Genomic DNA, 118,839 nt, shown 5'->3' with positions numbered 1-118,839 from the left:
AGTACTGGAAGAGGAGGAGGTGCTGTGAGGCAGGAGCGAGGGGCATTGGCAGAGCTGTGTGTGGGGATTTTGGTACTGAAATAGGCCAGGAATGAGGTGCATTGGCAGAACTGTGTGTGAGGGTCGTAGTCCTGGAATAGCAGGGGTGCTGCAGGGCAGGAGTGAGGTGCGTTGGCAGAGCTGTATGCGAGGGTTTCAGTACTGGAATAATAGCAGGGGGTGCTGCAGGGCAGGAGTGAGGTGGATTGGTAGAACTGTGTGTGAGGGTCTCAGTATTGGAATAGCAGGTGGTGCTGCAGGGCAGGAGTGAGGTGCATTGGCAGAGCTGTGTGTGGGGATCTTGGTACTGAAATAGGCCAGGAATGAGGTGCATTGGCAGAACTGTGTGTGAGGGTCGCAGTCCTGGAATAGCAGGGGGTGCTGCAGGGCAGGAGTGAGGTGCATTGGTAGAACTGTGTGTGAGGGTTTCAGTACTGGAATAATAGCAGGGGGTGCTGCAGGGCAAGAGTAAGGTGCCAGCTTGGGGAGGGGAGAGTCTCAATACCAGAAGAGCAGAAGGTGTAGCAGGGCAGAATTGAGATACATCAATAGATGTAAGATGGGGGAACCAGAAGTGGCTGAGCTTGTTCAAGTGACCTGGAGCCAGCTGCTCACCTTATCTTGTTAAAGAAGACCTTACATTGGAGCAGGTATTCTGACTTAGGAAATACAGAGCCACATCCTGTGTGACACAGTATGGAGAGTATGGGAAGCATGGGATGAGCCCTCTGTAATAACAGTGAGAAGAGAGACCTAGAAGGAAGTGGGAGGAGATCCCTTAATTACACAGTCCAGAGAGATGTCTCAGGGATGAATGGGCAGTAACCTTCATTGAAAGTCTCAAAATCCTGCATGTGGAGCTCCTGATCACTTCTTCTCAGTTTCCTGGTCACAATAACCAGCGCCTGTAAAATCCGCAAGCTTGACATGCTGCTGAGTTGCAATAGCTGCCAATGGCCAGGCTGTGTTCTGTGTGCAAAGGTATCACTGACTCATGTTACAAACGGGGCAAACACAGCCACTTCCCACCTGAGTACACATAGGGGAAAAATGTAAGACACATGGACAAGATTATGGCCAGCAATCTCTGGCTTCATTGCTGCTGCAAAATTGGTAAAAAAACAAATAAAGCAGGTTGGTACTTAAACTGTATCTGGTAAATATATACTCATAAATCTTATTTAAAACATTTCCAAAATATATGTATAACTAGTAAAAAAAGGCCCGTTTCTGACACAAATGAAACGGGCGCTAGCAAGGTTTTCCTCGGAGTGTGTATGTTTGAGAGAGTGTGTGTGAGAGTGACTGTGTTTGTGAGAGAGAGAGAGAGAGTGAATGTGTGAGTGTGTGTGTGACAGAGAGAGAGTGAGACTGGGTGCGAGTGTGTGTGTGTGTGAGAATGAGAGTGTGTGCCAGGGGCCCCCCTTCCCCCCTCCCTTTCTCCTCCTCTCCCTCCCAGTTCCAGGGTCGTCCCCCACCTCCCTCCCTCCCTCCCAGTTCCAGGGTTGTTCCCTCCCTTCCTCCGACTTTCAGGGTTGTTCTCTTCCTCCCTCCCTCTGACTTTCAGGGTCGTCCCCTCCCTTCCTCTCTCCGACTTTCAGGGTCCCTCCTTCCCAGTTTCAGGGTCCCTCCCTCCCGAAGAGTCGTGGCGGCTGCCCACACACTCTCCCATGGGGCCCGGAGGGGCAGCTGCGGTCGTCGCCTGTTTTCCTCCTCTGCAGCACTGCTCCAACTCCTGAGGTCCCCCCCCTCCCCTGCACCCAATGCAGGAACGCGCGAGTGCACCCACATGCCGACTCGGCACAGCAGCACTCTCTCCGTGGCTCTGCCCCCTCCACTCATGCCCAAGGACTCCGACCTTTCTTTCCCTGCCATTGGTCGCGATGCTCTCGGCTACTCCGCCCCTCAATGCTTCTGTTTCTCTTTCAAGCTCCACCTAAGCCCCTGTGCCCTGCCCCTTTCGCCCCTCCTCCTCCGGCTCTGGCGTCCTACGTGACGTCAGCCTGATCTACGGAGTCTAGCAGACCAACTCCAAAAAAGCCACGGACATAGGCAGCAAGATAGAATGTTGGAGGTGAGAATTATTATATAGGATGTGCTCAGAAACTTATATGTGACTGTTTTACATGTGAAAAACACACTTTTCTAGACAACACGAGTATCTATCATCGCACATTAGGCTTTGCTGAATAAAAGTTTAAAAAAATATATCTCTGCAATAATGAACTGAAAGAACTTATCTGTATCTCATAGTCCAAAGACATAACTTTTCTCTCTTCAAGATCTTCTTCCAAAGACATCCAAAGCCCATCCTCTGATAGATACTGGCTGTAGTGCTTCTCCAAAATCATTCAGTCTTCAGAACCCATAATCAATAGCCCAACTTGTATCCACATCACCTCCCTTCGGGCCTTCCCTCACTGTGTCCCGCCCTCATCTGCTGTAGCTTCCTGTTTCCGCCAGGGCGGGGCACAGTGAGGGAAGGCCCGAAGGGAGGCGATCTGCCACTTTCACATGGAAGTGAGGCGCTGATTTGAATGCAGGGGGCTCGGTGGCGGACAGAGGGGGGCTGTCGATGGAGCCGAGGGCAGGCAGGTGAGGCCAGGGACTGCAGCGCCAGCGGCCTGGGAGGAGGAGAGACCCCGGTGCCGGGCTCCTCTTGGAGGCCCGGGCAATTTTGTCCCCCCTACCCCCCCCCCCTCTCGGCAGCCCTGCCATATTTCACCGCTTGAGTGGCTTCATCAGGGGAGAAAGCTAGGCTAGCTACGTTACTTCAAGATGGCGCCTGGGTGCACTGCGACACCAAGCAAAGCCTAATTTGCGATGGTAGATACTCCTGGCTAGGAAAGTGTGTTTTTCACATTTAAAATAGTCACATATACGTTTCTGAGCACATAATGTACATCGTTTGGAAATGAATTTATTGGTGTGTACAACTGTACCATTCCCAACACGCAGAACTCCTCTGGACAATGAATGCAAAAGGAAGACCTTTTTCTCCCACCCCAAGATGGCTACTGTGCATTCTCCATCCGACATGGCCTACGCCCAGCAGTGGTGCCGTGGCTGGACTGGTGGGACATTTGCACGCTGATGTTATTAAAGACTGATTTTTAGCCAAGGTTGGCCCTTTACCTGCAAGTATCTCAGAAACCTTCCATTGGCTTCACCTGCTTGCTGTACCTGTTTCCACAACAGACATTTTTCCCAAGAATATGCTGTACACTGGTGAACTGTGCCGGGAAATGGCAGGTCCCTGCACAGAGCTTATGGTCTAAGGGGTACCTCAGGCAACAGGAGGATAAGCAGCTTGCCCAAGATCATGTAGAGTGGCAGTGAAAGAAGAATTGTAGGATAGCCACAATGAATATGCAGGAAATAGATGTGCATACCATGGAGGCAGTGCCTGCAAATCTATCCCCTGCATATTTATTGTGGATATATAAAAACCTGACCTGCCTAAGAACATAAGTGTTGCCGTACTAGGTCAGACCAATAGTCCATCAAGCCCAGTATCCTGTTTCCAACAGTGGCCAATCCAGGACACAAGTACCTGGCAAGATCCCAAAACAGTACAATACATTTTATGCTGCTTATCCTAGAAATAAGCAGTGGATTTTCCCAAGTCCATCTTAACAATGGCTTATGGAGTTTTGTTTTAGGAAACTAGCCAAACCTTTTTTTAAACCCTGCTAACTGCTTTTACCACATTCTCTGGCAACAAATTTGAGTTTAATTACATGTTGAGTTATGAAACATTTTTCCTGTTTATTTTTTTTAATTTACTGCTTAGTAGCTTCATTGCATACCCCCTAGTCCTAGTATTTTTGAAAACAGTAAACAAGCCTAGGGCTCTAGAAGAACAGAATTGCCAACCTCTGAACAGAAATCCAGAACTGGCCTTAAATGTCTGTACAGGAGCTGGGTAAGGTGGCAACTTTGCATTTAGTAACTCAGGCTGAGCTTCCTCTTCCATTATCACTTGGCAGTAACTAAATGAAAGTATAGCTGCAGGTATGAGCCAGGACACACACACACAAAATTCTTGCACCCTGATGTAAAAATTAACTTTCTGGGTTATCAGCCTCCTATTATTTGGAGGTGGTGGTGGGAGATGCTATCTGCTGATTCCTAAAGTCTGTGCTGGCACTAAGCTCTCTGCCCCTTAACTATCCTCTTGCAGGGTGCTGGGCAGAGCGCCACAGGTCTCACTCTGCAGGTCTAACCGGCCAGAGAGGAATGAAAGGGTGCATGAACCCACCCTGCATTCCTGGCATAGCTTTCTACTCTCTCACCTGTGACGCCAGAGATCTATCACATTACAAGAGGAAAAATGAAATTGCTTTGGGAATGTTAAGCATCTTCCTCGCTTACCTCTGGTTACATAAGGCTACTGTTTATCCCTCCTCAACCAATACCAGAGGTTTCTTGCTCCTGCCATTCACCTGCTCCCTCCTCTCAGCAGTTCCTGTACTTCTGGTTAATGCCCCTGCTTTACCCCTCCTTAGCAGTTCCTGTCTAGTTAATGCCCCTTTCCCCCTCCTCCCCACTTCACAGTTCTGTATCTCCGGTTAATGCCCCTCCTTAGCTGTTCCTGTCTCTCTGGTTAATGCCCCTGCTTTACCCCTCCTTAGCAGTTCCTGTCTAGTTAATGCCCCTTTCCCCCTCCTCCCCACTTCACAGTTCTGTATCTCCGGTTAATGCCCCTCCTTAGCAGTTCCTGTCTCTCTGGTTAATGCCCCTTTCCCCCTCCTTCCCACTTCACAGTTCTGTATCTCCGGTTAATGCCCCTCCTTAGCAGTTCCTGTCTCTCTGGTTAATGCCCCTGCTTTCCCCCTCCTTAGCAGTTCCTGTCTCTCTGGTTAATGCCCCTGCTTTCCCCTTGGTAGTCTCTCAAGTGTCAGTTTTCCCCCTTGGCAGTATGTGTATCTCAGTGTGTTGCCCCTGTTTTCCCCATGGCACTCTCTATATCTCTGTATATTGTCCACATTTTCCCCCCACGGCAGTCTCTGTATATTGTCCCTGCTTTGCCAGGGCAGTTTCTCTCTGTGTTCTCCCTCCTGCCAGTGCTCAGAGGTATGTTTCTGTACACTGTGTACCCTGCAGCTTAAGTGACTGCCATTGGCAACCTTGAAAACATACTCCTCATACTGACTCCATGAGGCATCCTGGCATGGAAGGAAACCTGCTAGTATCAATCCCTGAACTTTGCCAGCCACCTTCTTTCCTGCCCACTGTGCCACCATCCCAGTAGATCAAGCAGGTCTGAAGTAGAGCAGGGAATGGAAAAGCTTGCGCTGGGTGTAATGGTGGGAACCAGGCTAGGAGATGGGATGAACAGGGACTGCACATACACACAAATGTGGGAATTCCTTGAGCAATGCTCTGTATGCTTTCCCTACTTACTCTTTAGAAACATAGAAACATGACGGCAGATAAAGGCCATATGACCCATCCAGTCTGCTCATCCTCTGTAACCCCTAATTCTTCCTGTTCCTAAGCGATCCCACATACTTATCCCATGCCTTTTAAAACTCTAGAACAGTCCTAGACTCCACCACCTCCACCGGGAGGCCATTCCACGCCTCCACCACCCTTTCTGTGAAATAGTACTTCCTTAGGTTACTCCTAAGCCTATTCCCTCCTATCTTTGTCATATGCCCCCTCATTCCAGAGCTCTCCTTAATTTAGCTACACTATTTCAACCTAAACTTATCAAAAGCCAGCGTGGCTCCAATTTTTTTTTTTTTGAAAATACGTGTGCCCCATGCCTAACTCCTCTCAAGTCCACAGCTATGTCCTGAGAAGTTTAGTAGGAAACAGTCATTCCAGAAGCCTTCCTCACTTCTACTTGACATTTCTAAAGCGCTACTAGGGTTACGCAGCACTGTACAATTTAACATAGAAGGACAGTCCCTGCTCAAAAGAGCTTACAATCTAAAGGACAAGTGAACAGTCAGTCCGATAGGAGCAGTCAAATTGGGGCAGTCTGGATTTCCTGAAAGGTAAGAGTTAGGTGCCGAAAGCAGCATTGAAGAGGTGGGCTTTAAGCGAAGATGGGCAGGGAGGGAGCTTGGCGTAAGGGCTCAGGAAGGTTGTTCCAAGCATAGGGTGAGGCGAGGCAGAATGAGTGGAGCCTGGAGTTGGCGGTGGTGGAGAGGGGTACTGAGAGGAGGGATTTGTCCTGTGAATGGAGGTTTCGGGCGGGAACGTAAGGGGAGATGAGGGTAGAGAGGTAGTGAGGGGCAGCAGACTGAGTACATTTGTATCCTCTCTCATTCTCACCCCCCCCCCCCCCCGGAGACTAGGCACAAATTCTGAAGATCTTCCCCTTGTACAGAAAAGCTAGTTAATGCACCACTCAGGAATGGGGTGGAGGTGTTCGATATGCCTCTGTCCCTTTTCCAGAGACAGCAGGTCAAAAGCCTCCTTTTTTAGCTGGAAATTGTTAGAACCACACCCCAGTTCTTTACCTCTTTCCCTCTCACTGCCAGCTATCCCTGACACACCTATGGCCCCTTTCTCCCCCCCCCCCCCCCAAGAAATGACACTAAAAGCACAGAGGAAGGGACGCACACTGGGCCCGTGGCTGGACCGGACACTCAATCTTGACCACACAAGCCAGGCCTTCGCTGGATGATGTGGCCTGATACAGGTGAAGCAGAGGTCTCTCCCTGCCCCTGAGAGCTTACAGCATGAAGCTGTCTGCATCCCACCACAATGTCAACACAGAGCCTCCCAGCCTGGCTGCTTTAAGGAGACCATTGAACACAGGAGTGGGGTGGGGGGGGGGGGGGAAGCAGGTTTGGCATGTCCTTGTCAGCTGTGATGTTGTTTGTTCTGTGGGAGGGGAAAGATAGCTGGCATTCCTCAGCAAGCATCCAGCACATGACAGCAAAGCACACCCTTCTGTACCGCTCTTGTGCGTCACACGTGACCGCACTCATCGCCAGAGCCGATAAGCGACCGCACTCAAGATCTGAAAAGCAATCGTTTCTCTTTTATTTTGCCCTGTTGATTCTCTCTTCTCCTAGCATTGCGGAAGATTAAAACCTGCTCCTTCCCCCCCCCCCCTCCCTCCGTTGCTCACACTGTGACCCAGCCCTGTAACAAAACAAAAAAAAATCACACCTTTCACTTTCCAATTTTTTTTTTAATTTCTGTGTACATGTGTAATTTCTGTGTTCTTTTTTTTTTAAACACCTTTTTCTCATCCGGCTTTGAAATTGCCACGTACATCTCGGTTTGGAAGCGAAGAAACCAGGCCGGACAGTCATGCAGGTGGCAGGCAGGTCAGCGTCACAGTCGTATAGAAAATAAAAATTGGATTTTCTCTCGTATATACAGCAGAGATTCTGTCCTTTGCTCATTTCGGGGTTTTGCTGGGGTTATTGCCGTAGCTGGATAAATATACACGTTTTTGCAACTTTCTACCCTCTGTCCACGCCCACCAGCTTAGGCACGTGGGATGCCCCAGGCCCTGGGCCTCAACAGGGATGGGCTACAGTGACATGAACCTAGTTCAGGGACTGGAAGGGGGAGGGAGGGGAGAGAGGCGTTTCAAGGCGGCACACAAACTGTTGGTATAATACTGTCGGCTTCTCCATAGCTCACAACGGTTTTGGCTAACTGGCACATTCGCATCAGAGGCCGGAGGATGCATTAGCTATTTGGCTCAAAGAGGACATTGGAAACTGGGTTGTATGAACATCGGGTACATGTCACAGTGGGGAAAGGACTAAAGCCTTAGCGTTCCGAGTCCCTCATAGAGGGGGGATGCAGTGGCTAACCACCCCCCCATCCAAAATGCAGGACAAGGAGGCCGGGGGGAGGTGGGTGCAGCTCTTTTAACCAGGGCTCTGACACAGGTGCCAACCTCCAGTGCAGGAAGAGAGGGACATGAGTTACTGGTCCCCCCTACCCATTTCTCAACATCTAGCAATTAGAAGACAAGGGGGTGCCAGCTTGCCCTTCCTCCTCCACTCGTCAGAGCACAAGTTCCTTGCTAAGCATTTCCTCTTCAGATACCAGCAATGAACAGTGCCTAGGCTCTTGAGGTCTGCTGGGAGCGGGTCGCCATTAGTCGGGTGGGGCGTGCATGCACCACGATCAGGCAGCGGGGAGGGAGTGCTTCACATTTCTACAGTAAGCAAGGCATGCTTCCTACGGACAGCTCTTGTAACTGCCAGCACAAGGTGAAAGGAGCGAGATGATGCTGTTCTCCACAGTACATCATGTTCAAGTCACAGGAGGAGTTTTCCGCCCACTGCCCCTGCTACCTCGGCTTTAGTGCAATGAAACGGGGTCCTGACGGCTATCTCGCAACCATCCTTTTAGCAACACACAGCTCAGGTAATGGAAGGGGACTTTCCTTATCCCACACAGGCCCCAAGGAGGAAAGAGGGGGGAGAGATCTTTATCTTACGCAGCAGCAGGGGCCCCGCAATCCGTCCTTTCGGGCCAGAACCGGGATGTGGCACTCTCTACAGTCTAGAATACATCAGCGGATCCAGGCGGCTGCCTGTGGTAGGAAGCGGGAGGGGTTAGCACAGACCCCTGCAAGCCACAGTGAAAGCAGAAGCTGCATATGCAAGTGAGATGTAACTGTATGTATTAAACAAGAAGGGATGCAACAAGGAGCCCGATCCGGTCTGCTGTGTGGTCTGAGGGGTACAGCTCGGGCCCCTCCACTTGGAACCAGCTGCAAGGCAGATGGATGCGAATAGCTGGGTGGAGTTGAAGTCGTCTTTTTCTTCCCTCCCCGTTCTTTGCTCCTCTTTTTCCGTCTGGCGGCGGCTCATCACTTGGAAAGTTTACTGATAACCCGTATCAATGCCGCATTCTCGTCTTTCAGCCGCTGGTTGTCTGCTTTGAGATCTGAAAGAACCTGCAAGGAGAAGGGAGAGGTCACAGATAACATTATGAGAGGAGACAGATCAGAGGGGAGAGATTGGGAAGACCAGTCAGGTGTGATGCTGAGAGAGGGGAGACTTCAGATAAAACCAGCGCTGTACAGAAAGCAAAGCAAATTTCCCCATAGTACTTACACCTGAGGAGGTTGAGATTACAGGTAGGCATTTAATTGGGGTGGGTGGGGGGGGGGGGGGGGGGGGGTTAACAAGTCACTGCACAACATTAAACGTTAAGGCCGATGTTTGCGTGACCTGTATGAATGGAAAAAAACAGCATAGAGAGGGGGGAGGGGGAAATCTCTGCCCCAATACCTCCACCAGGAAGCATCAATATATATTAACTAAGGGAGGCCAGAGGGGTCCTTACCTTAAGCTCTTCCTCCATCTCTGCTGCTTTCCTCTCCAGTGTTCTGCGCTCCTAGGGATTCAGAGATGCTGGTGAGGCCATGACAGAACCTGAGCGACAACAGCACTGACAGAAACACATCAGGTACTCTCTCTCTGCCTGGCACCCCCTCAGCCTCACATCCCATTCTACAGCTGACACCCGCCTGTTCTGTTCTCAATGCATCAGCACACAATTCCCCCTCCCCCAAAGCCATGTGACACTCAGCCCACAATTCCCCCCCCTCTCAAAGACACGTGACAATAGCCCACTGGCACACAGTTCCCTCCTCTCCCAAAGCCATGTGACACAGCTCACTGGCACACAATTCCTCCCTCTCCCAAAGCCACGTCACATTCAGCCCACCGGCACACAATTCCTCCCTCTCCCAAAGCCACGTCACATTCAGCCCACCAGCACACAATTCCCCCCTCTCCCAAAGTCACGTGACTCAGCCCACAATTTCTCCCTCTCCCAAAGCCACGTGACACAGCCCACAATTCCCCCCCTCTCTCAAAGACACGTCACACTCAGCCCACCAGCACACAATTCCCCCCTCCCAAAGCCACGTGACACAGCCCACCAGCACACAATTCCCCCCTCTCACAAAGACACGTGACAATAGCCCACTGGCACACAGTTCCCTCCTCTCCCAAAGCCATGTGACACAGCCCACCAGCACACAATTCTCCCCTCTCCCAAAGCCACGTCACACTCAGCCCACCAGCACACAATTCCCTCCATAAGCCACCTCAGGACAGCAAAACAACTCCTGAAATCCTGTTATTTTCTTGTTCTGGAGATCTGAACACTACACCTCAGCAGCCAAACAGCCCCACTTCTCCCTACTAAATGTCCACTGGCCAATCTTGTGCCTAAATGCAGAATGTGGCTTCAAGCTTAATGGACCACACGAAGACCCGGCACGCACCCTGTCACTTCACAAGTCCGGCTGAGCTACGGATAAGCAGAAGGGACTGCAGGGAGACAGGATGGACTGATTTTCCTCCCTGACAAAGGTGACGTAGCTTTTTCTTTGGTGGGAAGGGCAGGGCTATTTATGGAGTTTACCACATGGATTCAGGCTCTAAACCCCAGCTGTAGTATCACTGAAAACACACCTTAGGATGGCCTGCCGAGAGCACCTGGTTTACATTCCAGTCTGGAGGGGCGGGGGGAGGTCTGGTACTTACAAATCTCTCTAGCTCCAGTAAGGCCGGTCTCTCCATATGGCGTTCCTGTTGCTGCAGAGGACAGAGAGAACGGGGAGAAGGTAAGCGATGGATGGAGGAGAAGAGGGGAGAGTGGCCCTGCGAGCCAGCTTCTCGCTCACCTGAGTGACTCGTTCCAGCTCCAGCTTAACCTGAGTGAGTCTGAGCTCTGCTTCCTGCAGCTGTTCCTTCAGCGTCTCGTTCTCCGAGAGAAGATCCTGGTAAAGCTGATGAGAAGCAGGGGAGAAGAGTCAGGACAAGCTAAGTTACAGCACCCCTGCCCATACCATTAGACAGTATTGCACCAATAGAAAGAGATACCCTCTACCCCCTTCACCAGTGAACTGCAAAGACCATTCATCATTCTCGCCCAGCCCATGACTGCCACATCTCTGTGGAGGCAAAGGACCGACAGGGGGCGCTGCCTCCCAGCAAGAAACCTCTAAGGTGCCCAAGCCCCTGCTGCTGACCGACAATCCAGTCCAGAGCTTCTTACCTCCTTAAAGGTTGCCTCGACCTCGTCACTCGAGTCCACAGTGCAGTTGTGTCTCCCTGTCTTATTGGGCACTGCCAGACTGTTCACATAGCCGGACACCCTGCGGAAGTACAGAACTTGGCTCATTTGAGAAAGGGTCCCAGTGGCATTTGTTTGCACTTTCTCACCCTCCCCCCAAAGTGCATTACTATGTTCGTTCACCTTTTGCTGTTCAACTCATATAACCGTCGAGCTACGAGGAAAGGCTAAAGCGACTGGGGCTCTTCAGCTTGGAGAAAAGGCGGCTGCGGGGAGATATGATAGAGGTCTATAAAATAATGAGTGGAGTGGAACGGGTCCACGTGAATCGCTTGTTTACTCTTTCTAAAAATACTAGGACTAGGGGGCACGTAATGAAGCTACAAAGTAGTACATTTAAAACAAGTCAGAGAAAAGTTTTCTTCACTCAACGTGTAATTAAACTCTGGAATTCGTTGCCGGAGAATGTGGTAAAGGTGGTTAGCTTAGCAGAGTTTAAAAAAGGTTTGGACAGCTTCCTAAAGGAAAAGTCCATAGACCATTATTAAATGGGGAAAATCCACTATTTCTGGGATAAGCAGTATAAAATGTTTTGTACTTTTTTGGGATCTTGCCAGGTATTTGTGACCTGGACTGGCCACTGTTGGAAACAGGATGCTGGGCTTGATGGACCTTTGGTCTTTCCCAGTATGGCAATAGTTATGTACTTTGTGGGAGCTGAAAAAGGCCTCTCTATGTAAGATCTTCAAACTCAGTGGCTGAGCGCAAACCTACCCATGTTCTAAAGCGTCTTCGCTGTTCACTGGCTCAACATCTTCACTGTTTTCATCCCCCTGAGAGAACAGAACAGAAACACGAGAATTAGTGGGCTGGAAGGACAGAGGGAGTCAGAAAGGGAAGCAAAAAGGCAAAACCACTAGCCAAGGGGTCATTCCCGATGCCGCAGCCCTCCACAACCACCAAAGCTCAGCTCCTTCTAACCATAACCTGGGGAGCTGAGTACAACATGGGAAGCTTGCAGCCAAGTCCACGATTACTGAGCGTTTTCTCCTATTAAAGAAAACCCCTTTTCCCAATGCATCCAGTTAACCACATTATAGTCCACAGCTGCTGGAACCAACAGGGTTAACCTGCTGCTGCTCCGAAACAGTGATATCAGAGACAGCCAGTGCAGAGGAGCAGAATGAAACCCATCCTATCAGCTGTGAGCGGTACAGAAGGGATGAGAAAAGCAGCACTTTGAACCACGGCTGATTTTAGTACAGGCCACGCTGTCTGGCTGCGAGTCCTTTGCGTATAAAATGTTTAAATCCACTTCCTTTTTGTAACCTGTTTCTTCTGTGCAGTTTCATCGTTTCTCACTTGCTGTATAACCTTATGAACGTTGCATTGTGCTGCAGACTGAGGAATGATCTCGCTATTTCCATGCAGCGGTCTGGGAAGTGTGTGATCTCGGATTGCGGTGTCCTTGGAAACCATTGGGCCAGAGGCGGGCAGTTACTGGGACAGGGGCATGTGCCTGCACAGAGCTGGTCCGGATTCTCCAGTGACCTTGTGGATGTTAAGTAGGGTTTCCGACTGGATCCAGATTCGCCAGCGTTGATCCAGTTCTGTGTTTATCCCGTTGCAGCTCTGATTTCCCCACTGCATTCCCTAAGAAAAGCAAGACTACAGGTCCCTGCATGCACTGGAGTAAACACAGGACTGGCCCAGGCACACCTGGATCCAGTTGGCCACCTTAATGTTAATGGTAGCATGCAGCTATTAAATAAGACAGCCCTCACCCCCTTCCCCAGGGCAAAGGACTAAAGACTTATGGGAAGTGGAGGTAGGAGGACAGAATCCACATGGAGACAGCTGGCTCCTGGGGTCAGAGAGCAGAACAGTTGAGGAAGGGCAGCGCTATTTCATTCTCTGTCAAAAATGCTAGGCTGCTAGGTCTTACCCCTGGAGAGTCCTGAATCCATCCCTTTCCCCCTTACTTGAGAGGCGTTCTGCAGTCCGCTGCCAGCCCACCTTCCCCTGTTGGTTTTTCTCCGTTCACGGTTATCAGATGCCTTTTCTTCACCGACCACACCTTCGGCCTCTGGCGCTGCTGTGGAGAGCAACACACACACACACACACACCTTTGTCACTGTGCTGTCTGAAGGGCAGTGGGACAGGAGCAACCTGAGGGACGGAGAAGCTCAGAGAAAAAAAGGGACCAGTGCCCCTATTCTCACCTGTCCTTCCCTGAGTGTTCACAGTTTGGAGAGAGGAAGGAGAAGAGGGACTCTCTCCACTGGAAGCCTGCGATCCCTTGGTAAGGTCCTGTATGTATAAGAGAGAGACAAATAGACACAATTATCCAAAGTGAGTTGGTTCAGTGCACTAGTACATTGTTGGAAAAGCCTGGCTTATAGCAGGGTGGTGTAACAAATTTTACACAATAAATAAATAAACATACTCTGTTGTAGTACATCCCTCACTGTTTAATGCTGTTAAGATGGTTTGCTTAGCATCCTCACCAGAACAATCCAGAACCTGCATCCAATTAAAAATCACCTACTCATCCCATTTCCAAGCCTTCAAATCTTGCCTGTTTCGTCCCAGATTGTAAACTCTGCGGAGAAGGGTCTGTCTCTTATGGGCTATGTACAAAGCTACAGCTGTCTGCAAAAATGTAGATGCCCCTAGTGTAAGTTTCAATAAATCCCCAAGGCACCAGAAGCTAACACAGCCTCAAAGTTAAATATGATATTAGGCCACCTCACATGAACTGCAGGTCTGAGATCTGCCCACAGATGTTCAATAATAATCAAGTCTGGAGCCTTTGAAGCCCATTGCAAAACCTTCCTCTTTCTTTCCTGAAAGGTCTTCACGGTTTCGGATCATCGTCTGGTAGAAATAATCCAACCGCTTTTCAGCTTCAATTTCTTCACTGACCGACATTCATTTCTAAGATACGTTAATATTCAGTTGAATTCATTCCTGCTTCCACATACACAATTTTTTCCTGTGCTACTGGCTGCCACAGCATCCCAAAGCATAATATATCCACCCTTGTGCTTATCAGCTGGTGAGACGCTCTTTTCTTCAAATGCTTCATCCTTTTTCTCCAAATGTCTAGTTGTGGTCAAACAGTCCAATTTTCCTTCCATCAGTCTAAAGCATTGCCAGAGAATGGTAAAGGCGGTTAGCTTAGCAGAGTTTAAAAAAAGGTTTGGATAATTTCCTAAAAGTAGTAGTAGTAGTAGTAAAAGAAAAGTCCACAAGCTATTATTAAGATGGAATTGGGAAAAATCCACTGCTTATTTCTAGGATAAGCAGCATAAAATGTACTGTTTTGGGATCTTGTCAGGTACTTGTGACCTGGATTGGCCACTGTTGGAAACAGGATGCTGGGCTTGATGGACCTTTGGTCTGTCCCAGTATGGCAACATTTATGTACTTGTGTAAGCACTTTATTCCAGAAAGATTCTGGTTCACCAAGGTTTTCTTTGGACTACGGAACTTCAGTCAAGTACTCCAGAATCAGATAAACTTTTTGGCAAGTTGTTTTCTCTGATCTGTGTGGGTTCTGTTTGGTAGATATGACCAGTCTTTAAGCAGTTCTACGAGAGAGATATTGCTTTGCCTTCAACAGTGCCATGCAACGTCTAGAAATTACATGCTGGAAGCAATTTAGACCTTTTCTATAGCCCTTCCTCCACTTTGTAGGAGTGAATTTTCTTCATTTTCAAATGCTCAGCAGCAGCTTAAAGGTGCCCACGGTCGATTAAAGCAGACCAGTGGTTCTCAACCAGTATGTTGGGACACACTGGTGTGATGATCGATGTATACACAGAAGAAACAAATCTCCGCAAAGTACACAATATGTGGCAAAAACAGCGAAGATGACACAAGGATGGGCAGACAAAATTCTCATCAGTGAAAACTGTTTATTGTAGAATGTTCTGGACTCGACACAGCTGTGTTTCGGCCAAATAGGCCTGCATTAAGGAGTCTCATATATTTCAAATAAGGTCATCCGTTTTCTCCGGGTTACTGCTTATGAAGGTTTTTCAAGACTGGAGCATAAGTTTGATGACTCCCTGACATTTTGACGGACAATCCAACAAGTGGATGACCTTATTTGAAATATATGAGACTCGTGATGCAGGCCTGTCGGGACACACTAGTGTGCCAGCAGAAATTCAAGACAGCACGCTTGCATTTTCCATAACACGTGAGGCAGGTTGGGGAACAGTTGAGAACCAGGAAGTCAAGTACTTAATCTCCATAAACTAGTCCCTACTTCTGTCACAACCCTCTCCTCCACCCCAGCAGTCACCACTATGACATCACTATCAGCAACAGTGAAGTAATATATGGAAGGCTTTCTTCAGCTGTGATTTGTAGTATTGTAGTGTTGTGCATGTAAATATTATCTGTTAGGTGTGTCACAACAGAAGCAAGGTTGAGACCCACTGAAGTAGAACATCAGATTACAAACTAGAGCCTAGAGGGGTCAGAGTCTTTATTCATCTGACTAACTGAAGGCCTAATTAATCACTAAACATTTTGAGCCTTAAGAACTTTAAAAAAATGAATCAACTGGAAAGGTGTCCAAACTTTTACAACTGCAATATTCCCTCTTATTTCTGTTTCATTTGTTACAATTGGAAAATAAGTAGTGCACATGCATTATGCAGAAAGATGTGGCATTTTTAAGTTTGCACCCAGTACAGACTGTGCTTGTTTCTCTTCTTTTAGAAATTCATTGCCACACACAGTTTAAACTTTTGCAATCAACTATATATAAAAAGAGCCACTGGTAATCTTCAGAGATTGCAAGATATTGGGTCACAGTGTCCCCCTGTGGAGAAACTTGAGAATATCAAATGTCCCCTCCCCCAACCCTTCAATATCTTCTCACTAATGCACTCTCCAACAATAAGGATTTCACATGGAACAATCTCCCTCCCTCTGCAGTTCAGAATCCCACCCAGCAGCTGCCGTTTACCTGTCTCTCTGAGGACAACTCGCCTTCCTTCTTCTCCCTCTGGTCATCCACTTTAGCCTTGGACTCGGAGGCAGCAGAGGGAATGACCGAACGTCCCAGCGTCCTCTCCGCTTCTTTCAAATCTGTGAGGGTGACACCCTGGGGACAGAAGGCAAGAATAAAGATTTCATTATGGTGAATTCACACAGAGAGCTCCTTCAGCATTCACGTCACGATGGCGACGGCATGAAACCTCGTCAGCATCCTCCTACAGGACCTGCTGGACTTATCATAATAGTTACTATGGATCGTTACCTGCCTGTTAAGGATAAGACGGGTCTCTTGAAGCCCGCCTAAGATTGCAAACAGGTGGCAACGACAGAAAATTTTAAGGAGGTCATCTCGACAGAGCACATGGAGGATGTCTGGGGCCAGCTTATCAGACTGTTTCAGTCTTTTATTCCAGACATTCAAGATTTTCTCTAGAGCTGGCCTTCAATTCCTTACAGGCTCATGTAGCGGCCCTTGCTTGTTAAATGGCTCCAGTTCAAGATTGCACACAGAGTAATCATTCAGACCCGAGTCCAATTTTTGGTTTTTTTTGATGGGCATCAAACATCTTGGGTTAATTTTGGGAATAATGATGCAGCTATGTGGGGGTTTGAGTTGCTATTCATAGGGTCCAGTTAGCGACTGATGCTACCTGCTAGACTACTGCAATTCCTGGGTGGGCAGGCAATCAAGAGGGTGAACTTCAAATTTGGTAGGTTTCCCTGCAGAATTTAAGGGAGTCCAAGCCCCACTTGTTTGCCGATGTAGAATATGGTAACTCAATTGTCTTATCTGTATGTGATTCAGGAGCTGAATGATCTGAGGGCTTTCTGTGTGGCCTTAAGTTCCAAGAAACTGAGGCAACAGCGGGTTTCTTTGGGAAGCCAACTACTCTGTTTCTAAGGCTCTAAGCTATGTCATATATCTTGCAGTGATAGACACTCCGAATGTATGGGATTAGATCTCAAAAGCGGCAAACACAGAACAAAGCAAATCCTTCCCATATTGCTTGGAAAATAACAACACACAGGGTTTTGTCGTCATCGGAAGGGAAGTCAAGTGCTCTTAGCCTTCTCTAATGGGAAATCAAAGTAGAGGTTGTGATGGGAATGGTGAGTTTTAATATAGGAGCTCAACATGGCTCCCTGAAAAACCTTTTTGCCTGCAGCATCAAGGGTCTTGTTATATTTTCCAAAATGTGTGTAGAGGTAGGATGGAGAGTTTTTTTGACTTCTTCATGGCATATTCAACTACGATGGACTGATGCGGTAGTTGTGGTTTGTTGAATCCAGGGATAGACCAGACATGGTATTTGACTTCCAGTCTATTGGTCATGGATTGACCACAGAAAGGTGTAGTCAAATTCTGTCCCAATAGTCAAGTAGGATTTTGTGAATGGGATATCCGAGTGTCCAGATATTTGATGATTCCTGAGGCTTTGTTCCAAGGATTCAGTGTTTTGTCCAATGAAAACAAGAGTTGATTAGCTAGTTTCTGAAGAAATCTGGGAAAATTGTTCAAGTGGTTGAGGTAGTGGAGGCAAGGAATTCAAGGGAATGCCCAAAGAACAAGAGGTTCCAGGGCTGAAGGAAGGGCAAGAGATTCCCAGGGCGGGCTTCCGGTTAAGAGCCCATTACCATTGTCGTGCGGAGTGGAGAGATAGAGGAGAAGAAGAGTCTCACCGATAGACTGGGTCAGTGGACAGGGTGTCATGAGCTTCCAGGTTGATGGCTCGTTAGCAGAAGGCACAGACATCTGGGTCTATAAATCAGTTCATATCGCCAGCTTTCAATATAACTTGGTCAAATGGTGGAATGTATTGTACAAAGATATACGCCATGACCTATCTTATGAAAAATTTCCTTTAAAAACGTTTTTATACAAGAAATTTCTGCTGATAGATGTGACTTAAATCTGGGTCGTATAAGATATTTCTAAGAGCCATGACCTAAACGTGTATATCTTCTCTCTCCTACTTTAGAATCTGTTAACCCACCCATGGGTTTCGTGCCCAACACCTAGGATGTTAACCCACCTTTGGGCTTCTCACTCCAACCATGCATCCATAAACTTATCTGTATCTCTGCCTAATTTTATGTAAGCCACATACAACCAAGTTCGTAACGCGGATGATTACGGGGTATAAATCCAATATTAAAGAGTTTAAGAAGCAACAGACCTGGAGTGGGGCTGGTAGAAATGGCTGGCATGGAAGGAGACAGCCAAGCAGGAGTACTGGGGACCCTCTCCAGAGGTGTGCTGGTTGCTATGTTTTTATCTGGATCTGCTTTTATCATTCCTTCGTGCTATTTTGCTCCTTTTCCTTTTGTGTTGACTTGACTTGGTTCTGTTTTTAGGCTGATTTTAAATTTTTTTATGTACACCGCCTTGACGCGTAATTGTTTAAGTGAATGGGGGTATATTAAATTTTGCAAATAAATGAGTGAAATAAATTTAGCTCACACCCTTTTCAGATGCAGCCCAGAGACAGTTATTCCCCTGTCCCCGGAGTGCTTACAATCTAACTCTGTACCTGAGGCAATAAAGAATTAAGTGGCTTGTGCAAGACCGCCAGGAGCAGCGGGATTTGAACTGGGGCTCCCCTGATTGTCAGCCTAGAAGCTCTAACCATTAGGCTACTCATCCACTCCTCCAGATGATCTGCTGTGTCTAGCCGCGTGTTGATATGGGGAATGTTGGATGCTAGATGCCTGCTGCAGCTTTAGTGCGAGTTGTTGCTGTGACCACCTTGGAGGAAGGGCTCAGGGGAGGCAGAGCCTTAAAAGTGTTGTTTCTGCAATGTTTGGCATGCTGGGACATTATCCTGTAGTGTGGGCAGGAGTCAGTTTGATTGGAGAGTCTGGAGGCTCCGGCTCCGAAATACCCCTCGTGTGCACTGGTGGAATTCATCTTCTTCTTGCAGCCTGGGAATTTTTTAGTTTGGTCTGGTATCGTCCACATTGGAGAGAGGGTGTGTGTGTGTGTGTGGGGGGGGGGGGGGGGGGGGGGAGGTGGTGGGGGTCATAGTGGGAAAGAAGATTTTGTTGAGGTCCCAGTGGTAATGGAGGAGAGATCTGTAGAAGTGTGAGTTTCCTGACTCTGGGATGAGGTGTAAGGACAGCAGGAAGATCCGTCCATTAGACTGGGCAAGTAATGCAGACTGAGTGAGGCAGTGTTGAGAGCTAGCGTGGTTAGCACATGCTCAGAAAGGCTTTCTTCCAGGCTTTTTACAGCTCTGTGACAGTTAATCCACTCCCGGCGCTGTTAGATGACATCACCGGCTTGTTGCTGACTGGTTCTGCTGATCTATGGAGAAACAAGGAGTATCGACCGATTAATTGGCCCCACACCCCGGACCCTCTGTACACTGGAGCTGGTACCTGCGTAGACCTACGGGATTGCCGCATGAGCCGCGATCGTGCCTTGCGTTGGGACTCTGACTCCTCGTCACGCACTGGTGCCTGGTAGGACCTGGCCGAGGAAGAGAAGGAAGAACAGAAGGTTAAAGGTGGGGGCTGCTGGAAGGATAAACCTCATCAGACATTCTCAAGACAAGAGAGACAGAAGAAAGGGTGTGGCATGAAGGTGACAAAAGCTTAAGTGAAACTGGGAGTGGCAGGGAGCTCAGGGTCTATCATGAGGCCCTCAGATGACTCAGAGGCCAAGGCGATGGCATCTGCCAGTCAAATTACATTTTAGGGAGTTGTTCTCCTGTAACTCACCAGACTAGAAGCATAAATAGAGAAAAATAAAATGACAGCACATAAAGACCATACAGCCTATCCTGTCTGCCCATTCATATCAATCACTAATCTCTATAATCCCTTCCTCTCCCTTAGAGATCCTCTTTACATAAAAACATAGAAACTGAAACAAATAAAGACTATACAGCCTATCCAGTCTGTCCATCCACCCAACTACTAATCTCTACAATACCTTCCTCTTCCTCAGAGATCCTCTGTACATAGAAAATGACACACATAAAGATCATTGGACCTATCCAGCCTGTCCATCCACTCAACTACTAATCTCTCCAATCCCTTCCTCTTCCTCAGAGATTCTCTGTGCAAAGAAATATAGAAAACTAGTAAAAAAAGGCCTGTTTCTGTGAGAAATGAAACGGGCGCTAGCAAGGTTTTGCTGTCTAGCGACCCTCCTCTCCCCCAGCCCCCCCTGCAGCCACCCATGGCCAGTGACCCTGCTGTCCCCCTACCCCCCTCCAGTCACCCTGCTCTCCCCCTGCGGCCACCCATGTCATGCGACCGTCCTCTCCTCCTGCCCCCTTGCAGCCACCCATGTCCTGCAACCCTCTTATCTCCCTGCCCCCTTGCAGGCACCTATATGTAGCGTGGAGGCTCCTGTCCCCGTCCCATTGCAGCCACCTAGGTGCAGCGACGACCCTCCAGTCCCCCTGCCCCCCCCCTACTGCCACCCATGCCAGTGACCCTGGTCTCGCCCTGGCCCCCCTGCAGACACCCATGTCTAGCGACCCTGCTGTCTCACAAAAACAAAACCCTTTTGTCTTTTACCATTTAAGGTGCAGTTTATCCAGTAAAAACAATGTGGATTAGCAGCTCCTAGGTGTGCTTGGTTTTGAGTGTATGGGAATGACGGATATGTTGGGGAGTGAAAACAGAGATTAACCAATTGGGTCACTTCCACTCGTGTGTAGTAATCGTCTTGCTGCATGGCCAGAGTCGGAGAGGGGGTGCAGGAGGGTGGGTGAGGGGGACTGTGGGCGGGGGGATGGGGTGCAGCGGCGATTTTGTTTGGTTTTTGAGTGTATGTGAATGACGGCTGCGTTGTGGAGTGGAAACTGAGATTAACCAATGGGCTTCCTTGATTCATTGAGTGTCAGTGCTCCGCCCTCGACGTCATCACGTTTGACGCGAGGGCGGGGCAGACACTCATGAGCAAACCAGATATCTATGCCACTTCAAGTTTCCGGCTTGAGGCTTCATTAGAACGTTGGAGGTGCGTTTTATATATAGAGATTACACAGATAAAGACCATACGACCTATCCAGTCTGTCCATCCACCCAACTACTAATCTATACAATACCTTCCTCTTCCTCAGAGATCCTCTGTACATAGAAAATGACACACATAAAGATCATTGGACCTATCCAGTCTGTCCATCCACCCAACTACTAATCTCTCCAATCCCTTCCTCTTCCTCAGAGATTCTCTGTACATAGAAATATAGAAAATTACACAAAGACCATACGACCTATCCAGTCTGTCCATCCACCCAACTACTAGTCTCTACAATACCTTCCTCTTCCTCAGAGATCCTCTGTACGTAGAAACATAGAAACTGACACAAAGACCAAACAACCTATCCAGTCTGTCCATCCATCCACACCAGCTACTAATCTCTACAAGCCCTACCTCTTCCTCAGAGATCTTCTGTACATAGAAACATAGAAAGACCATAGACCTATCCAGTCTGTCCATCCACATCAACTACTAATCTCTTTTCACACTTTCTTAAACTCAGAAACAGTCCTCATCTCCACCAGCTCCAACAGGAGGCCATTCTATGAACTGAACATCCTTTCCATAAAGAAGTATTTCCTCAGGTTACTCCTCAGTCTCTCTCCTTTCACCTTCATCCTATGCACCTCGATCAGAGCTTCCTTTCAATCGATGGGTCCTCAAGATCATTTGCAAACAGAACTTGATGGTCAATGGCTGGCTTAGGCTGAAGTGGGCAAGAGTACTCAAGGTCTCCTTACCTTCGCAGGTCCCAGAGGTCTGTGTTTCCTGTCGTTGTGGAACTTGTGGTTGTCGTGGTTGCAGGCGGTGATGTAACGGCACTGGGAACCGGATCAATCTTCATCCGTAGCCCGCCTTCTGAGCTTCTGGAAGGGCTGACAGAGGTAAGAATTAGTGAGTGAGAGAGAAAGGGGGAACCATGAAAAAAAAGAAGACCTCATTAGCATAAATCTACTCTTCTCACTGCTTCAAGTTAAACATTTTCCTTCAATTTTACCCTTACAAAGGTGTCCCCCCCCCCCAACCACACAACCAGCAGGGAAGGGGGAACGTGAAACCTTAACATGGTCTCAGCTGACCCTATAACAGATGAGAAGCACACAAGAATGAGTAGCTGCTTACCTTTAGAAGGGGTTCTCCACAGAATCAGGGAGATAGCGCCAACCTCACCCGCCCTCCATCCCCACAAAAAAAGAAAATTTCTTTCATCAACCTTTGCACTTCAGCTCTGTTACGGACCGAGAGGATGAATGAGATTGAGATCAAAGCTTCCTATGCACACTCAGTTGTCTTTTTCAGACCTCTCTGAGTTAGTCCAGCACCTGAGGCTCCATCGATGACATTACCTCAGAACGTGCATGCATTCTCCTGCCAATTCTACGGAAAACCTCTATATCCCATTCTCCTACCCCAATACATGGATGTCTGCGCTCGTCACCCACAGTATGATCCAGGGAGGTCTGGAGGAATACGTTTCAGCCCACCCTTTGTTTACTCAGTGCTGTTAAGATGGGCACGTCTTGTGCAGAACAGACCTCCCATCCCTGCCCCATGAGCCTGAGTTGTTCCTCTTGCTCCAGTGGTCATCCCCACCTTCTCGCACTAAGCACTTGTACTCACTCGTGCCTGTCTTTCCCATGTGCTTCTGTCTCCAGCGGTGAACATATCCTCCTGCTGGGTGTGGGAGGGACCCGAGCCAGGCGAGGCTCTTTATTCTGCAAGAGAGAGAGGGGAGGTGAAGTAGCTTCACACATCAGTGTCAATAGCTGTTTACAAGAGCTCTCTGGAGATGGACTGGAACCAAATTAATCCCGATGAAAGTTGGATCCTATTGACTCTGAGACACCGTTCATTGGACCAAAATGAACAGATATTGAATTCCAGTGCTGTTGAAGGTGAAATTAGGCCTTACCTGCTAATTTTCTTTCCTCTAGACCCTCCAGACCGGTCAAGACGCTTGGGTTATGCATGCCTACCAGCAGAGGGAGACTGAGAACACTAACTTCAAACTGAGTACATATAACCTGTGCTAGCCCTCTATCTCCAGTATACACTTAGCAAAGCAGAGAAACAAATCCCTGGAACAGTAACTCTGAAACTAATGAAACCCCTGTACCTGGAAAACTAACAGTTAAACACCAACAGTGTGCTTAAACAGATGAAACGCCCAGGCGTCCCACTCTGCAGAATATTAGAGTCAAAGAAAATTCTCCGACCATACTGAATATAAATGAACAGACATAGCAGAACACGGCTCAAAATACTTCTGATAATTGACACGGCTGAAAAATACTTCTGATAAGAGACAGGGCGGGCTCTTGACCGGTCTGGAGGGTCTAGAGGAAAGAAAATTAGCAGGTAAGGCCTAATTTCACCTTCCTCAGCAACCCTCCAGACCGGTCAAGACGCTTGGGAAGTACCAAAGCAGTAGACACATTAAGGGTGGGACCCACGAAAAGCAGAAGACAACACAGCCGCTCCAAACCGAGCATCCTCTTTTGCCTGCACATCAATCCTATAATGCTTTACAAAAGAATGAATGGACGACCACGCCGCCGCCTTACAAATGTCCTGCGGAGGAATAAAACTACTTTCCGCCCAAGAAGCGGCTACCCCCCGAGTAGAGTGTGCCTTCAGTACCGAGGGAACTGCCCGACGCTTCAACAAATACGCCGAGGCAATAGTCTCCTTCAACCATCTAGCCAGAGTAGCCTTGGAAGCCGCTTCCCCCTTTCTGGGACCTCCAAACAAAATGAACAAACGATCCGACGCTCGGAAGGCCTGCGTTCTGCTCAAATACGACCGCAAGATGCGTCGAACGTCCAACTTAGCCAGACGACGTTGAGAGAGATCACCAGACCTATCCCCCAACACTGGTAACGAGATCACCTGATTTACATGAAAGGAGGATACCACCTTAGGAACAAACGAAGGAACTGTCCGCAAAGTCACTTTCTCCTTAGCCAAGGAGAGAAAAGGCTCTCTACAAGACAAAGCCTGTAGCTCCGAAATTCTACGCGCCGACGTAATGGCCACCAGAAACACTGTCTTTAAAGTAAGATCTTTACACGAGATGGAAGCCAACGGTTCAAACGGAGGGCCTACCAGAGCCTCCAAGACCAAATTCAAATCCCAAGGCGGAACCGTCGGCCGACGAGGCGGACGAAGCAACTTGACAGCTTTCAAGAACCGGCCCACGTCCGGCGAAGCCGCCAAGGAAAACCCCTGAATCTTTCCCCGGAAACAAGACAACGCTGAAACCTGTACTTTCAGGGAGGAGAGCGAGAGCCCCCTGTCAAGACCGTCCTGCAGGAACTCCAAAACTTCCGCGACCGAAACACGTAGAGGAACATAATCCCGCTCTTGACACCAGTTCTCAAAAATGCGCCACACCCGCACATAAGCCAAAGAAGTAGACCTCTTACGAGAGCGCAACATGGTATCAATTACCCTGGCCGAAAAACCTTTCTTCCTTAATCTGAGCCTCTCAAGAGCCAGGCCGTAAGCGAGAATGGAGCAGGGTCGGCCATCTCGATCGGCCCCTGAACCAATCTCACCCTGGGCCCCAACGGAATCGGAGCCTGCACTAATAACCGAACCAGGTCTCCGTACCACGGACGTCGAGGCCAATTGGGCGCAATCAGAACCACTAGACCTGCATGGCGCCCGATCCGCTGCACCACGCGGCCCACCAGCGGCCACGGCGGGAATACATAGAGCAACTGTTGAGTCGGCCACGGGAGCACTAACGCGTCGATGCCCTCGGCCCGAGGATCTCTTCGACGACTGAAGAAGCGAGCGACCTGAGCATTGTCGGCCGATGCCATGAGATCCAGCACCGGCCGACCCCATGCCAACACCAGACGATTGAACACTGAGGGATGGAGGGACCACTCCCCGGGGTCTAACGTGTGCCTGCTTAGAAAATCCGCGCTCACGTTGTCCACCCCTGCCACGTGTCCCGCCGAGAGACCCTGAAGATGAGCTTCTGCCCACAACATTAACTCCGCTGCCTCCACAGCTAACGCTTGGCTCTTCGTTCCCCCCTGCCGATTTACATATGCGACGGCCGTGGCATTGTCGGAAAGAACCCTGACTGCCTTGCCTTCTAACAGGCTGTGAAAGGACCGAAGAGCCAACCGAATTGCTCGAGTCTCCAGGCGATTGATGGACCAAGATGCTTCCTCCAACGTCCATCGGCCCTGGGCTACCTGACCCAGGCAATGCGCTCCCCAGCCCGAGAGACTCGCATCCGTGGTCAGCACTGTCCAATTGGGAGCGTCCAGCGACATGCCCTTCGCTAGATTCGGCGAGTGGAGCCACCAGCGGAGGCTGCGACGGGCAACCCCCGACAGAGGGAAACTCTCCTCCAGGTCCTGAGACTGCGGGGACCAACGAGACAACAAGGCTCTCTGTAAGTCTCTCATATGGGCCCTGGCCCAAGGAACCACCTCTATTGTTGCTGCCATCAGCCCCAACACCTGAAGATACGCCCGAGCCGAAGGCGCCCTCTGCGCTCGGAGCAGACGGATCTGTCCCTGCAGCTTGGAAATGCGAGGAGCTGTCAAAAACACCCGGCCCTTCTTCGTGTCGAAGCGAACTCCCAGATACTCTAGGGACTGGGAAGGCACCAGGTGACACTTTGCCAGATTGACCACCCAACCGAGCGACTGTAAGAAGGTCACCACACGGCCGGTGGCCTCCTCGCTCTCTGACCTTGATTTGGCCCGAATCAACCAGTCGTCCAGATACGGATGAACCAAAATGCCCTGCAAGCGTAGCGCCGCCGCCACCACCACCATCACCTTGGAGAAGGTGCGAGGCGCAGTCGCCAGACCGAATGGAAGCGCACAAAACTGAAAATGTCTCCCTAAGACCACAAAGCGAAGAAAACGCTGGTGCGCCTCTAGAAGGGAATGTGTAAGTAAGCCTCTGTCAGGTCTAGAGACGTCAGAAACTCTCCTTCTTGCACCGCTACAATAACTGAGCGCAATGTCTCCATCCGAAAGGAGGGAACCTTTAGAGCAGCATTGACCTTCTTGAGGTCTAAAATGGGCCGGAAGGCACCCTCTTCCTTCTTGGGCACCACGAAGTAAATGGAGTAACAGCCCGTACCCCTTTCTAACCTTGGGACAGGTACCACCGCCCCTAAATCGATTAGACGCGACAGAGTGGTCCGTACTGCTCTTGCCTTGTATCTTGAATGACAGGGAGACACGAGAAAGAAATCGGAGAGGGGACTGTCGAATTCTAGGGCGTACCCGTCTCGCACTATCTGTAGGACCCACTGGTCTGACGTAATCTGGACCCACCTCTGGTAAAACAAGCGCAAGCGAGCCCCCACGCGAACCAGAGGCTGGGTCCCCAAACCATCATTGAGACCCACGGGACGTACCGGACGCTCCCGAAGAGAAGCCTCGCCCCCCGCGACGGCCACCTCGAAAGGGCTGGGTTCTCTGGAAAAACCGACCCCTAGTCCCCCCAGAAGACCTACCGGGCCGATAACGTCTAGCCTCCTGAAAACGCCCCCGCCCTGCTGCCCCCTTAGACACCTTGGGACGAAGCTCAGGAAGCCGGGGGGCCTTAGCATCACCCAGACCCCTCACCAACTTATCCAATTCCTCCCCGAAGAGCAGAGAGCCCCTAAAAGGGAGGGAACAAAGTTTAGTCTTGGAGGCGGCATCGGCCACCCAGCCCCGCAACCACAGGGCCCGCCTAGCTGCCACCGCAAAGGTCATGTTCTTAGCAGATGCCCTCAACAAATCGTACAGCGCATCCGCCAAGAACGACGACCCCATCTCCAACTTGGCCAGATCTTGAACAAGAGAAGCCCTATCAGCCTGCGGGCTATCCAGGAGCCTCTCCGCCCAGCGAAAACAGGCCCGAGCCACCAGACCTCCACAAACAGACGCTTGAAGCGCCAAGGCAGACAGATCAAAACTCCGCTTTAGAAAGGTCTCCAATTTCCTATCCTGAGGGTCCCGCAACGCGGCCCCCCCATCCACTGGAATAGCAGTAGCCTTAGTCACTGCCGTCACCACGGCATCCACCGTCGGGGGCCTGAGAGACTCTCTGTCCTCCTGAGGAATAGGATAGAGCTTGGTCATAGCCCGAGCCACCTTACACTGAGCCTCCGGCGAATGCCACTCCTGCGTGATCATGTCTCTCAAGTCCGCATTCATAGGGAAAGAACGAGAGACCCGCCTGATCCCCTTAACCAAAGGATCCACCTGCTTCCCATCCCCAATGGGAGCCGCCGCAGGATCAAACCTTAAAGTGGCGGACACCTGCTCAATGAGGTCAGATAATTCATCCCTGTGAAAAATCCTAACCACAGAGGGGTCTTCCCCAGGCAAAGACAGGTCCCCATCCTGCCCTGCCACCGACCCCTCCTCCTCTTCCAGGGGGCTAAAATCACCCTCAGAATCCGGAGGGGAAAAGACCTCTACCTCTTCCGAGCACTCCACTCGAGGTCTTTTAGCGGTAGCCCCCCCCAATCTAGGACTAAGGGACTCCGCACCCGATGGTCCCGCCTTCCAAGCCTGAAATAAACTCCAAACAAACTCTGGAGGGAACCCCGTGCTGCCCGAGGCCTCCCCCCCAGCGGGACTCGAAATCGGGAGAGACTGAGGCCCCACGACCGTCTCAGCGCTCAAAAGGCCTGAATCCAAGATGGCGGCGGTTCCCGCCAAAATCGGAACCGCCGCTGAAGCGCCAAACTGAGCCGCCGCAACCTCCTGCGATCCCGCCGAAGGAACCTCCGCTGCTAACACCGGTGGCGCGGGGGATAGGGCCTTGGGCTCTCCACAGAACCGGCAGGAACCGCCAGCCGCGTCTACACCCCGACGCGCACACAGCCGGCAACGAAGCAACTTTCCTGACATACTCGCGCCTCAGAAAACAGCTGATTACAACAACCGGCGAACAGCAAATAAAAGAAAAAGCACTCACCGGCGCTTAATTAGTGGCTCAGCTCTCCCAGACCAGCTGAACACCTCCAGAAACACCGGAGTGCAGCTCCTGCAGCTCTCCACACGAGGTGTGCTCTTTTTTTTTTTTTTTTTTTAAACTTTATTTGAGCCCTGCTGCTATTATCTGTATGGCACTCAAGGCTGCAGGATTAACACTGCAGCCGAGGCACAACGCTGCCCAAAACGGGAGAGCCAGTCGGGGGGAGGGACCCGGCCACCCGGGTGTGACACCCCAGAGGGGACAATGGCAGGCCCCACCGGACCTACCAACCCCTTGCACACCACAGCTATTCCAGGCACAGGGATTAACACTGTTCTTCCATCAATCTATCCCCACAACTGAAGATTAACTAATCTCACAACAAGGACCTAAATCCTACCAGACCGGACAAGCTGCACAGGCTGCATGTCTACCCTCTGCTGAGACTGAGAAAATACTGGAGATAGAGGGCTAGCACAGGTTATATGTACTCAGTTTGAAGTTAGTGTTCTCAGTCTCCCTCTGCTGGTAGGCATGCATAACCCAAGCGTCTTGACCGGTCTGGAGGGTTGCTGAGGAATGTGTATATTTTTAATATTGTTTCACGGTTGTTCTAATATTAGATTTCAATCTACTATTTTTCAACTTTACCTCATTTACTGTATTTATGTTTATTCTTGGTTATTTATTTAGATTTTGCTCACATCTTTTTCAGTAGTAGCTCAAGGTGAGTTACATTCAGGTACACTGGGTATTTCCCTGTTCTGGAGGGTTTACAATCTACATTTGTACCTGAGGCAATGGAGGGTTAAGTGACTTGCCCAAGATCACAAGCAGCAGAAGTAGGATTTGAACTGGCCACCTCTGGATGTCAAGACCAGAGCTCTAACCACTAGGTCATTCTTCCAAAATTACATGCTTACAAGGACCAAGTTTCATTTAAAAGAATTCTTTTTCCAGCAAAGATAATACTTAGCTCCAAAATGTAACGGCGAAAAAGTATTAAAGCAACCAAACTGAGTCATCAGTTTTTCCAACTTATGTTTCAACAATTTTTATTGATGATTCCACAACACATAGACGGCTGGCACAAATTTTTACATTAACTCGAAAACCAAATCCTCTAAGTCTGAGCTAAGCAATAAACTCATTATCAACATTTTACCTTTTATCCCCCCCCCCTTTCCCCTTATACTCCCCCCCTCTTTTGGAATTCACATGCCCAATACTGAACCCACTAACTACAAAAAAGGATAATCAATTCATACCGTGTTTCCCCGAAAATAAGACAGTGTCTTATATTAATTTTTGCTCCCAAAGATGCACTAGGTCTTATTTTCAGGGGATGTCTTATTTTCGGCGAAACATGGTACAAGCCATACCCAAATGCACCACACTAGAGAACCAAACGATTACACATACAAAAAAAAAATCCCAACGATGGCCCCTGATAGAGGAAGAACGAGGAAAAGAATGTGTTGCTTTGTGTTATAGACGTCTGGCTCTCACAAGGACACAAAAAAACAAACAACCTCCCCTAATAAACCACAACACAGTACCATATCGCCATCACTACCTCCACACTAATGGGAACTGGGCTGGGTGGCTAGTTGCCAAATAGTGAGCTTCTGGTGGGAGAGAGTGGGCACCCATTGGGGCCAAACAAAAACTTTGCTAGGTCTTACTTTCGGGGGAGGCCTTATATTTAGCAATTCAGCAAAACCTCTACTAGGTCTTATTTTCCGGGAATGTCTTATTTTCGGTGAAACAGGGTACAATGAACCGTTACTATTGACACAGATCCCCCCCTCACTTCTGGCTCCACCATATACCTAATCCAATTCTACAACAGGTTGGTCCCGCTAGGTCCATACTCTAATGACCCCTCTACTCCCCCACCCCACCCTCCTCTTGCACCTCCACTACAAAAAAAAAAAAAAAAAATCAAAAGCCATTTAAGACTAGACTACGTGCCCTAGATGACAGTGATTGTATATATGGGCCCCAGATTTCCAAAAACCCGGCTCTTTTCTTCTGGGAGGGTCCTAACGCCCTACGTTCTTGTAATAAAAGATCATGCAATCTGTTCCTCCAATGCCAATATTCTGGTGGAGCCACACTTAAGCCACATATTCATAATCAATTTTTTCCCCAATATACATGCCTTACGTAAAAATTGATGAGCCCCCCTCCGTTGAAGCACAAACAATTCATATTTATCCAACAGAACCCCCAGGGGAGAAAAATTGATCCGAGTGCCCACTAGATACTTAAATATCTCTTTCCAATAGACTTGTATTAGAGGGCACTCCCAAAGATAGTGAAACAATGTTCCCTCCCCCTGGTGACACTTGGAACAAAGGGGATCTGGAACTCCTCCCATCCTGAACACCTGTGCTTTAGTCATGAAAGCCCTAAACAAAATCCTATATTGACACTCTCTGAGATTTGCATTAACCGATAGCGTAGGTACACGGGATACCAACTTTATATAGTCTAATTCCAAATTCGATCTCTGCAAATCTCGTGTCCAACGTACCTTAATATCCTCTATATCTTTACTAGGCCCTATTTCCCATAAAATCTTATGTAATCCCGACACTGACAACCGCTCCCCAGGCACCACCCTAAAAAACTCCCTAACCTTTCACCCATGTCCACTGCCCAGCTAAGGGTCCGGACATAGTGCGCCAATTGTTGATACGCAAACTCATGCCTAATATCTATACCCAGCCCCAGATTCAACAATTCACCCCCTGCCCCAAGAACATGCTCCAGTCTTGTGATCCCCAGAGACGCCCAGCACCGAAACACTTTGTTATCTGAGCCTGGCGAAAATATAGGGTTACCCTGCAAAGGCAAAAGATCCGAAACATCTCCTGCCAACTCCCAACATCTATTCAAATCTCTCCAAACCTCTCTCAACGGCCCTAATAACAAGCTATTCTTAAATTTATCCGGCAACATTCGCCTCGACCCCTGTAATAAAAAATACAGATGATATGGCTTTAAAATATCTTGTTCCGACCTCCTTGGCGTAAAATCTTGCCGGTCCAGCAGCCAGTCACCCAAATGCGTCAACAGGCACGCTTGATTGTATCTCTTAATGTCTGGGACCCCCATACCCCCCTCCCTCCAAGATCTGAACAATAGACCCAGCGGAAGCTTAGACTTCCCCCCCCCCATAAGAAGGACCTTAAGAGTTTATGGAATTGCTGTACATCTTTATTCCGTATGCTCAACGGTAACACCGGAGCAGGTGGGGAGAAGAGGGGTTGGTGGTTGGGAGGCTAGGATAGGGGAGGGCAGACTTATACGGTCTGTACCAGAGCCGGTGATGGGAGACGGGACTGGTGGTTGGGAGGCGGGAAATACTGCTGGGCAGACTTATACGGTCTGTGCCCTGAAAAAGACAGGTACAAATTCAAGATATGAGTTTATCTTGGGCAGACTAGATGGACCATGCAGGTCTTTTTCTGCCGTCATCTACTATGTTACTATGTTACTATGTAACACCTGCAATGTATAAAGCCACCTTGGAAATTCCACCATACGGAACAACTGGATCCGCTCATATAACGTGAGTGGCAATACCTTCCATTTTCTCATCCGCTCCTTCATATTATCCAACAACCTAGTAAAATTAAGATTGTAAAATGCCGACGTCTTCAGAGCCATCTGGACCCCCAGATACATAAAACAATTCAAAGCTCATTTTAATGGAAACGCCCCCCCCCCCCCCCACTCCAACTTTACGCTCTCCATCGCCATCAGAGCCAAAGATTTAGAAAAATTAATTTTGAACCCGGCAAAATCTCCATATTCCCGAAAGAGTTCCAACAATGCTGTCAATGATTTCTTCAGCTCAGTAAGGTGCACCAAAAGATCATCAACAAAGCTGATACTTTAAATGTAGTTGAACCCCATGTTACCCCTTCCACTTCTGGGTGGGAGCCGATCTCTCTTATCAACGGATCTAACGTAAGCACAAACAGCAGCGGGGAAAGCGGACACCCTTGTCGTGTACCCCTCTCTATTGGAAACAGCAAGGATCGTTCCCCATTAATCCATATAAATGCCCGCGGATTCGAGTAAAGGGCTCCCACCGCATCTCTAAAGAATCCCCCAATGCCCACCTTCTGCAAAACTGCAAACATAAACCTCCAGACTGCCCAACTGAACGCCTTCTCTGCGTCAAAACTGACCAACAGAGAAGGCCTTCTCTGCTCTTCCACCCTCTCCAATGAGGCAATAAGGGCCCTAACATTGCTTGCCACTGACCGACCCCTCACAAACCCCACCTGCGGAGACGCTACTAAACCTGGTAGCACCCTAGCCAACCTGTTGGCTAAAAGTTTTGCATACAATTTCACACCACAGTTCAACAAAGATATTGGCCTATATGACCCTACTTCCTCCGAGTCTTTACCTTGTTTCAACAATACAATCATTTTGGCTGTGTTAAAAGTCTCTGGTACCGACCCCGACAGAGAATTAAACAAATTCAGCAAAGACGGCGTCACCTGCTCCTGTAATAATTTATAAAAAGCCACTCCGTATCCATCTGGACCCGGCGCCTTATGTATGTCACTCTGCTGTAATGCCACTATCAGCTCTCACTCTGTAATAGGAGCATTGAGAGACTCTTTCTGAGAGACTGAAATCCTAGGCATCTCAATGTTATCTAAAAATACTGTGCTATCAGACATTAGCCCTGTCGGCTCCTTATAGAGTTCTCCATAAAACTTCTGAAATCTTTCTATTATGTCTCCTGTTGACCTAAGCACTCTGCCCCCAGAATCCCTCACTTGCAGAATTCTAAGTGAACCCCCTCTTCCCCCGGGCCAATCGACCTAACAGTGCCCCTGCCTTATTCCCATACATAAAAAGTTGATGCTTATAGTACAAATGGGATTTCCTCGCTCTCTCATGTAGCAACTCATTTAATTCTCTCTGGGCAGCTAAAAAAAAATCAATTTCCTATTTTCTGTCTGAGACTCTCCATATCTAACCCTTTGCACTCGTACCTCCCGCTCTAAACGCAATATCTCCTTATTTCTCATTTTCCTCGTCCACGCCCTATAGGCTATAATCTCTCCCCTCATTACCGCCTTAGCTGTTTCCCAATACAAACTACACTGCTCTACATGGCCACTATTATGGTATTCAAAGACTCGCCACTTATCTTGTAAAAATGCTCGGAACTTCACATCCCTATACAATTCAAATGGGAATTTCCAGCCCCCTTTCCCCCCCCATCCCCACCCAACTCCAACTGCACCCATATGATCGAATGGTCCGAAATCTCACATGGCCCTATCTCCGCTGCTGGCGTTCTTGAGAAGAGGGGACCAGAGACAAAAAAATAATCAATACGTGACTGCGATGAATCAGCCCGTGATAAATGTGTGTAGTCCCTGTTTGTGGGGTGTAAAACTCTCCACACATCAGGTCCAAAGTTGAACAAAGGAACGGCAAACCCCATGAGTTGTAACTCGGCCCATGGCCCCCCTGGCTGGTTTTATCTACCAAAGGATCAAACACCATATTAAAGTCTCCCCCCAAGAACTATATTGCCCCCTTGATATGGACTCAGCAAGGCAATTATCTCTCTATAAACTTTTTTATCACAGACATTAGGTGCATATACATTGCATAACACATACTTGCTACCCCCCATCTCCACCTCTATTTATTTATTTATTTGTAGCATTTGTATCCCACATTTTCCCACCAATTTGCAGGCTCAATGTGGCTTACATTTGCCGTAATGGCGGTTGCCATTTCCGGGTAACAGAATTACAAATGGTAATGCGTTAAGTTGCATACATACATGGTAACATACATGGAACATAACATACGTGGAACAAATCATGGTATAGATATATATCGTGTGCATATACATGGTAAAGAAGAATAAATTATGGTAATTCATGAAGGTTCTTGAGTAATGAATTGGGTTGTAGCATACTTTAGGTCATTGACTATGGAGAGACCATATTCGACATAAAGATTGAAGTGGTAGTGCTTATTCATTAATGGCAACGAGGTTAATCAGTCAAGTGGTAAGATTTCAGTTATGTCTAGGTTGTGTAAAGTCTTATTATTTGGATTTAAGATGGATGCCTTCTTGAACAGATCTGTTTTCAGTAGCCTTCGGAAGATAGTTAGGTCTTGCGTTATTTTTATGGCCTTCGGTAGTGCGTTCCATAGCTGCGTGCAGATGTATGAGAAACTGGTCGCGTATGTGAATTTATATTTTAGCTCTTTGCAGTTAGGGTAATGGAGATTGAGGAATGTGTGTGATGATCTTTTTGCGTTCCTGGTAGGCAAGTCTATAAGGTCTGACATATAGGTCGGGGCTTCCCTGTGAATGATTTTGTGGACCAGGGTGCAAACTTTGAACGCAATTCATTCTTTTAGTGGGAGCCAGTGTAGTTTCACTCTTTCCCAAATATGAGTCTGGCTGCTGTATTTTGAGCGGTCTGAAGCTTCTTAATGATTTGTTCTTTACATCCTGCATAGATGGCATTGCCGTAGTCTAGATGGCTTTAGCACCATTGATTGTACTAGACTGCGGAATACTTCCCTTGGGAAGAAAGGTTTGATCCTTTTAAGTTTCCACATTGAGTAGAACATTTTTTTTGCTGTATTTTTCGCATGATCTTCAAGTGTGAGATTACGGTCAATTGTGACTCCCCAAATTTTCAAGCTGTCTGAAACCGGGAGGGTGTAATCCGGGGTGTTTATGGTATTGGGTTTGTTTGTGTTGTATTGTGAGGACAGGATGAGACATTGTGTTTTTTCTGCGTTTAGCTTTAGTTGGAATGCATCCGCCCATGAGTTCATTATTTGGAGGCTGTGTGTGATTTCATTCTACTACTACATACCTCCCCTCCGTGTCCCGCTCAACCACTGTTATATGTAATTGTAGTCCCTAACGAAAAAGTATCAGCACACCTGCTTTTTTATGACAAGCCGGGGAACCCACTACACTACCCACCCAACCTCTCTGAAATTTGCTGTGCTCTGCTGAGGTCAAATGTGTCTCTTGGAGGAACACTATGTCCGCTGCATGCCTACACAGTGCCTGCAGAATTTTTGTAAGCTTTATGGGCGATGAGACCCCCCCCCCCCCCCCACATTCCAGGATAGTATCTTAAGTTGCCCCATTAATCCCGTTCAAACCTGGAACGTAATTGCATGCACATATACACATCGAGAGCACGCCCCCCCCAGCACTTGGGCGCCCTCCTGCAAACCTTCTGTCCCTCGTCCCGCCACCCGCAGCACAAGAACAAGAAGAGAAAGAAAAAAAAAAAGAAAAAAAAACCCTCCCCCCTCCCCCAATACAATCCAAACATTGATCTCCCTAGAGACCCAGTCACGTTTCTGCCCCACCCCCTCCCACGCATCCTCAACATACTTATAGAACTACTAACCCACAGATTCGTTTTACCTAATACATACAATCCCCAGTTTTTCCAACTTAAAAGCCAAGCCCACGTTACCCTTGATCTTCAGTTTCCCCAGACATAAATGCCGCAGTTGGGCTTCGGGATTCCTTTAAACATGTTCACAAAGTGAGCTCTGTCCAAGCTCATAATTACATCTGCCTTAACTGGTGGCTCTCCACTTCCAGCCCTTCTGCCCGGATTCTTCATGTCAATGTACCAAGCTCCTGGATTTTCACTTGACAATTCAAACTGGTAAATGCCTTGGGGTAGTCTTTAGTACCTCTTTACTGAGAGAACCCTTAATTTCTTTTTTTTTTTTACTATTGTTATGCTGTTAACAAAATTATATGTTTTATGTTAAACTGTACCTGCTGTACACCGCCTTGGGTGAATCTCTTCATCAAGGTGGTTAATGAATCTCAATAAATAAATATCAAAACCTTCAGGATAGCTATTTGAATTTTTCTCCCGTTAGCCCAGTACTTCCACTTTGGCTCTGATGCACCTCAGAGGCTGTGTGACCGAGTGCAGTGCTAATAAACTTGACCTGCTTCACTGAATATTTGAGCTGGGGCCTTCGTCCAGGTCTCTACAGACACCTAGAGTGACAGAGCTTAACCAGGTAGTCTAAGGCTCACTCTGTTAAGGTGGGAAGCCACCCTTACCTTGTCCTCCAGGTCCAAGCGAGGGCTTGAGGCAGAGCGCTTGACCCCGGCTTCCTTGGCCTCTCCCATTTTGGCATCCTGCAGTACCCCGAAGCTGCCTGTTTTGCGCAGGCCCACCTTCCAGGGGGCTGGTGAGGAATCATCTCTCTCCAGGCTGCGGCCAGATCCTCCAGTAAACTGCGTGCAGAGAAGGGGCAGAAAAGGGGTGCAAAGATAAGCAGTATAGGTCATATCACGGCCTTGCAGGTATTTCTGTCAAGGAAATACCACCTACAGACCTTTCTGTGGAGCACAGCCTCCCAGCCCATCCAGAATAAGAACTACCCCCTTCCTCTAATATCCTGGGGAAAAACAAAGTGACATGAATGACCCAACAGCCAGGTGAACGACGTCATAGTCCTTTCTGCATGAGACATGAAGGCCCATTGTTGCACACAGTCTACATGAACTATCCAATTAAGTCCAGGTGTGTTGTACGTTTTTTCATTTAATTGTACACACCCCTAGCCAGTTTTTTTTTTTTTTAAGACTGAAGAGATACTTTAGAAACGTTTTAAATAAATATCTACTGCAAAACAGCAAAGCAGGCTGTTTGTAAGAGGAGAAAAGCAACGTTTATATATTGTAAAAAAGACATCCCAATCGTCACTGCCTAACTGGATTATTAAAGCCAGAAGAGATGGCCCGGCCTGCCTGCTCTAAATACCCTAGGAAAAGGGCTGGACTGTGCTCCACAGCAGGTAACACACAGGCACAAGCCGAAGAGGACAGCCACATGACTCCATGCTCACTGACTATCATTTTAAAGCGCTGCCAAGTTTTTCTTGGTACAACGGGTGTAAGAGGTAAACTCGATCATTGCAACTGAATCTTGAAAAACACATTCAAACCCGAGGGAAAGATCCCAGCGAGATGCAGGCAGCATTATGTTCTTGCCACAGAATGGAAAGGGCAGTCTGTAATCCTTTTGTACATTTACACAACAGACATGATCATTTTGGCCAGCCTTCGCCACAAGCTGGAGGAGTGGCCTAGTGGTTAGGGTGGTGGACTTTGGTCCTGGGGAACTGAGGAACTGAGTTTGATTCCCACTTCAGGCAGCTCCTTGTGACTCTGGGCAAGTCACTTAACCCTCCATTGCCCCATGTAAGCCGCATTGAGCCTGCCATGAGTGGGAAAAACGCGGGGTACAAATGTAACAAAAAAAAAAAAAGCTTTTTATGTGCTAAGGAGAAAACTACAATGCCTGGAATTTGGAATAATCTGTAGAGGGGATACATTTGTTTAATTTTATTTGTATTGTACTCCACTCTGCACTTTTATTGATTGAAAAGGTGGAATTAAATGCTGATATGAAGCTCAATTAAGGCTCATGGTCAGGGTCGTGTTGACCATTATGAAGACAACTGCGATCTTCCAGTCTTGAGATCTTACCTCAGTCGTAACCCTCTCAGAGGCCCCAGACCTGCAACTAGATTTCCAATTGGTTATCCCCAGAAAGCATGGAGGCATATGATTAGCCTGCGTCTAGGAGAATGGCTTACCCCACAACCCTCATACTCCCAAGCAGGATAAAATTGAAGCAATTTTTCAGTTGCTCTTTAAAGGGCACTTCCAGCAGGCAGGGCAATAAAAGGAGGGCCAGATGGCAGCAGCATAGGAAGCGGAAAGACAAGAGCATAGAGTGCAAAACTCAACAGGGAGATGACATCTGTCTGCTAAATAAGACATTCCTCATGGGACACAAGGGCAATGCCTGCCATTTTACAACCATGGCACCATTTTCAGAGACTTGACAATAAGCTACCACTGCAACAGATACATCGAACTGGATACCAGTGTTGTTGGCGTGCAGGGCACAGGTCACGGTATGGTAAGACATAAGGGGTTGACTGCTGAATCCTTCATCTGAATGGCTACCAAGTGTGGAAAGACATGAGGGTTGGCTGCTAAATCAAGTATAGGAACTTGATGCATATGTAATTAGGAAGGTGAAGAACCAGAGACAAAGAAAACAAAGTAATATCTACAGGTTCCCAGCAACAGGCAGTACCCTTGTAGTGTGGCCAGGAATAACAGCTGACTGGTCTTTTTTTGGGTGTCATCCACTGTGTTACCTGTCTGCAGTGGTCTCATGCTGCCCAATATGTTGCCCACATCAAGGGTGTCCAAATTACGAGCGCTTTAGTGCCATAGGCTGCCTACAATAGCATGAGCAGGGTCTCTAGGAAGTGGTTGAAATTATTCACACACTGCTATGCAACTGCCTTGTAGAATCTTTTTTTTGGAATTTCTTGGTTTTGGGGCTGAAGTCGCTCTCTCTCTTCCTTCCTCACAGGAGGGAGAGTGTAAGGGTTACACTTTGCCCCCTGCTCATTATTTGCTGTCCTTTCAAGAGGACCAATAAACAGTCTTGGACCCGTTTAGGTAGACACACAAGGCATATACGATGACAGAAAATCAAAACACAAGAACAAAGAATTCCAAAAGGAAAATTCTGAAAAAAGGGGAGGAAGCCAGCATTTAGAACTTTTGTGCCTCAGCATTTTTCGTTCTGCTTTATCGAAAGGAAATTTTAGATTCACTGTTTTAGCGTTAAGCAGGGAAGGAGGAGAACCCGCATGGGCTTGACACTACAGACATGGCTTGGGTCATGATGCTCACCACAACTTCCTGGCCTCTCTGGGGCACCACCAAGATACCTGTTTTGCGCAGATTCTGACGCCACATTGATGGAACTAGGGGCCCAGAAATGGAGGTGATGGGAACGAAGGTGGTGAAAAAGGGCTGGAAAGAGTAGTGGGGTTCAGGGTGAGCAGATGCAAGAATGTAAATGGAAAGGGTAGAGTTGAGAAGCAAAATACATGAAAGAAAACAGTAAAAGGGTGGAAAAGAGGAGATTGCAGGAGAGAAAACCAGGGCAAGACGGGCAAGAGTGAGCAACACCAAAAAGGGAAGAGAAAAGAGAAGAGAGAATTAAGTGCTTGAAGTGATTAAAGAAAAAGAAAATATGATGGGGGAAAGAGGCCGAGAATGCAATGAAAGGAGTATGGTAAACGAAGGAGAAGAGCATTGGACAGTGGATGAAGTACAAAGGTACAGAAACGAAGTACAACATATAAATTAGGAAGGTAGAGTGGGAAGAGATGGAGGGGTTTGAAAATCAAAACAGAGGAAGAGCTGGGAGTTCAGTGTAAACAGATTTACACAATAAAATATACAAATAAGGTGAAGGGAGAGATCGGCCCCAACAAAGCAAGAGAGACAGAGAGAAACAGACAGACAGAAGATGCCTTACCTTTTGGACGGAAGGCAAAGGGCTGACTGCGCTGACTGGAGATCTATCGGTCACACCATTCAATGTGCCACTGCCATCGTGGCCTGTGTCTTTTTTCTGGAACTCTAACAGAAATGGGAAGGCATATTGAAAACCAAAAAAAAAAAAAAAAAAAAGAAGAGAGACCTGTTTTTAAGAGCTGTGTTTTGCCATACACGTACGGAAAAGATGTGACAGGGAGAACTGAGGCCTTCCGTACAGGCTGAAACTGGACTGCACTACAAGCAGCCACATCAATACGATAAAAAGAGAAAAAAAACCCAGAGTGTACGACGCGCTTCATTTTCAAAAAGCACTAACTATTCCCCCTAACATTCTGTCTTGGAGGACAGATTTCTGGTGGTGCTGTTTGCCCTGTCACCTACCACTGGAGTCCTGAACCTCCTCTTCAGACTCTGAGCTGCTCTCCTCGGCCCCGATAGAGATGGTCCCTAGCATGGTCTTCTCTTTGGACTGGTCCTGCACGGAGATCTTCTCTTTGCTGCTCATACGGCAGACTGAGCTCCTGAAAAATGAGGCATCTCGGGATGTTAAAAATCACAACTACACATCCAGGAAGGCTCCTCTGACCCTGGTGACCAAGCAGCATCTGTTCACCAGGTTGCTTTAATTCAGAGAATGCACTGTTTGACCTTTTCTCTAATCTCCTTCTTTATTGTAACCTTTTTTTTTTTTTTTTTAATCCCCAACCAACACAACATTGGCCAACAACATGGCTACCATGCAGCAATTGAGCTTGACAAAATCAAGACTCTAGTCATCTCAACTATTCTCTCCAATACCTGGGCACAGAACGGACAGCCTATTTTTGCCCTCCCATCCCTTGCAGAAGTTCTGCACTGTGCACAGTGCTGCCAACTCACCGTCTGTGTTTGCTGGTGTACAGAGGTTGTTGCTCCATGCAGGTGACGATCACTGCTTGTTTCAGGTTTGCCTCTTTCTCACTGCGCAACTGCAAATAGGGAAACAGAGATAAAGACTAACAGAGATAAAGACTTTCTTGAGTAAAGGGAGCAGGGGAACTAGAACCATATGAGATATGAGGAAGGGAACAGGGCAGCCAGGCACACGTGTGCTCGATTTGTCCCTTACTAAAGGCAGCACGATCGTTACTGGGCAACACCGTGTCCTGGACAGTCTAGGTGGGGCTTCCTACAATGATGCTGCAACTATCTTGGAGACTTAAGTCCTTGGCGGCATGGCACATGAGTGCTCCGTTTCACCCAGACAGGTGCCCAACTTGCCCTTCTGTTGTTAAACAGCCTAAACTGCACAGGAGAGGCTGAACTACTTATAGTCATGCCTTGCCTTGCACCTCACCCTCCCTTAAACTGTTTCATTATGCTCTTGTATCCATTCCTCTTGTTCTTTGCTTTTTGTTTTAGCAAACCGCTTGTTTTATGTCTCTGTTGTGCAGCATCTTGGCAAGTATGCGTCATACGCATCACTATTTTTTTTTATTCTTTATCAATTTTAACATTCATAATTTATACTTATGAGTGATAATGCACAACACAGAAAAATAAAAACCGAATAGACTCTGCAAATTAACATTGTGCAATAGTATTCCAAACCAACGCCCACTAATTAGGTAATCAATCCAAGACATTAAGAAATACAATACAGTACTAAACATTAAGCACACAAAAGAAAATTTTTATATCAAAAAGAACAGCTTGATTCCCGAGCGGCTAACTCTGCTCTGCCATACAGTGTTGCATATGTGACTAAACTTGTACATTAACTTCTTTTCTGCTTAATAAAAAAATCCTCCAACTTTTTTGGGTCAAAAAATTGGTATTGCTTAGACTGAAATTTTATCCTACATACACATGGAAATCTTAAAAGAAAATCTGCACCTATGGCATTTACTCTAGGACGTAAAGATAAAAATATCTTACGTCTCTGTTGAGTGTCTCTAGCCAAGTCAGGAAAAACTCTAATTTTTGAACCCAGAAACTGGGAGTCCAAATGTCTCAAAGAAAGCTTAAGGACTGCGTCCCTATCCATCTCCTTTGGTGGTACCAATTCAAATGGTTAGAAAATATTTTATGCGATTGAGTAGAGGAAATTAAGTCCCACAGTGACTCTAAAGTCACTACAGCAGGTTTTTCTATCTTTCCCACCAAACGGATCTCCATAGTTCGGAATAAGAGCAATGAAGCAGTCATTCTCTAATAGTGGTAGGATTTCATGTATGGCCCATTCCACTTATTTTTGTTTATTATTCTTATGCATCTCCTACGTTTGTTTAACAACTCTGCTCTGATGAAGAGCTTTTACCTAATTTAATCTTTGAAATCTTATATTTAGAACAGTATGTGCTGCTTTTCCTTTCTGCTCTGTTTTTCTTTTCACAAGTGTAGTCTGCTTGTGTAATAATTGTTACAAACTTATTATTAAATAAATAAAAAGCGAAACAAAACATGATCTCAAGCCAATGATTTTCCATTCAGAGAGGAAGTATTTAAAACAAACAAACCACCCCCCCCCCTAGAAACAACAGTGAGCCCAGCGAGCCAGGAGCTGTGAAAGGGTCCTTACTAAGCCCTACCACCTCACACCAGGAAGAGGAGAACTCTATGGAGGAAGACAAATGTGAAATATGTGGCGATAGATCTGCTCTAGGTACTCACATCTTCCTGCTTCTTCTGAAGCTCCTCCAGCAGGTTCAGGACATCTTCATCAGCAACATCACAAGGTCGCTGACCCTGCAGAGAAAGAGCAGAGAGTACCTGAGGGGCAGGCCTACGGCGAAAGAGAGAAAGACAGAGCGCAAGAGCGCGAGCGAGCGCACACTGCACCTCAGAGACAAGTCTGTAAGGCCCTGGACACTGCAGCAAGAAAAACCTCCGACCACAGCGCCTATCCTAAACCTGTCTGACTGCTGCCCACAGGAGGAGAAGATATGTCAAGCTGGGTGGAACCATCGAGCTCAGCATCCCGTCCTGTCTCTCTGAACCTACCCAAAGACCCTACAGAATGGATATCTTCTCACTCCCAGCAGTACGAGCTTCAGTCACCCAAGCTGATCTGGCTAAAATGATAAATAGACCTGGGACTCAGTTCTATTTATGGTGCCCTAATTTGAGTGCTGATAAAAATTCACATCAAGTGCTATTCTATAAACAGCGCTCAGAGTTGGAATTGGGATCCATGCCCCATGCTGAGGGTTTGCAAGGCGCCATTTTGTAATAACAGAACGCTTTCCTTGCAAACCCTCAACATTATCATACAGCACTTCATTCCTGAGAAAGCCTTTTGCCGGGGTGAAACGGTGGCCCCCGTTGAACACTTAAAAGACAGTGCTGCATTCAGAAAATCAAGCTAAGTGCAGACTTGTAAATGATTATAAAGTTTGCTGCTGAGAGGGTTATTTTCTAATGTAACTAATAGAAGTAAATTTAAATAATCTTTAAAAGCATAAAAAAATATAAAAAAAATTCTCTTTGGGGTTTTTGCTGCCCTGTGATAGAAATCAAGCGCTTTTTACGTTTAAGTCTATACAATGTAATAGCTTTTAAAACCTTTGGCAATTTGCCTCTGGTTTCTGAGGGCTTTTCTCCAGAGTATGATTTAAGCACAATCATTGTGTAAATGATAAGCTAGAGTTTGTGTTTCTCAGGATCAGTTTACTTTGTGACAGCTCTAGCTTATACTGCAGTTAGTTTGCTTGTTCTTCAGTAAAGACAGAACACCTCTCTGATCCGCGCATAACCCCTTTTCGGGTTCGTGTGCAAAATTTAAATACAGATTCTGGAACCTGACCGCGTTCATGGAAATTTAACGCTGATTAGATGCATCCAATTATCAGCGCTAATTAGCTCATTTATCAATTAAATTGCACACGTTTGCACATGCAATTTTCAGCACCATAGTCCGGCCCTGTCGATGCCACTGTATCACAGCCTAGCCTCACCCAGGTAATCTTCCTGTCCCGAGGGCACTAATTGATCAGAAGTATCAAAGAACCTGCCTCTCACCGCATTACTGAGCGCGGTCATGTCACAGAGGTTCTCCACCAGGATACGGCAAGCCTCCTCTACTCCCCAGTGTGCTGCTGCGTGCAGAGGTGTCCAACCATCCTTATCCCGGGAATTGGGGTCATAGCCGGCCTGCAGGAGCAGCCTGGATAAAGGAGAGAGAGAAAGAGAGAGAGGAGGGGTAATGACAGCTGGGCTGCTGAGAGAGAGATTTTTGTAAGGTTTAAAAGGCTTATTTTATGTATGTTGTCAGGACTGGAATGGAGATGTCCAGGCCGGGGCACGCTCAGTTCCCTCCCCCCCCGTATAAGAGGTGCAGGTGTAGCTGCTGGCATGTACGGCTGGAACAATTATTTAATAAATATATACCTTCACAAAACAAACGGCATCATCTCAGCAGCTTCCACGTAGCAATTTTACAAGCCTATAAGTGCCCCCAATTAATTAATGAGGCTGAGAATTTTTGCCTACAAGTTAGAGGTGAAAAAAGTAGGGAATAAAGGGGAATGCTTCCCTTAATCCCTCGTACAAAGCCCTGGCCTAGACAAACCCTTCTTAACAATCTATACACCCTCTGACCAGCTGAAAAACTCAATGCTGAGATTCATTTGTCCTTTGGGGAAATACTCATAAGTTTTTGTCAGGCTGAAAAACACGTCCCTCTTGAAATTTCTGTATCCCAGGGGCCTCCACATGCAAATGGTGACTTTCTGTGCAATCTACAGATGTAAACAGTATTTCAAATTACCTCCTTCCAACTCTAGCACAGCACTTCTCAACCTCATCCTCCGGATGCACCCAGTCACTTGGGTTTTTAGAATATCCGCAACGAATATGCAAGAGATAGATCTGCATTCCCTGACTGGCTGGGTGTGCCCTGAGGACTGGGCTGAGCAGCCCTGGCATAGCTTATAGGCAGATGCAGGGCCAAATCTGCAATAGTTAACGAGATTCTCATCAGCGTAGTAAGGACACTGCTCAAAAGAAGAACTTCTCTTTGCTCTGGTTTCAGGGATCAGCTCTTGCAGGGCTCCTACCACTGCATTAATGGGTGCAAAGGATGTATTATATATTTTTTAATGATATATTTTTAATGATATACGTTTATGCATTTTTTATGTTAGACCCCTGATGCAGGCGTTTGTACGCCGAAACACGGCCCGTGTCGGGTTTTCATCATAAATAAAGGACTGCATTTTTCTCATTCCTGAAGGCCCAGTGTTTACTTTGTCTGTTTGTTTGGTTGCAAAGGATGTATTACCAGGCCTCCACTGCTCAGCTGCTGCAAGTTCCTGTCAGTTCAGGGCGCCAATACAGCGGCTGGATGAGAGGATCCCGGTTGGCCTCTGAGCCATACATTGCACCTAGAAACACTGCCGATAATGTGTGTGTGTGGGAGAGAAGAGAGCGAGGGCAAAGGAAAGTTAAGAGTGTGTGTGGGGTGGGGGGTTGGGGCAGGTTTCATTTCTCTTGCCTCTCTGCAAAGTCCACAGGTACTTCTGAACTCTTGCAACTGGATGGCAATTGTGCATTTTTCTTATAACAACACAGGTCATTTTCCTTTTGAAATTCACTGAAGTTCTTGTGGACCTTGCAGTCCCTGTGGCTGTACTATTGCTGTGGTGGACCAGCGTACATGATAAAAGCTTACACTGCTGCCGTGTGTGCATGCGTGTTTGTTTCAGGCTAGCCTAAACAAAAGCAACAACAGACTTTCCTCCTATTTTCACCCACGTCTCTCCTGCAGGCCAAGGGAACTGTCTTACACTGATCACATCTCTGCCCACCTCCCTGGCGCCCTGCAACACAACCACTTGCCTCATGATCTCAATGTAACCTTTGGCCGCAGCCACGTGCAGGGCCCCGGCTCCCGTTCTGGGATGTCGAACTTCTTCAATCCTGCCGGCATTCAGCCACTGACGAGCATCCTGCAGCATGGCCTCCTCTTCCTCACGCTTGGCTGCTGTCACGTCAATACCTGGAACGAGAGAGCAAGGGTCAGCGAGGAACGACACAAGTCTCGACCTCCTCAGGAAGGGGCAGACAGAAAGGCTTGATTAGGTTGCACTTAAGTCCCACTGGGAGCCAAGGACACCAGGGCTGGGGGCATTTCTACTCCCACCGACACTCCACCGCGCACGTTCGTTTTCTCTCTCTGTTTTAAATATTTCAACTTGTGTTCACAGTCAGATTTCAGACTGGCTTCAGAACATTTAATTAAGGGAGATTGGAGTTTAATGCAGGCCAGGACCTCCCCACTGTCTCCCCCCCCCCCCCCCACCTTGCTTGGCGATCTCCTCCTGTAGCAGGTTCTCCATACAGTCATCCTCGCTGATGTCCAAGGGCACATCACCGTCACAATTCACGGCAGCAATGTTCGCACCATGTTTCAAGAGGTACCTGGGGATGAGCAAAGAAATATTTTTAAAAATCTGTTAGTTCTGTGCAAGGATACCGTTCAAACACCGACACAGGGAGGCCGAGACATGTTTCTACAGGGCAGAGGCCATAGAAATGTCAGAGAGTACAGGAGCAACTCCTTACAAAAGGTAAAATTATGTATCATACCTGATAATTTTCTTTCCATTAATCATAGCTGATCAATCCATAGACTGGTGGGTTGTGTCCATCTACCAGCAGGTGGAGATAGAGAGCAATCCTTTTGCCTCCCTATATGTGGTCATGTGCTGCCGGAAACTCCTCAGTATGTCGATATCCAAGCTCCATCCGCAGGACTCAGCACTTAGAGAATTACACCCACAAAGGGACACTCTGCCCAGCTCACCACCGCCGAAACGGGGGAGGGGAATTAACCCAGCTCATCCCCACACAAGTGGGGGAGGGGAATCCGTCCAGCTCATCCCCGCGGAGCGGGGGAGGGACCCCACACCCGCCGATGCGGGGGGATCTGGCTTATCCTGCAACCGCAACCGCGGGAGGAGCTGACTGACCCTAACACCGCCGAAGCAGGAGGGGTACAAAGCTGCCCTACTGCCGCACGAAGCGGGAGGGAGCGCCGGCAGAATTTAAGTCTCAATCCAGCCCCGTAAAACGGAGGGGAGAGGAATGCAGCAGCTCACTGTAACACAAATTCGTCTCAACTCTTGAAGAATCCATTGAAAACTTGAACACGAAGTCTTCCTGAACAGGAACTGAAGACTAAACTTGAACATGAAATGCAACCAGAATATAACCAATACAGATATCTGGGAGGGACTATGGATTGATCAGCTATGATTAATGGAAAGAAAATTATCAGGTATGATACATAATTTTACCTTCCATATCATCATGCTGATCAATCCATAGACTGGTGGGATGTACCGAAGCAGTACTCACCCAGGGCGGGACATTGAAATCCCTGACCGCAACACTGAAGCTCCAAACCGGGCCTCCGCCCGAGCAGCCACAGTCAAGCGGTAATGCCTGGAGAAGGTATGGGCCGAAGCCCAAGTTGCCGCCTTGCAAATCTCTTCCAAGGAGACGGACCCAGCCTCTGCCATAGAGGCCGCCTGAGCTCTAGTAGAGTGAGCCTTCAGCTGGATAGGCGGCACCTTCCCCGCGGCCACATAAGCCGCTGTAATGGCTTCCTTGACCCATCTTGCCACTGTAGGCTTAGCAGCCTGCAGACCCTTACGCGGACCTGCAAACAGGACAAACAGATGATCCGATTTCCGGAAATCATTGGTCACTTCCAAGTATCTGACGATGACACGTCTCACATCCAGATATTTGAGAGCAGAGTATTCCTCTGGGTAGTCCTCCCTACGAAAGGAAGGGAGACAGAGCTGCTGATTCACATGGAAGCGAGAAACAATCTTGGGCAAGAAGGAAGGCACTGTGCGAATAGTCACTCCTGCCTCAGTGAACTGCAGAAAAGGCTCTCGACATGAGAGTGCCTGGAGCTCGGAAACTCTTCTGGCTGAAGTGATAGCCACCAAAAAGACTGCTTTCAACGTCAGGTCTTTCAGAGATGCCCTCGACAAGGGTTCAAACGGTGGCTTCTGCAATGCTCTTAGCACCAGGTTGAGATTCCACGCAGGCACCACTGAGTGCAGAGGAGGGCGCAGATGATTAACTCCCTTGAGAAAGCGCACCACATCTGGCTGCGAAGCCAGGGAAACACCCTTCAGGCAGCCCCTGAAGCAAGCCAGAGCCGCTACCTGGACTTTAAGGGAACTGAGCGACAGGCCTTTCTCCAGACCTTCTTGCAGGAACGCCAACACTGAAGAAATTGGAGCAGTGAAGGGAGAAAGTGAGCCTGCTTCACACCACACTGCAAAGATACGCCAAACCCTGGCGTAAGCAGTAGAAGTAGAGCGCTTCCTCGCTCTCAGCATAGTGGCGATGACCTTGTCTGAGAAGCCCTTCTTTCTCAGACGCTGCCGCTCAATAGCCAGGCCGTAAGACCAAAGGGGGAGGGATCCTCCATCACCACGGGACCCTGATGTAACAGGCCCTGCTCCACTGGCAGCCGCAGAGGATCGTCGACTGAGAGCCTGATCAAGTCCGCATACCAGGGACGTCTGGGCCAATCCGGACCCACCAGGATTATCCGGCCCGGATGCTTTGCCACCCGGTCTAGCACCCTGCCCAACATGGGCCAGGGCGGGAACACAGAGAAGCTCTTGTGTCGGCCACTGTTGGAGAAGAGCATCTACTCCCAGGGATCGAGGGTCCCGTCCTCTGCTGAAAAAGCGCGGCACTTGGCAATTGGCCGATGACGCCATCAGATCTAGGCTCGGCTGGCCCCAGCGCTTCGTGATGTCCAAGAACGCCTGAGCAGATAGCTGCCACTCTCTGGGCTCCAAGGTATGGCGACTGAGAAAGTCCGCCTTGACATTCATGACTCCGGCAATGTGGGCCGCTGACAGCTGTTTCAGGTTCGCTTCCGCCCAATGGCATAGATTCATGGCCTCCTTGGCTAGAGGGGCGCTCTTGGTACCTCCCTGGCGGTTGACATAGGCCACAGCCGTGGCATTGTCCGACAGGACCCGTACTGGCTTCAACGCCAGTAACGGGATGAACTCCAAAAGCGCCAACCGAATGGCTCTGAGTTCCAGGAGGTTGATAGACCACTTTGCCTCTGCAGGAGACCAGAGCCCCTGCGCTGTCCTTCCCAAGCAGTGGGCTCCCCAGCCCGACAAAGAGGCGTCCATCGTGACGACAATCCACTCCGGGGTCACCAGAGGCATTCCCGCAGACAACTTGTCTGTCTGCATCCACCAGCTCAGCGCCTTGCGCACTGCTGGGTCCAAGGGAAGGCGCACAGCATAATCCTCCGACATCGGAGTCCAGCGCTGCAGCAGAGAGTGTTGTAGTGGTCTCATATGAGCCCTGGCCCAGGGCACTACTTCCATCGTGGCCGTCATAGAGCCCAACAGCTGCACATAGTCCCAAGCCCGAAGAGGAGAGGCTACTAGGAACTGGTCCACCTGAGCCTGAAGTTTGACAATCCGATTGTCTGGCAGGAACACTCTGCCCACTTGGGTGTCGAATCGAACTCCCAGATACTCCAGGGACTGAGTCGGGCGCAGCTGGCTCTTCTCCCAGTTGATGATCCATCCCAGGGAGCTCAAAAGAGCAACTACCCGGTCCACAGCTTTGCCGCCCTCTGCATAAGAGGGGGCTCGGATCAACCAGTCGTCCAGATAAGGATGGACTTGTACTCCTTCCTTTCGCAGGAAGGCCGCGATGACCACCATTACTTTGGAAAAGGTCCGCGGAGCAGTAGCCAACCCGAAAGGGAGGGCTCTGAACTGGAAGTGTCGTCCCAGGACTGCAAAACGCAGAAAGCGTTGATGAGGAGGCCAGATGGGAATATGCAGGTACGCTTCCTTGATGTCCAAGGAAGCCAAGAACTCTCCTGCCTTCACTGCCGCTATAACAGAGCGGAGAGTCTCCATGCGAAAGTGCCGCACTTTCAAGGCCCGATTGACCCCTTTGAGGTCGAGGATAGGCCGGACAGAACCTCCTTTCTTTGGTACCACAAAGTAAATGGAGTAACGTCCCTTGCCAATCTGATTTTCTGGCACCGGAACGACCGCACCCAGGCGGATCAGGTTGTCCAAGGTCTGCTGCACTGCCACAGCTTTGACCGGAGACTTGCAGGGAGAGAGTACAAACCCATCTCTTAAGGGTCGGCAGAACTCTAGCTTGTAGCCGTCTCTGATGACTTCCAGCACCCAAGCGTCTGAAGTTACTTTGGTCCACTCGCCCAGAAACGAGGACAGCCGTCCTCCAATCTGCACTGGGCCATGGACCAAGACCCCGTCATTGGGTACGAGACCCTGGGGGAGGACCGGAGGGCGTACCTCCGGGACGGCGGTCTCTGCGAAAGGAATGCTGCTTGGGGGAGAAGTTCCTTTTGAAGGAAGAGGGGGCAGAGGAGCCCGACTTGCACGGGCGGTACCGACGGGCTTCTTGAAACCGTCCTCTGGAGATCTCGGGGCGAGCACTGGCCCGAGCCCTGACCTCTGGTAACCTCTTGCCCTTAGACGTGCCAAGATCGGTCACGATTTTGTCCAGCTCGACCCCAAAGAGCAGCTTGCCTTGAAAAGGCAACTTAGCCAGGCGGGACTTAGAGGCGTGGTCCGCAGACCAATGTTTCAGCCAAAGCCAGCGCCGCGCAGAGACTGTCTGAGCCATGCCTTTAGCCGAGGCTCTCAAGACATCATACAGTAAGTCTGCCAAATAAGCCAAGCCCGATTCCAGGGCCGGCCAGTCAGCCCTCAAGGAAGGATCCGAGGGGGAAGCCCGCTGCACCAACGTCAGGCACGCCCTGGCCACATAGGAGCCGCAAACTGAGGCCTGCAAACTTAAGGCAGCCGCCTCGAAGGACGACCTTAAAGCCGCTTCCAATCTTCTGTCTTGGGCGTCCTTTAGTGCCGTGCCACCTTCCACCGGCAACGCCGTTTTCTTAGTCACCGCAGTGATTAAAGAATCCACGGTAGGCCAAACAAAGGCCTCACGCTCACTTTCAGGCAAAGGATAGAGGCGGGACATAGCCCTAGCCACTTTGAGGCTCGCTTCCGGGACATCCCATTGAGCCGAAATTAAGGTGTGCATGGCATCATGCACGTGGAAGGTTCTAGGCGGGCGCTTCGTCCCCAGCATAATGGCGGAGCCAACAGGGGCTGAGGGAGAGACGTCCTCCGGAGAGGAAATCTTCAAAATGCTCATGGCCTGCATTAACAGGTTGGGCAAATCCTCTGAGCGAAAGATCCGTGCTGCAGAGGGGTCATCCGCTCCATCCGAGCGGGAATCCGTCTCCTCCAAGGAATCCCCAAAGGACCGTTGGGAGAACTCAGATACGCTGCCCTCATCTACATCAGAGGAAACAGCGTCCTCTAAGGCCTGGGCATCCACCCGAGGGCGTTTACTTCCGGGGGCCTCAACCCCTTTATCGGACAAGGGAGAAGGGGCAGCGTTTTGCATAAGAAAGGCCTGATGCAGCAGCAAAATAAACTCGGGGGAGAAACCCCCCAGACTGTGCACTTCAGCAGCTTGGGCCACAGCCCTAGACGCACCCTCAACCGGCGCTCGCAAGAGCGGGGGAGAACCATGCTGCGCATCCAAGATGGCGTCCGGCGCGACACTCCGCGAAGGAGCCGCGCGGGAAGAACGGCGCTTAACTTTAGCCGCTTTTTTGCCGTCGCCCAAATCAAGGGCGGCCATGGCATGAACGTCTCCCAGCTCAAGGGCGGCCCAAGAAGAAGCCGTCCGAGCAGAGTGGCCGGCCAAGATGGCGGAGGCGAGCAGCGGGGGATGGGCGTTTATGGCGGGAAAAACCGCCGCGCCGGAGGAAGACCCGGGACACTGACCGGCCTTCAAACTGACACCCAACAAGGGCGAATCAGATTTTAAAACCCCCGCATCCCCGCTAGAAGCGCACACGCGGTCCGGGGAGCGATTCTTCGCGCGCTCGCCCTCCGACGCCATAGGCCACGTGGAGATCAATCGGGGAACCCCCTGCCCGCTATAAAAAGGTAAAAATTACCTGCTTCTCGCTCCGAGCTGTAACGACCTGGTGTCCCAGTGAGTAGCTGCAATAAACGTTTAAATAAACGTCGAAATAAACGCCCTTAAAGACGTTCAAAATTTTTTTTTTTTTAACGGAGCCAGCGGGAGGGGGGAGAAAAGGAGGGACCTGGCGCCACCAGGTTTGCACTTGCTCAAGAAGAGCCCTCAACCCCAGGCACTCAACAAAACCTAAAAATTAGGCTTGGAGGCCTAGCCAGAGCTGCTGCTGTGTGTGACCACCACCTGCTGAGATAGAGAACATACTGAGGAGTTTCCGGCAGCACATGACCACATATAGGGAGGCAAAAGGATTGCTCTCTATCTCCACCTGCTGGTAGATGGACACAACCCACCAGTCTATGGATTGATCAGCATGATGATATGGAAGCTGCAAACGGCTCTGCTTTTCAGTTGAATCAAGAGCTCAAAAGTGGTAAATCAAGAATCAAATAAAATAGAAATTCGCTTTCTGGGTGATGGCGTGAGAATTTGAATAAGCGTTATTACGGCAGTAATTCTATACACTGGTGCCTCCACTTAGGTGTGCCAATGCTGAGTGCTGGCTGCTAATTCCATAAAGGCATATGTTTGCGAAGGTGAAATTAGGTCTTACCTGATAATTTTCTTTCCATTAGTCCTTTCCACTATTCAAGAACTTGTGGAATAGTTGTGTCTGTCAACCAGCAAGTGGAGATAGAGAACTGAGCTGAGACATATCTATCTTGGCATCCAGTCCAGCTTCTCAGCATTTACGTTGACAAGAAGTAAGAAGAAACTTAGAATAAATACAACAACCTTAAACAATTTGCTAACCTAACACTAACCAGGCGAGCAAATATGCGTGGGCCTCTCTCATCTCTGGACAACTTGTAGAGAACAAGGAGATATGCAGCACCATGCAAGGTGACAATCGTTATCTGACCTCTTACTTCGCAGCAACTGAACATCTAAAAAAAAAACTCAGGCAGGCCTCTAGAACAGAGGGAAGAACTAATGGAAGAAAAACTAAGACCTAAATTCTCCTTCCATTATGTACCTTCCCATTATTCCAGAACCTGTGGAACGTTAACTACTCTATAGCGCTTGGCAAAAGTATGCAGATGACCACATAGCCATCTTGCAAATATCAGCTAGAGACAGTAAGGTAGTCTCTGTCCAGGATGCCACTGTACGTTTCATACAGTGAGTCCACAAGACCTGAAGAGCCTTATTCCCTCAAGCAAATAAGTTGACTCTATAGTCTCCTTCAGCAATCTAGAAATTGTGGGCTTGGAAGCCATGAGGCCAAGCCTCTGCTTACCAAAAAAAACCAGTCTAACTGATTTGCAAAACTCATTCATGACTTCCAGATATCTAAGGAGGACTCTATGCACATCAAGAAGCTTCAGGAAAGAATACTACGTCTCTGTCTTCTCTGCGAAAGAACGGAAGCTTCACAGATCGGTTGAGATGAAACATTGATACCACTTTGGGAAGAAAAGAAGGAACCATGCACAGGGAGAGCCCCACCTCCAAAAAGCAGAGAAAGGGGTCCCGACACGAGAGAGCCTGAAGCTCCGAAACCCTAACACACCGATGCAACAGCCATCAAGAATGCTGTTTTTAGCCTAAGATCTTTTAAGAAGGCCTTCTGGACTGACTCAAAAGGAGGCTTCTGAAGAGCCTAAAGGACTAAATTAAGGTTGTGAAGAAATATTTTTTTTTCCAATTTGTTTTAAAATTACTACTTTGTAGCTTCATTGCGTGCCCCCTTAGTCCTAGTATTTTTGGAAACAGTTCAGTTTTCAGTTCTCTATCTCCACCTGTTGGATGACAGAAACAACTATCCCACAGGTTCTGGAATAGTGGGAAGCTACGTAACGGAAGATGCTGTTAAAGAACACTAGCGCGAGTTGGCACGAGGCCTGTGTGTTTAGGCGCAACCACTTACACCATGTCAACGGCAAATGTAAATGGACGCCTACACGCCGAGGGACTTGCATAACTTTCTATAAGTTATACGGATCACTTGAAGACATGCCCAAGGCCCACCCACACTCCGTCTATTTAGGTGCTACGCTTTAGAATCACACCTAGCACACATTAACACGTAACTACCAATTATTGGCGTTTACACCTAGGCACCGACTTACAGAATTACCTCCTACATACAGGAGTTGCACATCCACTGGGGATGACATCCAGTGTGATCGTAGTCTCCGTCCCTCATTCTCGGAGACTTTAACATACACGCTGATGACCCATCCGACCCTAACGCTTCTAAGTTCCTCACCCTAACATCCTCCTTCAACCTCCAGCTGTGCTCCACCACCCCTACTCACCGTGACGGCCACTGTCTTGACCTCGTCCTCTCCTCCTCCGGCTCACCCTCCAATTTTCACGTTTCTGCTCTACCTCTCTCCGATCATCACCTGATCACATTTACACTTCTTCACCCCCCCCCCCTCTGCCCCGTCCAACTTTAACCACCACCTCCAGGAATCTCCAGGCTATTGATCCCCCCCCCTCCACTTTATCCTCTAGTATCTCTAATCTCCTCCCCTCCATCATGTCCTCCGAGACTGTAGACAAAGCGGTCTCCGCTTACAATGCCGCTCTCTCTTCTGCTTTGGACACCCTCGCCCCATCCACCTCCCGTCCCACAAAGCGTACTAATCCCCAGCCTTGGCTGACCCCTTGCATCCGTTACCTTCGCTCCTGCACCCGATCCGCTGAACGCCTCTGGAGGAAATCTCGTACCCATTCAGACTTCCTTCACTACAAATTCATGCTATCCTCCTTCCATTCCTCCCTATTCCTTGCAAAACAGGACTATTACACCCAATTGACCAATTCTCTCAGCTCCAACCCTCGTCGTCTCTTCACCACCCTTAACTCCCTCTTCAAAGTGCCCTCCGCTCCCACTCCCCCTTCACTCTCTCAATCACTGGCTGACTACTTCCACGACAAGGTGCAAAAGATCAACCTTGAGTTCACTACCAAGCCACCCCCTCCTCTTCAGCCTGTAGCCCCATCCAACAACCAACCAACCATGGCCTCTTTCTCCTCCTTTCCTGAGATCACCGAGGAGGAAACCTCTCGCCTTCTTTCCTCCTCAAAATGCACCACCTGTTCCTCCGATCCCATCCCCACCAACCTACTTAAAACCATCTCCCATACTGTCACCCCCTCCATCTGTCGCATCCCTAACCTTTCTCTCTCCACTGCAACTATACCTGACACCTTCAAGCACGCCGTAGTCACACCTCTCCTAAAAAAAACATCACTTGACCCTACCTGCCCCTCCAACTACTGCCTCATCTCTCTCCTACCCTTCCTCTCCAAAATACTTGAGCGCGCCGTTCTCAGTCGCTGCCTTGATTTTCTCTCGCCATCCTCGATCCACTTCAATCCGGTTTTCATCCTCTTCACTCGACAGAAACAGCACTCTCTAAAGTCTGCAACGACCTGCTCCTCGCCAAATCCATTGGCCACTATTCCATCCTCATCCTCCTCGATCTATCCGCTGCGTTTGACACTGTCAATCATGATTTACTTCTTGCCACACTGTCTTCTTTTGGGTTCCAAGGCTCTGTCCTCTCCTGGTTCTCCTCTTATCTCTCCCACCGCACCTTCAGAGTACACTCTCATGGATCTTCCTCCACTCCCATCCCACTATCTGTTGGAGTTCCCCAGGGATCTGTCCTTGGACTCCTTCTCTTCTCAATCTACACCTCTTCCCTAGGCTCACTGAACTCATCTCATGGTTTTCAGTATCATCTTTATGCTGATGGCACCCAGCTATATCTCTCCACACCAGACATCACCGCCAAGACCCAGGCCAAGATATCGGCCTGCTTATCTGACATTGCTGCCTGGATGTCCAACCGCCACCTGAAGCTGAACATGTCCAAAACCGAGCTCCTCGTCTTTCCACTTAAACCCACTTCTCCTCTTCCTCCACTCTCTACCTCAGTTGATAACACCCTCATCCTCCCCGTCCCATCTGCCCGCAACCTCGGAGTCATCTTCGACTCCTCCCTCTCCTTCTCTGCGCATATCCAACAGACTGCCAAGACCTGTCGCTTCTTCCTCTTCAACATCAGCAAAATTCGCCCTTTCCTCTCTGAGCACACCACACGAACTCTCATCCACGCTCTCATTACCTCTCGCCTTGACTACTGCAACTTACTCCTCACCGGCCTCCCACTTAGCCATCTATCCCCCCTTCAATCTGTTCAGAACGCTGCCGCACGTCTTATATTCCGCCAGAACCGATACACTCATATCACCCCTCTCCTCAAGTCACTTCACTGGCTTCCGATCAGATACCGCATACAATTCAAGCTTCTACTCCTTACCTACAAATGCACCTGGTCTGCAGCTCCTCACTACCTCTCTACCCTCATCTCCCCCTATGTTCCCGCCCGTAACCTCCGCTCACAGGACAAATCCCTCCTTTCAGTACCCTTCTCCACCACTGCCAACTCCAGGCTCCGCTCATTCTGCCTTGCCTCACCCTATGCCTGGAACAGTCTTCCTCAACCCCTACGCCAAGCCCCCTCCCTACCCATCTTCAAATCTCTGCTTAAAACTCACCGCTTCAATGCTGCCTTCGGCACCTAACCTTTCGAGAAATATAGTATGCCCTTTCAGATTGACGTCTTTTAGATTGTACACTTGTCTCTAGATTGTACACCTGTCTTTACATTGTACACCTGTCTTTTAGATTGTAAGCTCCTTGAGCAGGGACTGTCCTTCCATGTTAAATTGTACAGCACTGCGTAACCCTAGTAGCGCTTTAGAAATGTTAAGTAGTAGTAGTAGATGAGGTTGGACTGGAAGATATTCTTGCAGCTAGGAGGCTTCCATGGAAGGACTCAGAGAAAGCCATGGCAAAGCTCTGGAGGCTACTGAACATCTCCTTTAGACACTCTCTACTGCACCCCACCTTAATTCCCCAAGCGGGCCGTCCAATTCACCCGGAACTCACTCTGCAATCTCCAGGTAGCTGCAGGAGGCTGCCACGTGCAACGGTGTCCAGCCCTCATTGTCTGCTTGGTTCACATTGGCACCGTGATCCACCAAGAACTCCACCACCTCTAAGTTCTCATCGATGCATGCCTGAAAAGAACGGGAGATGGGTTAATCCAGGAAACCTACAATGAGCAGGTGTAGCTCTGACTAAATACCGTCAATGCTCAAGAAAGCCCATCGACTACTGCGTCGATGTTCCATATGTAATCTATGAGCCGATAATCAAAATAAGATGAGCTCCTAAATTTTTGCCCTATTTTCAGACAATCTTAGCAGCCTAAGTTTTTCAGCTGAACATTTGCCTTCGTTTAGGAGCTTAAATGTTTTGCTTATAATTTTCCACTTACCATTCATATCTCTAGATTTATTTTATTTATTTATTGTATTTGTACCCCACATTTTCCCACCTTTTTGCAGGCTCAATGTGGCTTACAGAGTATGGAAATGAGAACGTCGTTACATGATTTAAGAAAACAGTCGAACATAAGCTGAGGTGAAAGAGGAATTTAGGTAGAAAGGTGTTAGGTGAGGTCATGTGAGAGGTGTTTTGGTGTACTTGGGTGGTTTAAGGAATGATTTGTTTCAATGAGGGTGACTTTTGTAGGCTCTGTTTGATTGAGAAGATTGAGAAGCCTAGTGCTGAAAATCACTGCTAAGCTCCTATCTTCTTTTTCACACCCTAAAACCAACCACTTTTTAAGCATAAATTTAGACAATAAGTCAGGGATGCAGGAGTTCAGGCCTTGAGTGCCGCAAACGGACAAGTTTTCAGGATATTCCTAATGAATATACATACAACAAAGATACTATCCATTCAGATCTCTCTCATGCATATTCATTAGGGATATCCTGAAAACCTGGTATGTTGCAGCACTTAACGCCTGAAATCCTGCATCCTTGCACTAAGCCCTAGTAAATTTTAGATGCATAACTCTTAAAGTTAAAAGCATAAATCCTTTGGACATCAGGCCACCACTTTTCAACTGCAATCTGATCTTTGTTCTGGAATGGACTACGGGTATCAGAACATAGTATGATTCAAGCAGGTGCAGCCAAGTTGCAGCCCAGCAAACACATAACGCTGGGGGTAGAACAATGCCAGATCACTAAAACCTGCCGTGAGGTCCCTTGTCACTGACTCGGTCGGGCGAGTCCCCAGGATCAGGCCCATACCTTGAAAATGAGCGAACGCTGACAGCATTAACATTCTTCGCACCTGCTATGTGTGCAAGCAGCTAGAAGTGAAATAGCCAGAGGACAACTGAAACTTAAGGACACACCTGATGACAAGCTCGGCAGAGGACGACAGTTTGAAGCTCCGTTATCCGGATTCACCTCTCTCCCAACAGTCAGATTGCTTCTGTTGAGAAAAGCTCATCTGGTCCATTAGATCATTTCTGAGGCTCTCTGAGGTTCGTTTATTAAGATGACCCAATTATTATAATAGTCTGTCTGCCACAGCAGTCCAGCTGCAAACTTACTGCATGGAGCATGCAGAACCGAGAGCATTAACCCAATTCTTGCTACTTATCTCTGGTTTCCTGGGGCCTATCCTATTAAATTCAAGATTCTGGAGGCAAGATGGCGGCTGTGAGAGGAGTATAGAGAAACTGCTCGCGACTTACCTTTCACAATTTTTCGATATATTGTATTTCCTATACTATCGATGCCTAAGAGAAGAGGCAGACAACGTGCTAGTCCCGCGGCGCCTGTCTTGCCTGTGGTGGGGACGTTGGATCGCTTCTTGGCTCCAGGATTATCAACGGGAACACCTTTGTTGCTGGAGAGTCTGGGGAGAGGGTTGCCACACTCCTGGCAGGAAGTAGAGACATCGTTTAGACCCGAATTGTGGAACCCCCCTCATATGCTGGCGGAGGCTCCGAGAAGGGACCAGGAGCCACCGGATACTCAGAAATCGACGGGGTCTCCAGGCGCAGGCGCCGACTATCCCCGCATTGGAAATGGTGGGTGAAGGAGGAGAGAATGTCTTAGGAGAAAACATTGTGGCATTGGAGAGAAAGCTGTCGGCAGATTCCAACCCTGAATTAGGCTTACCAAGTAAGTCCTTTTTGCCTAGGAAACCTGAGACTATAACTTTAGACACTATATGGGAGGCTCTGGTGGGCCTGGAAGCTTCCTTTTCACAAAAGTTTATTTCTCTGAATCAACAATTTTACTCTATGTGTAAAAAAAATACCAACGATGGAAAAAAAAGTAGCAATCCTGGACAAAGAGATTGAAAATAACTCCAAGATAATACAAAATTGTCAACAAATCCAAGTTAACATGATTAAAGAGAATCTTTACCTTCAAAATAGGATTGAAATTTTGGAAAATTATCAACGATCAAATACGCTTAGGTTAATAAATTTTCCAAAGCAACTTTCTATTTCACCTCTTATTACTTTTTAAAAAATACCTAACAGAGGTTTTGAAAATTCCAGAACAGTCACATCCTCCTATATCAAAAATGTATTACTTGTTGCCTTTTGTAAAGAAAGACTTAGAGCACGGAGAAGGAGTAGATGTGCCGATAGAGACTTTAGATATGAACTTAACACAAATACTTGAAAATGATAATGTAGGATTGACTACAGCAATACTTAAAGTAACTTTTACATTACAACTTGATAGAGACTGGATACTGAAACAAAATTTCCTTCATAGAGAACAAAATTTCTTGGGTTGTAAAATAAGAATGTTTCCAGATGTCTCTAAGACAACACAAAAGAAAAGACAAGAGTTCCTTAAATTGCGCCCTAAAGCTTTGCAACTGGGCGCTTTATTTTGGTTAAATTTCCCCTGCAAGTGTGTCTTAAAGTTAAATTCTATCAAATATGTATTTCTTGATTCAAAACAGTTACTCTTTCTTGGAAACTAGGTTAGCTAAATCACCTATGTCACAACCAAGGAATGTAACAACTTCTGCTCCGTAACAAGTATTAATAACACTGGACTCTCTTCTCAGCCGCCGATTTTTTGTTTTCCTTAGTATTGTGTACTGCCTCCTAATTGTGGACTATAGATGAGCAATTGATCAAGTCTTTGAAAGTACGGTTGAAATAACTATTTTTGTTAGAATTCTTTTGACAAATAATTATCTTTTCTGTTTCAGGAAAATGTAAATGCAATAAATAAATAAATAATTCAAGATTCTTCATTCTAGCCCATAGAGAACTTCATATCGATATTCCAATTTACTGATTCTCTATAATCCTAGTCGCATACAAAATTTGCCGGTGGTGCCTCCACCCCACCCAAAGATATGACTGGAAGCTATCTGGCATGCATCTTTCACCTACCTCACTCCAGTACTATGGACCTCTTTTTCTTTGGGTATTAGGGTCTCAAAATTCAAAGACTTGAGGGCAATAGGCAGCCCAAGGCAGTCGGACGTCACAAGCTGAATTAGACCCTGGATATTCAGTGTCGTGCCATATCTGAGGCTTTTACAACCTCCAAAAGTTACCCGGGTCCAGCCTATATTCAGTGCCGGGTGTCGGATAACTAATCTAGCATAGTTAGGACTTTATGTTTTTTTAAATGTGTGACTCCCCCTACATGCCGATTAGTTATCCAAGCGCCAGTACTGTATATGGGCAGTGAGCAGATAACTTTGGATCTTCCCACAGTAAACAAAGAGTGTCCCAGCAGTCAGAGGTGATAATCAGCAGCACTTTCCGGTTCAGTACCGACAAATACCAGCACCTTTGTTTTTCTAACCAATGTTCTGGGGTCTGGCTCGGATGGGCTGCTTTTCGTTTTATTTCCTTGTTTAGTCCAGTGACTTATCTTACTGAATGTTGTATTTTCTGTGATTTTCTTCTGGTTACACTATTTTGTTGAATTCTGTTTTCCCTTTTCTACTGACAATTGTATTTCTGAGCAGTTATTTGTATTGTACACTGTTTTGTGGTTTAATAAAGCTGATAAACAAATATATTTGGTTAATAGCTTTGAAGAAAGTCATGTGTTTTTCTGCCTCATTTAGAGAGTTGGTGACAGAGCTGAGAGATAATTTCTTCATGCTGCAAACCAGTGGCATAGCTACAGGGGGCCTTGGGGGCCTGTGCCCCTCCCCCAAACTGGAGCCGGGGCCCCTGGTTTGGATGACGGGGGGTTGGGGACCCTGCCAGCTGAAGCCTTTCTCCAGGGCGGTTCTCCGTGCATTGTCTGTCCTGCTTCCTCTCACGTTGCGTGCCTGCTCGGTTTCACTAAAACCGGATTGAGTTTGGTAACTGGGTACCTTAATCTGGCTAGCGGTCTGAATATTGTTGCCCCGCTATTATTCGGATCACGCCTCTGACTAACCAAGGACAGAGGTACCTAAGGCATTTATCCAAATAAAAGCCTCGGAATATGGGAGCCATCCTCGAATTCTGGCAATTTCAAGATTTATGACCCCAGAGCCTCCTGCCCAGCCGCCTCCTCATCCCACACGTTCGAATACAGTCAGCGATTCCCATCATTTGCACTTAAGGGCGCAGCGAATAACCTCCGCCCCTACTTTCTATCTGTCCTTAAAGAACATTTTGGCCACATGCGCTACCTAGAGCGGCACTTCTACATGTGGGAGTCACAATTCAGGTGCCGGATTTCCATGGGCGATGCGTCTATTCTGCAAGAACACTTCCACGCATAAACTTTCGTACAGTGCGGCACCCACCAGGTCTATCACTGGCCTAAATTTAGTGGTTACGCACTAAAGTTACAGGGGCCGATATTCAGCCCGCGGAAGGCAGGTCGGCTAACTGCTGAGGTCATCGCTGAACCCGGATACTCAATGCTGGGCCTTTTCCGGTAACTGGCACTAATATCCGGGGGGGTTTTTGGCCACTATAAACTTAACCGGCTAAGTTAATATTCAGCGCTGGCCAGTGAAGTTTCTAGCAGCAAAAGAGAGGCCTATTATTTACGTGGTCCAACATGGCCACTTAACTTATCCAAAAATTGCTGAATATTCGCGGCTAGCTGGCTATATCACGTGATAATGCCGGAGAGCCACTATGGGCTGACTGCGAATATTGAGCGGGAGATAACCAGCTACCCCCCTCCCGCACTGAACATTTGCAGATAGCCGGTTGCTATTTAACTGGCCATGAACCATATTCTGTAATTTACGTGCAAGAGCAGTAGCCCCACCTACAGGCCGCCCATGTGAATGTCCCTCTGACAATTGTGCAAAAGTGTATGTGCAAAAGAGTTCACGTAGCCATGTGGATGGCAGAATTCTATAGATCTACACCGCGCTCAGTGTGTACATTTAAATACCCTGTTATAGAGCGAGGGTGCAGCCGGTCTGAGACCCAGAGAAAACACAAACAGGTCTGAAACCAAAGACAAAGGAAAAAAAAAAAAAAAAAACTCTTCCAGACTTGAAGCTCCCAATGCAAACCCTGGCCCTTCTGATCTGGAGAGGGAAAAAGCTGAGGTTCAGCCAACTGCAGCACACAAGCCAAGAGAATGAAGTAATGGAAACAGATGTGGAAGAGCATATGTGCAACAATTTTCCCTTAATGAGAATCCCAGCCTGGGCCACATCCAGAGGGCATCCCAAGAGAAGCTGCTGCACTGCAGCAGCCTGGCACGGAAGCCCACAAATAACTAACATCATGCCAACATTCAAGCGCTTCATTTCACGGCAGACTACCAGTTTTCGTTTAATAGCAGAGAGGACTGTGTGGAGCTGCCTGTCACAATCTCGGGACGTCTGAGATGGAGCCCTTAAAGAAAGCTATCATCTCAGGTCACCGAAGGCCAGCGACATCTACTGAGGCACTTCTAGCAAATGCTACTACTACTTAGCATTTCTATAGCGCTGCCAGGGTTACGCAGCACTGTACAAGTTTAAACACGGGGAGGGACAGTCCCTGCTCAAGAGAGCTTACAATCTAACGGTAACAGACTACGTAGTCAGTGTAGGTAACAGGAATGGGGAAGGTGGTTAGGCGCCAAAAGCAAAGGAGAAGAGATGGGCCTTGAGTAAGGACTTGAAAATGGGCAGGGAGGGCGCATGGTGTATGGGCTCGGGAAGTCTGTTCCAGGCATAAGGTGCTGCGAGGCAGAAGGGGCGGAGTCTGGAGTTAGCGGTGGTGGAGAAGGGTACAGATAGGAGTGATTTGTCCTGAGAGCGGAGGTTACGGGTGGGAACATACAGGGAGAGGAGGGTAGAGAGGTAATGGGGGGCAGCAGATTGAGTGCACTTGAAGGTCAATAGGAGAAGCTTGAACTGTATACGGTAGCGGATTGGGAGCCAGTGAAGCGACTTGAGGAGAGGGGTGATATGAGAATATTGGTTCACGCGGTAGATAAGACGTGCGGCGGAATTTTGGACAGATTGAAGGGGGGATAGGTGGCTAAGCGGGAGGCCAGCGAGGAGAAGGTTGCAATAGTCAAGACGAGAGGTAACGAGCGAGTGGACGAGGGTTCGGGTGGTCTGTTCAGAGAGGAATGGGCGAATTTTGCTAATATTATAGAGGAAGAAGCGACAGGTCTTAGCTGTCTGCTGGATATGGGCAGAGAAGGAGAGGGAGGAGTCGAAAACGACTCCGAGATTGCGTGCTGAAGAGACGGGGAGGATGAGGGCGTTGTCAACAGAGATGGAAAGTGGGGGAAGAGGAGAAGAGGGTTTGGGTGGAAAGATAAGGAGCTTAGTCTTTGCCATGTTCAATTTCAGATGCCGGTTGGACATCCAGGCAGCGATGTCGGAAAGGCAGGCTGAAACTTTGGCCTGGGTTTCGACTGTGATGTCGGGAGTGGAGAGGTAAAGCTGGGTGTCATCGGCATAGAGATGGTACTGGAAACCATGTGATGAGATCAACGAGCCTAGGGAAGAGGTGTATATCGAGAAGAGAAGCGGTCCAAGGACAAATCCTTGAGGAACCCCAACAGAGAGCGGGACGGGGGTGGAAGAGGAGCCATTAGAAGATACTCTGAAGGTGCATTGGGAAAGATACGAGGAGAACCAGGAGAGGACAGAGCCCTGGAACCCAAATGAGGACAGTGTGTCAAGAAGTAAATTATGATTGACGGTATCAAAGGCGGCGGATAGGTCGAGGAGGATGAGGATGGAATAACGGCCTTTGGATTTGGCGAGGAACAGGTCATTGCAGACTTTAGAGAGTGCTGTTTCTGTCGAGTGTAGTGGGCGAAAGCCAGATTGAAGCGGGTCGAGGACGGCCTGAGAGGAGAGGAAGTCAAGGCAACGGCTGTGGACAGCACATTCAAGTAATTTGGAGAGGAAGGGTAGAAGAGAGATGGGGCGGTAGTTGGAGGGACAGGTGGGGTCAAGTGATGGTTTTTTGAGAAGTGGTGTGACTACAGCGTGCTTGAAGGTGTCAGGGACAGTAGCAGTGGAGAGAGAGAGGTTGAGGATGTGACAGATTGAGGGGTTAACTGTAGGAGAGATGTTGGTAAGCAGATTGGTGGGAATGGGATCCGAGGAACAGGTGGTGCACTTAGAGGATGAAAGAAGGCGAGCAGTTTCCTCTTCGGTGATCTCAGGGAAGGAGGAAAAGGAGGCCGGGTTAGGTTGGTTGAGGGAGTGGGTTAAGAAGTCACAGGGAGGAGAAGGCTTGGAAGTGAATTCAAGGTTAATCTTCTGCACTTTATTGCGGAAGTAGTCAGCTAGTGTTTGAGGAGAGAGTGAGGGGGTGGGGTGGGAGCGGAGGGTACTTTAAGTAGGGAGTTGAGGGTGGCAAAGAGGCGACGAGGGTTGGAGCCAAGAGAATTGGTTAATTGAGAATAATATTCCTGTTTGGCAAGGAATAGGGAGGACTGCTAGAGAAACGCCTGTTAAACTGCACGCTGAACACAGTGGGGAGATGTGATCTCCTTAACACTGCGTGACCCTCTTCATGCTTTGGGCATCTCATAAAAAGGAGGAGGCGACCACAGAAATGCTAAATAGTAGTAGTAGTAGTAGTAGAGCACAAGTTGCAAAGCTGTCAGAGTTTAAAAACCACATTGACTTCCCCTTCACTGGGGAACTCGGTCAATTGCTCAGTGCAGCCTGGGTTTCAGTTTGCAGCAAACAGGACGCAGTAACTTTATGATTTGGTCGCAAACGTGCCTCACACAGTCAGATAAGCGGCTGATGCAGTCAGTACGTGGACCTTCAGTGGCCACCAGGGTTCTCCAAGGCCTAGGCGCACCTCTGTTACACAACATTAATACACTATCCACAATGTCACTGCCTCAAAGAGACAGATGAAGCGACTTGCTTGAGGTCACACACAGTCAATTTCTTGCCCTTCTGTGCCTTATCTGAGCATCAGGTTAGTGTAGCTTTGCTAATGAATAACTGGGGCTCATGGAAGAACTTGAGTAACTGCGATTATCTTCCTTTTCTTCTTACTAATGTTTATAACTCTGATGCAAAGTCTACTCCCTGCTCCCTTGTCATTAACACACTAACATTAGATGCTTCTCCAGGTCTACGTTCAACATTTCATGCCTGGGGTCCTTCAATTTATCAAGCAGAATGCACCCCCTCTAAAATGTTACACTGCTATAGAACGTGGAAGAAGAGATCCCCACCCACCCCCATCCCTGCAACCAGCATGTGGTCAATAATTCCTCTTCTTGGCCCTTCCTAGAGAAATCGGGAGCAGTCGAGATCCAGCTTCATTTTGGACAAAGAGGCTGCTGTCAGCACTTTGTACATCTTCTGGAAAAAATACAGTCACAGCTCCAGCAGCATCATAATCTCTCTCGGCCTCCCACACAACAGCAAATGACTCAGAGAGCTGGGCCACGGAACAGTTCTTTTCCAAAGGTTTCCTGTGACTTCCCGGAGAATCGAGCCCCTCTGCATCACCAGTTTACCATGCTGTATGTCCCTCTAAAATTCAGAGTACACCTTAAGAGATAACTACCGGTACCAGGGAAATACATTATTTATTATTTTCTATTTTTAATATTTCCGTTGCTATCCCTTTCCTCGCTGCTTCCAATCACTCTCCCCCAGCCCTTTACTCTCCCTTGCTCCCTTCTTCCTTACACTACAATAACATGTTCGCTGTAACCCTGAAATAGCATCTCATTACTGGCAGCGCCTTATCGACCACTCAATTTGTTCAAGTTTCTGCTCTCCTTACCCACCAGCCACCACGAATTCCCTGCCTCCACCTGTTCCACTGAGCACCAGATCTTGGATTTTAGTTGCCTGAGCAACTTGGTGTCCAGGAGTTTTCCAGCCCTGGCAAGACCTATTATTAATTACAGGAGACACTGCTGGCAAGCATACAGCGAAGATTTTTAATAGCAGAGGGAAATTACAAAAATATGTATAAGCTATTGGATCATCAATAAAAAAAAGTTGAAACATAATAGCAGAGGGAAAGCAGTGCAGGCGTGGTCTACTGACCAGTTCTATTCCCATTTCTCCTTACAATCATTCCTTATAACCTTGGCCAAGGCACTTTGGGGTCTTTTTTTTTTTTTTTTTTACTAAAGATTAGTTTGAGTTATCTGCAGCAGGTCCCACAGGAATAAAATTGGCCCTGCTGCAGATAACTTGAGCTAATCTTTAGTAAAAACAAAAAAAAACAAAACCCCTTTATCTTTCACTCTTTCATCTATCCACTTATAGCTCCTTTGGCTAAGGACTTACTGAACCTGAATTCTAAAACCACTAAAACCCCTGTTTACAAAGCCGCGTGGCAATGTCAATCCACCCATTCAAAGTGAACAGGCTATGTTGGCATTACCGTACCCCCCCCCCCCCCCCCCCGACAGCCGCTACTGCAGCTTTGTAAACAGGGAGGTAAGTCATATTGAGCATTATGCAGAATAATACCAATAAACCAAACCAGATTAACTGAATGCTCCCCTCCCGCACATACAGTTACTAATCCATTTTAGAGAATGTCATACGATAGAAAAAGGTAGCTAATGTGCTTTCTAATTCTTTCATGGATGAATAAATCATCACATCAGGAAAGCCTCTGCCACCTTTTGTATTTTACAGATCAGAGGTCTGATCCAGCACATCACATGTTATGTTATTAGACCCCTCTCTATGCAGTCACTGCAGAGGCAGAATGCAGTAACTCCTCTAAAAGTTATTAAATACAAATAAAACTTAATTTTTGGGCTTTCAAAGGCCAAAGCCTTCTTCCTCAGGTCAGGTGAGCATAAAAAAGATGACAAAATATCAGAATATGTCAATTGAAACTTAAAAGCAGTTTAAAGGGGAAGGAAAATGAGAGAGAGAGAGAGAGAGAGAGAGAGATGGAAGAGTGGTCAGAAGGCGACAAAGTACTAGAATTTTGTGGTTTATAATGCAACAGGAAACTCAGATCTTTATTAAGTCCTTTCTTATTGGTGTTGAAGTATGTTAACTTCAAAGGTCTTACCTTCCTAAGGGGGTTGTTTACTAAAGTTTAGCTCGAGTTATCTAGTTGTTTAGTAAACTGCCATTTAACTGTTTTAAAATTTCCTCTTAGCATTCTCACTGTAAAAGGTCACTGATGCGACATTCTGGGTACAGAAAAATGTTAACTGGGGTGTCAATTTGATTTGCTTTGTGGCTGTCTCCCCATGTTTCTCATCTACCCCTCCTTTAGCCCTGAGACTATCACTGAACCTGCTGTTATGTTTCACTTATATGATGTTTTTGTCATCTTTTGCTCATATTGTCCTGGCCTTTGAAAGTCAAGAAATATTAATATACTTTTAGGCCAGTGGTTCCCAACCCTGCTCCTGGAAGCATCCCAGTCAGTCAGCTATTCAGGATCTTCACAATGAATATTTATGAGAGATCTTTACAAAAACTGGTACTGTCATTGTGGAGATCCTGAACACCTGAGTAGCTGGGGTGCCTTAGGAATCAATGTCTTAGCCCAATGAAAGGTCCCATTTTCAGAGATGCCAGGCTGGAGATTCTGGGATAGTCCTGGATTTCTCACCACCCCATCCTGGTGCATTATGACACTTGTATCAGTGATGTCACTGGGATCAGGCACTACAAAGCCCAAACTGCTCTGGGATGCTAATTCAAAAAAAACCCAGGACTGGGGTCTTTTCATCACAGGTCATTATGGACTCCTCAAAAAATGAAAATTGCTGGTCTTTTGGATAATAACTTGTGTTGGTCTTGTAAATCAGCTATAGGAACCTTCAACCATATTCTTTTTGATTGTTCTAAAACCTTCAAATTTTGGAATAATATTTGGCATGTGATTTCTGATATTTTTCACTTGTCTGAAGTGCTTTCAATCAGCAAAATCATATTTGGTTCGCCTGTTAATGAAGAAGTTTTAGACAAATACTGCTCCAAATTGTATGATACATTAATTGCTATAGGTTTAAAAACAGTTTTAGCAAGTTGGAAGGATAATTCCTTTCTTAATTCTCACTTTTGGTGGCATTCTGTTTTACATATACACAAATTATGAATTATCTTTATTTGTTACATTTGTATCCCACATTTTCCCACCTATTTGCAGGCTCAATGTGGCTTACATAGTACCGTAAAGGTGTCCGCCAATTCCAGTATGAACAAATCCAGTAATGTTGTGGTAGAATAAGGTTCATGCGTATAGACACATTAGGGAATCATAACCATCAAAGTTAGAAATTCCTTATATCTTGACAAAGTGTGGTTGCCTTTAAAAACTTATCTTTCTTTAAACAAGAGTTCTCCATAATATTTGAGTAGAGAGGTGTGGTAGCCGTGTTAGTCCACTTTTAAAGGTAATCAACAGAAATAAAACATGGAAAAGAAGATGATATCTTTTTTGTTGGACATAATACATTTCTTGATTAGCTTTCGAAGGTTGCCCTTCTTCGTCAGATCGGAAATAAGCAAATATTGGTAAATGATAGTATGTATGAGTGAAACATCAAAGCATTTCAGTGACAGTCTAACAGGATGGGGGTGGATAGGTGAGAGTCAGGGAGACAGGAAGATGACAGAGCAATACAATTTACAAACCAATACGATTTTAAGCTTTATAAGGGGCTAAAAAACCCAATGTTTCACTCAGATATACTGTCATTGCCTTGAAAATTGTCACCATCCTGTCACCATGCATATAGACTGTCACTGAAATGCTTTGATGTTTCACTCATATATACTATCTACCAACATTTGCTTATTTCCGATCTACAGAAGGGCAACCTTATTTTCTTTTCCATGTTTTATTTTTATTGATTATCCATAATATTTGAGTGTAAATTGCAGGTTCTGATTTGAATATATTTATAACTTGCTGTCCCCTAACCCCCTCCCCTCCTTCCTTTACTTCCCTACCTTTCCCTCCTCTGTTACTTATATATATTGATATTCTTTGATATTATTCGATTATCCCTTCTATTTTGCATTTCTTATCCCTGTATTATTATAAATTAATAAAAAAATGTCAAGATCTAAAGCTAACTTTGACAGCTCTTTCCTAACTGCAGTGTCTCAGGGTGATGACGTCACCGGCCCCCGCGCCCCTGACGTCACGGGATCTGAAGCGCCAAGCGCGCGCCGGTACTACCTGGTGCAAGGCGCTGATGCCGTCCGCGTTCGTGCTGTCGACGACTCGGTCGTTCTCCCCCGCCGCCTGCAGCATAGTCCGGGCCTCGGACAGGTCGCCGCCGGCGCAGGCCGCCAGGAACTGGGCGGAGCGCGGGAAGCGCACGGAGCGGCCGCACCGGCTCGGGGCTTCGGCCAGGCTCGGGACCTGCCCCTGGCCGGCGGCGGAGAGCGCCCAGCGCCGCATCTGCTCCCGCCGCCGCTCCTTGGCCTGCGCGGCGGCCGCGCCTTCCGCCATCTTGTGGTTCCCACCCCCGCCCTTTCCGCCCGGTCCCGAGGGAAACGCTCCGCCCTCGGTCGATGACGTCAGGGCGCTTGCGTGGCTGCTGGGAGATGCAGTGCGTTCCCGGGCAGGGCTTGGCTCGTGACGTCACGCTGCGCCAGGTTACGTCAGGCGCAAGGGAAGTTTGGAGCTGTAGTTTGTTTTTTAACAAGTTGCTTGCTGCTCTAATGTCCTTTGGGGGTGTTGGGAGATGTTTATTCATTCATTATATTTACATACCGCTTATTTAGTTATTGCATTTGTATCCCACCGTATGGCAGGTTCAATGTGGCTTACATATTGCTAAAAAGGCAGTTACAAAATTTAGATTTGTAGAAATCTAGTACATAATACTAAAGTACAATAAACGCTTAGCTTGTTATATTAGCATATTGTGAGAGAGGTTAATATTATTGTTTTCCATTTCTGAATGGTGGTGTGGGATTAGGTAGATCCAGGGGGGAAGACTTCTTCAAAATTTGTGTTTTCAGTTTTTTTTTTAAATTGTAGGTAGTTTTCTGTGAGTTTCAGGTCTTTGGGTGGTGAGTTCCAAAGTAGTATGCCTATAAAGGAGAGGCTTAAGGTTTACAGTTTCATTTTACAGGTACTTTTTTATATTCAAATGGTGCTCTTGACAAATAGGAATCATCGCCCCCTGTCTCTGAACCCCCACTAGCGTAGAGGGCTCAGGACAGCAGTGCCGATTCGCATAGGTCATCTGCCACCAACCCTGGAGCCTGCTGTCAGCTGTGACCTGACCCCTTTTGATGTAATTTCTTGTTTCCCCAAAGGCAGGACGCAGCAGAGAGCAGCTCCAGGGTTGGCCGCCGCTATCCTGAGCCTTCTATGGAGAAATGTACATATAAAGGTATTGTACTGTGTACAATTTTGGAGACTCACCTTCAAAAAGATATAAACAGGATGGAGTCAATCCAGAGGACTGTCCCTAAAATGGTCAGTGGTCTTCGTCATAAAGTATATGGGAGCAGACTTCAAGATCTCAATATGTATACTTAGGAAGAAAGGCTGGAGATATGAAAGAGACCTCCATTAGGAGCCTGATTACAACATTACATAAGTATTGCCACACTGGGACAGACCAAAGGTCCATCAAGCCCAGCATCCTGTTTCCAACAGTGGCCAATCCAGGTCACAAATACCTGGCAAGATCCCAAAAAAGTACAAAACATTTTATACTGCTTATCCCAGAAATAGTAGATTTTCCCTAAGTCCAATTTAATAATGGTCTATGGACTTTTCCTTTAGGAAGCCATCCAAACCTTTTTGTAAACCTCGCTAAGCTAACCCACCTTTACCACATTCTCTGGCAATGAATTTCAGAGTTTAATTACATGTTGAGTGAAGAAAGATTTTCTCCGATTCGTTTTAAACTTACTACTTTGTAACTTCATCGCATGCCCCCTAGTCCTAGTATTTTTGGAAAGCGTAAACAATGTCCACCCGTTCAACTCCACTCACTATTTTATAGACCTCTATCATATCTCTCCTCAGCCGTCTTTTCTCCAAGCTGAAGAGCCCTAGACACTTCAGCCTTTCCTCATAGAGAAGTTGTCCCATTCCCTTTATCATTTTTGTCGCCCTTCTCTTAGTTTGTAAGTTTTTTGAATTTTTGTGATTTTTTTTTTGCTTGGTAAGTGCAGTTATTCATGAATTTTTTGTTTTTACATCAGGTACCCCCTGATGAAGCTTTCTTTGAAAGCGAAACCTGGATCCGAGTTGGGGTAGTAGAAGAAGATTTTGAAAATTATACACCGAACCTGTCAACGCAGATTTGTTCCTTGGCGACATGTAGGACTGATATACCACGAGTTGAATTCTATGGTATTATTGTTATTTTGTTGAATTTGACCATCATTTTTTGTGACTGTGGCCTTAAATGAATGAAGAATTGCAATGATAGAAAAAGGTGGCTATTTATGTGAGTTTCACTTGAGTCACACTGAGTTCTGAGCACCTTCACTGTGAAGTTTAATATGTTGTATTTATAGATATCCTGGGGGTTTTTAGGTTATGCATATTCATTGTGGAGATCTTGGAAACTTGACTGGCTAGGTGTGTCTGGAGGACTGGATTGAGAACCCCTGCATTAACATGTACTGAATTAATTTCTGCATATTCGTTATCATAGGTCATTGCCACTGTTGGACAGTCCCTTGGCTCGCCTATGGGTCATGTGCCTGGAGAAAGCTAGAGTACCCCACCCTCTACCCTTAGGCCCCTTTCCTCAATCCGGAGGCCTCCTTGCTCATGTTTATTGGGTTTCTGTCAGGTATTTGTGACCTGGCTTGGCCACTGTTTGGAAAACAGGACACTGGGCTAGATGGACCATTGGTTTGACCTCGTATGGCTGCTCTTACGTTCTTATGCTGGGAGTTGTAATTTCAGCCTCTTGAGTAAAATGATGCGTTAGCCTTGTTAATTCACTTTTAAAGAGAACAAATAGAAATAAAACACACAAAAAAATGAACATAAGATGGTACCTTTTTAAAATTGGAATAACAGTATAATTTTTTTGGCCAGCTTTCGAAGGCAATTCCTTCCGCACAGGTGACTGATAAATAAATTGAGTGGCCTTGGTGCGGGACCTAGAGTAATTGAGTGGCTAAAAATTGGTTGAATGGTAGGAGACAGAGGGTGGTGGTAAATGGAGCTTGCTCTGAAGAAAAGGAGGTCGTCAGTGGAGTACTGCAGGGATTGGTCCTGGGGCCGGCTCTTTTTAACGTCTTTGTGAGCGATATTGCGGTAAGGCTGTCTGGTAAGGTTTATCTCTTTGCGGATGATACTAAACTCTGCAACAGGGTGGACACCCTGGAGGGTGTGAATGACATGAGGAAGGACCTAGCGAAGCTAGAGGAATGGACCGATATTTGACAACTAAGGTTTAATCCCAAAAAATGCAGGGTTATGCACTTGGGTCGCAAGAATCAGAGAGAACTGTACAGTATAGGGGGTGTAGTGCTTCAGTGTGCGAAGGAAGAGCAGGACTTAGGGGTGATTGTCTGACGACCTTAAAGCTTTCAACCAGGTGGAAAAAGCGATGGCCAAAGCCAGAAGGATGCTTGGGTGCATAAAGAAAGGCATGACCAGCAGGAAAAAGGAGGTGATAGTGCCGTTGTATAAGTCTCTGGTGAGGCCTCATTTGGAGTACTGCGTGCTGTTCTGGATACCACACCTACAGAAAGATATAAACAGGATGGAGTCGGTCCAGAGGGCGGCTACGAAATTAGTAAGCGGTCTTGAATGCAAAAATTATAGGGACAGGCTTATGAACCTCAACATGTATACGCTGGAAGAGAGGAGACATGATAGAAACGTTTAAATATCTCAAGGGCATTTATGTACAGGAAGAGAGCCTTTTTCAAATGAAGGAGAGCTCTGGAATGAGGGGGCATATGACAAAGTTAAGAGGGAATAGGCTTAGGAGTAACCTAAGGAAGTACTATTTCACAGAAAGGATGGTGGAGGTGTGGAATGGCCTCCCAGTGGAGGTGGTGGAGTCAAGGACTGTTCCAGAATTTAAAAAGGCATGGGATAAGCATGTGGGATCGCTTAGTAACAGGAAGAATTAGGGGTTACAGAGGATGGGCAGACTGGATAGGTCATATGGCCTTTATCTGCCGTCATGTTTCTATATTTCTATGTTTCTTCTTGAGTTAAGCTGGGTGGAAATTCATTCATGTCAGATTCAGAAAGCTTTATTGGTAAGACCTTTTTCACATATTGCCAAAGTCGTATATTAGCGATTAAAATAAAAGTGAAAAGGATTACGAAAGGGTGATATTGGGATATAAATGGCTTCCTTTGGTCCATGGTGTTCTTTATTTGCAGAAATAGCTGAACATAATAAAGGTGGCCAGAGCATCTAATCGAATGAGAAACCAGCAGTCTCCACATTGCACTTGCTCAGATCTGATTCCACATAGCTGGAAAGGGTGTTTAAATACCCTTCCTTTTTAACATTTACAGACATGGTTATACCTCATTTCTCTAGGGCTTTTCGGAAAGCCACTCGAGTGCACCAAGGACTGGGTTGAGAAGCATCAAATTAAGGGGACGTTGTATTTTTTTTTTTTTGCTTTAGAACAGTGGTTTCCAACCCAATCCTCAGAGACCACCTGGCCAGTGGGGTTTTCAAGATATCCATAATGAATATGCAGGAGATGTATTAGCATGCACTTCCTCCATTGGATGCAAATACCTCTCATAAGTACATAAGTAATGCCATACTGGGAAAAGACCAAAGGTCCATCGAGCCCAGCATCCTGTCCACGACAGCGGCCAAACCAGGCCAAGGGCACCTGGCAAGCTTCGCAAACGTACAAACGTTCTATACATGTTATTCCTGGAATTGTGGATTTTTCCCAAGTCCATTTAGTAGTGGTTTATGGACTTGTCCTTTAGGAAACCGTCTAACCCCTTTTTAAACTCTGCTAAGCTAACCGCCTTCACCATGTTCTCCGGCAATGTATTCCAGAGTTTAATTACGCGTTGGGTGAAGAAACATTTTTTCCGATTTGTTTTAAATTTACTACACTGTAGTTTCATCGCATGCCTCCTAGTCCTAGTATTTTTGGAAAGCGTGAACAGACGCATATTCATTGTGGGAGTCCTGAAAACCTGTCCTCGAGCACCACAACCTGTCAGGTTTTCAAGATTTCCACAACGAAGAGGCATGAGATCGATTTGCATGTACTTTTTCCTTGTATGCAAATTGATCTCTTGCATATTCATTGTGGAAAATTGAGTTGTGGTCCTGCAGGACCATAGTGAACCCACCCCTGGGCAGGTGAGATCTGTGTTTACAGAACAAGGGAAAAGGTGTAGGGGGCAGGGTGGGAGTTAGTCTTGTCATTTGGAACAGGCTGAGTCACTTCTGATGTTACCCTGTTGTACTTCTGGGACTTGCAGTTCCTGGCTTTTCATAGCTGCAATAAGAGCATAACCGGGACTGATCTAGGTTTGCTTTCATTCACCTAGAGTTATCAGGGAATCCCCCATTCAAAAGAACAGGTCTCCGTTACTCTGGGATGCGCTGCCAGTGGTTCTGTAAGCAGCTGTCGCCAGATGTGCTCTGCTCTTGCAAAATAATTTAATTGGGAGGGGGTCTTAAGATGCCTCATGCACCACCACATCCCCAGCTGCAGACCTGAGACTGGTTGTGCCAAAATGTCCAGTGCAATTTCAGAAGGAAGATGATGAAAACGAGGTCCCACCTCGGCTACCATCACACTCCCACTGACACAGAAAAAAGTTAAGACACCTGTCAGCTTTTAATGTGGTTGTTTTAATTAACTGGGAAATAAGAGTTTTCTTTTTTGATGTCGTAGTGCTGGAGAAATACAAAGAACTGGTGGCGGCATAGATTACGCCATTAAAAACGCTGCCGTGAAAGGATAGAGCAGACAGATCCTTTCCTGAAGAGATGAGGCAAGGGGCATTCGTCTGTGGCTGGTGAGAGAGGAGAATGACGAAGATGAGTCAAGAGAGGGAGAAGTCCAACCAAGAAGCAGTCGACTAGATGCTTGTTGCAGGGTGCATCAAACTTCCTACCAATTCCAACTCGTTTATTTCCAGCGTCCTCCGACGCGTCCTTTCCCAGTTTTTTTGCTGCAGTAACAAAGATATTTTTAATATTTACATGATATATACACCCTGCACAACTCCAGCTCCAACTGCACTTTTTTATATAGTTATGGTGGTAGATGAGAGCACTGGGATTGGAATCTGCAAGTCTCTTTGATCTCAGTGCTGGGTTATACTTTGAGTGTTAGAGGCAGCACTGGGATTGGAACCTGGGTCTGCAAGTCTCATAAGCTCTATGATCTCAGTGCTGGGTTATATTGTGAATTTTTAGAGGCAGCACTGGGATTGGAACCCGGGTCTGCAAGTCTCACAAGCTCTATGATCTCAGTGCTGGGTTATATTGTGAATTCTTAGAGGGTGCACTGGGATTGGAACCCGGGTCTGCAAGTCTCACAAGCTCTATGATCTCAGTGCTGGGTTATATTGTGAATTCTTAGAGGCAGCACTGGGATTGGAACCCGGGTCTGCAGGTGTCACAGCTTTTTCAGCTCAGTGCTGGGTTATACTGTGAGTACTTGGAGGCAGCACTAGGATTTGAACCCAGGTCTGGAGGTGTCACAACTCAGTGCTCTCAATCATTAGACCAGTGGTTCCCAAAGCTGGTCTTGGAGGCACCCCGGACAGTCAGGTTTTCAGGATACCCACAATGAATATTCATGAAAGAGATTTGCATGCACTGCCTCCACTGCATGCAAATATCTCTCATGAATATTCATTATGGATATCCTGAAAACCAATGCATTAGACTATACAAAACCTACGTAACTGTAGAGAATCCGTCCGCTTGTAAAATGAAATCAAAACAAGCAGTGTGAATTCTAAGGAACTGGAGTTTGGAAGGAATAGCAGACATGTAAACAACGATATAGATAAATATCAAGGAAACACACACACAACATATTCAGGGCACAGAACCGGCGTCTGTACTTACAATTTCTGAGCATGGCTGATGCGGTTATAAAGGACGTTGATCTAGGAAAGAGAAAGAATGAAGGGGCCGTGACTTCTCAGAAAAGGCTCAGAGCTGCTGTTTCAGCAAACGGTGCTAAGGATACCAGCTAGGACAAGAAACCTTTCCCAGACCTGACTCTAGGATGTCAATTTTAAATATAAAACTATGATTTTCAAGGCCCTCAGACAAAATGGGCCAGAGTACTTAAAGAATAAGTTAGCCCTTTACCCATCTTTAAGACCTCTAAGGTCCTCTCAAGGATCATCGCTATATGTACCTTCCTCAAAAGAAATTGTACGATGTGATACCCGCCAGCGAGCCTTCTCAGGAGTAGCCCCCACGCTCTGGCATTTACTCCCATTGGGGTTACGTCTAACTCGAGACTACCTGTACTTCAGAAAGCAGGTGAAAGCCTGGCTCTTCTCCCAAGCCTTTAATACATAGGGTGACTGACTATACACCTGGACTACCTATGTTATTGGTTATTTCACTATTGTTATGCTGTCAACAAAATTGTAAGTTTTCTGTTAAACTGTACCGCTGAATCTCTTCATAAAGGCGGTTAATAAATCCTAATAAATAAATAAATCCAGTCCTCGGGACACTCTGAGCCAGTCAGGTTTTTAGGATCTCCACCACGAATACACCCAACTGGCTGGGTGAGTCCCGAAGACTGGGTTGGTGACCCTTGCTCTAAAACACTGGTACCCATACATGCTGTAGGCAAGTGTCCGCCTGCTGTGTACCTAAGCAGTTCTAAATTTGGGGGTGGGGGGGGGGGGGTGGGGGATGTTCTATCAGCAGTAGCATTGGGACCTTTATATTTCGTCCAGCCTGCAGCCGTGATACAATGCAACTCTTCTCCCTGCGACCATTCATGGCCACAACCAGCCTTGTGGTTTGTTTATTTATTTAAGTAGAGGAGTGTGGTAGCCGTGTTAGTCCACTCTTAAGGTTATCAATAGAAATCAAACAAAATAAAACATGGAAAAGAAAATAAGATGATACCTTTTTTATTGGACATAACTTAATACATTTCTTGATTAGCTTTCGAAGGTTACCAAGAAGGGCAACCTTCGAAAGCTAATCAAGAAATGTATTAAGTTATGTCCAATAAAAAAGGTATCATCTTATTTTCTTTTCCATGTTTTATTTTGTTTGATTTCTATTGATATTTATTTATTTACTAATTGCATTTGTATCCCACATTTTCCCACCTTTTTGCAGGCTCAATGTGGCTTACAATGGTTTCTCTCAACCAGACCTCTCAGTTTCTGAGGAGTGGACCTGTGCTGTATGTGACATGGCAAGACTCAAGGACCAGATTCCTATCTGGACTGGGGCCACAGGGGCACATGTCTCACGCTTACATCATACTTCTGAGTCCTCATCTTCTCCATCAAGTCAAACTTCTCCGATTCCAGCTCATGTATGCGCTCAGAGAGCTCTTTAGCTGTTTCCCTGCAAAAAGACAGCAGTATACGTTAGAAAAAAAAGGCTCAAGGCCCTTGAAGGAAATGGATCAGAGGTCTTGAAGAACAGGATCTCTCTCTACATAACTCCAATGTTACTAAGGACCTCCCCAAAGAGTATATCTAACACACTCTCTCCAAAGGACGTCATGCAATGTGATACCTGCCAGTGAGCCTTCTCCGGAGTAGCCCCCACGCTCTGGAATAGACTCCCTGAAAGGCTCCGCTTAACACAAGACTATCTGTACTTCAGGAAGCGGGTGAAAGCTTGGCTCTTCAACCAGGCCTTTAATGGAAGAAGTAACTTGCTAGTCAAACACACAAGGAATGACATTGGCTGCACATACTATGGAAGGACATGTTTATCCACTCCTACCCTAGCTAAGATCACGTTCAAGCACCTTTTTGACCTAATTTGCAACTTTCTTTAAATTAGTCCCCTATTATTCTATCTTATCTATATGTTACACCTTTGCCTACACTGTATGCTATCTATTAAGATGCGTTATTGTGTATCATGTTGACAATTTAAGTAGTGTACTGTTTATTGTTTGAATATTTTTACTGCTGTAATTGTCCAGATTGTTCTTGCTGTATACTGCCTTGGGTGAATTTTATTTTTCAAAAATGGTGTAAATAAATTCTAATAAATGCATAAATACATATATAAATAAACATCTCAACTCGACAACCCCGTACGGTGGATATACTCACTTCAGGGTGTCTTCACCGAGACTGTCAATGTTCATCTCCCTTCGCCTCTCGGACAGGATTTTCTTCTTCATCTCTCGCCCTGTCTGTCTCTTGCCTCGTTTCTGCTCAGCCTGGAAAAGGACACATTGATGAAGAGGTTTGTCAGCCTAAGGCAGGGATTCCCAGCACTATGGTATTTCTGTATGCATGGAGACTTCCCACATTTTTGCACATTTTAAGCCACTAGAAATTTCACTTGAATTATTTCATTGTTTTGCTTAACCTGGAGTATGTAATCCATTTGGTTATTATGATGCATAGGGGGACAGTTTTCAAAGAGATTCTGTTCTGGTAAAAGGCCTCTTTTAAAACTGGCCCCCCTTTCCTATCCTCCTCTGCAGTGAAAAGCACTCTCTCCTTTTTTTTTTTTTAAATTCTTTATTTATTACATTTTTACATTTATATCCACCAACATAAATGTATTGGAAATATCAGAAATTATAATAGCAGTATAATACATTATATCAAACTGATATAGTCTTGAAATAAACATTATTATTTGTCCACAATGGGATAGATCAAGATACTAAGAAATTTCTACTAAGTAATAAAATAACATAGTATAACTATTACAAACGGAAGGGAGATACGGATGATTACAGCCGGTTTAAACAGCATTAACTATGGGAATCTCCACAGGTGGAACATCCTTTTAATTCAATGAACTCCAATAATTTCTTGGGTATAAAGAACACAAAATTCACTTTCGCAAGCACTCTCTTCTTAAGGGAAAAAGCCGCTGGGGGTAGTGTTAGAACAGGCCTCAGAAGCTATACAATTTCATTTTGAAATCCCAGTGCGCTTTCCACTAGGCATGGTGAAGTTTTCTGGCCTTAATATACAGGTTGGCCCCTCTGGTCTTTCAACGTCTTCCTTCTCCCTTCTTGTAAGGCATTTACCTTTTCAATCTGTTTACCTGCTCTTTATACCAGCTTCAAGTGAAACGGAGAGAAAATTGCCCCTCAATGTACCCATCTTGCCTTCAAGTGCCTGATTATTTTCAACTGCAGATTTTTGGGATGTCATTACTTAGACCAGTAGACGTGTTCCTTCCTACAGATGGTGCCACTCTACACATTCATCCTTTCATGCCAGTAATTCCTTTTCTCAGAGAAGGCAGCACAGAGATAAGTACGTATTTGATGTATTTCGCTGGGGTAGATGAGCCCAGCTTCCTTATTACACTAACAGAGTGAAGGAAGTGCCCTTTGTAAAAGATCAAGTGCTTCCTAGTGTCCAAGTCCGTATGAAGTGCATATCTCTCAGAGAGACGTCAAAGATGCTAAAATCTTCCAAAAGCCCTTTATAACACTCCTTTTGAAACTGGCGAAGAGGAGAAAGCATCACACTCCTGTGACATTTTTGGAGACTAGCGGTATCATGGGAACCTTCTGCAAACTCCTGAGTGAGGTGATATAACCCAGGAAGTCAATAGTTTTACTAATCAAAGACCCAATTTTCTGGTGCAGCGAACAATTTTGTGTCCCTTCGATGTTTCCCTTAGATGGTCCTCAGTGTTCTGACAAGCATTCTGAGGAAATTAATATATTAAGAAAAGATGACAATAAACTGATCTGATAGTCACAAAAGATAAAGTATCATCACAAAAGACGTCATTAAGACCATTTTGAAGAGCAGCTTGGACATTCTGAGCTCTGTATTAAAAATATTTGAAAAGGACCGGAATGTCGTTTGTCATCCGTTGGTCTCCCTAGTTTTAGCAGTTTGAACGAACTCCCTTCGTGGGTCCAGTTTTGTGATGATCTCGGCTCTTCGTAAGCATGTGAACAGTTAATGGCAGAGGATACTGGTTTTGAATAGTCAGTGCCTTTAATACACTATGATCCACATAGTAACATAGTAGATGACGGCAGAAAAAGACCTGCACGGTCCAGCCAGTCTGCCCAACAAGATAACTCATATGTGCTACTTTTTGTGTATACCCTACTTTGATTTGTACCTGTGCTCTTCAGGGCACAGACCGTATAAGTCTGCCCAGCACTATCCCCGCCTCCCAACCACCAGCCCCGCCTCCCAACCACCGGCTCTGGCACAGACTGTATAAGTCTGCCCAGCACTATCCTCGCCTCCCAACCACCAGCCCCACCTCCCAACCACCGGCTCTGGCGCAGACCGTATAAGTCTGCCCAGCACTATCCCCACCTCCCAACCACCAGTCCCGCTTCCCACCACCGGCTCTGGCACAGACCATATAAGTCTGCCCAGCACTATCCCCGCCTCCCAACCACCAGCCCCGCCTCCTGTTCTTGACTAAGCTCCTGAGGATCCATTCCTTCGGCACAGGATTCCTTTATGCTTATCCCACGCATGTTTGAATTCCGTTACCGTTTTCATTTCCACCACCTCCCGCGGGAGGGAATTCCAAGCATCCACTACTCTCTCCGTGAAAAAATACTTCCTGACATTTTTCTTGAGTCTGCCCCCCTTCAATCTCATTTCATGTCCTTGTTCTACCATCTTCCCATCTCCGGAAAAGGTTTGTTTGCGGATTAATATCTTTCAAATATTTGAACGTCTGTATCATATCACCGCTGTTTCTTCTTTCCTCCAGAGTATACATGTTTAGTTCAGCAAGTCTCTCCTCATACGTCTTGTAACGCAAATCCCATACCATTCTCGTAGCTTTTCTTTGCACCGCTTCAATTCTTTTTACATCCTTAACAAGATACAGCCTCCAAAACTGAACACAATACTCCAGGTGGGGCCTCACCAACGACTTATACAGGGGCATCAACACCCCCTTTCTTCTGCTGGTCACACCTCTCTAACAACCTTCTAGCTACGGCCACCGCCTTGTCACACTGTTTTGTCGCCTTCAAATCCCCAGATACTATCACCCCAAGATCCCTCTCTCCGCCCGTACCTATCAGACTCTCCCCGCCTAACACATACGTCTCCCGTGGATTTCTATTCCCTAAGTGAATCACTTTGCATTTCTTCGCATTGAATTTTAATTGCCAAACCTTAGACCGTTGTTCTGGCTTCCTCAGATCCTTTTTCATGTTTTCCACTCCCTCCCGGGTGTCCACTCTGTTACAGATCTTAGTATCATCCGCAAATAGGCAAACTTTACTTTCTAACCCTTCGGCAATGTCACTCACAAATATATTGAACAGAATCGGCCCCAGCACCGATCCCTGAGGCATTCCACTACTCACCTTTCCCTCCTCCGAGCGAATTCCATTCACCACCACCACCACATGTGGGCGAACTGATCCATCTTCTTTTGGTATAAAAACTATAGATGTGCCTCCTGGTGGACAAGTTCTTGGAGATCTACGCATTTAATTTTCACATGAGTACTTCACACCTGCTTCTTTTGGTAGCCCAAATTTTCTAATGATGTGTCATAGAGCTCTTCTGTCCAAGAGAGGCCATATATGCATATATGTGTGCATATATAATATATTGGAGATTCTGTTTTCCATGTGCTCTGTAACTCTACTGTTTAATATCCTTAAACTTGCACCTAAAGCAAGTGGAATCAGGTCTTGTTTAGTTCTGGTATGTGATCCATTCAAAAGTTGGCATCCTAGGCAATTTCCTGTGTTGCCTACGTCTAAATCCAGCCCTGACTCTCAGAGTTCTTGACGTCTTAATGCCTAAAAGATTCCCATTGGCTGCTCTTTCTGGCAAATCTCATTGTCTTTCCTTTAGGACCTGCAGGTCTCGCTTGAGTTTGGACCAAGTCTTCTTCTCACACCTGTAACGCTCAAAATGCAATGGCCCCTTCATTCATTAACTAACATGGTTAATAATTGGGCAGTCCACCTCGCTTTGCAATCCTCAAGATATCATGTAAAAAAAGGTCAGAAGACCAATCTGTGTTACCTTCACAAGGTAGCCGCCAAAATGGGCTCCCATGTTGGAGAGGACCTTCTTCTTTTTGGCATCATCATCGGCCCGTTTCTTGGCCTCCTCCTCTTCTTTCCTCATCTTCTCCTCCTGTGGGAAGAAAAAGAGAAGAACAGTTATAGATAGTCTCAACTTTCTGAGCGTTATCTCACGTAACCTCATGGTTTCTTCCATTACCACCCTCATTTCTGTTCTTCAGGCCTACATAGTTTCACAGTTAGGATAAAGCATGATGCTGGGTTTTCTGATTGACCCTTCTTTAGACTATCCGCATTGGGGCAATTATATTTGCTGTGTGTGTGTGGTGGGGGGGGGGGGGGGGGGTGCAAGAAGGTAAAAGAACCTTCATAACTTTAGCTGATTATGTTCCCTTTGATATCAATGGGAAGCAGTTAGAAAAGAGAATCATTTCATTCCCAAAGGCAAACTCAACTCCCCGTAGATCCTTCACTTTCCACTAGCTGCTTCAGGATTCTCCTTTCAACTGACACACCCAGGGATTCTTGTGCCTACTTGTATCAAAACCTAAAGGTCCCCTAGCTTCTATCTATTCCTATCAAGACCTAAAGGTCCCCTAACTCAAGGAAAATCTGATGGTCCTGTGTAGCTTATCAGAGAATAGAGAACATAAGAGTTGCCCTACTAGGTCAGACCAAGGGTCCATCTAGCCCCAGTATCCTGTTTCCAACAATGGCCAGTCCAGGTCACAAGTGACAAATAAAGTCTATTGGACTGGAGAGTTTCATGGTAGGAAAGAGGAACATGTACCATATCTCTGGTCAGACGTATTGGGTTAGATGAATGGTGGAACCTTACATAATGTACAAGCGCCCTTCATGATCAGAATGATGTACTATCCTGTCCTGATCCCTCCACCCCAGCTCGGCAACAACCAGGAATAGAAGAGTGAGCACGTACTGCCAGCTTCGTCTGCCTCTCCCGCTCCTTCTCTGTCCGGAAACGTTGCTGCTCTGCTCTCTCGGCACGCCGCCGCTCCTGCCAGAGGAAAACAGAACTGACTACGTTCCACTGCCACAAAGTTGCCCACAGCCACATCAAGAAAGCCAAGGCCAGGAGAGACACCCCTCTGTGAAACACATGGCCTGGAGGCTTAGTATTATCAGAATTAATTGCACCCAATATTATACAACTACGGAGGGCAGAGAGTCCAGCATGATGGTGCTTATTTACAGAGAAAACAACAGCTTGGGAAGGCAACAGATATTCCACTTGCCATCTCTGTGTTTTTATGAATAGTATACCCAAATAGAAATGGGCCCCCTGGAGTTAATAATGGCCTCATTCTACAGCTAGAAGTGGGAAAGAACTTCTTATTAGGTAAAGGATCATAAAGGGGGGGGGGGGGGGGGTCAGGGCACAGATACAGCTAGAAACTAGGGATGGGCATTTGCGACAATGTGGGGCTTGTCAACCACCTATCCCACGTCACGTGTCGTTACCAAATGAAAACGGGCAGAAAACCATGAAAATGTGTTTTATCATTTCTCAGTACTACAGCGCATTCTATCAAGAGAGTGCGCTGTTTGCACAGAGGGCCTCCATTACATGTGCACATTGTATGGACTCCTTCAGAAAGACCGCGCTGTCTTTCAAAAGAGCAGGCACTCAATGACTTTGCTCTCATGATGAAAAAATGGCCAAACAAAAATGAATAAAACCAGGGGCGGCCCAAGACAATCCTGAGGCGAGGAATGGGCTACCACCCTGGCTCCTCCTCTGCCGCCCCCTGCCACAATCTGACATCTCCCCCCTTCCTTCCCCAACCCCCTTCCCCAAATTTACTTTTTCTTTTCTTGTTTTTCAAAAGGCGGAGGCTGCGGCAGTGATTCCATAGGCTGCCCTGCCACCGATCCCTTCTCTCTACTGCAGCCTGCCTCCGAGGAAACAGGAAGTTACGTCAGAGAGGCGGGTCACAGTAGAGAGAAAGGGCCAGGACTGGCGGCAGGGCAGCCTAAGGGAATCGCTGCTGCTGCTGTCGCCACCACATTTTAAAAAACAAGAAAAGAAAAGGTAAGTTTGAGGCAGGGGGGTTGGGGAAGGAAGGGCAGGGGTTAATGCTACCTCAGAAGAGTGCTGCCTGAGGCCCCCGCCTCAGTTGGCTTAATGGTTGGGCCGTCACTGAATAAAACAAACATTCCCAGAAACGACATGGGAATCGACGTGAAATGAACATTTTCTGGCTGCCTATCTCTACTGAAACCCCTACGGAGTCTGAACTGTTGCTGCTGTTTGAAATGGCTTGCATGGAAATTGGGAAGGAATTTGCACAGAACCCCAAGAATACCCACAATCCTGTCCTTCAAGCCAACCAGCTCCTCCTCCTCCTTCTTGCGCTGCTCAAAGTGAACGTCAATGAGGGTCTGAAGCTCCAGCAGATCCTTCTCCATGCGCTTCCTGTGGATGTCCTGCGATGGAAAAAGATAATGAGGGAGAGAAAAAGAATGAGAGAAACATACCGAAAGCAGGAGAATGTTGACAGAAATAAGGAAACAAGAATGAGAAATAAAAGGGGGCCACAAGAGAGACCTAACAAAGTAGAACAAAAAAAAGAGAGAGGGAACAAGGAGAAAAGGGAGAGAAAAGCAAGAGAGCAACAAACAGGAGGAGAGAAACAGAAAAAGATATTGAGGGAAAGAAGGATGAGAGAAACATTCCAAGGGCAGGAAAATGGAGAGAGAAACAAAGAAACACGCTTCAAGAATGAGGCAGAAAAAAGAGGGAACAAAAGTAAAGAAACATGAAAAAGGGGAAGGGAGAGAAATACAAAGAACCAAGAGAAAGGGAAAACAGGAGAGAAAATAAGGAAAAAGAGAGGAACAGTGATGAAAGGAAAGTGAAAAGAAGAGAAAACACAAGGAATGGAAAATAAAAAAGGGCTGGAGGCTTACATCAAAGTCTACCCTCTCTCCCTCAGGGATTTTGGGAGGAGCAAGTTGGGGAACCATTGGTCTGTGGAAGAGAGAAGAAAAGCAGAGATATATCACCTGGGACAGTGACAAACTACAGCCCACACCTCACTTCTCCCCCACATCTGGCAGGACCGAATCACCCCCAGAGTAATTAGGACCTTGAGGTGGCACTTCCTCCCCAGTTCACTTACTTGGGTCTTGGACGCTCCTCCTCTGCAGAAGGAAGGAAAAAAGAGACGGAGATCAGGAACATGCCGTCCATTAGTCAATCAATACCCCAAATGCCCCTCTCTCCTGAACACATTCCAGCTGTCTGGCAGTAGAAGTGTGACACCCTGTTGCATTGGAAATCTTCCCTATAACTTAGTGATGGAGCCCAGTCATAGACTTCTGCTCAGCAGAAGAGTCCCATGCAGCCTTGATGTGCCATGTGCCAAGAAGGTCACAGGTATGCTCATATCACGTATCAATCTGGTTATCTACTTGTGCCATTCTTCATCTATTCATCTACCTATTAATCATCTGTCATCCATCTATTTCTCATCCACTAAGCATCGACCACACCTCATTTATCCTCCACCATCCACTTACCTATCCACAAGCCTTCTCGTGCATTCCCCATCCACCATCTCATCCATCTTTCATCCATTTTTCATCTGTTTTCCATCTACACTCAGCTTATGCATCCATTAGTATCATGAGTTCTGTTCATCATACACTTCTCCATCTCTCACTCATACATCTATTCACCCATCCTTCCATTTGCCAACCACGTAGCCATGATCACACCCATCCTCCCTCTATCTCTGATCAGTTCTCCATCCACACCCTATCCATGCATCTTGCATCCATGGATAATCAATTAGCATAATCATTTCTATCCATCTTACATGTATCCACCTCCCACCCATCCATCTAATCACCCATCCTTTCTTTATCCATATTGTACTATCAACATGGGTTTGTCATTGATCAAGACAGATAGACAAACACACACACAAATTTGAGTATTTGGGAAGTCAATACTCACCATGATGTGCTGTCAGTGAAATCCATCAGAGCCAAAAGCACATAAGTGAGAGAAAAAGACATGGAAAGATGAATTACTAGTAAAAAAAAAAAGATGTATAATGTTTGTGTTTATTCCTAAAGTAATAGTTGTTCTCTAACAATATCTCTCCCCCTCTTAAAAGAGCAGAGGTGATTCACATATGTCTCTGATGCTAGCAGGTGAAAGAGCTCAGATGCGCATCAGCATGGATTTCTGCAGTACAACCTTACCAGACACCTAGTACAAGTTCTGGTTCTTTTGAATTAATGTTAGAATATACAACAGCCAGAAGTTAAACCTGCAATCTATGGAAGACCACTAGGTGGCAGTGATCTGTTTAAGGAATTCAACTATAAGGGGAAAAAAGTGTCCCATTATCACTTGCCTTTTGCACTGGGTGCTAGTTGCTCACTGTTAGTTACTATTTTAAACAGATCCTTCCTGCAGGAACAAGCTACTCACACCCTTTCTCAGGCTGTAACAGGATGAAACTTTGTCCTGTTTCAGATTCCTGTTGCATTTGTTCTTTGGTATGATGGAACAAGACAAGTACAGCCAGTAACAATTGCATCCCAAGGTCCTGTGATGAGTATATCCTCCCTTCTACCATGTGAAATTGGCACAAGAAGCACCAGAATCATCGGGGATTGTCAGAAATCTAGGACTGGCCTAAAATTTCCATTCTTACACTGGATCATGACATTTGACATCCCAGTTTTGAAGGACATATCTGTAATCACATTAGAGCTGGAAAATGGAGGAATGTTGGCACTGTCACATGACTGCAGTGCATCAGGGGCATGTCTTCCTGATTTTATCCAGTGCATCTTGGGACTTGCAGTCCTCTCTCTCCAAGGAAGTTAGAAAACTACAAGCCCCAAAGATGAACTGGTGGTAAAACCTGGCCTGGATTGAGTGCTTCTGCACTAGTGAGGACCTAGAATAGGTCCATTACAATCTGGCTATCCGTTCCTTAAATCTAAATAAATTTCTTATCGTCAGGGTGAGCGATCCTCTTCCCTTCCTTCCTCCTCTCATAGAGAACCCCTGGAGGATGGAGAATGGAAGCAGCTTTCCTCATTGGGCAATAGCAACAAAAAACTGAAGAATGAAAATTAAGAAAAACAAAATCCAGAAAAATGTCTGAAAGCAGACATGGGGCCAAGCGAAAAAAACAAAAATAAAAAACAAAAAACTCCAGTAAAAAGCACACCCAATCCCCCCCCCCCAAAAAAAAATAAGTTATGAAAAAAGTCCAGGAATAAAATGGGGAAAATGTTACAAAGATGAATCGAACATCATAATAAAAAAAATAACAAAAGATCTCTTTTACCACACCTCAGTAGTGATTCCCACACAGCAATGCTGACAAAGCCCAATCGCTAGTGCGGTTTGTTAAAACAGGCCCAAAGTTAAGAAGGCCCCCCCCCCCTCCCACAAACACACAGAAAAGAAAAACTTGCCTTGCTAAAATCTTCAACACTGCAAAAAACCACAGAGAACACAGGAAAATATTGTCAAAAGGCAAGCTATTTGCTGCGGAGAGGGGGGAGTGTGTACAAGAGAGAGGAGGTGGGCCAGGTTTAACGTGGAGGGACAGTGGCTTAAAGGGCACTGAAGCACTGGATAGGGGAAAAAGTAGGTGTGTGGGTGAAAACCTTTGAAAAAAAAAGGAGAGTGACTAGTAGGGCTTCAAGTCTGGGCTCGGTAATCATACCCTGTCTTTCCCAACACTACTTTGGTAATATGAGCACTAAAAACTTCAAGATGTACCCGGACTGATAGCTTCTCCACTATGTTTTAAACGGCTGGGTCCCAGTTGAAGACAGAGCTGGTGGTGACACAGGGTGAGAGCCAGCAGAAATATGGACCACCAGAAAGCCTTCAACAGCAACGGCTGGGCTACCTTTCTCCAGTATCCCAGAGATCTGTCAGGTGTCATCTCTGGAGAAGGGTGTCTTTCCCCTCCCCAACATGGTTCTAATGGTAATTTGCTGTGAAATATCAGTTTCAACTCACTCTATCGCCCTGGGTTCTGCCCACATAGTATGCCAGGAGTTATACATATATTGCAAAACACGGCAAACTATACATATTAGACATGTATAGAATATATTGCATATGAATCACATATGTAAATATATCTGGAGAGGGAGGGAGAGACAGCACAGATATGAGAACACACAAGGGAAGGCAGTGGAGGTAACCTGGGGCTTCATGCCCTGGCCGAGGCTCTGGACATGTTGCCTTGTGAGGTGGAATCGGTGCAGAGATTAAGGGAAGATGGAGGGGAGAGGAGGAGACGTGAAGGAGTTGGAGGGCATCAACTTAAATGTCTACCTGGGCAGGAGACTCAGGCAGAAACCTCTTGGAGAAACCCAGGGCAGAAAGGGGTGAGACGGGGGCAACAAGGGGATATCAGAAAAAGAGAGGGACACAGGGAGAAGGAAAGGTGAGAGAGAGAGGGACAGAAGGAGAGACACAGAGAAAGAGAGGAAATGGAAAACAGAGGAGGAGCTAGAAATTCAAGGAAGGAGAAAAACTGAATCTTATCAATGCGAGGATAGCAGTAAGGGAGTCCGAACTGCTCATCTCTGCACCTTCTACCACCTGCACCGGTCTCCTGTCTGGTTTTCATTAAAAGTGAAGAGAAAAGCATTAATACCTGGCACCTCCACTGGAGCCGGCTCTTCAGTCACTGCACACCGCAAGACAAGTAGGGGAGAGGGACAGGGCAGGGCGAGGCCGTGAGAACAGAACCGTTAGAGCAGGAAGAGAAAGAAGAACACAGGTTGTGGTTAGTTCATCCTCAAAAATGATGCGGCAGGAGGCTTAGCTGCCTCACGCACACTCCATCTTACCTCTCAACTCCCCTCACCGTGAAGGGAGGAGCCTCACGGGAGAGTCACCTCTCGTATGCACCTTGAGACAGGGCTGGCATTAGGAACGCATGACAACGGGGGCCCCAAACCTGCCTAAAGTTGAAAGAGGGACAATCCCCAAGCAAGCTTTGGGGCCCCCTCCCTAGCATCTGACCTGGGCCCCATCATGTCTAGCAGCGGCCCTGCCTCGAGATGTCAATGACGTGTCCCTCTTAAATATGTCCGCCCATAGTGTCACCTCAGCAGGTTGAGAGGTACGATGTTGTGAGCAGGATAACAGCATATGAAGTTCCCCTGTGTTGTTATCCAAAATACCATCACGCCATCCGTAAAGGACGAACCGCAATGATTAGGAAGGGAACACAGCACATGGGTCAGTACATTAATATCCAGAAAAAAGCCAGCAAAACCCTGATGTCACACGTGCAGTGATACTTTTGTGCTGAAGGCCATTTGCAACCACAAAAAGAGTCCCTCACTATTGCAGAGAAAATATCAAAATATGTTACTGAAAATGATCGTCTTCCATAGAAAAATTAAAAATAACAGTTGCATCCAACATATACAATTCACTGCAATTTATACTGCATTGTCTATTCAAAGTTCTGGTGGTTATCAGTGTTTAAAACCAAGCCAGTCATTAAAAGTTGTTTTACTAGAACCAAAGCGCCAACAGTTGTCAAAATTCAAAGCAGCGGCATATTGAAAACCACTGTGCTTCTGAGGCTTCAGTGAGGCAAGAGGACTGGCAGTCTTAATGGAGAGCCATCGGAGGGCTGATGGAAAGCTCCGATCCGTTACGATTCGTTATAACATAGGGGGATAAGTGAGACACCAAATATGCAGGGCTTTTCCCTGGCAAGAACAGGTCTGGATGTGATGTTTTCATGTTCTCTTAGACTTCCATGGCTGGCACCATGAGTGTTGCAGCTGTTCGGGTCTTGCTATGTCCGAGTTCGTGGCTTTCTTCAGGGTATGCGGTCAGGTTGGCAAGAAAGCAACTCTGACTACATATCCTAAAACCTGACTAGTTGAGGTTTGAGATGGGTGGTGCACTCAGGAAGGCGGGAAATTGAGGCGGGAAGGTCCGTTGGTCAAAAATTGTCACCAACAAACTTTCCCGCCAAAATTCAAATTTTGACCATCGGACTTTCCCGCCTCAGTTTCCCACCTTCCTGAGGAAACCACCCACCTCTAACTCCAACCAATCAGGTTTGAGAACCCACTATATAAAGACAAACTGCAGGCCTCGCAGCATGCCCTGAAGAAAGCCACAGCAGAATGGCTGAAATATTGGTTCCACTTACTCGGACACGGCAAGACCCGGACAACGATTGTGATGTTCTCATTCTATGGACAGCACAGTCAGTCCTGTCACTGCCATCATGATTTATAATTTACAGTTAAATAGGGCAAAGGGCAGGGGATGGGGAGAGGTATGGCAGTTATGGGTGACTTTTCTGCTCTCTTGACAACATTTTTCAGTGGATTACTGTTCATCACATCATTAGGGCCAATGGCTGCAGAGTGAAAGGAGAGAGAGAGAGAAAGAGAGTTATTCTGAAGGGAAGGAGGGCTTGGAGAATGAGATATGTAGCCAGAGCTGCTCGGCAAATCAAGGAACCTCAAAAACTGGTTCCCATGGATCAATGGATTGAATCAACCATCATTTTCCAGTGGGAGCCAGAATTTTCACTTCCAGGACTTCCCACCCCACCCCACCCTCCAGGAGAGGTGCCCAACCCATGCAGCTCATTCTCCTTAGGAAGAGACAGCTGGTTATGGACATCTGTAAGGAAAAATGAAGGTCCTTGTGAAATGGTTTCTCACCTTCCTCTTCAGGTTGTTGTTCTTCTTCTTCAGGATCAAAAGAAAGAGAAAAGTCTGGGTTAGTGTTGCATAATCTGAAAGCATGACAGGGGTGACGGATTGCTCTGCAATACAGAGAGTGTGGCATGGGAAGACCATGGATGGATGGATGGCTCGATTCTGTCCTGACCCAACAGCGGTGAAAGCAGGGACCAAAGGTGATTGAAGCAAGCCTAGCAGGCAGAGAGCGGTGAAAGCTGTAGGATGCAAAGAAGGCATTGGAGGTAGGGAATCATTTGGAGGGGGGAAGGTGGAGGGAGGCAGAGCTGGGGGCTAGGATAGGAAACAGAAAAGAAAACACTGTCAGAGAGAGATTTAGGAAGATCTGGAGAGAGATGGTGGAGCAGAGATGGCCCATTTCAGAAAGCTTTCCTGCTTGTGACGTTGCTTCAGCCAAGCTTAGCATGCCAGCAGAAGACATAAGAACCAGCTATTTCCCCAGCAAGGATAATTTTACGAAGACAGCAAGCCCCATCACAGGAGTTGTACCTTCTTCAGCTGCCGCTTCCTCCTCTGTAAAAGCAAAAACAGATATGGTTGCATGGGACTTTTGCCAGGCAAGCTCAGCGGAGCAGCAGCAAGCAGCAGGTCAAAGGTGGACAATCTCCTTATCCACAGTAGGTAAATCTATTGGGGTTCTTCTACTGAGGTCTCGCCTGGTGTTTTCCATAGTAAATATATGGTCAAGCCTGGCCTTATTCACAGTGAGTAAATCTATAGGGTTCTCCTACAGAGGTCAAGCCTGGTCTTATCCATGGCAAATCTATAGGGGTTGTCCTAGGATGCAGGCCTATTTTCTATGGAGAATGATTTAACTGATGGTCTCCTGCCTTGAGAAACCTTGAGGCTGACCTTGACTGAAAAAACCTGAGTCTTCTTGGTCCTCCCCTGAGAAGCTTGCTCTGTCAGAAGGAGCTCTTCAACCATTTGGGATCCTATAGGACTTACCAGGTTGAGGACAACTGAGCCGCAAATGATACAGAGGATAATGTGGAAACTCAACCAGAGGGAGCGCTCCATTATCAACTGTTTCAAACGTAAAAGCAATGGGAACTTTGTGGCTTCTCTGATAGACCTATGAAATGTTGTTACTATAAATTGGCCCACTCCATATATTACCTGGTGGGGAGCAAGGCAAAATCTTTAAAGACTGAGGGCCACTGCTGTATGTGGAGCCGAGACAGGTTAGAGAGAAAATAGTACAGTTATTAGATAGACACCAGGATATCTGAGACTGGAAAACAATGACAATTGATGAATAAAACCTGGAATACTTTTTTTTAATGAAAAGGGATAAAATGCAATACTCACCCTCCTGCTCCTCCCTGCAGCCAGAGAGAGAGAGAGAGAGAGAGAGAACACATACAAAATAATAATTATACATATATATGTCTGTGTATCACAAACCTTAATAGGTTCTGGCAGAGATATCTCTTATGGCGTGTAATAGACACTGGGGTGATGTCTCTTATGGTGTGTTATAGGCGCTGGGAGTGATGCTAAGCTATGATAGACTTATCTCTCACCAACTGTCTAAAAATAAGAGTTATACAATCATCAAGATTCACATGTAAGAAAATACTAGGGGGCATTCGATGAAGCTATAAAGTAGTACATTTAAAATGAATCATAGAAAATATTTCTTCACTCGTGTAATTAAACTCTGGAATTTGTTGCCAGAGAATGTGGTAAAAGTGGTTAGCTTAGCAGAGTTTTAAAAAGGTTTGGACGGCTTCCTAAAGGACTTGGGGAACATCAAATATTTCTGGGATAAGCATCATAAAATGTTTTGTACTTTTTGGGGGATCTTGCCAGGTATTTGTGACCTGGATTGGCCACTGTTGGAAACAGGATGCTGGGCTTGATGGACCTTTGGTCTGTCCCAGTGTGGCAATACTTATGTACTTATGTAAAATCATAACTCCCCAGGCCTAGTAAACACAAAAGTTTTCAAATTTTTTTGAAATAGTAAATAGGTCCTTATCAAGCGTATTTCCAGTAACAAACTGCAGAGAGAAAATCGTTTTAAACTGTATGCTTTTAGTTGAAGGAAAAGCTAACTTCTGGAGCTTGTCTTAAATTTTAACAATTTCACTAGCTGAGATCCACCTTCAGGGCCAGTACCATCCAAAACCTTAAATACAAAAAGTATTTTAAAAATAATCCAAGCCTGCACAGGCAGCCAATGCAAAACGCTCAACAGAGGAGTTATATGACCCATTTAAGTTTTCTGAAATATCAGCCTAACAGACTGAAACATTTGAATTCTAGAAAGTTACTTAGCGGATAAATCCAAATATAAAGAATTCCCATACTCTAATAATGATAAAAATTATTAATTGCACAATAATCCTCAAATAATCTTGTAAAAAAAAATAAGATCTCAGCAATCGTAATTGTTTCAACTTAAAATAAGCTTTTCTGATCAGGAAAATATTTAACCGTCTCTCTGACCTCGGGCAAATTTCCATCTTTGCTTTACCCTTCGCTATCAATTAAAATGTTCTATTATGTATTGGGTTGATGTTGTAAGTAGAATACCATGCCATACTTTGTATTGTTATTTGAATATTTTTACTGCTGTAAGGCTTATGTTGAATTTTTTTTTTTTGTTACATTTGTACCCTGCGCTTTCCCACTCATGGCAATGGAGGGTTAAGTGACTTGCCCAGGGTCACAAGGAGCTGCCTATGCTGGGAATTGAACTCAGTTCCTCAGGACCAACGTCCACCACCCTAACCACTAGGCCACTCCTCCACTCCACTCCACTCCTCTTACTGTACACCGCCTTGAGTGAATTCCTTCAAAATGGTGGTAAATAAATCTTAATAAATAAACTAAACAAACAAATAAATAAATAAATAAAAATCGATGGCTCCATTGTCATTGCTGAATCTAAAACTACTCCCAAAACTTCAGAAGTTCTCTCTACATTAAACTGGGATCCACCATCACCCAAAATCAACTTAGGATGTCTCTTGAGGGACTGGGAGGGATGTCTCTTGAGTTGTATTAAAGGTTCTGCTGGCTTGGTCTCTTATGGTGTAATAGGTGTTGACCCTGCTGTCTCTTGTGCTGAAGGCTGAGTTTGCGGTGGTTCAGCTCTCTGACCCACGCTGCTGACTGTGTTGCGCTCTACCACGGCGTGACTTACTCGTATTCCTCCACTTCTTCTGCGTCAGACATGCTGCTGGTGGGCGGTGGGCAGAGGACACCTGTGGGAAAAGAACAGGGGATGTCTCACAGCCTTGGCAGTCACCAAACCCTTCTCTCCCATGTCAGGGCCTGCCACTCAACTCCAGGCTAAGCCAGTCCTGCTGATCTTCCTCCAACCTATGGTCCCCTTCGGCTCCAGTTTCCAAACCAGTCCTGGGAATATCTCAGGCAGCGGAGTTTTCAGGAGACCCACAATGAATACGTATGAGATAAATTTGCATAAACTATGTCTCCAGTTATGTATGGTTCAAATACAGCTGTGGGGTGCCCAGAGAGGGCTGGGAAGTCCTGCCCTAAAGATCTGCCATTTCAGTATTTTTTGCATGGAATCTGGGCCTACTTATCCCAGCATGCACTGGGAAGGTAGTTAAAAACCAGACCGGCTTAATCTGTCCAGGAGACGTGTGTGTTGTAGGGTGGGGGGAAATGGTCAGTGAGTTGCCCCGTTTGCCTTCAGAAGGGCAGAAAACATGGTAGTAAGATATAATCCAGTATTTCATCCAAAATACTGGTCTTTCTCTGCCCACTCAACCACCAAGCTGTCAATCTCTCCCCCCCCCCCCACTCCCCCTTTACATTTTGTCTCAGAAGCAGCTGTACTGCTTTCCCAGCCCTGTGCAACTGGAAGCTGCTCCCAGACCTCTCCTCTTTAGGAGAAAAATTTTGGTGGCTGCACAAAGGACAGAAAAAGCCTCCCCCGCCCCTTCTCTCTTTTCCACCACCATCAAATAATAACTCAGCCTTTGTCAGGATCTATTTTTGGAAAGCTCGCCCTCTCACAATGCTTTGGCAAACAACCCTGAACAGATGGGAGCAGAAAAGACAGACGGATTAGCGAGATCCCCTGGGGCAGGTATTTATACCCAGAATGAATGAGGTCACCATGCCAGAGGAGACCAATGGTGCCACGACCTACCCTTCAGCTCTAGGGGCTACATCCACACCCCCAACTGATGAAGGAACTCAAGAGGACATGATGGTAGAAAAAACCCATTTGGCCCATATAGTCTGACCTCAAGGGCAGGAAGTATCCAAGCTGCCATCCACAGAGTGGGGCCACAGGTAGCCTATCCTTCCTTGTTCATGCTTCCAACCCTCTTGACTAGATGAGTATTCAAGATCCTTGATTTTGTTCCCATCCAGCACTTCTCTCTTCCTGTGTCCATCCACAAAGCTTTGTAATAGCTTGGATGGGGGGTTTATTCTCTGCATGTCTTAGAAAGTACAAGACGAGAGGGAGATATCTCGTGTGTCAACTTCCTGAAGACTTCTTATTATTCCTACAGAAGATCTCCATCCATTGAGTTCAACCTCTCAGCCAATCACGTTTGGACAACAGTTTGTCTCTTTGTGACGTCAGCTGATTGTGGTCTTTAGGTAGAACTGGACCCTAAACACCTCCCCACTAGATACCTTCCTGAAGAAATATGACCCAGGTGGCATCCTGTAGAGCAGTGTTTCCCAAGTTGGTCCTGGAGTAGCCCTTTGTTTGATAGAATTTTGCACCACCTTAGCTGGTTTTCCAGCAATCAAAAGTCTTTTTAAAGACTATTTTATCACAATTTGATCCTCAAACTTCAAGTCATTTTTATAACCATCAATGATTTTATGAGACTCCTGAGGCAGGCACATTTGCTGAAACACAGTGCCATGTCGAGTCCTTTTCATGATATAACTTTGTGTTTCTTATATCCTCATCTCTCATGTGTTCTTTTTGGAAGTATCCTGTTGAATACGCTACTCCCCCTGTCCTGTAGCCCCTTGCCAGTCAGATTTTCAGGATATGGAGGCAGTGTATGCAAATCAATCTCATGCATATTCATTGTGCATATCCTGAAAACTTGACTGGTAAGGGGGTACTCCAGGACTGACTTGGGAAACCCTGCTGTAGAGCAGCACCTAGAAGCCACTGAAGCTTTTCACCAGGGGTCTTCCTCCCACCCGTCCATCAACATGGCAATGATCAAGCCCTGGGAACATAGTACACCAATATACGAGCCTCCATCACAGTACTGGAATCTTCCAGTTCTCAACCCAGTCCTTGAGACACACCCAGCCAGTCAGGTCTTCAGGATATCCACAATGAATATGCACAAGCTAAATTTGCATACACTGCTTCCATATTTCATGCATATTCATTGTGGGCATCCTGAAAACCTGACTGGCTAGGTGTGTCCCGAGGATTGGGTTGAATCCCATCTCAAGGTCATCCCGTTCTCCATTATCCAAGGCCTCCCACCCAATCTGCTGGATCTCCGACTGACGCTCTTAAAGTCCTTGGGACAATGTGCAAATGAGCTAAAAGCAGGATGACAAGAGAGCACGTCATCACGGAAAAGTTTGGTGAGGTGAGGGCTGATGCAGGAGTATTGGGTGTCCTACGCAAACCTTCAGCCTCACACACTTCCCCTGTCCACCCCACCCCCCAATTAGCTTTAAGGCTCTTAATTCACCCCCTCCTACTCTTCATGCTTTTAAATAAATGGGTAAATGAACTATTTGAAAACTGTCCACCCTTCCTGCAGGAAAAAGTATTGTTCTATGGATCTGTGCAGCAGTCAAGATGAGTTGATCTTATTGGGCAGACTGGATGGACCCTGCAGATCTTATCTGCTGTCATCTACTATGTTACAGTGTCATTGTTTCGCTTTGATTGCAGCTGCTCTTTGCAACTGCCTAGTCTTGCCTAATGATCAGGCTGGCCTTGGATGAAGCCTGGTTTTTGTGCTTCCTTACTGATTGTGTTTTCTGCTTTTCTACATATCCCCCAGATTTAACCGCGGCAGTAAGAAGACGGTTCAGCCTGTCCCTGGTGACCCGAAGCTAGTGAGTGACTCGTCCCAGAGGGGCTGTTTCCAATGTTACCTAAACATGACCTAAAACCAAGTCCTTGGTCAAGAATATTAAGAGACATGTTTCCAACCTATCGGAACAAACTCCCTTCCTCCCCTTGTCTGCATAAAATTTGGGGCAACCTTCACACATGTGGAAGTCATTTCTCTGGATGAATCACCCCAAATTTAAAGCATTGTCTATTATCAGCACCTCAGATTTCACGGGCTGTTGTTTGCTACGATGAAGAAAATGCTGTTAACGAAATGAAAATGAGTTGAGAAAGGCATCATTCTGGGTTTGTTGTAATGACATCGCCCCCCTCCCAAAAAATGAAAGCGCAGACCAACCAAAAGAAACAAAACAAACAAGGTTGCCCATCTCTAGTAATGATGGCATTTTTTCAAGGACAGAAAAGGGGAGGGGGGAGAGAGTTTGTACAGAGAAAGACTATCTTCTATCTCAGCTAGCCATGGACAAAGACTGTCTCCTGTCCCCCTGCCTGTAGCACGGACCTTCCCATCACCAAGCATCCATCCCTCTCCTGAGGTGCCTCCTGTCCCCTGTCCCAAGACCATCTCCCCTCCCCCATTGGAGCCAATTTTTCAAAATGATTGGAGGTGCTCAACCCATCCCTGGACACAGTCAAAGAGTTTGCTCAATATTGAGGGGTGCTAAAGCACTCAGAGCACCCACAGAGCTGGCTCCTGTGCCCTCCCCAAAACAGGCCTTTTCCTCCTTCCCAGTGCCCAGAGCATCTCTTGGCATCCCTGTCCCTAGTTTGGGTCCCGTCTCCCAGCTAGGATCAAACTTTGCTTTCAAAACCTCCAAGCATCTTGCAAGAGCCACGAAATGAAGCATAACTGGATAATCATCCCCTCTGCCCTCCTTTTCCCTGGTTCTGGTTCAGCATCCTGAGCCCACGGGATCCCTGGTACTGAGAAAAGGATGGGGAAAGGTCTTACCTGAAGCGCAAGATGTGGAGAGATAGAGATGGAATGACAGCTCCTGGATCTGGGCAGCTGGGCTTTGTACTAGATATGTGTCCCCCCTCCCCAAAGGTGGGGGCTCCAGACCACGAAACAGGACACCCGATCCCCCCCCCCCCATCTCTCCAGGCCAGCTGATTGGCTCAAGGTGTTTTGTGTCATCCAAGTGATATGAATGACTTTATTAGGGGTGAAAGAGGAGGCAGAGGCAGCAGAGTGGGAGGAGAGATGGGGGGGAAGAGGGAGGGAGAAATGGAGGGAATGAGAAAGAGATTCCAGCAGTGTAAAACTTCCTCCTAGCAGTGCCCTGAAGTTTTTCCCAGTTTAGTACTGGACTAGAGGAGGCCGGGTGCTGTGGGAGCTGTTGGTGATGTTCTCACCGATGTCATTGTTTGGAGGCCATGAAAGGAGTAATGTGACAGTGACAGGAACCCACAGCAGCTGTTAACAGCCAAATTTAGCAGAGGAGCGAGGAGGTGTCCATTGTGTCAGGAGCTGCGGAATGCAGATCCCCCCCCCCCAACCCTTAATTTCAACTATCCCTCTTCCACTCTGTCCCACCTATTTCTGTACATAAGGATCTGCATCTCATGCCTTTCCCTTCATTTTAACCCTTGCTTTCCTCCATGCCCCTCTCTCTCTCCCCTCAGTTTTTCCGATATCTCTGATTATTGCCCCTGCTTTTCCCCCTCCTGCCCCTCTCTCTCTCCCCCCTCAGCTGTTCCTGTATTTCAAGTTATTGCCACTGCTTTTCCCCTCCTGCCCCTCTCTCCTCCCTGTATCTCTGGTTACTGCCCCTGCTTTTCCTCTCCTGCTCCTCACTCTCCCCCCTCAGTATTTCCAGAATCTCTCGTTATTGCCCCTGCTTTTCATCTCCTGTCCCCTCTAATCTTAGCAAAGTCCCCTGGCTTCAGCCGTTTTTAAGAATAACTGCTCTCAGAGAATAGGTTTCTGAGTTTCCAGTGTTGGTGACTTTATTTTTACAGGTAAAGGCATCCTGCAGTTCACAGAGTGCCTGGGAATGGGGGTAACCCCACCCCTAGGAATGGTCTGGAACCATGCCAGTGGCCCACTCTCTCATCTTCTAAGGGGCTTAGACATTCTGCAGGTTTGGGTCAACATCCCTGTTACTGTAACACCTAGCACCTTCAGAGCTGAGGCTCTGGGGTGAAAGGGTGATACTTCACAAAATGACAGCCGAGAAGGCAGGACTAGGCCCTGTGGTCACCTGTGTCTGTCCATCTGCTTGCTGGACAGGGTCTCAGCCTTTGTTCTGAGCAGGGGATGACAGCAGGAATGTGAGAGCCAGATAATGAGAGGGAGACATGGGCACACAGGAGGGGTCTGTACCCACCAAGAAGGTTTCGTGACAGGAGACGGCATGAGCCTATCTGGCCCATTCTGTGGGCTGAAGCCAGTGGGTGGAGCTTGTCGCCATCTTGTGTGACCCCCAAACATTCACAGACGCTATTGAAAACAATAGCAAACTTGTGAGGTTTATGACTGCTTAGGTGTGGGTTTTTTTTTCTCTTATTTGACAACTTTTTTATTTATTTGAAAACTTCCCATATGTAACCCAAGATTTTTTGTACCTCTGGGGGGTCCTGGGCAGGAGCTGTCGTCCTGCCACGGGCAGTCCGGAGTGGCAAACTTGTTTTAGGAACTGCAGAAGTTCCCCCAACTGAGCCCCAAGGGTCAAGCAGAACTGGGACCTTTCTTAAAGCTGCCCCCTACAAAAATTGAGCCTCCTGCAGCTCCAAAAACAAGGCTGCTGCTCTGACATGCACACACCTGTAGTGGGACCATGGCTCACATCCCAAGACTCCCCCCCCCCCCCCCAAGGTTAAAAAATACCTCAGGTTACATATGGGAAGCTTTCAAATAAATAAAAAAGCTGTCAAATAGGGGAAAACCCCCACACACCTAGTCAGTCATAAACCTCACGTTTGCTATTGTTATCAATAGCGTCTGCGAATGTTTGGGGTCACACAATATGGCGGCTGCATGGGGGAGACGGCTTCAACTTTTGATGTCATGCCATCTCGTCATAAAACCTCCTTGGCACCTACCAACCAGACCCTGGAGTGGGGACTATCAGCGTCTCGTTCTTCAGGGAGCTATCCCTCGGTCACACCTCTACTCACTGTCGTGCGGCAACAGTGCGTCTCTCACCTCCAATCAAGACAAGGGACGGTTGAGGACCCCCCCCCCCCTTTGTAATTCAAGTCAGGATTCCAGTGCTATAAATACCCAGCTGGCATTTCACTTCAAATAGAAGTTGGGAGACAGGAAGGGAGCAACCAGCATAATGGGTGTGGTGGTGGTGGTGGTGGTGGTGGAGGGGGGGGGGGATGGGGAGAACCCCTTGGATCTCTCTGTACTCTAGGGAGCATTGTAAAGGTCACAGACACAAGACCATCCCTGATCCCAGCCTGCAGAACTTCTAAACCTCAAAGCCTCCTGGCACCTCTGCCTCTTGCTGTATGACACAAAGACTATGGGTCCCAGAATGCTCTGTGTTAGGAGCCAGCGAGCTTGGGGGTCCCTTTTATTAAATGCAGTGGACTAAGGGCCTGCTCTTTTCCTTCTAGAGAAGGGCCTCGGTGCATCCTGATGCTGGGTACAAAGAAGGACCCCCCCCCCCCGTCTCTAGTCGTAGGGTCTGAGGGTCTCCTTGTGTCTGCCCCAGCCGGGAATTCCTGTTCTCTCTCACTCTGACTCAGTCAGCCCTGGTGTAACCCCCCTCCCTGCTCTTTCTTCTACAGACTTTCATGTCAAAAGTGAGGAATAATCTATCCTTGGGGTTCACAAAGCCTGTGCAATGCATCTGCTGCCCCCCTCCACTGTATTGGTAACACCCATAAATTTTCTTCACAACAAAGTAACATAGTAAATGACGGCAGATAAAGACCTGAACAGTCCACCCAGTCTGCCCAACAAGATAAACTCATTTTACATGATATGTGATACTTTATACCCGAGCTTGACTTGTCCTTCCCATTCTCAGGGCACAGACCGTAGAAGTCTGCCCAGCACTGTTCTTGTACTAAAAGTTCTGAAGATTCTGGAATCCTAAAGTTACAAGATTCCATATAGAATCTCAAAGAGTAGCAACATTCCAAGTAGAACCCCAAAGAATAGCAAGATTCTGGAACCTTAAAGAGTTACAAGATTCCGGAATCCCAATTAGTAGCAACATTCCATGTAGAACCCCAAAGAGTAACATAGTAACACTAGTAAAAAAAGGCCTGTTTCTGACACAAATGAAACGGGCGCTAGCAAGGTTTTCCTCAGAGTGTGTATGTTTGAGAGAGTGTATGTGAGAGTGACTGTGTGTGAGAGAGAGAGTGAATGTGCGAGTGTGTATGTGTGTGTGTGAGAGAGAAAGTAAGTCTGGGTGCGAGTGTGTCTGTGAGAGAGAGAGTGTGTGTGTGAGAATGAGAGTGTGTGCAAGTGCGTATGTGAGACAATGTGAGAGAGAGTGTGTGTTTCACACAGATACAGTGTGTGCGAGAGAGTGTGTGTGAGACACAGACTCTCTGTGAGACTGTGTATGAGACCAAGAGAGTGTGTGAGTGACTGTGTGACACATAGAGGGTGAATGTGATACAGTGTGAGACATAGAGTGAGAGAGAGAAAGACATTGACTGTGAGAGTGAGAGAGAGAAAGACATTGACTGTGTGAGAGAGAGAGAGAGTGTGTGTGTGTGACAGAGATACCTCCCCCCCTCTCTGGTGTCAGGCCCCCCCTCCCTCCCTCTCTCTCTCTCTCTCTGGTGTCAGCCCCCCCCCCCTCTCTCTGGTGTCTGAGCGTTACTGTGCAGGATGCTGAGCTCTGGCTGTGCTTCAAGGAACTGACCAATCCTATTTAATAGAATGCACCTCCAACATTCTGAAGCCGAGAAACCTCGTGTGGTTGGTCACTTCTGCTTGTGACGAACCCGGAAGTACGTGATTTCAATTCAGGAGATGGATACAGAGAACAGGAATGCCTCGGCCATGCAGTCAGCTTCAGAATGTTGGAGGTGCGTTTTATTATATAGGATAGTAAATGATGGCAGATAAAGACCTGTACGGTCCATCCAGTCTGCCCAACAAGATAAACTCAATTATATGGTAAGTGATACTTTATATGTATACCCCAGTGATTTGTCCTTGCCATTCTCAGGGCACAGACCGTAGAAATCTGCCCAGTACTGTTCTTGTACTAAGTTCTGAAGCTGACGTCAAAGCCCCTTTAAATTTACACTCTAGCCCATACCTATCTATTCAGTTACGATCAGGGCATAGACCGTAGAAGTCTGCCCAGCACCGGTTTCGCTTCCCAATTACCGGTGTTGCCACCCAATCTCCGCAAAGATTCCGTGGATCCATTCCTTCTAAACAGGATTGCTTTGTGTTTACCCCACACATGTTTGGGATAGGCGGAGAGAAGCCTGTGCAGACTCAAGTACATCCGCGTTTTTGGCAACTGGAATGGACAAGGAATGGCAGGTTAAATTTAGGGCTGGCCCTGGTGTGGTGTGACTCTCCAAACGACCCTGGATGTGTCTAACTGATGAGACCAAAGAGTGTTTCCTCTCTCACCCACAATCACTCCTCCTCTATCCTCCCATGCCGGACGATCTGTCTCTCTTCCTCTCTCTTCTGCCCCTTCCTTCCACTCCCACTCCCTCTCTCACACCCCTCACAACCTCCCCCACTCTCTCTCACACACACACTCTTTCCCTGCTCACCCTCTCTCTCTCTCACTCTCCCTCATTCAAGCCAGAAGCTATCCGCACTGTACAGGGATTCGTTTCATAAGCAGAGGTTTATTTTAAACACAACACAAACTGCTGCAAAGCTGTAAAAGGCAAGATCGTAACTTAGGCAGAACATTTTCACTGAGGAAGCAAAGTTTCTGGCACCTAGGAAGATTTGTAACCTGAAAAATAAACATATAGAACAAGATTAATAACTTTATCAACAACGATATCATAGTTAACTCAGCAGCTTCAATTGCAGTCCCAGCCTCTCCCAGCAGGAGGTGCTGTAGCAAATAGTGCAGGAGCCCTGGGTATAGGGGGAGGTCACAGGTCCTGCAGTCCCAGCCTTTCCCAGCAGGAAGCGCTGTAGGGAATGGTTTATCTAACCCCAGGTAATACTTGATTGGTACTTACTGGACTGGGGGTCTCAAGCTTGTCCGGTGCCTGGAGTCTCAAATTTCTTTTTCCTGCCCTCCATGCCACTCAGGGCATCAACGTTTTTCCTCCAGTCTCCCACCTCACGAATATCCTGGGTGAACAGAAGGCACAATAAGAAGCAGCAGGGCCACATGTCCCCCCTCCAACCGTCCGACTCTTTTTAACATCTTTGTGAGTGATATTGCAGAAGGGCCATCTGGTAAAGTTTGTCTCTTTGCAGATGATACCAAGCTCTGTAATAGGGTGGACACCCCGGAGGGTGTGGATGACATAAGGAAGGATCTGGAGAAGCTTGGTCTGAAAATTGGCAACTAAGATTTAATGCTAAGAAATGCAGGGTCATGCACTTGGGGTACAAGAATCCAAGGGAAGGGTACAATATAGGGGGTGAAGTGATTCTGTGTACGAAAGAAGAGTGGAACAGGGGTAATTGAGTCCGATGACCTTAAGGTGGCCAAACAGGTAGAAAAGGTGACGGTCAAAGCCAGAAGGATGCTTGGGTACATCAGGGGCGTAGCTAGACTTCGGCGGGAGGGGAATCCAGAGCCCAAGGTGAGGGGGCACATTTTAGCCCCCCCCCCCGGCGCCGCCGACCTCCCGCCATTTTTGACCCCCCCCCCCCGCCGCTGCCGTCGCCACCACCACCAACTTTGACCCCCCCTCCCGCCACCACCGTTGGCTACCTTTGCTGGCAGGGGACCCCGACCCCCGCCAGCAAAGGTAGCCGACGGCGGGGGAAGGTTGGCGGCGGGAGGGGGGTCGTTGGCAGGGGGGTCCAGGGCCAAATCCACGTAGCTACGCCACTGGGGTGCATAAGGAGAGGGAAGACCAGCAGAAAAAAAGAGGTGATAGTGCCCTTGTAGAAGTCTCTGGTGAGGCCCCATTTAGAGTATTGCATGCAATTCTGGAGACCCAACCTAAGGAAAGATATAAACAGCATGGAGTTGGTCCAGAGAGCGGCTACCAAACTGATAAGCAGTCTCGGTCATAAAACATATTGTGATAGGCTCATGAACCTCAACAGGTATACGCAGGAAGAGAGGCAGGAGAAAGGGGATATGATAGAGACATTTAAATATCTCAGGGGCATCAATGTACAGGAAGGGAACCTTTTTCAAATGAAGGAAAACTCTGGAATGAGGAGGCATACGATGAAGTTAAAAGGAAATAGACTTAAGAGGAATCTAAGAAAACACCCTTTCACGGAAAGGCTGGTGGATGCGTGGAATGGCCTCCCAGTGGAGGCAGTGGAGACAAAGACTGTGTCAGAATTTAAGAACGTGAGGGACAGGCACATGGGATCCCTTAGGAAATGGAGGAGTTAGTGGCTACTGAGGAAGGGCAGACTGGATGGGCCACTTGGCCCTTATTTGCTGTCATGTTTCTATGTTTGTCACTGAGCAACCCCAAGGACAGATACAGGAGGGGGAGAGGGAGAGATAAAGAGAAGCCAGACTGAGCACAGACAGAGGGTGAAGGGCATTGCTGAGCAGATGGTTCACTATCTCAACCCCCCCCCCCCCCCTTCCTCCCTTACCTTTTCCCCGTCTTCTTTTTTCACCACCTTGACTTGCTTGAGGTTGGCTCTCAGATCCGTAGACACTTTGTGCTTGGTGCCAAGCAAGGCCCGCATCATGGCATCAGCGGACAGCCGGACTCGCCGCAGCTGGGGGCGCTTGAATTTGCCCCGTAGGTCAAAAATTTTCTGCTTCAAGTCCTCGATCTGTAAATCAGGCAGGGGTGAGTGGGGGTGGTAGAGAAGAGGCGTGAAAGGAAGGAACAACAGATAGGAGGAGACAAAAGTGAAGAGAGAGGGACCAGAAAGATAAAAGGAGGACGGGAGAGAGGTGGGGAAGGAAGAGAGGGATCAGAGAGGGAAAGGAAAGATGAGGGAGAAGAGGGACCAGAGAGAGGAAGGAAGAATGTGAGAGGGGGAGGGGAAGAGGAACCAGAGAGATAGAGGAAGGATGGGAGGGGGAGGAGAGGGATCAGAGATGGAGGAAGGATGGGAGGGGGAGGAGAGGGACCAGAGAGATAGAGGGAGGGGGAGGTGAGGGATCAGAGAGATAGAGGAAGGATGGGAGGTGGAGGAGAGGGACCAGAGAGAGGAAGGATGGGAGGTGGAGGAGAGGGATCAGAGATGGAGGAAGGATGGGAGGGGGAGGAGAGGGATCAGAGAGATAGAGGAAGGATGGGAGGGGGAGGAGAGGGACCAGAGAGATAGAGGGAGGGGGAGGTGAGGGATCAGAGAGATAGAGGAAGGATGGGAGGTGGAGGAGAGGGACCAGAGAGATAGAGGGAGGGGGAGGTGAGGGATCAGAGAGATAGAGGAAGGATGGGAGGTGGAGGAGAGGGACCAGAGAGAGGAAGGATGGGAGGTGGAGGAGAGGGATCAGAGAGATAGAGGAAGGATGGGAGGGGGAGGAGAGGGACCAGAGAGATAGAGGGAGGGGGAGGAGAGGGACCAGAGAGATAGAGGAAGTATGGGAGGGGGAGAAGAGGGATCAAGGAGATAGAGGAAGGGAGGAAGGATGGGAGGGGGGAGAGGGACCAGAGGGAAGGAGAGAAGATGGAAGAGAGGAGGAAAGAGGGACCAGAGACGGCAGAGAGAAAGAGGAAGAGGGATCAACAAGATGGAGGAAGGATGGAAGAGATTGGGAAAGCTATGAGTTACTCTTTCCTAAGTACATGAGATTACCTCTGGATTTCTTTTTCTGCATCAGCCATTGCTGTATGTTGCTAACTGGTCCCAGTTCACTCCCCTCATTCCCCCCCCCCCTGGTTCCGCATGGTCTCTCACTCTCCTCCACAGCTATCCTACATTATATGTTGAGTTTCAGATGAAAAGTCATTTCACTGGTTTAACAGATGACACGATATGTGTGAGCTTCCCTGGCTCTCTGGGTCTCAAGTGTCTTCCAAATCTCACATGGACGACACATCGATAACAGAGAATCCGACTTTATTTGGAACAGATACAGGCTCCAGGTGTCAGATCCTCTCCCTGCTTAGTTGCCTCTGATACTATGAGGAGGTTCCATGCAACCAGGTCACCACCCACCCATCTCAGCTGCCACCCTGTGCTCTAATGCCCAGCAGGGACGTCCTTGCTGCCAGTCCCAGTTCTGGCTCACAGATCTAATTCAGGAGGGTGTGGAAGTAGGAAGTACATCCCCCATGCCCCAATCCCTTTTCCACCCACCAGACGGACATACCTCAGTGATGCTTTTGTTTACTTTTGCCTCCATGTCATATCTCGCCTCGTCCACGATGTCAACTTGGGAATGCAGCTGCCTACAGAGCTCCTGGGGGGGGGGGGGGGGGGGGGAGAAGGAGAAACAGACATAGAAAACTCGGGTACAAGCCGATACCAGAGGCACAACTGCAAGTTTTCGCTTCTTCTCCATCATTCCCTGTGGCTTAATTATAATTTCTGTTCTAGGTTGCCACGGCTGGTGTCATGATTGTTGCAGTTGTCAGGGTCTTGCTGTGTCTGAGTAAGTGACGTTTAAGCCATTATGGTGTGCTGGGAGGTCTGCAATTTCTCTTTATATATATTCAAACCTGATTGGTTGAGGTTTGAAGTGGGTGGTTTCCTCAGGAAGGCAGGCAGAACTGTCCCAATTAATTTTCAGAAGCAAACGGTGGGAATGACCAAGACAATGAATCAAGAAGAAGTTGTTTAATAAACACAATTCAGTAAAAGTGGACAAGAATTCATTGGAGCGTGACATCACCTACGCTCCAGTGAATGCTTGTCCACTTTTTTTTGGATTGTGCCGACTCCAAGTGAATGTATAATAAAGACTTATTAAACAACTTCTTGATTCATCGCCTTGGTCATTCCCGCCCTTTGGTTTGCTTGTGCTGACTTCTGAGGGATTGCTTGTCTTTCCGATTAATTTTCAAGCCTCATTCCTGCCAGAATTTAAAATTGTGACCAAAAAAACTTTCCTTCCAAAATTCAAATTTATGACCACAGGTCTTTCCCTCCAAAATTCAAATTTGTGACCAACAAACTTGTCCTCCAATATTTATATTTAATGTCTTTCCCTCCAAAATACAAATTTGTGACCAAAGGACTTTCCCTCCAAAACTTAAATTTGTGACCAACGGTCGTTCCCTCCAAAATTCAAATTTGTGACCAGTAACCAGTTATAAAAATGATCAGTTAGCTCCGAACAGGTGATTTAACCATCCAGAAGCAGTTTCTGGCTGGTTAAATCGCATTATCGACCTGTAGATGTGTTAATACCATCAGGCTGGAAATGCTGTGGATTCAGAACAGATTGGATGTGGTGTAACATCTTCAAATTAAAAAAATGTCTTTCTTACTATTCTACCACCTGAACCCCCCCCCCCCCCCAAACTCTTAAGACATTTGTTTTGTCAGGACTGATTTTCAAGTGACAGCAGATAATGGAACTTTGGAAGGCTAAGTGCTTTGAAAATATGCCTCTCTATGTCCATCCCACACCATTTTGAATTCCGCCACAGTTTTTTTCTCCACTATCTCCCTCAGGAGGGCATTCCAGGTATCAACCACCCTCTCTGTGAAAATATTTCTTTCCTAACATTACTCCTAAGTCTATAAGTACATAAGTATTGCCATACTGGGACAGATTGAAGGTCCATCAAGCCCAGCATCCTGTTTCCAACAGTGGACAATCTAGGTCACAAATACCTGGCAAGATCCCAACAAAGTACAAAACATTTTATGCTGCTTATCCCAGAAATAAGCAGTGCATTTCCCCCAAGTCCATTTAATAATGGTCTATGGACTTTTCCTTTAGGAAGCCATCCAAACCTTTTTCAAACCCCACTAAGCTAACCACCTTAACCACATTCTTTGGCAACAAATTCCAGAGATTAATTTCACATCGAGTGAAGAAACATTTTCTCCGATTCATTTTAAATGTACTACTTTGTAGCTTCATCGCATTCCCCTTAGTCCTAGTATTTTTGGAAAGAGTAAACAGACGCTTCACATCTACCACTCTGCAACCTCAATTCATGTCCTCTAGTTTTACCATTTTCCCTTCTCTGGAAAAGATTTGTTTCTATATTAATACGTTTCAAGTATTTAAACGTCTGTATTATATCTCCACTGTCCCTCCTCTTCTCTAGGGTATACATATTCAGGTCTTCCAGTCTCTTCTCATACGTCTTATGGCACAAGCCCCATTTCGTTTTTGTCACCTTCTTCATCTTTCTACATCCTTAGCAAGATACATCCTCCGAAACTGAACACAATACTCCAGGTGGGGCCTCACCAGTGACTTGTAAAGTTGTCATCGGTGTAAGAAATATGTACTGTAGTTTCGACACTTAGCAATAAGGTACCTTCTCCTACAGGATCCCCAAGATCACAGCATTCCCCACCAGTTCCTACCTGCAGCTTGGAGAGAGACAGTCCGGACAGCTGCAGTCTTTCGCAGTTCTCCGCCAGGAAGCGTTCCTTCTCCTGGGCTCTCTCTTCCTCCTCTCTGTCCAGCTCATTCTTTGCGATCTGCAGCATCAGTGTCTGGAGTGGAACAGAAAGATGAAGCTGTGTGTTTATACTGACGTAGAAAAGGGACATGCATACCCTACAAGGGCCCTGTGTGGACCTTCTCCCCCTCCCGCCCCGTCTCTAGGGACCTCACTTTATTCATGACCCCGTTGATGGCTCTGGCCTTCTGCCCTATGCATCATTTCTAGTGTATTAGAAGCACCTATGCACTGTGCAATCAGGACAGGCGCCAGGAATGAGGATATCTTTGTCTGAGGCTATATATCCCCCTCCCCCCCCCATTCCCTGTACAAATGTTTTCTGACGTAGTGCCCTATCTACCTCCACACAACCACATGACCTCACATCTAGTGTTGTCTGTCCTCTGAAAAAGGTTCATATCTTGTGCTTTATTAATATCATTCACAGAGGTCTGAATGTCTCTTATTGAAAAGCCTCAGACAGCATCAACCTGAGGTCTCCCTCCACAACCGTGCACATCAGCTTTCCCCTCCGCCACCCCCATCATGTACCACTCCCTCAGTTTTCTGCAACCCAAGGGCAGGGCTCTGCATTATTCCCCCAGTTCCAGGGCACCTCTCCAGCTTTTTTCCACTCCTCAGGTGTGGAGACCTGGCCTTACCTTAAGTTGGAGTTTCCTGGAGGCAGAAATCTTGGGTTTCCTCTGCATAAAGAAATATCACTTAGTACAACTTAAATATTATTTCACAGTCTCACATGTAAACTCACATACACAAATTGCCTCTCCACAAATCATGCCCCAGGGCCGTCCCTGGCACAAGGTGGATGGATGCACAGGCCTTGAGTGTGCCTACATGCTCCAGGTCCTGTGCAACTCTTGATATTGCAGGACAGCCTAGGCAGATGTCTTAGCAGTGCTGGTGGCAGTGAGGAGAGACTGGGGGGAAAGGAAGCGGGCAGGGATGACTTGAGAAGGATGGGAAGGGATGTGGTGCCTTAGTAGGGGCTGATACATAGAGCTGAAAAGCTGGATGTGTGAAAAAACATAGCTGCTCAATTGGTAAGGCTGGCCCTGGAAGAGGGGTAGATGCTGGTCACAAAGAGGTAAGACAAGGGAGGCTGCTGGACACAGGAAGGGAGAAGAGAAGCTGGACACAGAGATATAAGACAAGGGAGGCTGCTGGACATAGAAGGGGAGATGCTAGACACAAAGACAGACAAGGGAGGCTGCTGGACACAGAAGGAGAGAAGGGGAGATGCTGGACACTTTGATAGTAGGGAAGGGAAGATGCTGGACTATGGGGCTGAGGGGCAGGGAAGGTCTCTGGATGCAATCCAGGTGTGCAGGTCAGTGCCACACTTCATTCTCCTCACCTTCTCTGTGGGTTCTGTGGCATAGGAGCGGTAATTGGCAGATGAACGCCTGCGAATGGGGGGCGGTGCCACCGGAGGGGGAGCCGGCTTAGGTGGCTCTGGTTCTTCTTCCACAATCTCTTCCTCTTCCTCCTCCACATACTCCTCCTCCTCCTCATACTGTGAAGGAAGCCACCAGCATGACATTACCTCCTTCAGGCTTCACAACCACCACACTTTCCCCAAGTCCCAATCTGGATTCTGAGAACCAGATTCAAGCTTCATGCAAAATGAATTCACATGCATTGATTTTAAGGATCTGGTTATAATGACCTCAGTCCCCCTGAGAGTAAGGAATATTAAATTCTGAAGCTCTTTGTGAATTGCCCTTACAAGCTTTTTTTGATGGGGGGGGGGGGGGGGCTCAGGGGGTTTATCTGCCCCTAGTTTGCTGATGTAGTCAGACTCTTTATCATGAGTTGTGTCTGGACTCAGTAGCAGTACAGTTATTAAAAGAAGGTTAAAAGGTTGGGGTGAAGGGGGTTACAGTTTAATACTTACAGTCACTTCTTCCCTGTAAGAAAAAAAAAAAAGCAATATTTCAGTCACTGCATGGAGGAAGGGGATATCTGCCTTGGCCCTTGCTTTGTCCCCCCCCCCTCAAACCCCAGGCGACCCAGCATCCCTGAGGTCGGGCTGGACAGGACCTGCCAGTGGCAGCCACTGAATCCTATCCAGCAGGTCTGAGATCAGAAGATGGAGGGGTAGGGGGAGAGATGGAGGGGTGAGAGTGTTTGGTGCTTCGGCAGGAGAACCAGGGAATCTCACATTGTGGCCTGAAGGACAGAGAGGTACCCGGAGCACATTTCTATAGGGGGAGGCAGTGTAAAGCATTAGGGCTACCAGTTGTGCCAAGTTCTTTCAATACTAAGTTGGGACAGATGTGGGATTGATCCTTCAGAATAGGCCAAAAAGGTTGCCTCCTCACCTGGATCACAGGGAGAAGCTTATCCAGTCCTGCTTTTGCCCCTGCTGCATGCCCCTCAAGAACAGAAGGCAATACCCATCCACACATACAGTGGAAAGGGGAAAGGTCATGGATAAGCAACCTCAGGCCTTGCTGAGATGGAGATCCTATAGGGTAGCACAGGGGTGGGTAACCACGGTCCTCCTAGGCCACATCCCAGTCAGGTTTTCAAGATTCCCACAATGAATATGCACGAGATACATTTGTATACCCTGGAAGCACTACATGCAACTCAATCTCGTGCATATTCATTGTGGAATCTTGAAAACCCGACTGGGTTGTGGCCTAGGAGGACCGCGGTTGTCCACCCCGGGGGGGTAGCAGATAGGGGTAAGCCTTCTTCACCTTCTTACTGCTAGGGACTTCCACCTATCCACCCCACACACAGAAGAAATTTAACTATAATTACGCAAGGCATTCTGATTGAGGTAGGGAGTAGAAGTGGGACAACTAATGATGAGTTGACAACTTCTGGTGGTCAAGTAATGCCCCCCTCACATGACTTTAACCCTGGTGGTCCAGTGGGACCCCAGTCCTGCCCACCCTCCTATCCCGAAGACCATCCCTGGTGGCCTAGCGGTGGCCCTGCCCCCCCCCACCCCCCCCATCTGTAGCCTACCTCAAAGTTGGAGAAGGGACAGAGTCCTGCTGCTCTTTCCTTCTGTGGGTGCCTCCTCAAAATGGCGACACCACCCCACTCTGACCGGTTTATCCTGAGTTTCTCCTTTATATGGCAGTGAAGCACCAGGCAGTGCACTGCCATTTTGAGGAGGCATCTGCAGGAGGTGGTAGCAGGTTTGACAGGTCAGGGCTTTTCTCATATGCTTTCTGGGCATGTGCTCAAGAGCTGCCCAGAGTTGCCCCTCATGCGCAACACTATGGCCACGATTACATTTGCATGTCGTTTAGCATTGAGCATGAGGAAGCTGATCAGCCACGCTGACTGGGCGGTAAAACTCCAGTGCCGGAGTTTTGAGCATCTGCAGGTGGTCAGGTACTTACTCATCAGCCATGGCCAGGAGACGTCTACAATAGGAAGAGCTGGAATGGAAAAATGGATATAAACAGTGATTACATCTCCTCAACACCAGCACAGAGCAGCAAGCAGGCACGTGGCTGCTCCACAAACCAGAACACTACACAGTTCTGTGGAAGCTCCATGAAGGGCTGGCAACTGGTTCCAGATTTGCCCAACTGGGTCGGTGCAGTCCTGGGTTTACTTATTCCCACTGCATGCAGAGACTTGTAGTCTTGCTTAGGGAATATGATATAGACATCTGCACTAAAAGTCCCTGCATGCGCAGGGGTAAACCCAAGACTGGATCCACCGTGTCAGGTGAATCTGGAGCCAGCTGCAACCCTACCTCTCTTAACTGGGGACTGGAGCTGCCGTTCCATTAAACCAGGGCTACCCATATGTGTTCTGGGGACTCCCAATGCTAACCTGGTTTTCAGGATGTGCATGAGAAAAATCTGCATATGTAAATATATCTCATGCATATATTCCCGGCAAATTAGACACAAACTGTGGCATCTCCAAGCCAGACTTTGAAAACCCTGAATGAGCACCTCCATCAGAAAGAGGTACAAACTGGATGGAGAGAGAAAGGGGAAGGTTAGCCATCTCAGCTCCCTCAGGAAAGAAGACTGGGAAATGGGTCCGACCACCTTGCACCGGGCCAGTGGGACAGGCGGATTCAGTTCTGTATCTAATTGCAGGCAGGGACTCATAGTTTTGACTGTCTCATTGAACTTTCCCCTGATAAAATTCCAACTGATAAATCCTTACATACATCGAAGCAAAGACAGATGAGGAAGGGCTTGTTGAGTTGACTCAGTGGCTATCCACCACAGAAGGTTTATTTTTTTGCCTGCACTGGACACGGTTAACTTGTGATATCTACTGGGACCTTACAAAGCATTTCATCTGTAATATCCTTGTCAACAGACAGCACTTTGAAAAACATTTCCTAGACTTTAAAAAAGCACTTACACATCAACAAGTTTATAGTTACAACACCTGCACATCTCTTGCAATGTCCAAGAAGTGAATGGTAATGGATTTTTGACCTTGGCCGGGCAAGAAAAGGGGGATAGGAGGTTCCCCATCTCTCCTCCTCTGCCCCCTCTCCTGAATGAGCCTGGTGAAGGCAGTGAAATAAGGAACAACATACCACAGAGGTGATTTACAGAGGACTACTAAAAATAAAATCCCTTATCTCTGGCTGCACACAGAAGGCACCAGTGTCTCGATTTCATCACACCAGCAAGGAGTCTCCCGCACCCTATTCCAAGTCTCCCTCCTCCAGCTGGCTTATCTAGTCCCTGCCTCCACCTCTCCAGTTCCTGACTGCCACCTCTCTGAGCCTGCACTCCCTTCCAGATAGCATGTTTGCATTATTGTAACTTAAAAGTGGAAAGAAATCATTTCAAAATGGTAATAGTAACAGCAAAACAAATTATAGCATCTCATTCTTCAACTTCTGTTCCCTTCTCTTGGTCTTTTGCATCTGCTTGGCCTCTCCTGCCTCTCAGCAGACCTAGAAGGATCACATTTTGAAGGGACCACATACCCAGCCTAACAGGAGTTTGATTTAAATATTCTACTGTATTAAATATTTTTGCAGGCTCAACCTACAGATTCTACTTGCTGTAGGATCATTCTCTCTAATGTCTCCACCACTCTTTAACTTGGGCCCTGTCTCCCAGTCTTCTGCTTCCTCTCCAATCTCCTTCTTCCACTAGGCTTCCCTAGCCCCTGCCACCCAATCTCCAACCTCATCTTCCAGTGTTCAGCCTCTCTACTCTCTGCATCCTATCTCCACTAGGTCTCTGGAACCCCCTAGATGTCCTCCTGTGGGGACAGGTACCCAACACTTTTGTCTGCGGAAGACCTGTCCATTGATGGCAAGATAGATCCCACCAGGAAAATTCAAGAGGAAAATACAGGGGAGAGAGATTGAAGTTGCAGCCTCTATTGGCTTCAGGAACCATGCTGAGTTGGCTGCTGTTGCATCCTGGAAAATGGGGGAGACATCAGCAAAATGCAGAAAGCACAGGGGCAGGAAATACTAGAGATTTCTGCAAAATGTAAAACACGTAGGGACTTTTAAATACCAGCGGGACACATTACCCCAGTGCATATAATGAAGGGGCTGAAGATGTCAGGAGAAGCTTCAGACCGCAAGGGCTGAAAGTATCAGCGATTCAGAGGCTATGCAGTGCGTGTTGGGTGGTTTTACACTTCCATCACTGAGCCTGCGGCCTTTCAGCACCTCCTGTAACACAACTCAGACAAGCAATGCTAGAGATAAGCAACTCTGTCAAAAGGAGGCCCTCTCCAAAAAGAGCTCCAAAAATGGGCAGTTGAGATCCGACATCCCTGGAAGGATCCTGACAAGAACCAAAAATGTCCCAGGCTGCTATCTCATAAGTACATAAGTATTGCCACACTGGGACAGACCAAAGGTCCATCAAGCCCAGCATTCTGTTTCCAATCCAGGTCACAAATACCTGGCAAGATCCCAAAAAAGTACAAAACATTTTATGCTGCTTATCCCAGAAATAAGCAGTGGATTTTCCCCAAGTCAATTTAATAATGGTCTTTGGACTTTTCTTTTAGGAAGCCATCCAGACCCTTTTTTAAACCCCGCTAACTGCCCTGAGCTACTACAAAATAAGAAAACGTTCCACACCAAAAGGGACTCCCCAAGGACAAAGCCGGAAATTGCTTTTCACCTTCAATCCCATTTCGATGTGACATCTCTTAGCTCAAAGTTCTCTGCTAAGAGAGGAGCTGTCAGCGTCAGAGAGACAGAGGAGGTACAATGTGCTCAGATTTTAACCAGTTTTCTAACATACCATGAGGCCTATTCAGTCTGGAGCAGAAACAGCCTAAGAACCCCAGGGCAGATCATTCTTAATACTTTGGATTATTGTAATATTGTATATTTGCGCCTGCAGCAGTTGTGGTGGCTTCTGTGGCACAAAGAATCTAATTGAAATTGTTGCTACTAAGCTCGTTTGGGATTACACAACAAAAGAACACAATGGACATAACATAACTCTTCCGTTGTACGATTCCCTAGTGTGGCTGTGCCACATGAACTTTATCTTACCACATCACTTTGTATTTGTTTACACCGGAGTCTGTAACGCCTCTCCGGTACTATGTAAGCCACATTGAGCCTACAAATAGGTGGGAAAATGTGGGATATAACTGTAACTAATAAATAAATAAATTACACTAGGCATTATCTTACTATCTGCGCAGTGTATTGCAACGTTACATGCCGTCAAGATCTCTGCGTTCAGCAGGTGCTTGTGCCGACTTTAAGACACTTGCATCTGAATATTACAAGAACTGGCTTGTTTTCTGGAGCCGGCCCCTCGGAGTGCAACAAGCTACCCTTAGTACTGAAGGCACAACATAACGTAACGCCTTTTAAACGGATGCTAAAACGTCACCTGTTAAGCCAAACTTTTGACCTGCCGTGATTTGTCTGTGCCTCACTGACTTGACTCTCCCGCTGCGTTTTCATTGTAGATATTTCGTCAAGGTGGGTTATAAATCATAAAACATTGACACCGCCGAGGGAAGAGTCAGGGAAACCCAGCTTACGGTACCCCAGATCCCGGCCCCAGTGACACCGTGTTCCGGGGAGGGGGTGGGATGGGAGGTGAAGATGCCCAGCTTACCTGCCAATGGGGGTAGGAGAACAGGTCAGATTCCCAGTGACACCATGTCCAGGGGATGGGAGGAGAGGTGCAAACACCCAGTACCTGGGGTAGGTCCTCAAGAACGCTTCGTCCCATCCCAGGAGGTAAGGATGCCTGGCATATACAGTACCTGTTTGTGGTGCGCTGGCAGAGAGGTTGGAGAATATCACGACTCCAGGGCAGCTGTAAAGAGCCTGCAGGGGCTGCGCTCCGGGAGTTAAAAGGACCCTGCCTGACAAAGCCCATCCTTATAAGGAGGGAAAGATAATGCTGACCTCCTCGGTGCCATTTGCTGCTGTTATCTCACATACACACACATCCCATCCCTCATTCCCACTGGAACCTGCAATAGTTTAATTTTGTTTATTTCATATTTGCTACTTATCATTTCTATAGCGCTACTAGACGGAGGCAACGCTAAATCATAGCTGTGTACAAGATAAAACCGTTCAGAGGAAAGGACCTCCATAAAGAAAAGAACGGAAGGGAGGAGACAGAGAGAAAAGGCAGACGCTTACATATACTAGATTCGAGTTCCAGACCCATACCCCATGCCAGACGCACTTAGGAATCCACACGTTGAGTGAAGAAAAATTTTCTCCAATTTGTTTTAAATTTACTACATTGGGGCATGCAATGAAGCTACAATGTAGTAAATTTAAAATGAATCGGAGAAAATATTTCTTCACTCAACGTGTAATTAAACGCTGGAATTCGTTGCCAGAGAATGTGGTAAAGGCAGTTAGCTTAGCGGAGTTTTAAAAAGGTTTGGACGGCTTCCTAAAGGAAAAGTCCATAGACCATTATTAAATTGGACTTGGGGAAAATCCACTATTTCTGGGATAAGCAGTATAGCGAATGATACATACCTGTAGCAGGTGTTCTCTGAGGACAGCAGGCTGATTGTTCTCACGACTGGGTTGACGTCCACGGCAGCCCCCACCAACCAGAACAAAACTTCACGGGCGGTCCCGCACGCAGGGCACGCCCACCGCGCATGCGCGGCTGTCTTCCCGCCCGTGCGCGACCGTTCCCGCTCAGTTGAATGACAAGCAAAATTGATAAAAAACGCAACTCCAAAGGGGAGGAGGGAGGGTAGGTGAGAACAATCAGCCTGCTGTCCTCGGAGAACACCTGCTACATGTATGTATCATTCGCTTTCTCCGAGAACAAGCAGGCTGCTTGTTCTCACGACTGGGGTATCCCTAGCTCTCAGGCTCACTCAAAACAAGAACCCAGGTCAATTGAACCTCGCAACGGCGAGGGTATAACAGAAATTGACCTACGAAGAACAACTAACTGAGAGTGCAGCCTGACCAGAATAAATTCGGGTCCTGGAGGGTGGAGTTGGATTTACACCCCAAACAGATTCTGCAGCACCGACTGCCCGAACCGACTGTCGCGTCGGGTATCCTGCTGGAGGCAGTAATGTGATTTGAATGTGTGGACAGATGACCACGTCGCAGCCTTACAAATCTCTTCAATAGTGGCTGACTTCAAGTGAGCCACCAACGCTGCCATGGCTCTGACACTATGAGCCGTGACATGACCCTAAAGAGTCAGCCCAGCCTGGGCGTAAGTGAAGGAAATGCAATCTGCTAGCCAATTGGAGATGGTGCGTTTCCCGACAGCGACCCCTTTCCTATTGGGGTCGAAAGAAACAAACAATTTGGCGGACTGTCTGTGGGGCTGTGTCCGCTCCAAATAGAAGGCCAATGCTCTTTTGCAGTCCAATGTGTGCAACTGACGTTCAGCAGGGCGGGTATGCGGTCTGGGAAAGAATGTTGGCAAGACAATTGACTGGTTAAGATGGAACTCCGACATCACCTTTGGCAGGAACTTAGGGTGAGTGCGGAGGACTACTCTGTTATGATGAAATTTAGTATACGGAGCATGAGCTACTAGGGCTTGGAGCTCACTGACCCTACGAGCTGAAGTAACTGCCACCAAGAAAATGACCTTCCAGGTCAAGTACTTCAGATGGCATGAATTCAGTGGCTCGAAAGGAGGTTTCATCAGCTGGGTGAGGACGACGTTGAGATCCCATGACACTGCAGGAGGCTTGACAGGGGGCTTTGACAAAAGCAAGCCTCTCATGAATCGAACGACTAAAGGCTCTCCAGAGATGGCTTTACCCTCTACATGATAATGGTAAGCACTAATCACACTAAGGTGATTCCTTACTGAGTTGGTCTTGAGACCAGACTCTGATATGTGCAGAAGGTATTCAAGCAGGTTCTGTGCAGGGCAAGAACGAGGTTCTAGGGCCTTGCTCTCACACCAAACGACAAACCTCCTCACTTGAAAAAGTAACTCTTTTTAGTGGAATCCTTCCTAGAGGCAAGCAAGACACGGGAGACACCCTCAGACAGGCCCAACGAAGCGAAGTCTACGCCCTCAACATCCAGGCCGTGAGAGCCAGAGACTGAAGGTTGGGGTGCAGCAGCGCTCCGTCGTTCTGCGAGATGAGAGTCGGAAAACACTCCAATCTCCACGGTTCTTCGGAGGACAACTCCAGAAGAAGAGGAAACCAGATCTGACGGGGCCAAAAAGGCGCTATCAGAATCATGGTGCCGTGGTCTTGCTTGAGCTTCAGTAAGGTCTTCCCCACCAAAGGTACGGGAGGATAAGCATACAGGAGGCCGGACCCCCAATGGAGGAGAAAGGCATCCGACGCTAGTCTGCCGTGTGCCTGTAGTCTGGAACAGAACAGAGGCAGCTTGTGGTTGGTCTGAGAGGCGAAAAGGTCCACCGAGGGGGTGCCCCACTCTCGGAAGATCTTGCGTACCACTCTGGAATGGAGCGACCACTCGTGCGGTTGCATGACTCTGCTCAGTCTGTCGGCCAGACTGTTGTTTACGCCTGCCAGGTATGTGGCTTGGAGAAGCATGCCGAACTGGCAAGCCCAACGCCAATTCCCGACGGCTTCCTGACACAGGGGGCGAGATCCGGTGCCCCCCTGCTTGTTGATGTAATACATTGCAACCTGATTGTCTGTCCGAATTTGGATAATTTGACAGGACAGCCGATCTCTGAAAGCCTTCAGTGCGTTCCAGACTGCTCGGAGCTCCAGGAGGTTGATCTGAAGATCCTTTTCCTGGAGGGACCACAGTCCTTGGGTGTGAAGCCCATCGACATGAGCTCCCCACCCCAGGAGAGACGCATCCATCGTCAGCACTTTCGTGGGCTGTGGAATTTGGAATGGGCGTCCCAAGGTCAATTTGGTCCGAATGGTCCACCAGAGCAGTGAAGTGCGGCAACTGGTGGAGAGACGGATGACATCCTCTAGATTCCCGGTGGCTTGGCACCACTGGGAAGCTAGGGTCCATTGAGCAGATCTCATGTGAAGACGAGCCATGGGA

The 118,839-nt window shown here is 47.2% G+C and overlaps 3 protein-coding genes and 1 long non-coding RNA gene across 15 annotated transcripts; all 4 read right to left on the bottom strand.

Moving 5' to 3' along the window:
- Nucleotides 1-7,226: 7,226 nt before the first annotated feature.
- PPP1R12C (protein phosphatase 1 regulatory subunit 12C) lies at nt 7,227-69,296 on the bottom strand. Of its 3 annotated transcripts, none has more exons than XM_030197874.1 (22): nt 68,994-69,296; nt 56,462-56,592; nt 45,749-45,867; nt 45,286-45,445; nt 43,468-43,612; nt 42,121-42,195; nt 40,348-40,436; nt 39,850-39,989; nt 39,446-39,549; nt 36,148-36,324; nt 22,695-22,789; nt 21,815-21,949; nt 19,457-19,547; nt 16,047-16,184; nt 13,285-13,372; nt 13,044-13,156; nt 11,836-11,894; nt 11,044-11,143; nt 10,670-10,774; nt 10,530-10,580; nt 9,319-9,369; nt 7,227-8,926 (listed from the first exon to the last, which is right to left on the bottom strand). In XM_030197874.1, the coding sequence occupies exons 1-22, from the start codon at nt 69,267-69,269 to the stop codon at nt 8,840-8,842; spliced, it is 2,529 nt and encodes an 842-aa protein (XP_030053734.1). In that variant the 5' UTR covers nt 69,270-69,296; the 3' UTR covers nt 7,227-8,839. The 3 variants fall into 3 exon arrangements, with proteins under 3 accessions (XP_030053734.1, XP_030053732.1, XP_030053733.1); XM_030197872.1 differs by having other exon boundaries at nt 13,044-13,153; nt 68,994-69,289; XM_030197873.1 differs by having other exon boundaries at nt 21,815-21,937; nt 68,994-69,289.
- Nucleotides 20,072-21,581, bottom strand: LOC115466555. The gene is made up of 3 exons (XR_003941560.1): nt 21,468-21,581; nt 21,139-21,246; nt 20,072-20,116 (listed from the first exon to the last, which is right to left on the bottom strand). It is a non-coding gene; the product is annotated as an uncharacterized LOC115466555 (long non-coding RNA).
- A 5,281-nt stretch (nt 69,297-74,577) lies between the features above and the next one.
- On the bottom strand, nt 74,578-97,855 carry TNNT1 (troponin T1, slow skeletal type). Of its 10 annotated transcripts, none has more exons than XM_030197861.1 (16): nt 97,696-97,855; nt 93,837-93,897; nt 91,994-92,007; nt 91,172-91,195; nt 90,644-90,670; nt 88,597-88,629; nt 85,911-85,919; nt 85,072-85,093; nt 84,860-84,920; nt 84,260-84,376; nt 82,869-82,946; nt 81,927-82,040; nt 78,036-78,145; nt 77,220-77,310; nt 75,829-75,869; nt 74,578-74,921 (listed from the first exon to the last, which is right to left on the bottom strand). In XM_030197861.1, exons 1-16 carry the CDS (start codon nt 97,838-97,840, stop codon nt 74,879-74,881), a joined length of 990 nt encoding a protein of 329 aa, XP_030053721.1. In that variant the 5' UTR covers nt 97,841-97,855; the 3' UTR covers nt 74,578-74,878. The 10 variants fall into 10 exon arrangements, with proteins under 10 accessions (XP_030053721.1, XP_030053722.1, XP_030053726.1 ...); XM_030197862.1 differs by having other exon boundaries at nt 90,644-90,667; XM_030197866.1 differs by lacking the exon at nt 88,597-88,629.
- Nucleotides 97,856-102,519: 4,664 nt separating this feature from the next.
- Nucleotides 102,520-115,688, bottom strand: TNNI3 (troponin I3, cardiac type). Its single transcript, XM_030195413.1, has 10 exons — nt 115,608-115,688; nt 111,761-111,799; nt 110,293-110,305; nt 109,753-109,911; nt 109,040-109,081; nt 108,298-108,429; nt 106,121-106,210; nt 104,443-104,628; nt 102,882-102,996; nt 102,520-102,646 (listed from the first exon to the last, which is right to left on the bottom strand). The coding sequence occupies exons 2-9, from the start codon at nt 111,769-111,771 to the stop codon at nt 102,895-102,897; spliced, it is 735 nt and encodes a 244-aa protein (XP_030051273.1). The 5' UTR covers nt 111,772-111,799; nt 115,608-115,688; the 3' UTR covers nt 102,520-102,646; nt 102,882-102,894.
- Nucleotides 115,689-118,839: the final 3,151 nt, after the last annotated feature.

The sequence above is a fragment of the Microcaecilia unicolor genome, chromosome 3 (genome assembly GCF_901765095.1).
Source record: "Microcaecilia unicolor chromosome 3, aMicUni1.1, whole genome shotgun sequence".
NCBI classification, from domain to species: Eukaryota; Metazoa; Chordata; class Amphibia; order Gymnophiona; family Siphonopidae; genus Microcaecilia; species Microcaecilia unicolor.
This window is presented reverse-complemented; position numbering and strand designations above follow the sequence as displayed.

Excerpts from the sequence above, each read along its gene's own strand:
- PPP1R12C (XM_030197874.1), bottom strand. The coding sequence starts at position 69,269 with ATGGCGGAAGGCGCGGCCGCCGCGCAGGCCAAGGAGCGGCGGCGGGAG. Across the intron at positions 11,895-13,043 it reads GACTGCAGAACGCCTCTCAA|GGGGATGAAAACAGTGAAGA; the intron begins GTAAGGGGGAAA and ends CTGTTCTCTCAG. Across the intron at positions 10,581-10,669 it reads AGCTGGAACGAGTCACTCAG|CAACAGGAACGCCATATGGA; the intron begins GTGAGCGAGAAG and ends TGTCCTCTGCAG.
- TNNI3 (XM_030195413.1), bottom strand. Across the intron at positions 109,082-109,752 it reads CCACAGAACCCACAGAGAAG|AGGAAACCCAAGATTTCTGC; the intron begins GTGAGGAGAATG and ends TTCTTTATGCAG. Across the intron at positions 108,430-109,039 it reads CCAGGAAACTCCAACTTAAG|ACACTGATGCTGCAGATCGC; the intron begins GTAAGGCCAGGT and ends GTTCCACTCCAG.
- TNNT1 (XM_030197861.1), bottom strand. The coding sequence starts at position 97,840 with ATGGGGGGGGGGGGATCGGGTGTCCTGTTTCGTGGTCTGGAGCCCCCA. Across the intron at positions 88,630-90,643 it reads ACAACAACCTGAAGAGGAAG|TGACTGAAGAGCCGGCTCCA; the intron begins GTGAGAAACCAT and ends TGCGGTGTGCAG. Across the intron at positions 74,922-75,828 it reads ATCAGCCATGCTCAGAAATT|CAAAAAAACTGGGAAAGGAC; the intron begins GTAAGTACAGAC and ends TTGTTACTGCAG.